This window comes from Oryx dammah, unplaced genomic scaffold (genome assembly GCF_014754425.2).
Source record: "Oryx dammah isolate SB20612 unplaced genomic scaffold, SCBI_Odam_1.1 HiC_scaffold_8, whole genome shotgun sequence".
In the NCBI taxonomy this organism is placed as follows: domain Eukaryota; kingdom Metazoa; phylum Chordata; class Mammalia; order Artiodactyla; family Bovidae; genus Oryx; species Oryx dammah.
In genome coordinates, this window is record NW_024070192.1 from 49589753 (window position 1) to 49733931 (window position 144179).

Genomic DNA, 144179 nt, shown 5'->3' on the forward strand with positions numbered 1-144179 from the left:
CTTTCCTTCTTCTAGCACCAAGATTTCAGTTTTTACACTTAAGTCTTTGGTCTATCTGGAATTTAAAGTTGTGTAATTGGATTCCAATATATGTTTTTTTCAGATAGCTAAATGCTTATCCTTGCACAAGTGGGAGTGTATTTATAGGATATAATATAGAGGGGGAAAATCCATTTTCTACATAGTTTTGAAATGTCATCCTTATTATATATTAAGTTCCTGATTTACTTGGGTCTACTTCTGAACTTTTTGTTTTGGGCTATTGATCTCCCTGCTCATGTAGAGTTGGGTTTTACTGAAAAAGGAGAAAAAGACACTACAATAACAAAACAGGGTATGATAGGGAAAGAGTATTCAGTTTCTAAAAAGAAGCAAATGAAATTTGAAAAATAAAAAATAATCATTGATATTGAAACCTTAATGGTCAAGTTAAACAGTAGACAACATCTGAATTCACAGATCAATCTTAATATCATAAAGCAAAATAGCCAGACATTTATGGGCCTCCAGCCTAAGTGGTATGTTTGCAAAAAATTCAAACCTGAATCTGATCAAATTTCTATATCTAATTACCAGCTCATAAGAAATACAAGGGACTGGGGAGCGTATTAAATGATACCATGGGGACAGAATCAGCAAACTTCGTTTAAAGATTTTTTGTTATTTATTTGTTTTTGCCTGCACTGGGTCTTCGTTTCTTTGCTCAGGTTTCCTCCGGTTGTGGGCTTCTCGCTGTGGTGGCTCCTCCTATTGTGGAATACAGGTTCTAGACACTTGGGCTCAGTGGTGTGGCCCTGGGCTTAGCTGCCCTGTGACATGTGGGATCTTCCTGGACCAGGGATCAAACCTGTATACCCTGCATTGGCCAGGGAATAAAAAATAAAATATTAGTCGCTCAGTCATGTCCAACTTTTTGCGACCCCATAGACTGTAGCCTGCCAGGCTCTTCTGTCCATGGAATTCTCTAGGCAAAAATACTGGAGTGGGTTGCCATTTCCTCCTCCAGGGGATCTTCCCAACTGCACATAAAGGAGACGTCATTAATGTGCATTAGAGGATACCCCAGGTTAACTGTCATAGAAAACTGTCTCTTGAGCCTTTAAATTCTATACCAATTCTACACCTCTGGTTGGCCAACTGTTTGTTTCTTTACTTAGGTTTTAAGGTGACTGACCTGGGGCTATTTGTTTCCATTAACCTGATTGCGAATCTAAAGGCACAGTGGGAAGCCCTCAGCAAACTCTTGACTATGTGAAGATCCACAGAGGAAACAAACCAGTTACTTTAATAAATAAACTTCAAAGGGGGAAAAAAGAGGGAGAAGAAATCTAAAAATTAAGAGATTGAAGAGATACCACCAAAGGACATAGGAGGACTCTGTCTGCATCCCAATTAGAACAAACCAGTTCTACAAAAACGTTCATGAAACATTCAGGGAAATTGAACATGGACTGATGATTTGATGATGTAAAGGAATGTTAGTAGTTCTTGAGTTTAGTATTTTGGATTTATATATATCTATGTGAGTGTCTTTATATTTTAGAGATAAACAGTAAAATATTTGTAGATAAAACTATGATTCTGGGATTTGATTTAAAATATCTAGTGGAGTGGTGATCATTTGGTAATGTATAGAAATACCAAATCACTGCGTTGTGTAACAGGAACTAACACAGTGTTGTAGGTCAACTATACTTCAAAACCCAAATAAACTTGTAGAAAAAGAGATCAGACTTGTGGTTATCAGAGGCAGGGCTAGGAGGAAAGAGGAACCAGAGAGAAGTGGTCAAAAGACACAAACTTCCAGTTACCAGATAAACTAAGTATTTGGACTATAACATTCAACATAATTAGTATAATTAACACTGCTGTATATTCTGTGTGAAAGTGAAGAGAGTAAATCCTAACTGTTCTCATTGTAAGGAAAAATTTCTCTTCTTTTATGAGATAATGGATGTTTACTCATTGTGGCAATCATTTCATGATGTATGTAGGTCAAATATGATTGCTGTTCATCTTAAACTTACACAGTGCTGTATTATTTTATCAGTTAATCTCAATAAAACTGAAATAAAATAATTGGGTCACAAGGGCAGGGTGCATGGTGGCTGAGAGAACAGTCATAATGAGACTGGCCATGTATTTATAAGCTGGATGAAAGTTGTAAGGGAGTTCCTTATACTAGTCTCTCTACTTTTGCATGCTTACAAGTTTCCAAAACAGAAAGTTTCAGAAGATTAGCCAAACCACTGCCTCTTTCCTAGTTCCAAAAGAGCCATAATTCTTAAAGAGAATGGTACCAGCCAAACAGGATACCTTGGTACTTTGGCTTAAAACAGGATATCTTGGGATTTCCCTGGTGGTCCCATGGCTAAGACTCCATGCTCTTAATGTAGGGGGCCTGGGTTCGATCGCTGATCAGGGAATTAGACCCTATATGCCATAACTTGAAAATCCTGCATGCTGTACCTAAGACCCAACAAAGACAAATAAATTTATTTTTTAAAAGATGTAGAATTAAAACAAGCAAGGTAGTCTTCAGCCTTGATATTTAGTCTAGAAGCTTATTCTACCTAGACCTCTTCCCCAGGATTCACTTTCTGCAAGGAGATGGAATGAAGGTCCAAACTGGAGTCCAAATCAAGTCTTGACTTCTGATAGCTGGTAAGTTTCCAGGGAAGAGGGACAGGAGGCTCAGAGCCTTAGGAGATGGTCTGTAATACAAAACATTCTTCATGCAGACAGAACTGAGTTAGGGACGCTCCTTACCAGCAGGAAGATCCTGACAGTTAAGACCCTGAAAAGTCAACCAATCACAGACCCCCAAACGCATAGCCTCATTACTAATCCAAGAAATGCAAATGAAAAGAATAATTCTGTCTTTGTATCATATTAGTAATAAAAAAAATCATAAAGGCCCCTGTGGATGTGAAGGTGGAAAAAGAAGCATTCTGATACATTACAACCTGAATGGAAACTGATACAACCCAACAGCACATGTCAAAATCTGACCCAGCAACTCCATGACTAGGCATTTATTTCTAAGACAGGAATCTAAGATGTGCACAAAGTTTCATTGTCAAGGATAATATCAGGGAGGAAGTTTACAATGGGGAGAAACTGGAAGCAATTTAAATATCCAGTGTGGAGGTTTGAAAATACATCCACAAATACTTGGACTTCCCTGGTGGCCCAGTGGTAAAGAATCTGCCTGGTAATTCAGGGGACACAGGTTTGATCCCTGGTCCGGGAAGATCCCACATGCCTCAGTGAGCCGCAGATACTGAGCTCGAGAGCCTATACTCTGCAACGAGAAGTCACTGCAATGAGTAGCTGCCGCTCACCACAAAAAGAGAAAGCCCCTATGCAGCAACAAAGACCCAAAGCAGCCATAAGTAAACAAACAAATTAAAAATACATATACTCACAAATTCTGATATTGCTTCTTTCAGGACAAGGGTTTTAATTCCCCTTCCCTTGTGAGCTGTTCTTGGGGAGGACCAACTTCTAATGAATAGAGTATGGTGAAAATGATGAGTTATGACTTCCTGGGGTAGGTCATAAAAGATACTGTGGCTTTTTCTGTTGGAATGATTTGTCCTGGGGGAAATCAGTGGCCGTGTCAAAAAGACTCACAGCCCCAACAAGTGGCCCACACAGGGAGGAACTGAGACCTCTTGCCAACAGCGTGTAAGTGAGCCAGCTTGGAAGCAGATTCTCCAGCAGCAGCCAAGTCTAAGGTTGCCATAATTATAATCTCATGAGGTCCACTGAGCTAGAACAACTCGGTGAAGCCACTCCTGAACTCCAGTTCCACAGGAGGTGTTAATTAATATTTTTGGTTTAAGCCAATTAAGTTTTGGTATAACATGGCACTGTTAACCAAACTTTTAGAAACAAGACAGGACTGAAATAAAAAGGTGTGTATTTGAGATTTGTTAGGACTGCAGCCTGGGAGATACGGATTGAAGAAGCACTTGAATTGTCTTCCATTGGCCTACAAAACGGAGGCGGCTTATAAAGGCAAAAACTGCAAGGTTAGTTACACGGGTTATCACGAATTTTTTATTATATGTATTAATTATATTGGAAAATACTATAGTTTTTTAATACTTGCAACTCTACCAATAAAGAGGTAACCACATTTAACATACTGGCATATTTGCTCTTTTTTCTGTTTCATTCATGTTTTGTATTGATTTATATTTTACCTCCAGCTTTATTTCTATCATGGCCTTTTCCCCATACTATTATATATGGTAAGTGTAATTTTTAATGACTATATATGCCACTGGGTGGACGGGCCATAATTTAATGCATCCTCTATTGCTGGAATTATTATCTATTGCTGTATAATGATGACAAACTGAAATTATCATGGAGCAATCACAGTTCATGTGTGTGTACTAAGTCAGCAGTCGTGTCTGACTCTTCGCGACCCTGTGGACTGTAGTCTACCGGGCTTTTCTGTCCTTGGGATTCTCCAAGCAAGAATACTGACGTGGGTTGCCACGCCCTCTTCCAGGGGATCTTCCTGACTCAGGGATTGAACCCCTGTCTGTTACACCTCCTCCATTGGTAGGCAAGTTCTTTGCCATTAGCGCCACCTGGGAAGCCCCACTCACAATTCATGTGTGAAAGTCACTCTGTTGTGTCCGACTCTTTGCAACCCCATGGACTATACATTCCATGGAATTCTCCAGGCCAGAATACTGGAGTGGGTGGCCTTTCCTTTCTCCAGGGGATCTTCGTAACTCAGGGATCAAACCCAGGCCTTCCACATTGCAAGCAGATTCTTTACCAGCTGAGCCACAAGGGAAGCCCAGGAATAACTGGAGTGGGTACCCACTCACACAGTTCAGTCACACAGAAACGGGGTGGGTGACCACTGAGGATTTGGTCTCAGACACATCCCTGCACCACTGAAAAACTTGAACTTTCTTTGAACTGTACCAGACCCAAGGACATTGCCAGCACCTGCTGCTATAACCTTATGATCTCACGGTCTCCCCTTGTAAATATGCAGCCATTTTGGATTCCAACCAGTTCTAAACAAGCACTCTTACTTCTATCCAGCTCCTTTTGTAATTCTTCATTTTTATCATAAGCACCTTGGCTCCCTGGAACTCTCACCTTCTGATAAGATTTATCTAAAGCGGCTTTTATTTCTACAAAGTTAAAGATTTGATTTGTCTGATCAAATACATTGTAGGTAAACTTCCTCCTGGTCAAACAGTGCCAAGGGTGGTTTTTTAAATAACTAGTCTTTTTTTTTTCCCCTTGTTCATCTTGTATAGAGACATGTGATGACTCTAATACCAACACAACAGTTGTAGAATGTGGACTGGCAACGGGTCACAGCCACTAACAGAACAGAAAAATACTCAAAACTGTTTAAGTAGCAGCATGAGTGAAAATAAAGCAGAAACAGATGTTTTTCTGGAACTCTTGCTTTTTCGATGATCCAGGATGTTGGCAATTTGATCTCTGGTTCCTCTGCCTTTTCTAAAACCAGATTAAACATCTGGAAGTTCACAGTTCACGTATTGCTGAAGCCTGGCTTGGAGAATTTTGAGCATTACTTTACTAGCATGTGAGATAAGTGCAATTGTGCGGTAGTTTGAGCATTCTTTGGCATTGCCTTTCTTTGGGATTGGAATGAAGACTGACCTTTTCCAGTCCTGTGGCCACTGCTGAGTTTTCCAAATGACTGTGTGGATCACAATAAACTATGGAAAATTCTGAAAGAGATGGGAATACCAGGCCACCTGACCTGCCTCTTGAGAAACCTATATGCAGGTCAGGAAGCAACAGTTAGAACTGGACATGGAACAACAGACTGGTTCCAAATAGGAAAAGGAGTACATCAAGGCTGTATATTGTCACCCTGCTTATTTAACTTCTATGCAGAGTACATCATGAGAAATGCTGGGCTGGAAGAAGCACAAGCTGGAATCAAGATTGCCAGAAGAAATCTCAATAACCTCAGATATGCAGAGGACACCACCCTTATGGCAGAAATGGAAGAGGAACTAAAAAGCCTCTTGATGAAAGTGAAAGAGGAAGAGTGAAAAAGTTGGCTTAAAGCTCAACATTCAGAAAACGAAGATCATGGCATCTGGTCCTATCACTTCATGGCAAATAGATGGGGAAACAGTGGAAACAGAATCAGACTTTATTTTGGGGGGCTCCAAAATCACTGCAGATGGTGACTGCAGCCATGAAATTAAAAGACACTTACTCCTTGGAAGAAAAGTTATGACCAACCTAGGGAGCATATTCAAAAGCAGAGACATTTACTTTGCCAACAAAGGTCCGTCTAGTCAAGTCTATGATTTTTCCAGTGGTCATGTATGAATGTGAGAGTTGGACTGTGAGGAAAGCTGAGTGCCAAAGAATTGATGCTTTTGAACTGTGGTGTTGAAGACTCTTGAGAGTCCCTTGGATTGCAAGGAGATCCAACCATTCCATTCTAAAGATCAGCCCTGGGTGTTCTTTGGAAGGACTGATGCTGAAGCTGAAACTTCAGTACTTTGGGCACCTCGTGTGACGAGTTGACTCATTGGAAAAGACTCTGATGCTGGGAGGGATTGGGGGGAGGAGGAGAAGGGGACAACAGAGGATGAGATGGCTGGATGGCATTGCTGACTCGATGGACATGAGTTTGAGTGAACTCCGGCAGTGGCATCACCAACTCGATGGATGCGAGTTCCAGTGAACTCCAGGAGTTGGTGATGGACAGGGAGGCCTGGTGGGCTGCGATTCATGGGGTCGCAAGGAATCAGACACGACTGAGCAACTGAACTGATGAGTGAAAAACCATCTGATTCTGTGCTGAGCAGGAAGTTAAATGCCAATCAATTTTGACATGTTACATCAATGTTCTAATTCACAAATGTATTTCACAAGGATTATCAATATACTGTCTGGAAACTGCACATTCACTTTTCAAACTTCATACATCATGCCTGATTTAACTGCTTTATGCAGTTATCCAGAAACTTTAAAAAATTATAGTAACTCATAAAACTTACCATTTTAACTATTTGTTAAGTGTGGTGTTAATTATGCAACTTATCTCCAGAACACTCTCGTCTTGCAAAACTGAAACTCTACACCCATGAAGCAGCCACTCCCCATTTTCCTCTTCCCCAGCCTGACAACTGTCATGTCACTTTCTGAGTGTGACTAGCCTAGATATCTCATGTGAATGGATTCATACACTATTTACTTGCTTTCCCCTGTCGTGACTGGCTTATACAAACATAACGCCCTCAAAGTTCATCCAAATTGTAGCACGAGTCAGACTTTCCTTCCTGTTTAAGGCTGGATAACATTATGCTGTGTGTATGGACTACCTTTTGTTGCTTTCACCTTTTGGTTATGGTGAGTAATGCTGCTGTGAACATGGGTGTACTTATGATCATACGACGATGGCTTTAACAAAACTTCAAATAAAATACTGCCTAAGCACCAAGTGGCAACTCAAGCTTCCCTTGTCCTTTCAGCCTGAGGAGAGAGTTTATGCATGAAATGGCATTTTAAACAACAGAAGAGGATGTTCAGAGTCATGGAGATGGAAGAAGAAATAAATTTAAATTCAGTAACACCAGGGAATTCCCTGGTGGTCCAGTTGTTAGGACTGCGCTTTCACTGCTGAAGATGCAGGTTCAGTCCTAGATCGGGGGACTAAGATCTTGCAAGCTACATGGCTCGGCCAAAAAAAAAAAAAAATTATATATAATTTTGACATGGCAGGTGATGAAGTCAATGCTGACTATTCCAAATGAAGGTGGGACTTTGCCTAACATTCATCAGTTTTCTTCATAACCTGGTTTCATTTCCTGTAATTGTTTTCAGTGCTTTAGATTCATGCTGTTTCATGGTGGATTTTTAAAAAGACTTAACCTGACCCCACCTCTCATACGAGGAAATGAAACACAAAGAGCCTTATAAAGACACATCTCAAATTCCTACCGTTAAGAGGCAGAGGTAGAAACATAACCCACACCCAGGGTTTTCGCCACTGACAGACACCCAGCAGAACTTATCTGTCTCATCACCCTTTCTCAGCCTTTGCGTGAGCCTAGGGAAAAGAAGGGTGTGATTATTTTTGTAAAGTCCCCAAAGCCCTCTGCATTCATGCAGTGCTTGTGTTGCATAAGCACTTTCATAAGCACCGTCTTCAGGTGCTGTTACCAAGTGTCTTCTCTGCCACACGTCTCACTAGAAGCAGCGCACCACTGTTTTAGTTCTGACAGTTTCTCTCGTGTTGTTCGCTAATAAAAAAGCCTGTGATGTTTACATAGTCCCAAGTCCCAACCAAAAGTAAGCACAACTAAACTGGAAACATACACTATGAATGCAGGAACACTATATTTATTAAGTCAATAATTCATTTTTAGCAATACAAGTACAGAATATATCACAATGCTGGTTACAAACATACTTAGTATGGATTAATGGTTACAAATAATGGTGGGCACTACAAGTTTGTGGTAAGGGTGATATGAAAGGTCATTCTGACACAATGAAGAACTGTCTTTAAAAAAATCCATCAATGACCTTAGATATTTCTATAGAAATTACTGTGGCACTATTAGTGGGGATTTTCATGTAAAGAATTGATAGTAATCTGCTTTTGTTTCAGTAAGAGCTTTTTGAGTCTATTAAACTAAAATCCCCAGTTGCTTAATAAAGTATAAAAATAGTACTGACCTGGTAATATTTAATAAAACATAGCATTCATTCACATCATAAAAGTAGAACTAAAAAGTTTTTAGTTACCATGGCAACAGAGCTTCCCATAAAAGGAATCTACAGAAATGAGTAATGTTACACAAATGGTACCTGCAAAGTTATTTAGTGATCCAACACTTGTGCACCACAAACCAAGTTTTCTAGATATCTATATATAGCATATATTTTTAATCTTAAATTTTACTTTTGAAAAAAAAATGTGCACTTCAACAAACTCACTAAGGCCACTCATGCTATAGATGCCTAGGATTGCAATTAAAGAACAGCATTATTTTAACAAATCCTCAAGCACACTCCTTCAGGTCACCAACAGGGTAAAACCAGTTTTCTGCCTAAAACATTCCTGAGATCTGTGGACAACTACTAATGTTCAAGCTGGAGATGAATTACAATGTCAGATTAAAAAAAAAAAAGAAAGGAATTTTCTAGCAAGAACTGAAGTCCTCCAAGAGGTGAAATATATATGCTAATTCTTAGAGCAAAAATAAAAGTCTTAGAGACGCTTTTACTTATAAATATTTTTCCAGTAGTAACTTTGCCATCCTGAAAAAGAACAGTTTGGAAGTAGCCAGGCTACAGATTCAGGGGGAAAAAAAGATAAGAGTGACAGTTTAATACAGGTATCATTCTCTTTCTGAGAGTTCACTTTATCCTACTTTGCTTTTATCAAAGACCTGCATTAGCACCTGTTTTTACTAACTGAAAAAAGATCCAAAAAGGAGCATCACTTTCACGAAAAAAGGTGAACAGCAAAAATGGCATTCCGCGTTTGTCTGCACACGGCTGTTGAGGCGGCAGCAGCAGCAAGCAGCAGGAGGGCACCGCCACGCTCCTCTCCGGGAACTACGTTCGGCACTCAGTTTCAAGCCGCCACAGCTTTACCTGTGTGAGCTTCTGTGCTTTATCGCAATTTATTTTGTACATCTATTAGCAAGGTGTGCCCTAAGCTAACTGCCACTTTGCTGTTCACCTGTTTTGGCTTAAAGAGGTTTCATGGGAACACTCTACTTTTGGATAGCGGGGAAAGCCTGCTGTCTCTCCTCCTACCTAGCAAACCATTCTTTCCATCTGTAAAGTATGGGCCAAAGTTTCAATCATGTTCTAGGCATGAGTTTACCGTTCAGGATTCTGTCTGCACTGTCAGGAGCAGCCAAATGGCACGCTATTTATAAGACTGCAGCTGCCTGATCTAGTTTTCTCAAAATTATGAACTCTTTTCTAACAGGCTAAGAGTGTTACGAAGGTCTTTGTCCAATCTTTCATTTTCACAAAACAAAGCACACCTGCATGGAGGCTATTCCAAAGCAACAGCCAGCTGCTTAAGCTTAACAGAGACAGAGCTTTGATAATGATAAGGGTCCTAATGCTTTGGACAAAGTCAGCTTTGGCGACCCATAAAAATTATGGTCTAAAAAACCCTCAACTGGCTCTCTGAAACTGAACAAAGGAGTGACTGGCCACCTGCGTGGCACAGGAGTGTTACTGATGCACCCAGCTGAGTAGCACCAAACTTTAGGGGAAAAAACCCGAGGACAAGAGAGAACAAAGTCAGGAAAGGGTGAGACCAAAGGCCTCTTAATATTACTTTGTTGAACTGCCAGAAAAATCTTTTAAGTTGGTCTATGCTTTCTTATATACAACCCCATCAGACACAAAAAATTTGTTCAAGCAATTGGTTATTGTGAAGTAAGTTTTACTCTGAGACTTTTTTCCCCTACCCCCATAAATCATGATGATATTCACCTCCCTAACTTATCCTAAACATTCCAACTAAAAGGATAAAACCCACACTTAAAATTATTAGGGTATTATTCTTCATTAGAACCAGAAATAACAGCATATTAAGTTATATCACTATCAGAAACTAGCAATCTCTTTTCTCAATCTAGAGTGTCTGCATTAAGTATATGGATTTACAGAAACTACATTAAAGCAGTGGCAATATGGCAAACTATCAACAATGTTGTTTTTTTTTTTTTTTTAAGAAAAACTGGCTGTCATTTAACATCACCCTGTGATCCTAGGCTTCTAAATATCATGTTGCTTTATCACTGAGTGTGATCTGAGTTCAAACTGAATTAGAGAAGATGAGGCCTTAAGTCATTTGCTGGATTTTATTCTAGGAAATGCTGTATATGCACAAAACCAAAAAATACAGATTAAAAAAAAAAAAAAAACTTCATATGAAAACTTAAGTTTCAAAATATTTATTGAAAAACAATTTACCATGACATTCCTATACCACAAACATACCACAGGACTCTAAATAACCAACAAAAGTATACAAAGCCTATCCTTAAAATCTTTGGAGGTATTAAATATATAGGCCCATGAGGATAGAGCTGAGTAACTTAAAAATGTTAGTCCTTGGTCACACAGACTATTTGGTAATTAATAAAGAGGTGCCTCTTGGCATTAGATTGCAATTAACTGGGAGGGGGAGGTGCAGGTGTGCCAATGTGCTCTTTTCAATTCAAAATAATTCAGTATGAGGATTAAATCCAGGGTTCAAAATCACACAGCTATCATCTTAAAGACTTCTGGGCTTGTTTCATTTCTTCTACCTCCCCTAGGAAATCCCCTCCTGGGGACTTAAGAACAGTGGGATCATAACCAACAAGATGGCAAATAACAGCTTTAAACAAGCTTATATTTGGGAAGGCCAAAAAAGTGTTTAAAATCGAACTGATCTGAAATTTCCAATTACTTTTTCTGCACCATGTGGTGGACAGTTTAGATTTTTCCCCCTCCCATCCTAACACGCCTGTTAAAAGAAAACCTAAATTCAGCACACATCCACTCACCCACAGACCACTCCAAGCATTAGCCAGGAGCAACAACTCTTAACAGCCAAGTCATGAACCCCTGAAAATAGGGGGGAAAACCCTGATTCTTAACTATAGAGGCACCAAACAGGCCACTATAATAAGAACTGAGGTAACGGCAACAGACCTTTTTTGTTTCTTGAATTGCTACATGTTACAACTTCTCAAATTTGAATATTACCTCAACATTAAATAACTTGACTGGCTTAAATGAAAAATCAAAACCCAATAAACAGAAAGACGAGTTAGTGAAACATATATCATTAGGGGTAATCTTTACATTTGACTCTTGAATTTCATATAAAATGATCTATTGCTTACAATATTTTTTTTATCATAAACATGAAGGATTTCTAAGAATTGCTTATTTGGCGGCATTTGTTTTACCATTAATCCCCATAAACCAAACATTAACCTAAAATTCCCATCTGGACATGAACTATTTCATGACTCAGCCAATATACTTGCAAACTGCGTTATTAGGGTAGCATTTAAAATGAGAAGGATGGCTGCAGCAGATATTTATAGACTTGCTTAGGGCATTGCCATCTGTGTGCCTTGACTAAAGATATGCCACTGAAATTGCCAAATTTTCCTAATTTGGTGTCTATTACATGAATACAATTTTTGTATTATCAGTTTTCATAACACATCTAAATGAAATCATTCTACAATAAAAGTAAAGGCAGGGGCTAAAATAATCATCTAAAACCTCTGGTCCAAATAACCCCTTTCTACATTAGGCTGGTCCTTTTCAGATCCTCCTGGTCCTGTTAGCAAAAGCTATCAGAGCATCTTGCCTTTTTGTAGCCCCCCAAAACACAACAAAACCAAAACAATCAAAGAGTTAAAACTGCTGGTTTATCAGCTTTTCTATTACTTACAGGTCAACACTGGTCCAGTTCAGATGAATCTGACAGTCCTTCCCCCTTGTCATACAGCCCTGGAGTGGCTGTATCCATTTCTCTAGGTAAGGTAAACAAACCTAAGTCAGGATGTCCCTCTGCTATTAGTACTTGTGTTAACTTTTCTATACTGTGTATAAAGATTTTCTCCATAAAATTTCTTTATAGTACAGTATTGAATACCTCCTCAAGGAAGAATTATATGTTAAAAAGTTGTTAAAATCATCCTTACATAATAAGAATGCAACTCTTTTAAACTCTTAAATAGTTTTATTTAGGGGTTCTTTTTTTCTTTCAGGCTTTCTGCAAAATGAATTACTTTTTTTTTAAAAAAGAAAACAAAAAAATTCCTCGTTTGTTCTACGAGGTTGAAAATATGGGCCAGACTACTTATACATGCGGTACATGCTGAATATAACTGAATATATGCTTATTCCTACGGACACTCTGCAAGAAAGGGATCACCCAAATAGGGTCAAAGGACTGGACCAGTGTTTCAATGCAAATTCCAGCCCCCCAAAAAACACGGTTTTGATTTCACAGTATGAATTCCCTGGAATCTGGGAAAAGGTAAGTTAGTGAACTGAGGTCTTCCCTCAGCAGCTCGGTCCCTCAACATTCTGCGCAATCAGGAAGGACTGCACCACTTCTTCAGTGGACTGGGGGCTGGTGTTGACGTCCTCAAGAGCATCGGTCACGGAATACTGCCGATCTCGTAACCGGTTCCAGTTAGACAGAACATTGTGATACTCAAACACTTTCTCATAATTTCCAATGGAGTTGTAAAGTTTAATGAGACCTCGGTAATCATATTCCAGTCCACTGTAGCCTTCACCAAAAAGTTTCTTCCCTGAAAATAAACAGAAAAAGAAAGGAAGCTCAAATAATGAAATAACAAATAATTTCTAGAACACAAGCTTAGTTCTTTAAAATAGGGTGTCTTTGTTTTATTCCTTTTAAAAGGAATAGATTCAATTAAAAAAAATTTTTAATTGGAATACAGTTGCTTTACAATATTGTGTTAGTTTCTTGCTATACAGCAAAGTGAATCAGTCATACATACATACATATATATGTGTGTGTGTGTATATATATCTCCACACTTTTTTAGATTTCCTTCCCATTTAGGTCACCACAGAACATCAAGTGGAGTTCCCTGTGGTATACAGTGGGTTCTCACTAGTTATCTGTTTTATACTCAGCAGTGTGTTTATGTCAGTCCCAAACTCCCAATCATTCCACCCTCCAGTTGAAACAGATTCAATTCTTTTATTGGGGCTTACTGACACAGTCTTACCCACAGCCTACTTCTAAGACTTAAAAAAAAAAAATTTCTCTTTTCTAAGGTCATTGGTCTCTCTAGAATTAAATTATAAAATTTCATAGTTTGAAGGGAGTTCATAAAGAGCTCATAGCTCATTTACAGGGCATACTCTTTTTAAAAAAGCAAAGCATCTGGAGTATGCCACCTTTTATGTAAAGTAAAATATTTATGTCTCTGAACACTTATGCCAAAAAACATACAGAAGAACGACACTGGTGGCCCAGTGGGTAAGAATCCACCTGCCAGTGCAGGGCAAACAGGTTTGCTCTCTGGTCTGGGAGGATCCCACATGCCTTGGGACAACTCAGCCAGTGAGCCACAACCACTCTAGAGTCCAAGCTCTAGAGCTGAGAGACACAACTACCAAAGCCTGCATGCCGAGAGCCCATGCTCAGCAACGAGAAGCCTGTGCACAGCAACAAGACCTAGCACAGTCAAAAATAAAAAGCAAAAACAAAAAACACAGAAAAAATAAATGAGAAACTAACAAGACCGGTTACTCATAGGAATGACTGGCGAGGAGAAATTAAGGGCAGTCACACATCTGTGAGAAGACCTTTCTATATAGTTGACTATTTTTTTTTTTTTGGTTATGCCATGTGGCTTGGGGATCTTAGTTCCCTGACTAGGGATCGAACCCAGGCCCTCAGCAGTGACAGTGAGGAGTTTTAACCACTGGACTGCCAGGGAACTCCACAGTTCTGACTTTTCAGAGTATTACTATTTCACAGTAAAATAATTTAGCAGACTAAATAAAAACAGGGGAACGTTATACAAACATAAGCAAACAAACCTAGTTCTCTCATAAATGAGTAACTCACTGACAGCAGGTGGCAGGGAGATAAGCAACCTAAGTAAATTTTGAACACAGTATCCTGATTATACACCTTCAGGTTAAGGACAAGGTAAAATGTAAATGAATATTAGGCTCTAAGCAGTAACTTTGGTTTTCATAGTACTATGGGCTCACAACTCTAAAACTACTTTATGTGTATTGTAGGGTTAAGCAAGATAATCTATTATGGATAACGAGGAATCTTCACATACACGGATATATGATTTGAGGCAAAGGTAGCACAGCAGAGGGGAAAGACAGTGTTTTGAAAAAATGGTCCTGGTCAACTGTATATCCGTGCAGAAGGGAAAAAGGAAGAGGGGAAGAAATGTGATCGCTATCTCACAAATTTCCAGAAGATAATCTTCCAAAAGAGTATCTTCTGACTTTGGGGTAGAAAAAGATTTCCAAGACACAATTTAAAAAGTGTCAACCATAAAATAAAAGAGCAATATTTGATTACATTAAACTTTAAGAACATTTGTTCTTTGAAAGGCACCATTAAGAAACAAGCAGTAGAGGGACAGTTATCTGCAACACATTTAACTAACAAAGGGCTTGTTACATCTAAAGTATATAAAGAACTTCCATAAACCAAGAAGAAAGTGAGGAGTTTTAATAATTTAATAAAAACATGGGAAGAGTTTTAACAGGCACAACATTAGATGATGACCACAGGACCTTATTTTGTGATAAGTCTGAACTGAAAACAATTCAAATGTTCTGAATATCAACTAACAGTAGAATGGATAAATAATGATATACTAATTCAATACAATATTACAAGGCACTGGAAATTAACAAGCAACAGGGATATGAACAACACTGATGTATTTCACAATTGATGTTCACCAAAAGAAACAAAGCATAGAAAAACATACATTGTATTTCATTTATATCAAGTTCTAAAACAGCTAAACTTGGTCTACTTTAAAACCAGGAGAAGGGTGAGGATGGGCTAGAGGTATTGTTTACACAAATTTTTAAAATAACTATTTCTGCCTTTATTTGACACACTACTGTCATATTTCTTATTACTGGCTTCAATTATCAATAAATAATCTTTAGCAAAATGTTTTAGGTGGCTCTTGGAGATCCTGAGCAGCTCTAAACTCATTTAAGTCTTAATAATAACACTTCCCTATACAACATATAAGATACGTTGATCTCTTATCAATTAAAACAATTTTAAACATACCAATTGCTATAGATCGCAAATAAAGTTTCTCAGCATTTTCATACTGATTCATGTCATAATTATATAAAGAAGCCAGATGTCCCACTGAAAGGGCTACTTCATAATCTTCTTGACCAAGAAGTTGTTCTTTAATCTTAATTGCTTTGATGTGCATTTCTTCAGCTTCCTGAAAAATAATCAAGCTGTATTAACCATTAGGTTATACTTTTTACTATGTCAACAACTCTTGTCCAATTAGTAACATTCTTCTAAATGCCAAAACAGCTTATGATGGCATAAGGTAATCTGATCAGAGAAGACACTACACTGTTCCAGAAGTTGCCTACAGGAAGCATCACTGGCTTGGGGAAGCTATGCACATAAGCTGACGAAACACTGAAATACACCAAAATGACAAGAGAAAACGTGTCCATGTAATAAAAAGCTGTTAGAAAAAATTAACATCAAAATATTCTAAAATGAAAACTTCTTTCAATTTAACACACCCCGAAATTTAACTGAACTGTTAAGAAACTCTATATTATTTTACATAGAAGTATACTTTATTATTTCATTTTTTTTAGTTTTGACAATTTTTATCTCAATAAACTAAACAGGTTAACTGAGGAATGTGTAAACTGATTTTCAGATAAAAATGAATGTCTTAGATAGCAACTCTCATTCCTTTCTTATTGTGACCCTATAAGAATTGATGCTTTTGAACTGTGGTGCTAGAGAAGACTCTTGAAGAGTCCCTTGGACTGCAAGGAGATCCAACCAGTCCATTCTGAAGGAAATCAGCCCTTGGATTTCTTTGGAAGGAACGATGCTAAAGCTGAAACTCCAGTACTTTGGCCACCTCATGCGAAGAGTTGACTCATTGGAAAAAGACTCTGATGCTGGGAGGGATTGGGGGCAGGAGAAGGGGACGACAGAGGATGAGGTGGCTGGATGGCATCACCGACTCGATGGACGTGAATCTGAGTGAACTCCGGGAGTTGGTGATGGACAAGGAGGCCTGGCGTGCTGCGATTCATGGGGTCGCAAAGAGTCGGACACGACTGAGTGACTGAACTGAACTGAATGAACAGTAATACGAATTTATAAGCCAAAATTCTAAAAGGAAACTAAATTCAGTATATTTTTACCACTACAATTATATAATACTTGCATATCTTACATTTCCTTGCACATATAACTATGTGCCAGGCATTCTGCTAAGTGTTCGATTTAAACTATTAGCTAAGAGCTATGTTTTAAGTCTGATATATATATTTTTCTATGGTTTGTATTTTTGAATTTTATTTATATTTTGACTGTTTTATACTAGCTATTTTCTCAATTCTTATGTGAAATAATGTGGAAGTATAATAAATGTATACTTTATAATTTAAGATTACTGAAGAAGCATTACTTAAGATGTTATTCACACTGTACTTTATTACCTAAGATTAGACAGAAAAATACAGTAAAATGTGCTACCTTAAATTTTCTCATTGACTGATAAAGTCTTCCAAGGTTTCCATAGTGTTTTGCAGTCTGTACATTAAATTCTCCAAAAGCCTTTTTAGCTAGTTGGAGTGAAGACAGGTGCAAATCATGAGCTTCTTGAAGCAGCCTCTGTTCAGTTTCTTTATTATGACAGTCAATAGCAATCTCCTCTAAAATAAGTGCTAAATAAGAAGGCAATAAAATCAGTGCACTTTCAAACCATGTATCAAAGCTCATCAGAACATAAACTTTAGAATTAAATTTTATAAATGTTATTTGTATATACTTATATATGTTTATGGTTTAGAACCATAAACCATATAACATACCAAAGAACTGGTAAAGATGAGCGTATTCCATTTTAATGAAAGGAAAAAAAAAAACACTTTTGGGGTCTTCTATTTTGCATAGTATAATGGATTTCAAATGTAAGAAAAACAACAGTATACAACAAATTATTTTGCAGAATTACCCTCTATTTTACCAGATCAGTTTGCTTTGCTGACGTGAAATTGTTTTTTAAACAAACAGAAGAAAGACAACAATGAAAAGGCAAATTTTTTAAAATTATGAAACTGTGTCAAGGACTACCTAACCACTCTTGAAAACTCTGAAACCACATCTGCAAACTATATAATCTTTAACCAAATAGAAGTAAAAGAACTGGTTTCCTCCTAACTCACTTGACCAGTCAAATCAGATAAGAAGATAATTTAACTTCAAAGTCCTATTTGAGACCCTCATACTCCATTTAAAGTCTTGCAAATACATATTCTTTAGCCAGGCAATTTTATTGCTAGGAAAACTGTTCACGTGCACAAAAAGTAAGAGATTTAGCTCACAGCCTGGTGAGCTGCCGTCTATGGGGTTGCACAGAGTTGGACATGACTGAAGCGACTTAGCAGCAGCAGCATTTTTAAAGAACAAAAGGTTAAAAAAAATTAGAGGTCCAATAAGACAGGTGCAATTAAAAACATTAGAATATTAGAAAAAACATCAGAAAAAAGATATACACCTACATGTATTGAAATGAGAAAATGTTTGTACTACATCGAGTGAACAAAGCAGATTACAGAACTAAAAAAAAAAAATTATTCACTCATTTCGGTCTTTGAAGAAATAAAAGTTTAAAAAAAATATTTGCCCACATGTTAATTCTGGATTGATGAGATTTCAAGTAACTTAATTTTTTCTCTTTTAATTCTTGACATTAATCATGTATTACTTGCATGACTTCAAAAATGCAAACTTAGAGCAGAGGTAAAGCCTAGTTCCAGAATTAAGGTAGAAGTTACTCATCATGCAAGGAATTACCACATAGGTAACCCAATCGTCAGCAAAATGAAAGGCCCGTGGTAGTGACTGCAGAAGAGTTAAAAAGTAAAGAAGAAAGTGGTATGTGGTAAGAGCCTTACAACACTAAAGGTAACCTGATATGAAACTGAGTTTCAGAATCTTGCACAATAAAGGTGAAGGTGTGTGAAGACACATCTGCAGTGTCACTGTGATTCTTCAATCCTCCCCTCAAAAGAAAGGAATGAACGAATGAAAGGAAAGAGAAAAGGGAAAGAAGGGGCAAGTGCAAGGAAGGAAGAAAGAAAGAAAGGTATTCTAGCCTATTAACAACGCTGTATGAGAGAAGCAAACAACTTTTCATTGTGAGCCACTGGAGATTCTTAAGAGATGTAGGCAAATATGTTAAATCAGTGATTGGCTGTTTTAGCAATATACAGTCTAATTCTGAGGAAATAAACAAATATTCCTATTTTATACCATATACCATCAGTTTTAAAATGTCAGAGAGTAGACATCTGTTATAATTGACAGCTAAAGAAATCTTAAAATACATCTATCTATCTACCTATCTATAGGAGACTAGATTACAAAGGGTACCTTTCACCCTCTTTGAAGAAGCCAAAAGAAGATGATCTTCAGGTAGGATATGGGTAATGATACCAATAGCTCTTTCTGCATGAAACCTGCAATACAGAAGATAAATTCTGGCATTTCTTTTATGTTACAAATAATTTAGGCATTAAAAAACCCCATAATTTATAACATAATACTGGTAGAATTTCTAAAACTAGCTGTGGTAAAGAACTAGATTTTTGCTTTAACGTTCCAATCTTTTGTATACTGAGTTCCCCCCACCCCTTAATTTATTTTTATTTGAAGGATAATTAAATGAACTTTTAAACATCCAGTGGATTCCCATCTATCTCCCTCATAACCAACTATCACAGCCTACAAGGCTTAATACAATATGATCTTTCACTGGGCTACCTCTCTGACCACATCTCCTACCAGTCTCAGAAATAATTCCCTCTTTCCCTTCTAGCCACACAGGAACTGCAGTTTTCTGAACATGTAAAGCAGTTCTAGCCCAGAATTCTTGCATTTGTTTTATTGTCTCTCTGGAATGGTTGTTCCCTGAATATCCATATGGTTTACCCTCACTGAAGTCTTTTCAGACCAGCCTATAGAGAAGACCCTAAAAAACATCTACCGTCACTCTCTAAACTCTTAGCTTATTTTATTCTTCTTCACAGCATGCATTCTCATCTGACATGTTTGATTACTGTTTCATGGCTCATCCTGTCAAACAGAAGGCAAGTTATTTGTTTATCTGCCAGTTCCTTTCAAACAACTCCACACCTATTCCCATCTTTCTTGGACTGCGAGGAGATCAAAACAATCAATCCTCAAGGACATCAGTCCTGAATATTCATTGGAAGGCTTGATGCTGAAGCTGAAACTCCAATACGTTGGCCACCTGATGTGGAGAACTGACTCATTGGAAAAGACCCTGATGCTGGGAAAGATTGAAGGCAGGAGGAGAAGGGGACAACAGAGGATGAGATGGTTGGATGACATCACCAACTCGATGGACAGGAGTTTGAGTAAACTCTAGGAGTTGGTGATGGACAGGGACACCTGGCGTGCTGCAGTCCATGGGGTCGCAAAGAGTCGGACACAACTGAGCTACTGAACTGAACTGAAGCGATCATCAATTTTCGCAGATCTATCTTCCAAACTGCTGTCTCTTTAGTTGTATCTGGTCTGCTATTTGTCTACTGAGTTTTAATGTCAATGACTATTTTCCAATTCTAGCTATTATAATTTATTTTCATAAGTGTTTATTAACATAATTCATACCACCATAATTTAAAGTGTACACTAGGAGGTTTGGGGTGTATTTCAGAGTTATGCTCCTATCACTATTAATTTCAGAATATTTTCATCCCCCCAAAAGAAACCTTGTGCCCATTAGCAGTCACTTCATTTTCCTCCAACTCCCCCAACTCTAGGCAACCACCAATTTACTTTCTGTTTCTACAGGTTTGCCTAGTCTAGACATTTCATACAAATGAAATTATATAAATGTTGTGCGGTCTTCTTTCACTTAGCACATTGTTTTAAAGATTCATTCAAGCTGCAGCATGTATCAGTCATTTTATGTTACTGTTTATTTTTGGCTGCTCCGTGTGGCATGTAGGATATTAGTTCCCCAACCAGAAATAACTTATGCTCCCTGTGGTGCAAGTGTAGAGTCTTAACCACTGAACCACCGGGAAGTCCCATTTATTTGTATTATTGAAGTATACTTGATTTACAGTGTTGTGTAAGCTTTAGGTATACTGCAAAGTGACTCAGATATACATACAGTTCCCTCAGTTTATTTTTATATCTGCCTTTTTTCCTTAAGTTTCCCTCTACAGGGCCATACAGTAAACATCTCAAGATTATGTGGTACACACTCTGTCCCAACTATTCAATTCTGCTGTTGTAGCATAAAAGCAACTACAGACAAAACATGAGTGCATGAGCACTGCCAGGCTCCAATAAACCTTTATTTTGCCCTCAGACCATAGTTTGCCAACCCACTTATACCCTCGGTCATCTAAGAATCCTTACTTCACAGCATCAACCAAAACATTCTGTTAACTGATATTTTTAGTGTTCTAATCTCGTTCATCATGTCTTCTGACTCTCTCACAGAGAAAACGTTCCCTTATTTAAAAACATTTTTTATGGTGAGTTCATCTTAGGTAGAGTTAGGTCTATGAGAAGTTTGTATGGCTTGGACTGAAGGTTAATTATTACCAAGAGCTTTGTATTTTCTCCTTAAAAGCATCCTAAAAGAAATCAGCAGTCTCAAAGTATTTCTTAATGTTTTCCTTGGTTTGGGGTTTCCTGTATGCATGATGCCCAAATACAAGGGAGAAGTCTATAGCCTATAAATTCCCCCATGAGGCTCGTTTTGTTCAACTGAGAGCCCAGCCTAAGATGGACAAACTTCCATGTCACCTCTCTTGCCAGTGAGCAGTTTCTCCCCTGGTCTACCGTTTCCCTGAGGGTGTAGCTTTGATCTTGGCTTCAGTTTTAAGTCACAGCGTCCTGTGGGCTAAGTGCCTTATCTCTTAAAACCAGGCCTGGTATTCAACCAAGGCTACAGAAACTTCTAAGGCCTTCTAAGCCTCCCCACCCCAGAGCAGTCACACCACAGTTCACGCCTACCCTTTCTGGGTTTTAGTGCATTACTGGCCCTTGGGGATTTCCTCTCTCTCCTACAAGCTCAGTAATGCATTAAAAAGATGACTGTCAATATTATTCAGTATTTCTGCATGTTACTATCAAGTTTGTACACTACTGTATTAGTCAAGGAAAAATTACTGAAGGAGATACTTAAAAAAAAGACATTTTATATGATGATATAAAAGTCTCAATGTTAAACCACATAAGATCTAAATGAATGGCTTATAAATTGGGATGATTTTAAATGACTTCAAGAACATTTTAGGGATCTTGTTAATGTTCCAGGAGGATGACCTTAATCCATTAATTTATACATTAAATAGTACTGTGTTAGGGAAAAAGCTAAACAAAACAAAATAGCAATAGCATTTAATTCCTCATGAAAAGGAAAGTACAACTTACAGTGCATTGTCAAATTTCCCAGAGCTATACTGATGAACATAAGAAGAATAAGCCAAGTCTTCATGAGCTGTTGCTACGTGAATATTTTTGCCACCAAACACTGACTGCCGAATGTCAAGGGCGGCCTGAAAGAGTCAAGAAAATAACTGATAATACTGTGAATCCTTAGAAAACACTACCTAGTTAAATTAACCAGTCTAGTGACTTAAATATATATTTTATATACTCAACCCCACCAGTTTTGGAAAAAAGCTCTGCTGTAGTTAGATCACGCGTATGCTTAGTGGCTTCAGTCGTGTCCGACTCTCTGCGACCCCATGGACCATGGCCTGCTAGGCTCCTCTGCCCATGGGATTCTCCAGGCAAGAATATTGGAGTGGGTTGCCATTTCCTTCTCCAAATTTAGATCACAACAGAACATAAAGGTCACTCACGGCTTGATTTTCTGAAGAGTAAGTCTGAATTAAAAGGCAATGGCTTACTAATAAAAGTCATTCACATGTCTAGGAATTAATTAGTGTTTTTTCTCTATATCCTCTTCAGAAATAAACTATAAAATTGGGGATACCTTGTCCAGAGTGATGGCGTAACAAATCATGTACCTAAGATTGACTAAGGCCTAAAATAACTGTTATCTACCCTTCTTGCTACTACAAAGGCAGCTATAATGATTTGTGCTAAAGTAACAACAAAGACATTCAAGAAAAAATTGACAACTACTCCTAAATACTGACCCACAACTCCAAACTTTTTCACTAGATGAGTTTCTTTAATTCCTAAAACAGTAAGTCTTAAGAAGTTTTACTTCTTTAATTCCTAAAGAAGTTAAGTTTTACTTCTGTTATTATTTAGTAAAATAATGGTGTGCCATATATGAGAAAGGGCTCCAAAAAAGTTATTTTTAGAGAGTAGTTTATACACCATAAACAAATTATAGGTTAGCAAGTCAATTTAGGTTGAAAGAAAAAGTGTAACTATTAACATACCTGATAAATTGCAACAGACTGACAGATATTATCTACATTGAGTAAGTAGAACCCATAATCTAGCAGTGTATCAGAATATTTTGGGTGTTTGGATCCAAAATGATCCCTATAAAAAGATACAAAACTATTAGGATATAAAGTAGAGAGAGACAATTTTAAATGGTATTTTTAATAACAACCACGTACCGTGCCAAATACACTGCATGTTTAATTAACTGCTCTGCTTTCTTAAATTCACGTTTTACAACACAAGCCTAAAGATGAAATGAAAAATTGTTAAATAACTCACAAACAGTTAATGAATGTGTTAAAATAAATACGATTTATATATTCAAACTACAATGGTTAAAAAGAAAAAAATCTTCAAACATAAATAGAATGGATCTATTTGTAATTTCTTTCCTTCCAAGTATTTGAAAATTCCATTATAAACAGATGTGTACATATCCTGGGTAATTATAAAACTTAAAATTTTCAGTCATGCCCAGAACTAAACAGTTTTAACAAAGTTATCTTAAAAAGCTCATATATTCCGTTCTTACAGGTTATTAAAATAGCGGGGGGGGGGGGGGTGCTTATATATTTTTGAGATTAATTCTTTGTCTGTTGCTTCATTTGCTATTATTTTCTCCCATTCTGAAGGCTGTCTTTTCACCTTGCTTATAGTTTCCTTTGTTGTGCAAAAGCTTAAGTTTAATTAGGTCCCATTTGTTTATTTTTGGTTTTATTTCCATTACTCTGGGAGGTGGGTCATAGAGGATCCCACTATGATTTACATCAGAGAGTGTTTTGCCTGTTTTCCTCTAGGAGCTCTATACTTAATGGTCTTACATTTAGATCTTTAATCCACTTTGAGTTTATTTTTGTGTATGGTATTAGAAAGTGTTCTAGTTTCATTCTTTTACAAGTGGTTAACCAGTTTTCCCAGCACCGCTTGTTAAAGAGATTGTCCTTTCTCCACTGCATATTCTTGCCTCCTTTGTCAAAGATAAGGTGTCCATAGGTGTGTGGATTTATCGCTGGGCTTTTTATTTTGTCCCACTGATCTATATTTCTGTCTTTGTGCCAGTACCATACTGTCTAGATGACTAGCTTTGTAGTATAGGGGAAAAAAAAAAAAACCTAAATGAAATATATTACTTAGCTCTACTAAGCAATATCCTGGGTGTTTTACATGCTCTGCTTCATTTAACTGAAAGGAAAAAATCAACAAGTAAGGTCTCGTCAAAATTCCCATTTTAAAGAGAATGAAACTGAGGCACAGAGACATTAATGAAGTTAGCAGTACTTCAAAGAGATGCTTTTTGGTTAGCGTATTTATCTATACTTAGAAAACGTCATGGGAAAGGGCATTTCCCATCTAGATTGTTGGGGGACAAACCCGCTTTCAATTCTATCTATTAAAAAAATTAAATATGTTATTTACATCTAAAAATAAATAAATAAAATAGTGGGAGGTGGGGTGGGGAGAGAGGGTTCACCATTATTTCCTAAAGTACTTATTTATATCCCACTGGCTTAAAACTATTTGGAAGTTTTCCATCTAATAATCTTTAAATGTACAGAATTCCAAGTATTCCTGTTACTTCTTAAAATGTTCTGATTCATGGGAAAGTCAGTAGACTTTAACTCTCTAAGTATCATTTAAATACAGAATTATAAATCTTGCACATAAATTAAGCTGTCTTTATACTAAATGTATATTCAATGTTTTTCTAGCTCTAATGATTACCTGAATATTTATGCTATTTACTTGCTCTAAAATGACTTACTTTACAGAAATCTTAGACTCTTCTGTCATTTTAGAAAAATTCTTCTAAAGGAAATTTCCATAAGTAAAACCAGCCAAAGTGGAATATTCAAAATCGAAAAGCTCTGGGAAATACTATATCTGAAAATTATATCAATGCTTTAAAGCTTCAGTTTACTAAAGCAGCAATTTAAAAATATTACTAAATGGTTTCAAAGACTTAATTCATTCTGCTTTTTTTACCCAGTAAGAAGAAACATCAAGTAAGTACTGCCCATCAGGTCAAGAACAGAAAGCTATCACACTGTGAGACCGCAATACTGTGACTGAAAGACTTAATACTAGGCTATCCTTTAGGAGAAAAGTGACCAAAGCCCATATATCATGGCATAAGGAATTCGGGTTGCTGTAAAGGTTAAAGCAGCAGCCAGATTCCTGAAATTGAGCGGAAAAAATTTAGAAAATAGACGTTGGTATCCATGAGTATGCAACACTTAATTTTTTTAATAGCAGGTGGTGGTTCTGCTGTTCAGTCACTCAGTTGTGTCTGATTCTTTGCGACCCCATGGACTACAGCCCACCAGGCTCCTCTGTCCCTGGGATTTTCCAGGCAAGAATACTGGAGTGAGCTGCCATTTCTTTCTTCAAAAGATCTTCCCAGATCAGGGACTGAATCTGTGTCTCCTGCATTGGCAGGCAGAGCCACCAGGAAAGCCCCCAAACAATATCATAATTAACACAAATTTGAAGCTTATTAAACTCTATAATCCATTTAATGATTTTAACATCATATTTACCTTGGAAGCTTGTCTTAAAACGTCCACCACGACTCTGACTGGCAAGCCTGCTGTGATCTCCTTCATTGCCTCAATGCACCATCTGTACGCCTGAAAAATTCACAGAAGAGCAAGCCCTGTGACAGAGTTCAGTGAGACGCTTACGACTCCCGCAAGCTCTCAGGTGCCTGAGTGAGAAGACACACACAATATGTACACTTAAATTCCTTTCAGAGGCTGAGTTTTCTTAGAAGTATGCTTGTTACGTTTTCCTTTGGGTATGTGACACATATTCAGGACATCAGAAGCATGTTCTCTCTGTCCCAGAGCCTCGGCACAGACCATTTCCTCTGCCTTACAATACATTCCCCTCCTTCCTGCAACCCCCTAAACCACCTAAGCTGTCCTTCAGGTTTCAGCCCTGGACAAGGTTCCCTGTACCTTCCTCCCCCACTGTTAACACTTCTTTGTTATATTGTTATACTATAATCGCGTGTATAGTTGAGTGCTCACTTTGTGCTAGCTATTTTCTAAGCATTTTATGTGCAGTAATACAGTTAACCAACACAACACCTCTTTGAGACAGTATCACACAATGTGCTAGGACCTAGGTATCTAGTAGGGAACAAAAATAAAATGTCCTTCATCTCCTAGTGCTTAGTAGGGTGGAGAGTGGGGAAGCAAAATTACTCTGGATAATAAGAACTGCTTCAAAGAAACAAAAAGTATTACAAAAGGATCATAAAAATGAGGGGAAAACCACCTGAAAATTAGAAAGTAAACATTTGTTTTCTTCTATAAGCTTCCACCTCTTTCATTCCACCTAAAAGATGTTAACTATTCAGAAGCAATTTTGATGCAAAAATGAAACAGGAAAAAATAAGCAAAAATGATTTGGGTTAAAAAAAACCTGGTTTGTAAGATACTAAGTAAGCTGATTTTGCCCCAGTAAGAGCGTAAAATCTGTGGTAAACTGTAATACTGCTTTTAAAACATTTACTGTCCCTCCTTGAGGAAAGATAAACTTCCCTTTCACATTAAAGATTTCCTTTAGCCAAAATATTAATTAAAATATAAGCAGAGTTCATGTGAAATGTGCCATTTCTAGGAGAAAGCTTCAAGAACCAGTAATTCCTTCCCCATACTGCTTTTGCCTTTGCTCCAATGCTGGTAATGTTCTAGATAGAGGCTGCCCCACAACATGCGGGCTTTGATCAACGTGTAGATATGATGTGAAGCAGAACCACAGAGAGACTAAGACAGGAAACAACATGAGCAAGAAATCAACTGGTGTTATTCCAAGTCAGTGCTGTCTGGAGGTTGATATTATCTTGGTATTTCCTAGACTATATGGACTAAGAGGAGAATATGGTGATAATTCATCAAACTATATCCTCAAGATTTGTGTACTTTTCTGTAGGTATCAATGACAAATTTATAAACTATCAAAATTACACAAGAAACATCTCTAGACTTAAATGTTCCTCATGAATGTGCAGTGAATTCCAAAGATCATGAATAAAATATAGTATGTTGCTGTTGGTTGCCATTTAGTAGCTAAGTCCTGTCTGATTCTTTTGAAAGCCCCATGGATTGTAGCCCATTAGGTTCCTCTGTTTATGGTATTTTCCAGACAAGAATACTGGGGTGGGTTGCCATTTCCTTCTCCAGTATAATACCCCCCAATTCAAATGTTCAGAAAGAAAATAACTATCACTTAAACAGTAACTGCTGGTAAATAAAGTGGAAACTGGTGAATAAAAGATATTTCTGTTCCACTGAATACACTGGTGAGTCTGGATAGAAGAAGATGGGCCTGGAGCTGAATACAGGAGTAAAAAATGGCAAGACATGATTCACTTTACCGAGCAGAAAGAAGGATGCAGGGGAGTATGAGAAACAGAGATGAAAAGAAACAATGAAAGAGCAGTCAGAGACAGCCAAGATGAGGAGGACATATGTGGAGAGATAAAAAGATGGTTGTGGTGGGGCACCTAAAGAACTTAGCCATGCCTTATGGCTTGCAGGATCTTAGTTCCCCCACCAGGGACTGAATTTGGGTCCTCTGCAGTGGAAATGCCAAAGTTCTAACCACCAGACCACCAGGGAACTCCCAAAAGAACTTTTAAGGCAGACAAATACCATTTCTGTATACTTCATTCTCATTTCCATAAAGGCTGTCCACACAAAGGCCTTTTGTGAATGGGGTTCTTTGTTTTTGGTGTGTAAAATAACAGAAAGGGGCCAAATTCTATATCTAGAATGATAAGCTTTGGAACAGTTACTGCATAAAAGGGGCAGCAAAACAATTCATCAACAGAACTAATTCAGCAGACACAAGAATTCAGCACCAAAAAGAATCAGAAAAAAATATATAAACCTCCTGAGAAAATGCAGGCACGCTGATTAGGATTTTATATTTTAACAAATAAGCTTGATGACTAAAAATAAAGTTTCCCCCCAACTTTACAGAAGTATAATTGACAAATAAAAATTGTATATATTTAAGGTGTGTACAAGATTTGATATACATATACACTGTGAAATGAATATCACAATCAATCTAATTAACACATGCATCACCTCAGTGTTCTCTCTGTGTGTGATGAACACATTTAAGAGCTACTCTTAGCAAACTTCAAATATACATATAGTATTAACTACAGTCAGCATGCTATAATTATATCCTCAGAACTTATTCATCTTAGAATGAAATATTAAGCTTTGAAAAATAGTTAATGTAAACAATGAGGCATGCCTCTTTGGAACAGCCAAAATCTACAACACTGACAACATCAAATGCTGGCAAGGGTATGGAATAACAGGAGCTCTCACTCCTTCCTGGTGGGAACGTATGCTGGTAGAGACAATCTGGCAGTTTCTTAAAAAAAAACTTACAAACTCTCACCATGCATTTCAACAAAAGCATTCTTTGATAATGCCTTCTTTGATAAATATTAAAAGCAGGATGATTCTAGCTTTGGGGTTATAAACATCACTTTACAATTATTCTCTAATTAGAATAAAAAAAATAGAATTCTCTAATTTTACTTCTAGTGGTAACTTTCCTTTAAATGTGGAATATATACATATATATTTACATTGAAGGGAAAAAATTGACATTAGGGCAATTTTAAAATATTAAAGCTAAATGACAGCTATCTGACAGTGCAAAATAATTATGATATTCTTTTATAAATAAAGTAACCCTGTAAAAGAGTTAAGCCCACACAGCTCACTTTTCAACTATGTATTCATTAGCACCAAAGCCTTAATTTAATATTATAAAGCCAAAATGGAGGCTACTACTTTCTGATAATCAGAGATAGAAGCAAAACAATGCAATTAAAGTATAAATAAAATCTAGGTTCCCAATGAAACGAATGCCTTCAAGTTATGAGAGTTCACCCAGAGCTCAGTTCAGTTCAGTCGCTCAGTCGTGTCCGACTCTTTGCGACTCCATGAATCACAGCACACCAGGCCTCCCTGTCCATCACCAGCTCCAGGAGTTCACTCAGACTCACGTCCATTGAGTTAGTGTTGCCATCCAGTCATCTCATCCTCTGTCGTCCCCTTCCCCTTCTGCCCCCAATCCCTCCCAGCATCAGAGTCTTTTCCATTAAGTCAACTCTTCGCATGAGGTGCTACGCAATCAATAATAAAGCACCCAATAAAGGTTCATTTAACAGAGCATGCTGTCAAAATAATTTAGGCAGAAGTACATTTAGTCAAATTAAAAACAAATGTAAAATTTTACACGTGTATGTTTAAAATCCATCTCACAGAATACTCCTTTTGCCTATTCAAAATATTCCATTACAAATGTATATTGCTTTACGTAAACCCAGTATGTGAAAATGAGATCTATTAAGACAAACATGAGATTATATGACTTATTTTCAGTTTAACAGTTACTTACTGGTTGTAATGAAATATACTTCAAAACACTCACCTCATCATAGTGGCTTTTTGCAAATAGGAGTGCACACAGTTCTCCATAGAGTGCAGCTTTGTTTGCTTGCTGGCCATGTTTTGAGAGTTTATTCATATATGTCTGAGCTAACTTAAACGTTTCTTCACCCAAATGGTATTTGCAGTTTCCATTTCGCACATGAAGCAATCTGCAATTGCACAAATAATATGAGCCTATTTCCGAGAGCTATTTTCTGTATGGTAGACTTGGTAATCTCTTATAGATGTCTATGTAGCACCCAAATGAGTTAAGGTCACCAGACAGAAGAAACGAGGCAGTACTGGAAAACAACTGTCCGGCTCAAGCTGGGACTGACTAATACACAGAAAGAAGCATATGTTCATCCCAGAAAGCTACTGACGATTAATCTGATCCAATGTTGATTCCTTATCCTCTCTAAATATTTTGTATACTTTGTGTACTCATCATGTACTACATGTATTACTTAACTCTCTTTGTTCCAAATCCCAAAGTAATACAGTTTTATTACAAGAGATTTGGAAAATAATGAAGACATAATACTTAATTCAATTATCTTTCTAGTAAGACAAGTTTACTGAAAAAGGTGGTACTGCCAGTTCTTTCTTTCATAACCTTTATCCTCTATGATGGAAAAATAGAGAATTTTTTACACACAAGTATCTGCAAAACCATGCTGATTATCTAGTGATATGTAAGAGTAGTAAAATGCTTTAGGTCAGACTGAGGTCAAGAAAGCAACAGGCTATATACCTGTACATATATGAGACAGAACACTGTGAGGACCTGACATATATTTAAGAATCTATTATGATGTTGGCTATTACGTCCATATATCATACCAATATAATTTTATGAAAATGCTCAGCTCTGAGAGGGAACAAGGTATAAACATCATTTAAAAGAAAACCAAGTGGAAAATAAATAAATGAATGAAAACCAAGTATTTAAAAAAAAGGAAAAGAAAACCAAGTATGGAGAGGTTAGGAAGCATTCTTCAGGAGTATTAAATGAAACCCAGATACTTCTAACTTTTATATCTATTCCAAAAATACTAAAAGGTCAATGACCCAAGATGAGAAAGATGGTAACAATCTTTTGATCTCTAGCTTTCTGTTGTATAGTCAGGAAAAAAGAGAATAATTTTATTATTTTTAAAAAGTGAAGTATAGTTGATTTACTATATTGTATTAACATAATTCCCTATGCCATACAGTAAGACATGTTGTTTATCCATTCTATATATACCAGTTTGCATCTGCCAATCCCAAACTCCCAATTCATCCCTCTCCCTCCCCCTAGGCAATCACCAATCTATTCTAAAAGAGAGTACTTTGGGGGACTTTCCTGGTAGTCCAGTGGTTAAGACTGTGTGGGCTCCCAATGCAGGGGGCCCAGGTCTGATGCCTGGTCAGGGAACTAGATCCTGTATGCTGCAAAGAAAGATCTGACACGCCACAAGTTAGACCCAGCACAGCCAAAAATAAAAAGAGTAATTCTAAATCATCAGGATTATTCAGTAAGGTGGAACATTACACAATGTGCATCCTTCCAACACTCACCATACAATTAACTGCTTTTAGAAAGACTAAAAGCCTTATATAAAACAACACAGTGTATCACTCTAATGGCAGAAAATAAAGAAGAACTAAACAGCCTCTTGATGAAGGTTAAAGCAGCTGGCTTTAAAACTCAACATTCAAAAAACTAAAATCATGGCATTCAGTCCCATCACTTCGTGGCAAATAGATGGGGACGAGTAGAAACAGCAACAGATTTTGTTTTCTTGTGCTTCAAAATCACTGTGACTATAGCCACAAGATTAAAAGATGCTTGCTCCTTGGAAGAAAAGCTATGGTAAACCTAGAGAGTGTATCAAAAAGCAGAGACATCACTTTGCTGACAAAGGTCTATATGTATAGTCAAAGCTACAGTTTTTCCAGTAGTCGTGTATGGATGTGGGACTTGGACCATAAAGAAAGTTGAGTGCCAAAGAACTGATGCTTTTGAACGGTGATGGTGGAGAAGACTCTTGAGAGTCCTTTAGACTGCAAGGAGATCAAACGAGTCAATCCTAAAGGAAATCAACCCTGAATACTCATTGTTAGGACTGATGCTAAAGCTGAAGCTCCATTACTTTGGCCACTTGATACTAAGAGTCAAATAAGACCCCGATATGGGGAAAGACTGAGAGCAAGAGGAGGAAGGGGTGGCAGAGGATGAGATGGTTAGAAAGCATCAATGACCCAATGGATATGAGTCTGAGCAAACTCTGGGAAATAGTGAAGGACAGGGAGGCCTGACCTGCTGCAGTTCATGGGGTCACAAAGAGACAGTGATGACTAAGCAACTGAACAACAGCAACAAGGTTAATCAAACATTCTGAATGAAGTATCTTTCATGATACCAAATTTCTTTTTTATCCCCCATTTATTTATCTTAGTATTTATTTGGCTGAACAGGTCTGAGTTGCAGTATGTGGGATGTTTACTTATGGTGTGCAGGATTTTTTTTTCTTAGCTGTGGTGTGCAGGATCCAGTACCCTGACCAGGGACCGAACCTGGGCCTCCTGCACTGGGAGCATGGAGTCTTAATGATCACCAGGGAAGCCCCCAAATTTCAACTTGAAGAAAAAATATATGTAATTATCAGGTGAGTGGATTAGATTTATACTTTAAACCAGAAATATAAAAGTAGGAAAAAATATATGTTTGGTATACAGACTTTTCATGCTAAAGTAATACAAAATAAAGAGACACTGTCATTTGACAAATTGCTGATTTAATAACCCAGAGTTTGCAATGATCCTTGCCACAATGAAAAAAAAGTGAAATCTAGTAAAGAGAGAAGAATCTATGACCATCAGGAGCTTCATTCTAACTCTGCAGGCACTATATAATGGGGAGGACAGCCTCTTCAATAAATGGTGTTGAGAAAATTGGGCAGCAACACACAAAAGAATCAAACTGGACTACCTGCTCACACTATGCACAAAACTAAATTCAAAACAGATGAAAGGCATGAGTGTAAGCCCTGAAACCATAAAACTTCTAGAAGAAAACATAGGCAGTAAGCTAACATCAATCTTACTAATTTTTTTTTGTTAATATGTCTCTTCAGGCAAGGGAAACAAGAACACAAGTAAATACATGGGAACACATCAAACTAAAAACCTTTTGCACAGCAAGTAAATCTATCAAAAAACCAATTCAGGTCACCTACTGAATTGGAGAAGATACTTGCAAACAATGTATCTGATAGGGGGTTAATATCCAAAATATACAAAGAATCCACACAACATCACCAAAACAAAGAACCTGATTAAAAAATGGACAGAAGTTCCTGGATATTTATCCAAACAAAAACATTAATTAGAAAAGAGGTATGCACCCCTATGCTCACTGCAGCATTATTTACAATAGCCAAAATATGGGCGCTACCTAAGTGTCCACCAATAGATGAATGGATAAAGAAGATGTGGAATATATACACAATAATAAAGGAAGGAAACCTTGGCATCTACAGTAACATGGACGGACCTAGAGGGTATTATGTTAAGTGAAATGAATCAGAGTGAAAGACAAATACTGAATGACTTCACTTACACTTGTAATCTAAAAAACAAATGAACATTACAAACAGAAACAGAGTTACAGACACAGAGAATGAACAGGTGGTTGCCAGAGGGGAATGGGGTACAGAAAGAAACACGTGAAGGAGGTTAAGAGGTACAAACTTCTCGCTGCAAAAGAGTCACAGGTATGTCATGTACAATATGGAGAATATTGTCAGTTAAGTTTGTAAAAATCTCTGTATGGTGACACATTATAACTGGACTTATCTGGTGATCATTTTGAGTTATACAGAAATATTGAATGACTATGTCGTGTAACAGGAACAAGAGTATTGTGGATCAATTATACGTTAAAAACAAACCCATGGAAAGAGAGATCAGATTTGCGATTAGCAAAGGTGGGAGGCAGGAGGAGAGGAAGTGGACAAAGGCAGACAAAAGTTACACATTTCCAGTCATAAGATAAGTATGAGGGCTGTTAATTTAATGATAAAAGAACATTACAGTATGTTAAACATATAAAAGTTAAGTGTCAATCCCAAGAATTTTCATCACAAGGAAAAATAATTTTGTATTTCTTTAGTATTGAAGCTACATGAGGTAACAGATGCGCCTTAAACCTGTGATAATCACGTCACAATGTATCTAAGTCAAACCACTGTGCTGCACACCATCTTGAATGTATACAGTACTGTATTATCAGTTACGTCTCAGGAAAACTGGAAGGGAAAGAACTTCATTCTATTGGGGAACGGTGTATTAAGGTAGGCAGACAGACATCAATAAGTAAGACATTTAAAGATAAATGCCATGAGGATGATAAAAAAAATAGGGTTATATGATCAAAACCTTCTTAAAGGAGGGGCTTAGAGCAGACAGAAGAATTCTGTCTGTAGAAATAACATCTGAGCTGACACTTAAATGTAAGAGTTAATCATGTGCAGATCTTGGGAAACATGTTCCGAACAAGTGCAAAGGCCCTGAGAAAGGGAAAATAATTCTGTCATAAACAAAGAATAGTAAGAAAGCCAACATGCCTGGAATATCATGAATAATGGATCATGTGAAGAGAGATAAAGTAGAGCAAAGTAAAAGTGAAAGTTGCTCAGTCCTGTCTGATTCTTTGCAACCCCACGGACTATATGGTCCATGGAATTCTCCAGGCCAGAATACTGGAGTGGGTAAGCCTTTCCCTTCTCCAGGGGATATTCCCAACCCAGGTCTCCCACATTGCAGGCAGATTCTTTACCAGCTGAGCCACAAGGGAAGCCGGAGAACACTGGAGTGGGTAGCCTATCCCATCTCCAGCAGATCTTCCTGATCCAGCAATCGAACCAGGGCTTCCTGCATCACAGGTGGATTCTTTGCCAACTGAGCTATCAGGGAAGTTAAAAGTAGAGAAAACAAAGATTTTTATAAGGTCTAATCTGACACAGTAAGGCATTCTGGCTGCAAAAGTGAGTGAGGTTATTTATGTTGTAGGACAACACAGTCTAATAAAACCAACTGAAATGTTCCGTATCTGCTCTACTCAATTTAGTAGCCACAAGTAGCTAATGAGTATCTGAAATATGCCCAGTGTAACTAAGGACTGACTTTTAATTCTTAATGTTAAATAGTCACATGTGGTTAATGGTTACCATATTAAACAGTGAAATTTTAGAAAGACAGCTATGGTTATAGTGGGCAGAATGGGTTACAGTAAGGCCAAGACTGGAGGTAAGGCAACCCAGACAGAAGAGATTACAACAGCCCGGTGGGGGAGAAATCCTTGAGAACAAAGGACTGGTATAAGAAAATACAGATTTGATAGTTATCCAAATGGCTGAATGAGAAAAAAAAATTAAATTTAGAGAATGAAACATGCTCACCAATCATTTCTACAATACTAGTAACTGCATTTCCAGCAAACTTCACTGTATTCTCCCTAAAAGTAAGTTTCTGAGAATTAGTAATTGGCATATGATGGGGGTAGCAAACTAAGTATTTCATGCTAAAAAAAGCACAGCTTGATATTTTCTCCAGTCTCTGCTGATTATCTATTGAAACAAAAGGGCAAATTCAACATATGTAGACTCTTCAGAGTCTGTGTGTTCATCTGGGCTTACAATGAGCAGGATGCAGGATCCAAGAAACTTCTGGTGCAACCAAGGATCAAATTCTATCTCAGTGTTCAGCCTAAGGAAAAGATACGCTCTCAAGGTTCTCCAAACGTGGCATAACCATTAAGCACAGTCTTTTATTTTAATAGTTTTTAAAGATAGATTTGATTTTTTAGAGCCATTTTAGGTTCACAGCAAAACTGAGAAGATAAACAGACTTTCTGTATACCCACAGTCCCATAGTATTTTATTTTTATGACAACATAAAATCATAGCTACTTGATCAACAGCTATTATCAAAAGCAACCATTTAATTAGTTAAGTTACTCATTGTTTGAAGTGGAAAATATACAAATCTAAAGGCCACACCACTTCCCTGATAGCTCAGTTGATAAAGAATCCACCTGCAGTGCAGAAGACCCTGGTTCGATCCCTGAGTCGGGAAGACCCCCTGGAGAAAGGAAAGGCTACCCACTCCAGTATTCTTGGGAGTTCCCTTGTGGCTCAGCTGGTGAAGAATCCGCCTGCAATGCCGGAGACCTGGATTCGATCCCTGAGCTGGGAAGATCCCTGGAGAAAGGAAAGGCTACCCACTCCAGTAGTCTAGCCTGGAGAATTCCATGGACAGTCCATAGGGTCGCAGAGTCAGACATGACTGAGCGACTTTCACTTCACAACCCCTGGTCAAGGGCCACTAGTTTATAAATATATTTACTGTAAGATTGAGCAAGATAACTAGTTTTAGACAGACATGACCAAAGTATGTTAAAAGTAAACCTGAAGGGAAAAAAAATTCTCTCCTGCTTATCCAAGTGTATTTTTTTATGAATCATCTTGCATTTCTGTAACATTTTCATCACCCCAGATGCTCTATAATATACAATAGCTTCCCATTCTCTCTGTACATCCCCCAGCTGCTGGTAACCTCAATCTACTTCTTGTTTCGATAAATTTATCTATTCTAGATACTTAAGTAAAATCATACAATATTTGTGTTTTTGTATCTGTCATATTTCACTTAGAATATTACTTTCAAAACACCTATATTGTAGCATATATCAAAACTGGTTGAATATTATTTTGCTGTATATCCACAACTGACTCTTGAACAATGTGGAGGTTGGGGGACTGACCCTTTAGGGCAGTAAAAAAAAAAATCCTCATATAAGTTTACAGTCAGGCCTTTGTATCCATGGATTCAACCAAGAGTAGACCATGTAGTACTGTATTATGTATGTACTGAAAAAAAATCTGTGTAATAAGTGGACACTCAACAGTTCAAACCCACGTTGCTCAAAGGTTCTTTTTGTCACAGATACTTGAGAGTCATTTCTACGTTTTGACCAGTGTGAAACATTCTGCAATGATCACTAGCATATAGGTATCTGTTTGCATCCCAGTTTTCAATTCTTTGGGATACATATACCTAGGGCTGAAACTGCTGGGTTATATGGTACTTTTTGTGCTCATCTTTTAAAGAAACCACCAAACTATTCCACAGCAGCTGCTCCATTTTACATTCTCATTAGCAATGCACGAGGATTCTAGTTTTGCCACATTTTTTTTTAAATTATTTTAAAAATTTTCCTTCTGGTCCTGGACTTTTCTGATTTCTGATTCAGTCAATTTGCTATAGATTTCATTAAGAATTTCTGTTTTTCTCTTGGGTCAGTTTAGGTTAACTGTATATTTCTAGGAAATACCTCTCTGGTGTGGTTTTAATTTTAAATGGGGGAGCAAAGCCCTGTGAGAGGAGGCAGATACTGCTGGCTCCCTAACCAAGGCATTTTCCTCATCTCATGCTTATTGGCAGAACCCTGATTTTGTGAGGCACTGACTCCTTTCTTGTAGGACTCATGAGTAAATCATTAGTTTAAGCCAATTCTAACATAGCAATCCTATTCAGATTGCCAGTGACTGATTCAGAGGTAAACAAATGATCTAGCTCTGCCTAATGAGACACAAGGGTAGGTCAGCTTGGTGGTTTCCAAGAAAGGCTCTTTTGTATCAGAGATAAAATACAGTCTTTCTTCTGCTGGACAATGTGGAATTTGCATGGGATACCTCAAACCACAGGAGCATTCTTACAACCACTGGAGATAGAGGAGTGAAAAGATGGGGAAAACCTAGTACCCTGATAACCTCTATGAATTCTGAATTAACCTACTTTGGAGATACTCGACTTTTACATATATTTTTAAAATCAAATTCTTTGTGTTTTTAGGGTTTACTGCTTACGCCTATGTGTGTGCATGCTCAGTCAGGTCTGACTGTGTCCCCGTAGACAGTAGCTCGCCAAGCTCCACTGTCCAAGCCATAGAGGGCTGCTATCTTAACTTGCTATACCTGGGTTTGTGACCTTTTTGTTTGTTTTATTATCAACATCCTTTTAAATCAACTAATGGGCTTTTTATACTGAATTCTGCTTTTATTGTTGATATTACTGTTTGAGGCTATTTTCTTTTAACAGTATATAGCCAGGTTTCATTTTTTCACCTTCTTGGCAGTCACCGTCTCTAGACAGAGGAATTGAGCCCATTTTTTCCCTGTGGTCATGTATGGATGTGAGAGTTGCACTGTGAAGAAGGCTGAGTGCCGAAGAATTGATGCTTTTGAACTGTGGTGTGGAGAAGACTCTTGAGAGTCCCTTGGACTGCAAGGAGATCCAACCAGTCCATTCTGAAGGAGATCAACCCTGGGATTTCTTTGGAAGGAACGATGCTAAAGCTGAAACTCCAGTACTTTGGCCGCCTCATGCGAAGAGTTGACTCATTGGAAAAGACTCTGATGCTGGGAGGGATTGGGGGCAGGAGGAGAAGGGGACGACAGAGGATGAGGTGGCTGGATGGCATCATCAACTCGATGGCATCATCAACTCGATGGACGTGAGTCTGAGTGAACCCCAGGAGTAGGTGATGGACAGGGAGGCCTGGCGTGCTGCGATTCATGGGGTCGCAAAGAGTCGGACACGACTGAGCAACTGGACTGAACATGTACTGTAGTGACACTTGTATTTGTTTTTCACATTTTTCATTTATCAATACTTAGCTATGTCCTCTGTTCTCTTTGCTTATATCTTGCCTGGACAAGTCTTCAATCATTCTTACCACTCCACTCTCAGTATTCTAATTTGGAATGTCTATCATGTTTTTCCATTAATCAATGTATTATATACCCTTCCCTAAGCAATGACAATGTTTGAACATTAAATAATGACAGCCATTCATATTCCCCTCACCAAGATAAGACTTTTATACTACTTCCTTATAGTACTACACTTTTTCCAAATACATACTTTTAAAATAGGCTATCGTATATGCCCAGTATAAAGCAACCTGAACATAATAACATCAGCCTCCACCTTCCATCCAAAAAGGGTTTCTGCCAACTTGAACATATTAAGTTTTAGGGATATATATGATAAAATTTTGAAATCTCTAATATTTAAATCATCTTTATGTTATAAATATTTTAAACCTAAATTAAATTTTTAAAACTTCTCTTCCTTGCAATTTATGAAATGTTACCAAACTATTCACATGCATCTTAAAAGATACATTTTCATCATCAAACTACTTTTTCAATCACCTAACAGTTTTTCAGAGTAAAACATTTTCACTTGTTTGAAAATTAGCACTTTTGAGCCTGGTATAATGTTACTAGAAATTTTATCCAAAGGTACCATCAACCATTTGCAAAGAATTAAGACCACTGGGCTTTCTCATTCTGCCTAAGACAAGTGGACATCCATAATTTCTACAACCAAACCACTTAATCCATTACATTTCAAAGAAATATATTCAAGAAGCCAGTTAATAAAGATATCTAACACAACTATAAGGCTATGACTTCCAGAGTAATTCTAAATGTATTAAATTCCAATACTGTCTTTCTTCCTGGCTGCATGGGGTCTTCCTTGTTGCTTGCAGGCTCTCTCTAGTTGCGGTGCGCAGGCGTCTCACTGCAGCGGCTTCTCTCACTGTGGAGCACGGGCTCTAGAGCACATGGGCTTCAGTAGCTGCCTCCTATGAACTATAGAGCACAGGCTCTGCAGTTGTGGAGCATGGGCTTGGCTGCCCCAGGGCATGTGGAATCTTCCCAGACCAGGGATTGAACCCATTTCCCCTGCATTGGCAGGCAGATTCTTAACCACCGGACCACCAGGGAAGTTCTTCATTACTTTCTTAAAAAGAAAATTCGGGCAGGTGACCTCTATGAGTTTCCCAATGCTGGCACAGGCTAAGTTTTTAGGTTAACATTTCTTTCCCAAATAGTATTTTGTTGTTCAAAACAAGAGATTTGAAAGAACATCACATAACATGAGGGGCTTCGTAAGGCAACTCTTTTCAGTTTTCAGGGGGAAAAAGAAAATCATCTTACATTTAATAGTAGGTGGTAACTGAGAGTTTATTTCCTTACTTTAAAAAATATTTATTTCTTTGGCTATACCAGGTCTTGGTTGAGGCACTCAGATCTTTGATCTTCCTTGTGGCACGCTGGATCTTTCAGTTGCAGGATGTGGGATCTATTTCCCAACCAGGGACTGAACCCACACCTCCTGCACTGAAGAAATCCTTATATAAGACATATTACAAATTCATAATTTGTTCTTCATGCTCTTTCTACTCCATTATGTCTAATATATATTACAATACTATTTATCACTGTTTCTACACTATCTTCCCCTACCTTGAGATTTGCTATTACTGAACTTTTATCTGGTTAAAGAAATTTCTTGACTATTTTCCTTAGGAAAAAACCATGGAGGTATACTTGGTCTCTATACACTTGAAAAATTTGAATTTTATCCTAAATGTTGTATAGTATTTTCAGAGTAATTGAGATACTGCTATTGTCTCCTAGCTTCTAATTTCTACTTATTCTTAGAGTTCAAGAAATTCATCTTCCTAGGGCTCAAGGTTCTTTCTTTAATCTAGATTCAAGTCTTTTCCTCTCGGTTTGGCAAGTTCAATTTTTCACTTAAAATCCCCAAAATACACCAAAATAATAACTGTGGTTATTTCTGGGCAGCAGAGTTACAGATCATATTTATTTTCTTCTTCATAGACTTTTGAATGTTTTCGATTTGTTTGGTAATTGACACATGCATACACAGAACAAAGATATTAAATAGAAAAAATTAAAGTAAAAGAAACTAAGTCGTGTCTTCAAGGAAAAAAACAAAGACTGAGAAATGGTACCAGGTTTAACAAGATGATTCTCCAACATCTGTTCTATACTGCTTCCATTCCATCCTGATTAGAAACTGATTTTGTGCTATTAAATTTAAAAACACACTCTTAGATTAGGCTCAAAACTCCTGGGGCTGGCTAAAGGATTTCATTAGCATCCATTCTCCAAAACAGAGTCTTCCCAACTCAAAAGCTAAGAATAATCTTTTTTTAAAAAACTAGTACTATAATACTAAAAATTTTATTTATGCCTATCATGACCAAGACTTTATCAAGTATAGCTGTGCAGAAGCCAATTTTATTCTGAAATTTCAAATTCTTAAGAACAAGATGTCTAGGTATACAGGCAGTAAGCTAGTATTATAAATAGTTGTTTCTTGGCACAGGTATTTTTCTATTCATATGTACTTGTTCTAAAGACAGCCAAAACAGTAACTGAATTGACAGTAACCTATCCAATATTTTCCCCTCTCCTCATCCCTTAATGTAGACCCATGAGTTCATCTGGAGCAGTGAAATGTACAATTAAAAACGTTCTGCTCCCCAGACCACGCTGTACTGGCTGGAAGATACGCAGTCTGTTCCAGCTTTCTAGTTTTGAAGAGAGGTAAGCAGAGAAGACAGGCCTAGGCTTCCGGGAAAACTATTTTTTCTGTCTGAAAAAAAGAACTCTGCCGGCATGAGCCTTTTGCCCTTCTCCTTGCCTGTAACATTTACAAACATAATGAGCTACATGCTAAAGTTGATAAAAACAGGAAAGAGAAGAGGAGCCCTAGTCCTGGGAGAAAACAAAATCTTTTGGTTATATTGATGTAAAATTTATATAAGAGCCTTAAAATCAGACAGACAAGAGAAACGTTAGATATCCAGAAGAAATAAATCTGACTTCATGAGTAAAAAGCAAGCATATATAAGAAGAAAATGTTATACCTGTCGGTCAAAAGACTGCCTGCTATGAAAGAGGAATCTACAATGACATCATACAAAATGGATTTTTTAAATTCTAAGTTGACTAGTTCATACACAAAGAAACATTTAGCTAGCCCCTAAAATCCCATGTGATATAGTCTAGTTTCCTATTCCTAGGACAGGCAGAAGCGGAGAGGAAAGATTACACAGATTATTTTTTATCAGTACTACAAAATATAGGCCCAGTAACCAATCCCTTTATAGCTTCTGCACACAACTATTATTATTATTATTGGGGTTCCCTGGTGGCTCAGGTGGTAAAGAATCCGCCTGCAATGCTGGAGACTAGAGTTCGATCCCTGGGTCAGGAAGATTCCTCTGAAGAAGGGAATGGCTACCCACTCCAGTATTCTTGCCTGGAGAACTCCATGGACAGAAGAACTTGGCGGGCTACAATTATTGGGATTGCAATTATTACTATAATTTATCATAAAATATCTCTGGGCAATTGTCCTAAGCTTCTAAAATATTATTTATAACTAAGTTTCCACATTATAAAATTAACTTCAGGATTTGAAGTTTTGTCTAACACAAGTGAGCCCTGTATAAAACAGTATAACAACCTCAAAAGACTGAGCAGAGAGCATTAGTAAATGTTAATATAAATCAACAATGGTTTTATGTGAAAGAACCTATATTCTAACTCTCAAGAGGTTCAGATTTAATTAACTCATTTCTAAGATACACAAGAAATATCATCACTTATTCAGTAAAAATATAATAGATTCAGTAAATTGACCAGACTCTGGTTAACTTATGACAAAGAATTTCTTCATTATTTTTTAAACTTTATTTCAACTTTCCAGTTTTATATATAAAAAAAATTATTTTAAAGAAATGTCAAATCAAATTGGGGGTGGGGGACACAGAGAAAACCTACATGAAAACAGCTAAAACTAAATGCTACATGTACAAAAAAAATAAAGATCATAAAAGCACAGAGTACATCTGAATTTGCTTGCCTTTAAGTATATCTGTTAAAAAATGAATTTTCAAGAAGTTATTTATAAGTAAAATATTAATCAGGTTATGTACGATTCCAGAAATGTAAACAAACATTTCTGTTTGTTACAAGCAAACAAAAAAAACCCAAGAAAAAAGTATATTTCTTCTCCAAGCATCTAGTGCCTAGTACAGCATTCTATAAATATTTATTGAAATGAATTAACAAACAAGATCTATGACAAAGAAAAAAGATATATATAAAACACAGTCTGGTTCATAATACTTCAATCTAAGCTGTCTGTAGCAAGATAACTCTGTTTTGGAGATGAGAGAGAGCAGGCCAGACTAGTGAAACTGACACACGAATGTCATCTCAGAAGGATAACCAAGTGTTGGAGTTCGTTAGATGAGCTGGAACTAGAAAAGCCACTAGCACCATGACAGCATGTAATACAGGACCGCTCCAACTTACCTCACACAACACTCGACTGCACGAAACCAATGAGGCATCTCATCATGTAGAGTACACAACTGAAGGCAAGACAGGAAAACCTTCTCGGCATCACTGTACCAGCCTGCATCTGAAAGAAAGCCACCTGAAGGACAAGAGAAACCAAAATCTTCAGATAATTTAACAATCACCTGAAAGCATTCTTACCACGAACATTATCTAAAATAGAAAAAACCTGTGTTTTCTAGTCCAAAACAAAGACACTGACTATGAAATTAAAAAAAAACTTTCAAACAAACTAGCGGCATTAGATCCAAGTTGACACCCTGATTAGGAATCAAGAGTTTTAACCCTCTAAAAATATTCCACTGAGAGCTGACATTTTCCAGTTAATTAGCCACTATATTTAGTGATTTTTCTAACATTTTCATCATGCGGGTTAACGGTAACTTTTCAATCAAATAAATTTCATCTTCTTACAATAAAGCACATTACAGAGGACACACAGATTAAAGGAAACAGTAGTGCTAGATCGTCTCAATTTTTTTTTAAACAAAAAATCAAACTGCTGTCCTTCAACAGCCCTAATGCACTGAGCATCTGGGCATCACTTTGTTAGAATACTGTCATTCTTTTTTGAGGCTCATGACCCCCTCCTAGTGGTTTAATACATTTTTTGACAGTGCCAACTAGTCTTAATAGTGTCAATAGGACCTGGGTTGAAGAAAAAATATTTTGCTCGGTCTGGTGTTTTATGGTTAATTGTGTGTAATGAAACAAATATTTTAAATGGAGAGAAGTGTGCTTTAGAATACTTCTTACCCTAAATATGAGTATTATTTTAGGGTGCTAAGTGACTGGATTAATGAAATTATAAATATTCCTATTAAGCAATCTCCTACTCATCCTGTCAACACGCTGGGCATTGTGCTGGTTAGGGGGCTATCATGTTTTTCAGCTTCTAGGCTGTCTGATGATGCAGGGCTAGGACTCTATCATCACATTTCTCCTTTGCCAGCTGGCTCCCTGGGAGTCTCTAAAAAGAAGGCCTTAGAGAGAAGGCTGTGAGGCTGCAGGAGTAAGAGACACCCCCAGTGCCTTCCAGTTTCTGTCAGGAAGGGCTCTGCTGACAGTGCCCGAAGGCAATGCTTCTTTACTCCGGCAGTGCAATTCACCTCTGTAAATCAATTCCAGTTGCAGCTTTCCAACACTTACAGACCTAGATTCACAGTATCCCATCAAAGAACTAGTCACTGAGATGCCCCTCCTAGAGGTCAAGATTCTAGACCCACGGGCCCTCCTCTCAGAACTCTGAGGCACCCGTACCAGTGAAGCAGGATCCCAGCTTTGTGATGACCATGCAGCTTGTGGGATCTTAAGTTTAAAAACCTTTGAACTGTATACTCTGACTGGGTAAACTGCATGGCCCGTGAAGTACATCTCAATAAAGCTGCAATTTTTTAAAAAGTATACATCACATAGACTTCTGGTATGAAGTTTTTTCACTGTTTCAGTAATTTTAGGATCAAGACTGATAATATAGTTGTTCAATCTGGCTCCTTACAGAGGGCAGATTGGTATGAGTGTAGAGACAACAGAAGAGCTCAGAGAATATTAGCCTTCCTGCCTTTCATCTTCCTTGATACTAAGTATCTCCCATACAGATTTTTACATGACCATCTATGACTAAATGTACATCAATATTAACATTCATCAAGATCACAAACACTCTACTGTTAATAGACATTCTTAAGTCATAATTCTGTGTTGCAATTTATAGTCCATGGGACTATCAAAGGATAAATGCTGAAAATTCTTTTCGGAAAAGAATGTTGAGTTCTTCCAGCTGTCTATGACCACTACAAAAAATTTTCTCTAATATTGAAGGAAATGATCATGAAAACTTGTTGGTGAAGAATATATGTGGACATGTGAGAGAGAGAAACATACATATTAATGTGATAATTTAAAATGATAGTTAACCATCACAATATTGTAAAGCAATTATCCTCCAATTAAAATAAATAAATAATTTATCTTAAAAAGAATGTGATCATGGGACAGTCCTGTACCCTGATGGTAATGGTGGTTATATGAATACTTACATGGAATCAACTGCGTAGAAAAACCATACACGACAACTCAAAATTCAAACACTCCAGTTAAAAATGGGCAGAGGACCTGAACAGACATTTCTCCAAAAAAGACTTACAGATGACCAACAAATACATGAAAAGATGCTTCTCATCACTAATTATCAGGGAAATGCATATCAAAACCACACTGAGATATCACCTCCTACCTGTCCCACAAAACAATTAACAAGTATTCATGAGAATGATCCTCCTGCACTGTTTGTAGGATGGTAAATTGGCACAGCAACTATGGAAAATAATATGGAGGTTGCTCAAAAAATAACAAATAGAACTGCTGTATGATCCAGCAGTCTCACTTCTTAGTATTTAGCCAAAAAAAGGCAAAAACACTAATTCAAAAAGATACATGCACCCCAATTTTCACTGCAGCATTATTTATAATAGCCAAGATATGGAAGCAACCTAAATATCCATTAATAGATGAATGGATAAAAAAAGTATGAGATACATTTATACACACACACAATAGAGTACTACCCAATCACAATTTTTTAAAAAAGGAGAAATCTTGCAACAACACAGATAAATCTAAAGGGTATCACGCTAAATGAATTAAGTCAGAGAAAGAAAAATATCATATTATCTCACTTATATGTAGAATCTAAAACCAAAACAAAATGAAAATAGAGTCATAAATACATCAACCAAACAGCTGGTTGCCAGAGAAAGGAGGTGGGGATGGGGTGAAATAGGTGAAGGGGATTAAGAGGTATGAATCTCCAGATAGAAAATAAATAAGCCATAGGAATGTAATATACAGCCTAAGAAACATGGTCAATATTATTGCAATAACTTTGTATGGGGACTATACTTGTCATGTAATCATTTCATAATGTATACAAATTCCAAATCATTGTGCAGTATGCCTGAAACCAACATAATATTGTAGGTCAACTACATTTAAATTAAACACACACACACAAATGAGTATATATAAAAACCAATGAATGTTAAATATTGGATTGGTCAGAAAGTTCCTTTGAGTATTTCTGTAAGATGTTACGGAAAAACTCGAACAAACTTTTGGTTGACCTAATAGGTTTGTAGTCTAGGTAAAACTATTAAACCCAGTATCAATTTCCTAGTTTTGATACTGTCAGTGAATCCACAATCATTTCAAAGTAAATATCTGACAAAAAAGGGTAGCAATAACTTCAATAATAAGTGCCTGAAACATATTTACCTATGTAAATAATTTATAAAAGTCATATTAAAATGTTATGCAAAAGTTAAACAATATTTTTCTGTACGTGTAGCATAAAAATCTTTTTAGAATCCTTTTCCATTTATGTTTTCAATATTTTTGAATATGCCCATGAGGAATGCAGATTTACCCTCATTTTAGAGATGGGAAAACTCAGGTCCCAAAAGAACTTTGTCCCATGTCACAGCTGTGAAAGAGGCTGGCAGCAGTTTGACACAGTAGGAAGGTACATGGTATGGAATCACAAACCCACAGGGTTCTAAACTTAGCTCCATTACTATGTGACTTGAGCAAATTACTCAACTTTTCTGAGTCTATTTCCTCATTTGTAAAATGCTATTAATACCATCACATCACTGGAATTTCATGAGGATTTTTTTTGAAAGATAGTATTTAAATGCATAGTATAATCCTTAGCAGAAAGCTAATGTTCAATGTAACACACCTAGTTCTTCTGATGTTTTTCTCATCACCTCCTTATGTTGACTTTGGGAATGTACTGGGAGCATCCTTTAATGTCAGCAGGTTTAATTCTGAGTCATGTCACGGGACAGAACACTCCTCTATTTTACCATTACCTACCTAAGACAAAGCCAACCTGAATGGCTTTCTCCTTTACTGCAGCATCTGATTCTGCTATGTAAGAGCACCGTCTACTGAATGAATAGGCCAAGACTGAAGCGACTTTCACACCATGATCCATCAAAGCCTGGAAACAATGATGAAGCAAATGTCTGAAAGAGAAGGAAAAGGTCATTATTGTTATTATAAAGGTAACATATTTTGTCCTTTTAGAAAACACTTACTTGCCTTTTTGAAGTAATAATACCATTATTTTCAAAGATGGGATAAGATAAAAAGCAGCTTTTTGCCTGTTATGATGCCATAATAATTCAGTTAGCCTAATATTTTTTACTCAGTGGATCCAGTGATTCTATATGTGTACACTGATGACTGTGAAGGATAAAATGAACTAACATAAATTAAAAAAAAAATTATCTTGTAGTTCACCAATGACCCAATTTAAAAATGGGCACTAGATTTTAATACATTTCCAATGGCCAATAACCACAAGAAAAGATGCTCAATATCATTAGTCATTAGGGAAATGCAAATCAACTCACAAATGAGATACCACTTCACACCATCTAATATGGCTATAATACTTAGAAAAAAAGTGATGGCAAGGATATGGAAAAATTTGAACCTTCATACATGGGTGCATGTATGTGTATTAAGTCATATCAGTTGTATCCAACTCTTGCGACCCTATGGACTGTAGCCCACCAGGCTCCTCTGTCCATGGGATTCTCCAGACAAGAATACTGGAGTGGGTTGCCATGCCCTCCTCCAGGGGATCTTCCCGACCCAGGGATCAAACTTGGTTCTCTTGCATTGGCAGGTGGGTTCTTAACCACTAGCACCACCTGGGAAGCCCTCATACATGGTAGCAGGGACATAAAATGGTGCAGCTGCCACAGAAAACAATTTAGGGGTTACTCAACCTAGTTACATATGCACACAAGAGAACGTTATGTCCACACAAAGTCTTGTCCATGAGCACTCACAGCAGCATTATTCGTAATAGCCAAAAAGTACAAACAACCCAAATGTTCATCAACAGATGACTAAATAACCAAAACACAGTATATCCATATGATGGAAAATTATTCATAAAAAGGAATGAAGTACTGAAACAACAATCACGAATGAATCTTGAAAACATTATAAGTAGAATTCAGTCACAAAAGAGCATATATTATATACTTCCATTTAAATGAAATGTCTGGAATACATACATCCAGAGACAGAAAGTAGATTATGGGTTGGCCAGGGACTAGGGGTAAGGGGAAACAGAGAGTGACTGTTAATGGGTACCAGGTTTCTTTTTGGGATGATGGAAATGTTCCAGAATTAGACACTGGTGATAGTTGCAAAAACTTGTGAAAATACTAAAAACCACTGAACTGTACAATTCAAAATGGTGAGTTTATGGTATGTGAATCATCTCAATAAAAAAACTGTTTTAAACAAAACTGTAAATAACCGAGTCACTGCTTTGGATAAAGGGGAGGAAAAGTCAAACTACATGCTTTTAGTTTCACAAATACATTAAACACTTACCAAGGGATTTGGACTTGGTGAAAGATAACCTGAGAGATGAAAGAGAGGTAGTCCACTAAATCTTTACAATGGCCATCTTTACAACTGCACAGAGAAATTCAAATCCCAGAAAACTAACCTCTTCTTAAAGAATTTTTTAGGAAAGTTTTCCTATAGCCTTCTTGTCCCAAAATGAAGTTCTCATCTGTTATTTTTCCTCAGATTAATTTTAATTAATCAACTAACCAAGAAATTTCTCTTAGGCTAAGTACACAGGCCTCATTCCCAAGGCATCCCTGAACAGTGAAATCATGTGATTTACTTGTTGATTACTGTATCATCCTTTTCTAAAATACAAACCCCATGAGGAAGAGACCTTGAGGAACTTACTCCCTGCTGTAACCCCAACATCTAAAACAGTATCTGACACATACAGGGATTCTAACCAGTATTTACTTAATTTTTTGAACAAATGAAACAACTTGCCAACGTTCATACTAGAGATTATTTTGTAAAACTATATTCTTATCTTCCTAGAAATGTAGGTTAGGAAGAAGAAATGGCACTTAAATTTAGGGAAGAGTAACAGCAAGAACAATCAAAGGCCATGTCACCTACACCTACATATAACTCCTACCACATTAATAGCCAGAACATGGAAGATGAATTCATTCTTTGTTTTTTGAACACAGAAAGCAAGGGTGGTATTGATGGTTTCAAAACAAAATGAATGCACTTGAAGCTACTGAATTGTAAACTTAAAAAATGATCACAATGGTAAAATTCAGAATATGTATAGTATAGTTTACCACAATTGTTACGAAATGAATTTACCTTTTATCCAAAGCTCTCAATACTTTACCAAAAACTTCCAATTCACAAAATTCACTGCCCAGTTGACACAAGCGTCCCTGTTGGTATAGCTGAAATTAAAAACAAACAAAAAATAGATCACTGAATAAAATTTAATGCCAGTTTCTGCTTTAATGATACTTATGAATGTAATTTCATGGACTTAATATTTCATGAATTATGAATACTGCTCAAAGTTACAATTACACAGTAATATCAGAAAAGATGCTTATGCTATGAGAAATGTAATGCCAAATTAACAAATCTCTGTAATTCACATAAAACATTTTAACACTTATATAAAATAGCTAGATATTAATATTTATAAAAGTATCTGGTAAATAATAGGTAACAATAAGTGCTACATATTGTAATTATCTATTAAACATTAAAACAGTTATAGTCAAGAAACTTAACTTTTTTCCTTAAAACTGGACAAAGTAAAATTATCAAAATAATAGCAAAGATAATGTTCCGAAGCCAGAACTAGGCACTATGCCCCTAAAGGCTCTTCAGAACACAAGAATCTCAGATCAGTACTGGGAAGGAAGCTTCACAAGCAGACTAACAGCACATCACGTCTAAACCAGTCTAGTAAGGCACAATCATGTCATTCGGTCATTCCTTTTGCCTGGCTTTCTAAACCTTCCATTTAAAACAGTGTTTAAATAAGTGTATTAAATGTTTATCTCAAATAATACATACACACAGTTAAAAAAATACTACTGCCCCTCTTTCCTGTGCCTCAACTTCACCATATGTTACTCAATTTATATTTGCTATACAGTGCCTTATGGAAGGCAGAGATTTTGCTCCATCAACTCACTTTTTACATTATAAGCACTTAACACTTAGCTCATTTGACAAAAACATGGGTTTCAGAAAGAGGACATACTCCTGAATTCATCTGCCAAATAGGCTAGTTAACTTTGCACAGGGAAAACATACTACAAACTCAGGGATAAATCACTAGTCATGATGGGGGTGGAGAGTGTGTGTGTTGGTGTGGGGATGTATGGGGTGTGTATGTGTTAGTTGCTCAGTCGTGTCTGACTCTTTGCAACTCCACAGACTGGGGCACACCAGGCTCCCCCATCCATGGGAATTTCCAGGCAAGAATACTGGAGTGGGTTGCCATTCCCTCTTCAGGGGATCTTTCCAACCCAGGGATCAAGGCCTGGTCTCCTGCCTTGCAGGCAGACTCTTTACTGTCTGAGCCACTAGGGAAGACTGCCAGGTCATATGAGGTAGATATAGACTACCATGCAACAATGACCATTTTGCAGGGACTTCCGTGGTGATCCAGTGGTTGGAATCCTCCTTCCAATGCTGGGGATGAGGTTCGAACCCTCGTCAGGGAACCAAGATCCCACATGCTGCAGGGCAACTAAGCCCACACCACTACTACTGAGCCTGCATGCTCCAGAGCCCATGTTTCCCAGGAGAAGGCCACGTAAAACAACCAAGACTCATCACAGCACACACGTCCCCTCCCCCCGCCCCAAAGACTTCTGTGAACCATCTGTGATGACTGCTGTGGGGGAGAGAGGGTTCAAGAACCACCTTCCACACGCTCAGGAAGGAGAGGCAGAAATGTTACCTTCACACAGTGGTTGGGTACTCATATTAAGCATAAACCTTCGTAAGGAAAGATTTGTTATTTTTGGAGATGATTACATTTTCTGTGGTAAAAATAAATAATAAAAGAGCTTCTGGGAATGCATATGATAAAATTCACTACCATCACATACACCTTCACTATTAACCTTGGTTAACAAAGGAAAAACTCAGGAAAAATAAAGCTGAGAATTTATAATCAAACCCCGATTTTGGGACTTACCAGTATGATAAATTTCTGATTTGGGACAGAAAAATAAATGCAGTTAACAAAATATATATATATACATACTTCAAAAAGAGTTTAGGAGCAAAAAAACCTTTTGTTTCTTATCAAAATAAGCCATTAGTAAACTTAATGCTTAGAATTTCTTTTGTAAAATGTAAGAAATGAAAGTTATACCACTTTTTTGCCTGTATTCACTAGTCAAATAAAACAATTAAAGTGTATCTATAACTCATACTATCCCTTTAATACTGAAAATTTCCTAACAAATGGGGTTTGAAGGAAAGCTGTAAGCTTAGTTACCATTTTAAATATATTAAAACTATGCCTATTAATAAACACAAACTTTTTTTTTAAAATCTCTCAGCAGTTCACTTTTTCTAGCTACAAATGGGTCCACATTTAAATTGGGTGTAAAGAATAGTGATTTAACTGTTTCAAATCATCCAATCATCTTTTCATGCACAGCAGCTATACTTCAGTTAAAAAAAAAAATACCTTATCAGGCTTCTCCCCCAAAATGCAAATTTATACATTACATGAACAGGACTTTTGAATACCAATCCAAAATAAACAGCATTTACTGTGCCAGGTACTGTTCTAAGCACTTTTCCTAAGCAACTCATTCTGTCCTTCCACAGATAAGGAAACTGAGGCATATATAGTTAAATAACTTGCTCAAAATCATACAATTAAGAAGAAGTAGGGTGACAATCTGGCTCCAGGCAGTCTGTCTTTACATCCATGTTCTTCATAACTTATTCTATAATACTTTTCAAAGGTATTATTATATCAGGAAATAAGAAAGAGTATAAAACAAGCAATTTAAAAAATTTTTAAAGAAATAATAGAAGATTAATCCCTTCATAGATTCATATATCTTATAGAGTAGTGCTAAGAAGAAACAAAACTGAGGCTCTAGGTTCTTTGATAATTATTCTTACATCAGATATTTTAAAATTTGACTTATTTTAGTTCATTATTACATAATGTGTTTTAATATTAAATTCTGCACCCACTGAGTAAGGAGGTTATTAAAGGCCTAGCAACTACTTTTAGCTACTGATACCTTACAGAAAATAAGAAAGAACAAGTTTATTTTTTAGAAGTATGTAAACTATCTCCCAACAGATACGAAAACCGACAATAAAAATACAACTAAAACAACACTGCACAAGTATGAAGATAGACTAGTCAATGGAACAAAATGCAGAGCTCAAAAGCAGATCTTAGTGTACATAAAAACTTAGCATTTGAGAAAGGGATCATTTTAAAATCATTAGAAGAAAAAACAGTTAATACAGAATGCATAAAAATGCAGAAACAAAGTAAGGTACCTCCTGATAGAACAAAAATAAATCCCAGTCTTATCAAAGTTCTAAATATTAATATTAAACAATTAGGTAACATCCATGTTAAAAACCTTACAATACTGCCCTTCTAAAAGCATTATATACTACAGGCAAAATCATAAAGGAAGAAGAGATATGTGATTTCATAAACACCGAAAATGTCCATGGATATAAAATACTGTAAACAAAAATTAAAAATATAACAAAAGTAAAATATTAGGAACACTTATATAGGATTTAATATCTTGAATACATAAAGAGGTGAAACTCCTGGTGATGTTTCAGAAGCAAGGGCTTTCAGACACTAAACATTTTTTCTATAAAGACTGAGGGCAGCTATTGCAAGGGTAATGCAAGACAGCCTCAAACCCAGAGAACTCTTTGAAAGATAAAGATGGAGATTTAAGCCTTCCTTAGCCCAAGACATTCTGAACTGACATATCTGCTTTCTCAGCCAATCCAAAATTACCAGGCTGAGTGAACAGTTTAGCGTTAATATCAAATTAGCAAACAAAATAGGCTAATTCCCAACAACAAAAGCTTCAGAAAAGTTTAGAAAAAGACATAAAAGAAACAGCCCAAAACTATGGTCTAATAATAACTATGAAGTCACAAACACACCCACCCACACATACTCTATGACACTCATGCATCTCACTCATGTTTGGAACAATTACCCCTCTCTTTCAGTCACTGAAGAACTGCTGATATTGCGCTTATGGTAGAAGCACCAAGCGGAAGGAAAATAAGAGAGAAGGCAGGGTGCAACAGTCCAATAAACCATAGGGATCTATGGTGCAGGATTTACATTTCACACATTTTACCAGATTACTGCAAATGTTTCATAAAACTAGGCTTTCCATCAAACTAGTCAACCCTAAAGGAAATCAGTCCTGAATATTCATCGGAAGGGCTGATGCTGAAGCTCCAATACTCTGGCCACCTGATGTGAAGACCTGACTCACTGGAAAAGACCCTGATGCTGGGAAAGACTGAAGGCAGGAGAAGGGGACGACAGAGGATGAGACAGTTGGATGGCATCACCAACTCAACGGACACGAGTTTGAGCAAGCTCCGGGATTGGTGGACTGGAAAGCCTGGCGTGCTGCAGTCCATGGGGTTACAAAGAGTCAAACATGACTGAGCGACTGAACTGGACTGTCTTTCCATTACCATTCTTGTTCTCCTCTAGTCAATGTCCACATAGCCAGCAGAATGAACTTTTGAAAAAGTGAATCATTTCATGCCATTACTGTTTAAAAGCATGCACCTTCAATGTGGTCTACGAGTCTCTATAAGTCATCTAACTCCTACTAGCTTTCAAACCCCATCTTTCACCATTCTTTCTCCCTGATCCCCTACACATTTCTGCCACACTAACTTTCTTTTAGTTCTATTCCACCTCCTGACTTTGTATACAAACCTGCTGCCTGCACATGAGACACTGATACCACGATTCCTCATTTGGTTCATTTGTAACCATCCTATTGGTCTCAGCTAACACCTCACTTTTTCAGAGACCTTCCCTTGACTCCCCAAACTAAGTTCTGTTCCCTGTTATACTTGCTCATAACATGTATTTTTCTTCTACAGGTGCACCAAGGCATGCATACACACATTCACTTAAGTGATAATTTGTAAAACATGTCATTCCATTACAGACTATACTGACCACTTTCACCACTATATTCTCAATGCCCAATACAATGCCTAGGAATAGACATATATTCAATATTATCTGAATGCAAAATCCAAACTGGTAGCAATCTGCTCTGGGTAGAACTCAGAACCTTAGAGGAAACAAACAAACAAAAAAATTAAAACATACCCTCTACCTCTGGAGCTTATCATTTAGAGAATAAAGTATTCAATACTGCTATTCTATAATTTTTTATTGAAATTGCCCAAATTCATCTGATGAATCTGACATTAAGGGAAAAACCCTGATTTGACACAGTTATTTACTGTCTCCTCAATCAGACTGTAAGCATCTTAAAGCGACATCTACTAGGTTCCCCTGTCCTGTCCTCTACTGTACTGACACACCATGCCCATACAATAAACTCTGAGAACAAATCTGAATGCAAACTTAATAAACTACAGTGAAGAACATAAGGTGCTAGTATCTGAATGTAAAAATCAAGAACAAATTGTAATAGCTGCTTAAATTTATAGACAAAAATAGGTGTTCCCTAATTTGACATCTGATCTTTTACCAAGTACCTGGTGTATTCATTGTATTAAACTCTCAGCTTACTGAACCTGTTTAACCTTTGTAATTTTCATATCAAAATCAAGATGATTATAGCTAGGAACATTCTACTTTTTAAAATTAACTTAATAAATATCACGAACATTTGTGTAAGGCAGATTGTCCTAGGTTTGGAGAATATAGTGTGACTATGATCACCAATGGAATACAAAGACAGTGAAAAATTATTTTGTGAGTTCAGGGACTTCCCTGGTGGTCCAGTGATTAAGACTCTGCACTTCCACGGAAGGAGGTGCGGGAAGTGTGGGCTCGATCCCTAGCTGGGGAACGAAGATCCCACGTCTTAGTTCCTACATCCCATGTGTCCCATGGCGTGGCCAAAAATTTTTAAATTAAAAAAAAAAAAAAAAGAACTGTGATTTAAAAAAATTCAGAGGCTGTCAAGGCAGGAAAATAAATGATGTTCAGATTATACAACCGAGACAGGCAGTGTTTTAGGAACACAAATAAAATACCCAGACCAATGAAGAAAGCACTTTGGGAGAGGTTTGAAAAAGAATAGGAGTCAAGCTTCTGGCAATATGGCAGACAGCACCAACAAACAGATAAAAACTTTGCAGCCTCTTTCCAAACAGAGTAATGCTGAATAAAATATCACAAAACAACTTGGGGATAAATAGCCGAGTTTGAAATTAAGAGCAGAAACTTCATAGCTCCCCCAAATTAAGGAGACATGAACTTACAGCTGAAAAGAAAAACAGAACAGTTTTATAGCTCCAAGTGGTTGTGGACCAGAGTGCAATGACCAAATAGATAGGAAGGATTAAAGGCAGCAGATCCTTTTAAGCAAAGGAATCTGGCACTGAACTGACTCACTAAATCCAGGAATAAAAGTATAGAACATCTCCCATAGCACTGGCAAAGTCTGCTGTAAAAAACTAAAACCTCCAGCCTAGGACATTTGTAAGTATGCAGTCCAAATTCATACTACCTAGATAATCTACAGGCCCCAAATCCTGAACTTGGCTTTAAAAACTGGTCTGAAACCAGTGAAACCTATGAAGTATTCACGAGCAAAAAGGCTGAAACACCTACAAGGGATGATGAAAATGTTTTAAAGGTCTATCACTGGAATCTCACAACCAAAATAAACTCTGTAGTCTATAGGAAAAGGGATCCTGTCTCTTCAACAAATAAGTTGCAAAGATAAGAAAACAGATGGATAGGGAATCTACAGACCAACAGAGCCTTAAGAAATATATCAGCCAACAGCCAAGGCACAGATCTTATCTGGATTCTGATCCAAACAAACTATAAAACTATACACATATTTGACATTTAAAAACTGAAAATTTGAATGACTGGCAATTTAATAAAGAATTATTACTAATTTTTCTTTGGTGTTATAATAGTATGATGACTACAAGATATTTACAGATGAAATTAAATGATGTGCTTCCAAATACTATATGAAAGGGGATTGTAGAAAATGGATTCAGCAGTTAAGACTAGCCAAGAATTGGTAACTGTTTGAAGCTCAGCGATGGACACATGGAGATCCATTATTCTATTCCATCTACTTTTGTGTTTAATTTTTCCATAATAAAACATTTTCTAAAAATAATGCATCCATTACTGCTAAACAAGTATATCCTTTACCTCTAAGATAAATAAAAGTAGCAATATTTTGTTTTGTTTAACACACGAAAAATACATTTATTCTTGTTCTCTAATCTAAAAGTTCATTTGAAATGTAGTTCTAAATAAATTCACTTTGGAATATAATTTAAATTTCTTTATTCTATTTTCATATTACACTGTATATTACATGTAATGTCCTTTACCTGTTGCTTTAGTGCACTGTGATCTCAGATTATACATTTACGGATTAAAGCAAGTACTAAAGAAGTATCTTAATATAATGCACATTTAATTAAAAAAGAAATGCTTTCTTCTGGAGGTAAACCAACATTTAAATTTCTTACTTCTTATGGGATTTCCCTGGTGATCCAGGGGTTAAGAATCCACCTTACAATACAGATGAGGTGGGTTCGATTCCCAGTCAGGGAACTAAGATCCAACATGCCTCAGAGCAACTAAGTCCATGAGCTACAGCGATTGAGTCCATGAAGCTCAGTGAAAGATTCCACAGGATGCAATGAAAATCCCACGTGCTGCAACTAAGACCTGATGCAGCCAAGTAAACAAATTCATTATTGCTTTTATAACATTTTAATTTCTCAGCTGCTCCACACTCATTGGTTCCATTATACTTCAAAAAAAAAAACAAACAAACAACTGACCAACATATGATTATTTGCATCTTGCAGGACAAAGTGCTTTGTCTACTGATAAGTAAGCTAAGTAGACATATTCACATTATTTAAAGTACAAGAAATAGTTAACTCTCAAATGGGAACGTAACCCTTTCCTAACTTTAAATACCCTGTCCACATATATGATACTAGATTCACCATCCATTAAAAGAGAAATTAAAGAGTTTTTTCCTCAATCATTATAAGAATGAACTTATGTCTAGAACCCAGATTCTAAAATTCTCTCATTTGGTGGGTCAATGGAACATTTTCAAGATAACATGGTTGTGTTAATGGTGGAAGATGCTATCATAATACAAATGGAAAGTCAAAACAAAAGTCTGAAAGTAAAAGTGAAGGTCGCTCTGCTGCTGCTAAGTCACTTCAGTCATGTCCGACTCTGTGCGACCCCACAGACGGCAGCCCACCAGGCTCCCCCGTCCCTGGGATTCTCCAGGCAAGAACACTGGAGTGGGTTGCCATTTCCTTCTCCAGTGCATGAAAGTGAAAAGTGAAAGAGAAGTCGCTCAGTTGTGTCCAACTCTTTGGGACCCCATGGAATATACAGACCATGGAATTCTCCAGGCCAGAATACTGGAGTGAGTAGCCTTTCCCTTCTCCAGGGTATCTTCCCAACCCACGGATTGAACCCAGGTCTCCCACATTGCAGGCGGATTCTTTACTAGTAAGCCACAAGGGAAGCCCAAGAATCCTGGGGTAGGTAGCCTATCCCTTCTCCAGAGGATTTTCCCAACCCAGGAATCGAACCAGGGTCTCCTGCATTGCAGGTAGATTCTTTACCACTGAGCTATGAGGGGAGCCCCAAAAGTCTATTTAGATGAAAAATGATAGCCAACAATGATAACCAGTCATATATAACCAAATAGGTATCAGTGATCTCTGTATGTAGGTAAGAAGTTTCTTGACGTCTCTTCTTAAAGCAGCACTACCAACCTTGGTGAAAATCAGGAGTGTATCCATGAGGCAGTAGAAAGAAGACAGTATGGTTTTAAGAGGGGCTTCCCTGGTGGTTCAGATGGTAAGGAATCTACCTGCAATGTGGGAGACCCAGGTTCGATCCCTGGTTCGGGAAATGGCAACCCACTTCAGTATCATTGCTTGGAGAATCCCACGGACAGAGCAGCCTGGCGGGCTACAGTCCATGGCTGTAAGAAAACATTCTGTCTCTATATGAGATGTCGTTCCCTGCACCTGAAACACTGTAAATTAACTACACTGTAATTTTTTTAAAATTAGGGGAAAAAACCCTAAAAACAAAAAACCGCATTCTGTATTCTAGATAGCCAACTTTAAAACATTTGTTTTGGGGATTTCTGTGGTGATTCAGTGGTTAAGACTCCTCCCTTTCACTGCAGGGCAAGGGTTTAATCCCTGATCAGGGAACTAAGGGAACTGAGATCCCATATACCATGTAGCCAAAAAATAGAAACAAATATTGTTTCCTTTGATTGCAGCAGAATTGCATAGATGCTTTTTTTTTTTTTAATTAGAAAACATAGAAAGGAACTTATAAAACAGAAAACCAGGGCCTCCCTGGTGGCTGGGTGGTGAAGAACCTGCATGCCAATACAGGTGGGGCAAGATACTCCGGTTTGATGCCTGGGTCAGAAAGATCCTCAGAGGAGGGCATGGCAACCCACTCCAGCATTCTTGCCCGGAGAGTTCCATGGACAGAGGAGCCTGACAGACTACAGTTCACAGGTTACATAGAGTGAGACACAACTGAAGCAACTCAGCTCACACGCATAAGCACCCTAGAGCCAGTGCTCTGCAACGAGAGAAGCCACCACAATAAGAAGCTCTTTGACTAAGGAGGAGCCCCTACTCCCTGCAACTAGAGAAGTCCTACAATCAGCAATGAAGACTCAGCACAGACAAAAATAAATCTTTAAAAAACTACCAAAAGTATCAACTATTCTTTGACTATACCCAAGACAGTTTAATAATGTGGGAGTTTTGTCTGCTGTGGGAAGAGGCATGTGGACAAGGGGGAAAATATAATTTAACTTCTTTTATGGTTTTAGTCTATCAACTTCTCTTTGGTTATTTCTACTTTCCTAGAAACACAAATTTCAGTCGGAAAGATCCTCTGTAAGAGGAAATGGCAACCCACTCCAGCATTCTTGCCTGGAAAATCCAATGGACAGAGGACCCTGGTGGGCTACAGTCTATCGGGTTGCACAGAATCAGATACAACTGAAGCAACTTAGCAGGCATGCATACAAGCTATGCTACATCTAAAGCAAATTATGCTACAACTTAAAAGACTATTTTCCCCCTTTCTATTGTATCCATGGTTATTTTTACTTTCTCATTCCTAGTTTTGAGAATGTGAGCTTTCTCTCACATTTCTTGATGTGGCTAACTAGTGAATTAATGTGGTCAATTAACTACTTAATTAGTTGACTTATTTTTCTTTTAAACCAATCACCTTGACCTACTTCTTATGTGAAAGTAAAAGTGTTTAGTCGCTCAGTCGTGTCCAACTCTTTGCGAACCCATGGACTGCAGCCCACCAGGCTTCTCTGTCCATGGAATTCTCAAGGCAAGAATAGTGGAGTGGGTTGCCATTCCCCTCTCCAGGGGATCGATCTTCCTGACCCAGGGCTTGAACCTGGGTCTCCCACATTGCAGGCAGATTCTTTACCACCTGAGCCATCAGGGAAGCCCCCGAAAACAGAAGACCCAAGAATCAAACTCAGGTCTCCTGCATAGCAGGCAGATTCTTTGCTGCGCCACCTGACTTCTTAGTCTCACTAATATTGATGCTTTTAGGCTATTCCCCTCTTAGTACAACTTCATGTGACAGATAGCTTATTCTTAAAAATTCAATTTTACTTCTTTTACACAGCAAAACAAATCATAAAAATTCTAGTATAAAAATATAGACAGAATGTATGTACAAAGTTAAAAACAACCACAATTCTTTGCCTTGAATAAATACTACTGAAATTTTGTGTTCCTCTAGGTTTTTTTTCAACCCGTACTCAAATGTACACATATATTCGCTCATTTAAAAACAACAAACATGATATATTCCATTCCTGACTGATGAGCAAACAGTTGTTTTCAATTTTTGCCACCATAAACAATACTGTACTTAACATTCCTGAATAGAACTTCCTGTATAGTCAACAAGCATTTCTATAGGAAAATTTCATGGTATTATAGATTAAAGGATAAGAGTTATTTGAATCATTAAACCATGATAATCTGGCAAGTGAAGAGGAATAGTAATTTTTAAACCTTTTTACTGAAATATGACATATACACAGATGAGTGCACAACTTTTATTTAAAATGTAAAGCTCTAAGAAGTACAAACTATTACGTATAAAATAAGCTGCAGGAGCATACTGTACAACACAGGGAACACAGCCAATATTTTACAGTAATATAAATGGAGTACAACCTTGGAAAATTGTGAATCAATATATTGTATATCTGTAACATATATAATATTGTACATCAACTATACCTCATTAAAAATACATAATTTTAAAAAGAAAAATAAAAGAATGCAAAGTTCAATAAATTTTCACAAAGTGAACATGCCCAGACACCAACATGCAGATGACATTAACGAAACCGAGCACTATCAGCATCCCAGACATCTCCCTTCATGCCCCTGCACTGTCACCATCTGCCAAGGGCAACCTCTCCAGACTTAAAACACTTTTAAATTTTTTAAGCCTGTTTTTGAATCTTATGTAAACGGAATCACACACTATATATCCACATTTTCCAAGCTGCACCAAAATGCCCTGGGGCACTGCAAGATATTTTAAATTTGAAAGGTACAATATTCAACATTTACATTAAACCATGCCAAATACTAGACTGCTATATTCCTTTCAATGACATCTTATCTTTGTGAAGCAGCATTTTCAGTGGTTGTTATGATAAAACGAACATGCAAAACTCATGTAACAGAAAATAAGAATGGTAGTTTCCAATTCAATTTCAAGATCTGAGCAGTTGTACTGTGTCTGACACATACACACATTTCAGTAGTGAGTAATCGTGCTTATGTATGAATGGAGTAAAATACTCTTTTCAATTTTTGTTTATTCATTTTTTTAATGGTTCTTGTGTTGTTAGGACATAAGTATTATTCAGTTTTTTATGTCTAACTATTTAATTAACAGAGCTGTCAGGTATCTCTTTTGACCTAAAGGTTCTGTGAAGGGAGAAAGTTTGGGAGCCTCTGGTATATACTCCTTTGCTGATTTCTTTCACTTAATGTCACCTGTGAGATATATCCATATGGTTTTCCAACAGCAATTCATTCATTTTACTGTAAAATATTCCTCTACATGACTATTTCACAATTTATAATTCTCCTATTGATGGCTATCGGGATAGTTTCCATTTTTTTGGTTATTATGAATAGTGTTGCTATGAACATTACTGTTATAATCGTGAGGAGGAATTACTGGGTTATACGGTGTATACACACACACACACACTTTACAGTAGATAATGTGAGTTTTCCAAAATGGTATATCAATTAACACTTCCATGGAGAAGGAAATGGCAACCCACTCCATTGTTCTTGCCTGGAGAATCCCAGGGACGGGGGAGCCTGGTGGGCTGCTGTCTCTGGGGTTGCACAGAGTAGGACACGACTGAAGCGACTTAGCAGCAGCAGAGGGGTCTTATGTGCTACAGTCCATGGGGTCACAAAGAGTTGGACACAACTTAGCAACTGAACAACAACAATAAACACGTCAACTCTTTTTAAATAAGAGTTTCTAATGAATATAAAATATAGTAAAAGGATAAACTGTTTACTATTGCCCACAATACCAAGAATTCTCATAGAATCTTAATCTGAGTGATTTTAATTTATTCATGAGCTGTATACTGAAGATTTGTATATTTTACTGTATGTACATTATGTCTTCAAAAAATAAATCTAAAAATGGAAAGTAAATTTTTATGAACTATAGGTCTGAAGACCAACTCAGTGCTAAAGGAACAAGAATTTCTAAGGACTTTCAAAATATTTCCTTAAGGATACAATTAGTGTATCAACAAAAGGCTTGTAGAAGCTTATTTTTCTTTAAAATGACAGAAAAATTTACTCAAATATGCACAGACTAAAAAAATATATATATGCAAATGATGTAGCAACTGAGGAAAAACCAACCTAGAATTTTAGCAGAGCAGTTTTGCTATTAAGGTTCAATGTCACCAAGGATATACTATATCCACTACTACCTAATATTCATGTCTCAGTTTCTCATGGGCAGAAATACCTGTTATAAAATAAAGTATTATGTCTTTGATTGCAAAAAAAAAAAACAAAACACTTCCACTAACAGTTTATGAGAGTTCTGATTGCTCCACATCCTTACCAACACTTTTTTCATTTAGTCATTCTGAAGAGAGTATAGTAGAACAGCAATTTCCCTGAAGACAAAATGAGGTTGAGCATCTTTCCAAAATGTTTCACTGGACCTTTGAATGTCTTTTTGGAGGTCTATTGAAATTGTTTTCTCATTTAAAAAATATTAGCTATTTCTTATTTTATTTCTAGTTTTTTAGATGCAGGATGAATGTTTTATGAGATAATATGTGCTGCAAATATTTTCTCCCACTCTGTGGCTTCACTTTTTACTCTTTTAATGGTATCTTTAATAAACAGATGTTCTTAATCTTAAAATAGGGCAATATACCAAATTACCTTTACATTTAGCTCATTTTTTGTATCCTATTTAATATATTTTTGCTGACACAGTGAAAACTTTTTCCTAAAAAACTGTTTTCTACATTTAGATCAGCAATCCGCCGAAAATGGTAATTGTGTATGATATAAGGTAAGATCGTGATCTTTCTCCCTCTACATGGATATCCAACTAACCAACACTACTTGTTTGATCTTCCTTTCCCCACTGTACCACTGTGTCACCTTTACCAAAGACCGGTGACAGTACACGTGTCAGTCTGTTAATGGACTGAACTCCTCCACGGGCTTTCTGTCTCTTAATATGGCATTCCCATACTACCCTATCTCTTACAGCTCCATATTTGATGGTGTAAGTTCTCCAGATTTCTTCTTCATGACTGACTTAGCTTGACACTGCACTTTAATTTGCATTTCATTTGATGTTTATTAGCCCTTCATATTTTCATGTTCTGTGAGCTAGCTCTTCAGGTCTTCTGGAAATCAGTTGGTTGTATTTTATATACTGATGAACATTAGATCTTTCTGTATTAGGAAAGTCATCTCTTACCTGACAAACGTCATTTGCATCAATTCAGTTCAGTTGCTCAATGTCTGACTCTTTGCGACCCCATGGACTGCAGCACCCCAGGGCTCCCTGTCCATTACCAACTCCTGGAGCTTGCTCAAACCCATGTCCATTGAGTCGGTGATACCATCCAACCATCTCATCCTCTGTCATCCCCTTCTCCTCCCACCTTCAATCTTTCCCAACATCAGGGTCTTTTCAAATGAGTCAACTCTTCGCATCAGGTGGCCAAAGTATTGGAGTTTCAGCTTTAGCATCAGTTCTTCCAATGAATATTCAGGACTGATCTCCTTTAGGATGGACTGGTTGGATCTCCTTGCAGTCCAAGGGACTCTCAAGAGTCTTCTCCAACATCACAGTTCAAAAGCATCAATTCTTCTGCGCTCAGCTTTCTTTACAGTCCAACTCTCATATCCAAACATGACTACTCGAAAAACCATAGCTTTCACTAGATGGACCTTTGTTGGCAAAGTAATGACTCTGCTTTTTAATATGCTATCTAGGTATGGTCATTTGCATAGTCTTTTTAAAAAAATGTGCTTTCAATTTCTCCCCCTCCCCCATCAACAGAATCCATTTCTTTTTTTCATCCTGGATTTTGGTTTCATGCTTAGAGAAGCCTTCACTAAACCAGGACAGTATTACAGCATTGGCATGATGAATAACAGAGGACTTCACATTTTACATTACTCATTTTTGTAACATTCGACACTTTTAAAATTTGTAAATTACTTTAAAAATAATTTCTTTAAAGAAGAATTTCAGTCATTCCCCACTGTAAGATACTGACCCAGTAATTTATTTTGGTGCTTTTAAGATATCATTTGCCATATTTAAATCTTTAATTTGCTTGGAATTCATTTTGGTGTAAAGTGTTAAGTAGAGGTCCAACATTCCCCCCAGATAACCAACTTCCTCCCAACTGTTTAAATACAGCCTTGCCCTATAATTTTAGTATATAAACAAATTCTTAAATATGCTTTAGCTTCCACGTAGACTGTCTACTATGTCCTAGAAATCAATTTCCTTCTTTGCTCTTCTTTTGCCAATACTATATTGTTTTAAAATATATATGGTCTTCTAATATACTTGACTATCCTGAATGTTGTACATTTAAAATTTTCCTTGGCTCATTTATTCTCAGGTAATTAATTCCTCCATGTAAGCATCATATTTAGTAAGTTTTCTATACCTAGTAAAATCCTGAGATTCTGATTCAACTTGCAATAAGTTCAAACCTTAAAATGACATGAGCTGACAAATTTATAACATATTACCTTTCCATCCATATACAGGGTATGGCTGCCTATTTATGTTCTTTTATGCCCCACTCCCACTAAAGTTTTTGCTATTTATTTATTTATTTATTTATTTATGGCCACACCATAGGGCTTGGAGATTTCCCAACCAGGGATCAAACCTGGGTTCTTGACTGTGAAAGTGCAGAATCCCAACCAATGGATCACCAGAGAATTTCCTGTTCTCGATTTATTAATCCGAAGAGCTTTCTAATGTGGAAAAACATTAACTCTTTGGTTGTCAAATATGTTGCAAGAAACTTTTTTTCAATTTGTTACCAGCCAATTTAAAAAGATTATGAGAATATTAGTGGAGAGTGAACATAACTAAGAATAGAAATAAACACAAAAAAAGAAGAAAAAATACAATTCTAACACTAAATCAGGAATTCATTCATATGGTTTTTAGCAGGAGACTTACAATAATAATTTTTAAAACCCCCAAATTACTAAGTTAAAGACTGAAAACAAAAAATAAAACACATTACTGAGATACTTCACCTGGTCAAAATTTAACTCTATGGCAAATTCTGTCACTGGAATAGGACACAAAACAGACCATTTAGCAGTTACAATAAAAAGATCACAAACTTCACTCTGAGGAACCCAGCCCTTCACCCTACTTGCTTTCACTTGGTATATAATTTCACAATTCTATTCACTTTATCTACTTCTGTTCCCAAATCGTTGAGTACCCTTAGTGAAACATCATTCTGAGTCAGAGACGTTATTCTGTACTATTTTACTGAACCATCTATATCTTCTGTCAGTTTTTTAAAAAACATATTTTTAGTGAGCATCCCTTTCTATACACCTTCGCAGCCATTCCAACTTCTGTTTAGCCTTTCTACATAAAAGCCGCCACTCCTGTCCCTAAAAGCCGCCACTCCTGTCCCTTACTGCCAGCAAGCGATCTTATCCTAATTCCTTACAACCATTCTTCGCAAACTTACTTATGTTTATACTTTATGTCTTTACATCTCTCCATCTGATCTTAGAGGAAGAAGTAGTCTTTTCCCCAACTCCAATGTAAGACTGGTACCTTAATTTATGGATGGTGAAAGAAGGGGCAAAGTTCATTCAATTAATGTCTCAATTCAGGGTCTCTGCTCCATAATTTATTTCCTGCCTCACTTGTACATTCAACCTCTCATTCTGTTTTGGTGTCTGTCACTCAGACAAGAAGTACATTTTAACATCTTCCATCCTTAAACTTTAACAACAACTTTCACATTGTACCCTTCTCTCTCTCTTCCCTCCTTAGGAACAGTCAGCACACCTGCTTCTTCATCTCCTATTTATTCCATAACCCCATTTTCTAAAGCTGCACCTGAAGCCACTGATAAAAATTAACTGACTGACAGTGAACTACGGTGAATCAGGAATTTTTGATGCACAAACACTATAATCTTGTCTGTGACTATGCCTATTGATGGAAGTTGGGGCAACTGGAGGGATCTGATTATGGGTTCTCCTTGGAAACTATAAATTGGAGAAAACTGGAAACAGTCAACAGTAAGCAAGAAAGCAAGGTAAACAGAATACTGGGTATGCTGCTGCTAAGTCACTTCAGTCGTGTCCGACTCTGTGCGACCCTACAGACGGCAGCCCACCAGGCTTCCCCATCCCTGGGATACTCCAGACAAGAACACTGAAGTGGGTTGCCATTTCCTCCTCCAATGCATGAAAGTGAAAAGTGAAAGTGAAGTTGCTCAGTTGTGTCCGACCTGTAGCGACCCCATGGACTGCAGCCTACCAGGTTCCTCCATCCATGGGATTTTCCAGGCAAGAGTACTGGAGTGGGGTGCCACTGCCTTCTCCATACTGGGTATGAGGCCTTGACTAAATTATTTCACTTTCTCACCTATAAAACAGGTTAATACCCTAATTTAGTTTAATTGGGAGGCTTAAAATAACTGTGTAAGAGCACTTACACTTTCAGGCATATGTTAAATACCTTCCTTTCCACATTTCCAACAGGCAGACAACTATTAAAGAATAAAAAGTGTACCCAAAAGACGCCATGTTAAAACTCTGTGGACTATGTGAAACACAAAATGTGAAAAAAGCACCATCTGTTCATTCACTATTAATAATGCTCAAATGAAAAGCTTGAATTAGAAATCAAAGTTACTAGAAAGATATCCAAGTACTTTGAAGAAATTCAACCACTGAATGTACTCTGATTAAATTTCCAATGATTTGCTCTAAAAAGTGTAAAAGGTTACAACATAGGATTTAATAAAATGGATATAGTTAGCATACACACAAAGTTGCAGTTTCCCAGGCTGAGAAAGAACTCTTAACTCATCCTTCCTGCGAGGAATACATTTTAAATACACAAAACTTCCTTAGACACACACAAAAGTAAATCAATGTATCAAAGGGATCTGGAATAAAGGCAGATTTTTCCTTAACCACTCCCCCCAAATAATAATATAAATGACCAAAATGAACATTCTCCAAATATCTAGGGGGTAAAAATTATTAAACTGGTGGAAAGCAGCTGGATTTAGTAGATAGAATGTAGCAAGTCAGCAGCTTTCTGAAAAAATATTCTGGGGTGGAGAAAGCGGGCAATCTTCCCAGTGAAACAACTGCCGTAAAACACCATATATATGTAAGAACATACACATCTGTTAAATCTTAGTTTACAATGTTCCAGCCAACTTACAAATCAAGAGGAAGTGTTTAGATCTAAAATATAAATCATACTTTTACTTCTGGTCAAATTCTGCATGGGTGGCTACTGGAGACGAGGAGATATCCACGTCGATTCAAGGCAAAGAGGACTGAATAATAAGGCCACTGTTCACATTCAAATGTGGGGGGGGAGGAAAAGGGAGGCTCCGAGTCCATAAAGTTCTCCTCCCTCTCTAAACACTGCAAGACTGTCCACGTCTAAAGACACTTACCCTTGAACCTCCTTGGAGACCGAACTTGGAGACTTTTTGTTCAGATTGTTGAGGGGGAGCGATTTAGGAATGTTGCAAGATTACAACTTTCAACTACATGAACACGATTTAAATTCTAAAGTGTTTTTTGTTTTTTTTAAAAGAAAGACGTTCTTCCTTTCAGGTAGTTTATCACCATTCCCGTATTGATAAAACCGCCTATTCAACCGCAAGGATCAATATAAACAAAAACCACAGCTTCAAAGGATACGCAAATAAGGCACATCATTACTTCCAATAATTCCCCAACTTCCTCCCAATGACCGACGAGAAAGGTGACACGAAGCAAGAAAAGAAAAATACTTGCAAAGGAGGGAGGCGAGAGGAGAAGGCAGCAAGGAGGGGGAAAGAGCAAAAAAAGAAGAAGAAAAAAAAAAAAGTGCAGCTGATGCTGACACTTAATTGGGGAAGAGAGGGCAGAAAATATTCCCGAAGTTACAAGCTGGAAGGCAAGGGCTGAGTGGGACAAAGGCGCAATAGAGGAAGTCCACGCAAAAGAGGCCTACCCCAAAGGGGCCCCGAGGTACGAGGGCCCCCCCCCCCCGGGCCGGCCGCGGGGGGGGGGAGGCTCACTGCGAAGAGGTACCCCATCCATCAAGGCCCGAGAGCTTGAGACAAGGAAGATAGCAGATGGAGCGTTTCTACACCGGACAGCCCGGCACCGCCCGAGGTCTCGGGGCGCCGATCCCACTACGAGGGATGAGGGGTTAAACGCGGGGGTTCGCGGACGTGGAAGGGGGTGCGGCCCCAGGGGCTGCGGCGGGAAGAGCGGGCCCACGGCCCGTACCTTGTAGTACACGTCGAACTGGATGTTCTCCGGCAAGGAGCGGATGTCGCGGCGAGAGCGGATGTAGTTATCCACCACAGCGGAGATGGCGGTGTTATAGAGAGTCTCTGGGATCCACTCGAGCTCCACGGCCGCCATCTTCCTTCCCTCCGCCTCCTCCGCCTCCTCCTCCTCCCAAAGGCCCCCGCCTCCCTCCGTAGCGAACTCCTCAGCGGCCCCGGAGGATTCCGAGGGGCGGCGGCGGCGGCGGCGGCCACTCGGGCACACGGCAGAAGGGCGCGGCCGCCCTGACTCCTCCCGGCTGAGCTGCGGGCGGCGGGCGCAGGCCCGCGAGGGAGAGCTCGCCAGAGAAACGGGACCAGCAGCGCCGAGGCCTCACATTCCGGGTCTGCGAGCACCCCGGGCTCCGTCCCAGCGCTGAGCTCTGCAGGGGCGGGACTACGCGCGCGCGGCGTCATGACGTCAGCGCACGCCGACGCGCCGGAGGGCAGGAATGCGGCAGGCCAGAGACTCGGGAAGGAAAGAGCGGTGATCCCGCCCACGGGGAACAGAGTTTTTCCATGGGGGCCGGGGCTGGGTGGTTGAGGGGGAACTTTTTTTCGCTGGGACGAGTTATGACAGGTTTTTACCAGCTGCTGCCGAGTCTCCAGCTTCATCTCTCCTTTCAGCCAGTCCTTCGGGAGTTCTCAGGACCCTTTCGAGGTGCAGGCAAAAGTTGGGATGCACAATTGTCAGTCCACTGAAGATCGCGCGTTCGGAGAATTCACATAGCTCTGGACACAATCCCTTCGGCTCCGGTTCCTAAATCGAGTTAGGAACCTTCGGCCTAGAACTAGGGATCAGGATGAAAGGGAGACTTGCGTTGTGTAACCATTCGCACTGTTTGAACTTTACTGTTTCTTTTTCCTGATGAAATTTACCGGAAAACACACACACACACAAAACAAAAAGAACCACTTTAGAAAAATCTGGTGAGGTGGTTAGCCTGATTATGGAATTACAAATTGTGGTGAGAGAAAAAGGGCTAAGTGGTGGCTGTGATATGACTTACTGGTAAAACAGAAAGGAAGATTTCAACTTTCTCCCCTAGTTCTAGTCGCAGCCTCCGGGGAGAAATAATTGAGAGTTCTTGTTACAGCTCTCTTCCATCCTCAGCCTGAACATCTGCTACTTATGTAACTTAATTTCCCGTGTCTTAGATTTCAAGAACTTCTTGCAACATCTTTCTGCTCTAGTTTAAGGAAATTGTAATTAGTGACACTATCGGTCTCATAGTCATGCTATAGCAATGTAAAACCTGAAAACAACGATGATAATAATGTGCTGAAATTTAGAGCTAAAAGAATTGGAAGTGGCTCTTCCAGTTCACCCGGGTATGTCAATGTTGAAAGGTGAAATAGTTTGGTAAGAAAGAAGGAAACAAACACACTCAGTCCTCTTCTCAGTCTATACCAGTATTTACTCGATAATCAATAAACCAGGGAAAGCTGTGGTTGGCCTTAACATAGGGTTACCAGAATTGGCAAGTAAAAGAATGCAAATACTCAGTTATTTTAATTTCATATAAACAACCAATCCTTACCTTAAGGTGCTAATTCCAGAATTGGAATCCATTTGCAGGCTCTTGTGAACTGGCTGAACAGAGGAGAAAGTGGAAAACTAGGCCATTTTTGTTGCAGTCTGCCCTCAATTGAAGGAAGAAAGCCTTTCAGTTGTACTCTAGAAAATTAATGAGTCCCAGCAGAGCTGGTATTTGAACTCAATAATTAAATAAATGCTGCCTTTCATATTTTGGATAACAGCATAGCGTCTGAGTTTTCAGTGGTCAAGGTCAGATCACGAAGGTGCTAATGTGATGCTGATGAGCTTGGACTTTATCTTAGAGATGATAGGGAATCCTTAAAAGAGTGTAAGGTAGTCAAAGAATCAGATTTGTGTGTCAGCAAGAAGACAGTAATCATCTATGACCAGCAGAGCCAGAAGAAGATCTTGAGTCATGCACTCCTGGCTGCAGAAGGATGGAAGACAGAGGAGGCCTGCTAACCTGTCGTGGCCACCTATGCATTTGGGCGGATGAGGGCCTTTTATCACAAGGTTATCCCCACAGTCCACCAAATCTCCTTTTAGCCTTGACTACTGGTAGCCTCAAATTTGGCAGAAAGCCTTCCACTGGACAGAGCTATATGAAACATGAACTTGATCCAAAAATCCTGAGAATTCTAAGAGGAAATACACATTGTAACTTTTTTTTTTCTTCTTTGGCTGAGCCCTGCAGAATGTGGACTCTTAGTTCCCCAACCAGGGGTTGAACCCACGCCCTCTGTGTTGGAATCCCAAAATCTTAACTACTGGACCGCTAGAGAAGACTCTTATAACCTCTTTTAACTTGCAATGTCTCCCTTCATTGAGATGTTGGAGGGGGCATCTAAGTACCTTGCTCTTGAATCTGATTGACTTATGTCTGCTTCAACAAATGGAGTACAGCAGAAATGATGCTAAGCCAGAAAAAGCCACACAGAGTCTACCTTCTTCTCTGGAATACTCCTGGATTCCTGAGCCAGCTTGTAAAAAGATGAACTACTCTGAGGCCACTGTGCTCTGAGTAAGCCCAAGCCACATGGAGAGGCGACATGTAAGCATTCCGGGTCAACAATCCCAGCTGAATGCAGCCTTTGAGTCATCCCTGCTCAGGTATCAGGTGTTTCCGTGAAGAAACCTCCACATGATTTCTCAGTCCTAAGACATGAGTTAGGCTTCCCTCATAGCTCAGCTAGTAAAGAATCTGCCTGCAGTGGAGGAGACCTGCACTTGATTCCTGGGTCAGGAAGATCCCCTGGAGATGGAAATGGCAACCCACTCCAGTATTCTTGATTGGAGATTCCCATGGACAAAAAAAAAAAAAAAAAAAAAAAAAGAGATTCCCATGGACAGAAGAGCCTGGTCGGCTACAGTCCACGGGGTTGCAAAAGTCCGACACAGCTGAGCAACTAAACCACCACCACCAAGACATTTGAGTTGCCCTCAGCCTTTCCTGTGGAAAATTCTGAAAGAGGTGGGAATACCAGACCACCTGACCTGCCTCTTGAGAAACCTGTATGCAGGTCAGGAAGCAATAGTTAAAACTGGACATGGAACAACAGACTGGTTCCAAATAGGAAAAGGAGTATGTCAAGGCTGTATATTGTCACCCTGCTTATTTAACTTCTATGCAGAGTACATCATGAGAAACGCTGGGCTGGAAGAAGCACAAGCTGGAATCAAGATTGCTGGGAGAAATAAAAGTAACCTCAGATATGCAGATGACACCACCCTTATGGCAGAAAGTGAAGAAGAACTAAAGAGCCTCTTGATGAAAGTGAGAGAAGAGGGTGAAAAACTTGGCTTAAAGCTCAACATTCAGAAAACAAAGATCATGGCATCTGGTCCCATTACTTCATGGGAAATAGATGGGGAAACAGTAGAAATAGTGTCAGACTTTATTTTTGGGGGCTCCAAAATCACTGCAGATGGTGACTGCAGCCATGAAATTAAAAGATGCTTGCTCCTTGGAAGGAAAGTTATGACCAACCTAGACAGCATGTTAAAAAGCAGAGACATTACTTTGCCAACAAAGGTCCGTCAGGTCAAGGCTATGGTTTTCCTGTAGTCATATATGGATGTGAGAGTTGGACTATAAAGAAAGCTGAGTGCCAAAGAATTGATGCTTTTGAATTGTGGTGTTGGAGAAGACTTGAGAGTCCCTTGAACTGCAAGGAGATCCAACCAGTGCATCCTAAAGGAGATCAGTCCTGAATGTTTATTGGAAGGACTGATGTTGAAGCTGAAACTGCAATACTTTGGCCACCTGATGTGGAGAGCTGACTCATTTGAAAAGACCCTGATGCTGGGAAAGATTGAGGGCAGGAGGAGAAGGGGACGACAGAGGATAAGATGGTTGGATGGCATCACCGACAAAATGGACATGAGTTTGGATGGACTCCGGCAGTTGGTGATGGACAGGGAGGCCTGGCGTGCTGCGGTTCATGGTGTCGCAAAGAGTCAGACATGTCTTAGCAACTGAACTGAACAGCCTTTCCAGTCTTTCCAGATGAGGGTCCAAGCATCAGTAAGCTAAGTGAGACAAGTATCCTTGCTCTGCTCTGAAATCCTGACCCACAGAAACATAATAAGATGGTTCTTCATTTATATCACTAAGGTTGTAGTGATTGCCACAGCAGGTTACTGGAACAGCCCATTCCAATCCCCTACAGTTCCCAGAAACCCATCACTTAATAGACTCCATAATCAACCTATTCCTTCTCAGGACTACTAAACATATTAATTCATTCAGGAGAATGAGACAATTCATATCCTGTGTTGGACATTTTTCTTTATTTTCTGACAATGGCTATGCTATACTACCTATAAGAGTGAACCGCCTAACCGTAGGTATCAGAATGGAGAGAAGGATTTTTGCCTTTTTTTTTTTTAAAGATTATTTTGTTTTTGGCTGTGCTGGATCTTCGTTGTGGCATGCAGGCTTTTTCTGGTTGCGGCGAGCAGGGGCAGTCTCCAGTTGCAGAGTGCGGGCTCCTTGTTGCCTCGGCTTCTCATTGCGGAGCACTGCTCTAGGTTCGCACATCCAGTATTTGTGGCTCGTGGGCTCTAGAGCATTGGCTACGCAGTTGTGGCACATGGGCTTAGCTGCTCCACGGCGTGTGGTATTTCCCGGACCAGGGATTGCACCTGTGTCCTCTGCAGTGGCAGGTGAATTCTTAATCACTCGACCACCAGGGAAGCCTGAAATAATGACTCTTGTGCTAAATTTGTAGAGGCTTTTTCAGAGACCTTCAAGTCTAAATCCACATAGTCAACACCTATCAACCACAGGCCAACAATCACATGGTCCTCATAAGTAGTCATCAAGACACACCTATGGCACCACACATCACAGAGGCAAAATGACTGGATCCTATAACTTGCAACCACCAAAGAACAGAGCAAGGCTTTCCAACAAGTTCTATCACTTGGGGACACAATGCAGGTAGGAAATTGTGCCCCGTTCTCATCTTTTAGTACCATTACCATATCTGCAGAAAACTCAAAAGCTTTTTTCTGTACATGTTCATGGTTACAATCCATCTTGCCTGGACCTCTTTAAATTCATCCTGCTTGCTACATGTGGCTTCTTGTCTCCAAAATTAATCCAAACTGCTACTTGCTAGGATGCTCCCCCAATCTTTTTTTTTTTTCCCAATCTTGTTCTCTACTGTCTTCATTAATATTGACCCTAGAGCAATAGCAAATATAACCTATCATTTTCCAGTCCTTATTTTGAGGAAGCCCCCTTAAAACCTACCCTGCACGAAGTCTACCTACTTACCCTGACAATCAGAAGTAGAGAATCACATGTTGATGTTTGGCAGAAACCTACCCAATATTGTAAAGGAATTATTCCTCAATTAAAAATGATTCAATTTAATTATTTTTTAAAAAATTAAATGTAAAAAGAAAGGAAGTAGAGAATCAGCATAGAAGGTCTGAGTGGTTTTGTATTTTGCTGCTAATGCTGGTACAATACAGAATAAATGTTTAAGGGCCATTCTTGAAAAGATAGACATATAATCCATAATCACAATACAATGTGAGAAACACTGTGATAGAGTTTCCTTGGGATGTTATGAGAGTAGTAAGGAGAAAATGAGTTGGTTTTGGATGTAATAGTTACATAAAAGTTCTAAAACAGGTCAGTTAAAGCATTTTCAGTTGCAGTGAAGTTCATAGGATAATAACAAACAGATTTACTTGAGCAATCATAAGCGAGTTCATTTCACCTTGACACTATACCTCCAATTTCTAGGAAGTTTTCTAATTATCAGAATGCTTAAAATACATGCAGAATTTTGAAACAGTTATGGTTCTTTATCTGGAACAGTAAAAAGGTTTAACTTTTTCAATGAGATAGAAAATAGGAACAAAGTAAACTATGTGCAAAGTGATATAGTCATGTAACCACCTCATGTAGCCATCTGATACAGGTATTAGCCTACCTAAGTGCATTCCAACCACATCCAACTCCACACCAAACTGTTTAGTCCAAATATACAGATGATACAGATTTTTAACTCAGAAGACAAAATATGTGGTGAGATAATCTACTGAGCTTAACAACATACTGAAAGTTTGGGTCCAGTTTTGAATTTTTTAAGGATGAGGTTTCTATAATATACACAGGCAGACTGGGATAGGTTTCAAGACTGGGGGAAAAACCTGATAATTTTTGGAGATAGTTAAGTATGAGAGAGCAAAAAGAGTATATCAAAAGAGAAGAAGAATGTATAATTCAAGAGAAAAGGAAAATTGAAAGATCAGAATTATAAACTGCCATGTAACATCCCTTATAATGATATGTTACAATTTAATTATATCATGTGTGGATGCCATCTCCCCAGAAGGCCTGTAAGCTTCTTGAGGACTAGACAAAATTGTGTGTTTCAGATACCAAGTCTACTGCAGACAGAGGATGAGCATTCAGTAATTGTATTAATAAATGAATAGGTCTTCCTACTTCTCTTTTGGAGGGGAAACACACAGAGTTCACTGCTTCCAAAAATTTACTTCCTTTAAACTCATACTGTGAAAAGCACAACTTTAAAATAGTTAATTTTTCCTTTTAAAAAAATGTTGTGAAATATACAAAACATTAAACTTACTATTTTAACCATTTTTAATGTACAATGTGTTGGCAAGAAGTACACTAAGATTATTTTGCAACCATCAACAATATCCATCCAGAACTTTTTCATCCTCTCAAAAACTCTGTACCAATTAAACAATAATCCCCCAATTTCCTGCTCTTCTCATCCCCTGGTAACTTCTAATCTGCTCTCTGTCTCTATGAGTTCACATATTGTAGGTCCCTCATATAGGTAGAATCATACAATTTTTGCCCTTTTGTGTTTGGCTTATTTCATTTACATTGTTTTCAAGGTTCATCCATGTTGTAGCTTGTATCAGAATTCAGTTCCTTTTTAAGGTTAAATAACAATCGTATGTATATACCACATTTGTTTATCCATTCATTAGTTCATAGACATCTGCGTTGTTTTCACATTTTTCAACTGTGAATAATGCTATGAACAGAGTATACAAACATCTGTTTGAGTCATTGTTTTCAATTCTTTTGGGTGTATACCTAGAAGAAGAATTGCTGGATCATATGGTAATTCTCCCCTTCATGGATCACTGCCTTGTCGTGGCCCTTGCATAACTCGGTGAAGCTATGAGCCATGCTGTGCAGAGCCATCCAAAATGGATGGGTCATAGTGGAGAGTTCTGACCAAATGTGGTCCACTGGAGGAGGGAATGGCATACCACTCCAGTATTCTTGCCGCCAGAACCCCATGAACAGTATAAAAAGGCAAAAAGATATGACACCAAAAGATGAGCCCCCCCCAGGATGGAAGGTGCCCAATATGCTACTGGGGAAGAGCAGAGGGCGATTGTTAATAGCTCCAGAATAATGAAGCAGCTGGGCCAAAGCGGAAACGACACTCAGTTGTGGATGTGTCTGGTGGTAAAAATAAAATCCCATGCTCTAAAGAGCAATATTTCATAGGAACCTGGAATGTTAGGTCCATGAATCAAGGTAAATTGGTCATGGTCAAGCAGGAGATGCCAAGTGTAAACATCGACATTTTAGGAATCAGTGAACTAAAATGGACGAGAATGGGTGAATTTAATTCAGATGACCATTATATCTACTACTGTGGTCAAGAATCCCTTAGAAGAAATGAGTAGCCCTCATAATCAAGTCCAAAATGCAGTACTTGGGTGCAACCTCAAAAATGACACAATGATCTCAGTAATATCAAAGGTACATTTCAGCAAGGAGGGGAAGGTTAAAGGAGGGAAACAGCAAGGACCTAACAGAAGCAGAAGAGTAAGACATGGTAAGAAAACACAGAAGAACTCTGCAAAAAAGATCCTGATGACCTGAAAACCATGAAGGTGTGATCACTCACCTCGAGCCAGACATCCTGAAATGTGAAGTCAAATGAGCCTTAGGAAGCATTACTACCAACAAAACTAGTGGAAGTGATGGAATTCCAGCTGAACCATTTAAATCCTAAAAGATGATGCTGTTAAATGTGTCAGCAAATTTGGGAAACCCAGCAGTGGCCATAGGACTGGAAAACACCAGTTTTCATCCCAATTCCAAAGAGGAGCAGTACAAAAGAATGTTCAAACTACCGGGCACTTGTGCTCGCTTCCCACGCTAGTAAGGTTATGCTCAAAATCCTTCAAGCTAGGCTTCAGCAGTGCTTGAATTGAGAACTTGCAGATGTACAAGCTGGGTTTAGAAAAGGCAGAGGAATCAGAGATCAAATTGCCAATATTTGTTAAATCATAGAGAAAGCAAAGGAATTCCAGGAAAACATCTACTTCTGTTTCATTGACTACACAAAACCCTTTGACTGTGTGGTTCACAACAAACTGTGGAAAATTTTTAGAGATGGGAATACCAGACCATCTTACCTGTCTTCTGAGAAACCTATATGCTGGTCAAGAAGCAACAGTTATAACCTTACATGGAACTACTGACTGGTTCCAAATTGGGAAAGGAGTACAACAAGGCGGTATATTGCCACCCTGCTTATTTAGTTTATAAACTAAATGCCAGGCTGGATGAGTTACAAGCTGAAATCAAGATTGATGGGAGAATGTCAACAACCTCAGCTATCCAGATAAAACCACTCTACTGGCAGCAAGCAAAGAACTAAAGAGCCTCTCGATGAGGGTAAAAGAGGAGAGTGAAAAAGCTGGCTTAAGACTCAACGTTCAAAAAACTAAGATCCTACATCCAGTCCCATCACTTTATGGCAAATATGAGGGGGAAAAGTGGAAGCAGTGACAGATTTTCTCTTCCTGGAGAGATCTCAGAATCATTGCAGCCATAAAATTAGAAGTTGCTTGCTTCTTGAAAGGAAAGCGATGACAAACCTAGACAGTGTATTAAAAAGCAGAGGCATTACGTTGCCAGCAAAGGTCCGTCTAGTCAAAGCTGTGGTTTTTCCAGTAGTCATGTATGGATGTGAGAGTTGGACCATAAAGAAAGCTGAGTGCTGAAGAACTGATGCTTTTGAATTGTGATGCTGGAGAAGACTCTTGAGAGTCCCTTGGACAGCAAAGAGATCAAACCAGTCAATTCTAGAGGAAATCAATTCTGAATATTCATTGGAAGGATTGATGCTGAAGCTGAAGCTCCAATATTTTGGCCACCTAATGTGAACAGCCCACTCTTTGATAAAGACACTCATCCTGGGAAAGATTGAAGGCAAATGGAGAGGTTGAGATGGTTGGATAGCATCACAGACTCAATAGACATGAACTTGGGCAAACTCCAGGAGACAGGAAGTGGGAGGCCTGGCATGCTGCAGTCCAAGGGGTTGCAAAGAGTCGAACATGACTTAGCGACTAAACAACAACAACAACATGGTAATTCTATTTTAAACAAATAATTATTTATTTATTTGGCTGCTTTTAAGTCTTATTAATAGTGTGTCATGCGTGATCCTTCATTGCAGTACACAGACTCTCTAGTTGCAGTGCTTGAACTTAGTTGCTCTGCAGCTTGTAGGAGCTTAGTTCCCTGATCAGGGATCAAACCTGGATCCCCTGCATTGCTAGGTGAATTCCTAACCCTGGACCTGCACAAGGGTTCCAATTTTTCCACATCTTCACTCTTGTCATTTTCCACTTTTGATAGTCATCCTAATGAGTGTGAATTTGTAGGAACATCTTTATACATATATCTAGTTAAATAGGTGAGGAAACATCTATAAATTAAGGTGCAATTTGTACTTTTTTAAGGCTCTAGATATGTATTGCCTAAACATTTTTTCCAACATAACTTTATTGTCTTCAGCTGTATATTTCATACACTGTCTTCTTATTTGGCTAGCTGATCACTGTGTTGTGAATTTTTGTGAAATACAAAAATGTTTTAATACCAGTTCACACTCATTGAATATTAAATAGGTAGCTGAAGACCTTCACCTCCAAACCCCTGCATGGATCCCAGAATAAAAATGAAAAAAAAAATATTTGAGGGGGCTTGAATACAGAGGGTCTACTTTCCTTTTTATTTATTCTTTATTTTGGGCCATGCTGCTTGGCTTGTGGACTCTTCCCTATCAGGGGTCGAACCCAGGCCCTTGGCAGTGAGAGCACAGAACCCTAACCACTGGGTGAGTGCGTGCTCAGTCGCCTCAGTCGTGTCTGACTCTGCGACCCCATGGAGTGTAGCCCGCCAGGCTCCTCTGTCCGTGGGATTCTCCAGGCAAGAATACTGGAGTGGGTTGCCATGCCCTCCTTCAGGGGATCTTCCCAACCCAGGGACTGAACCCGTGTCTCCTGTGTCTCTTGTACTTCAGGCAAATTCTTTACTGTTGAGGCAAACCAGGGAAGGCCCCCTAGCCACTGGACCACCAGGGAATTTCCCAGAGGGTCTACGTTCACAAGTCGCATCCAGAAAGGAAGTAAGAACACACAGTAGGAACTGCGGTTTGATAGACCCGGGGAGATGGGTCTCAGAAAACATCACAGGGCACCCCAGCTCGACCCAGGAGTGGCATGGTGTTCAGTCCCTCAGTCGTGTCCGACTCTTTGTGACCCCTGGGCAACCCAAGAGTTGCTCAGAACAACAGAATGATTCTATGTACCCAAGAGCCTGGGACAGCCTCCCAGAACTGGCCACTGGCAGCCTGTTACACAAAGGGGTAGACAATTCCAATGTGGCAGAGAGGGCCCATGAAGGAAGAGAGAGAGAAATCTGAGATCCAAAAGCTCTGAGATCCAAAAGCAGTGATGGGCATGGACCATCTCGCAGAGGCTGATCACTAGCAGGATAAAACAGCTCCAACTGTTTTTTGGTCCTTGGATCACATGACTCAAGATTAAAATTCCAAGGGCAGAAAGTCATACTGGCTAACTTGGGTCACGTGTCCATCTTTGGTCAGAGGCGGACAAGGCAATACATATGACTATTCATCAAGATTACATCAAGTAGGAAACCAGTAATTATGTAAGAAAATAATATCAGATGATAATACCAAAAGATGAGGTCAGAGATATCTGGCAAGCGAAAACTACAGATGTCTAAGTAAAGTCACCATGTGGATTTACCCTTCAAAGATATAATAAGCTTTGGAAAATGGCAACTTTATTAAGGCATAATTTGTATACAATAGAAGTGAAATATCTTAAGTTGATGACTTTTGACAAATGTACACATATATGAAACCACCACTCCCCAAAAGTGTACATTTTCATCTCCCCAGAAGTTCCTTAATGCCCCATTTGCAGTCAATCTCTCCAACTGCTCCACTCCTGGAACCCATTGATATGATCTTCTCATACTATTGATTAGTTCTGTTTTAGAATTTCTTATAAATGAAATAATAATCTAATACTTAAAAAATTTTTATTTTATTTCCTACTAGCTTAACTATAAGCTTTTTTAAAATTACTTTTTTAGTGTTTCCTCTAAGGCTAATAATATATATATTTTTAAGATTGATTGATTTATTTGGTGGTGCCAGGTCTTAGTTGTAGCACGCAAGATCTTTTAGCTGTGGCATGTGGGATCTAGTTCCTTGACCAGGGATTGAACCTGGGCCCTCTGCACTGGGAGTGCAGAGTCTTAGGCCCTGGACCACCAAGGAAGTGCCCAATAATATATATTCTTAACTTATCAATCTAGAGTCAATACTATGGTTCTCCACACTTCCCACTCTGAACTTTCTATTCAGTTCTTATCTCCACTTATCTGACACTTCCTACTTCACAATGAAGCAACTTTACAATAAAAATTTACCAATATATTCACCTGCTCTTTTATTCTGAATCTGATGTCATATCCTTCCCTGGGACACTTATTATAGGCCCATCCTTACATTTATTTTGTTCTGTTTGTAACAGTTATTATCTTTTAAGCAAATCAAAAAAAAGAAAACAGTCTTTTATATTTTCCTGCTTACTTACAACTCCTGACGCTCTTATCTTCCTTCCTGTAGATTTGACTATCTAGAAAGTATTTAATACACTATTAATTTACATTCCTGCCAGTAGTAACAGTGACTTTCCTGTATACAAACTATAGCAAGTTAGGAAATAAATGGAAAGAAAGATTATAAAAGCACGGAAAACATAAACTACTGAATAAAGATTAAGAATAAAGAATAAGAACAGGACTTCCCTGGTGGTACAGTGGTTAAGAATCCATCTGCCAATGCAGGGGACGTGGGTTCCACCCCTGGTCTGGGAGGATTCCCTGTGCCTCGGAGCAACGAAGTCCATGTGCCACAACTACTAAGCCTATGCTCTTGAGCCTAGGAGCCACAGCTACTGAAGCCTGCAAGCCTGGGCCTGTGCTCCGCAACCAAAGCCACCGCAATTGAGAAACCTGTGCACAGCAGCCAGAGTGTAATACTCCACTCGCCGCAACGGGAGAAACCCAAGCAAAGCAACGCAGACCCAGCGTAACCAAAGAGTCAATTAATACATTGATTACTTAGTTTTAAAAAATATATTCTTTATTCGTTAAAATGTATAACCCTCATAACTATAAAGTTAATAAGAAATATGAATGGCCTATGTCAGAAAAGCCACAAAACAATAAAGATGCAAAAGAGGCTTTTACTGAAAGAAGGGACATGTTTATTCCCAGAGAGAAAGATGGTTATGTACAGATGTGATTTCTACTTTGTTCTCAACAATTCTATGTCATTTTTGTGGTCAATATAACATATATACTGGAATTTACCTTCAAAAAGAATTCATGTATTAATTACTGGTATATCTGATTTTGCTCCAGCAATCAAGTTTTACATTTTCCTTTGTATATTCTTATTTTCTTTCTTTTCTCTGTGACTTTGGCTATATAGTTTTTTTTTTTTAATGTACTGTTATTTTTGCAGCACTGCATTCTATTTCCATTCTTCCAATGGCAAATTTTGTCTTTTATAAAATAATAGTTTTTATTTTCTGATTATAAAAGTAAGACATACCCATGAAAGAAAACTTGGAATAAATAGAAAACTAGGAAAAATTTTACTGTAATTCTACCATGCAGCGATAACCACTGTTAATATCTTTAAACTTGTTTTGTCTTGAAATTGCTTTTTTCCCTAAAAGCAAACCACACTTTCTGCAACAACTTCAAGTGACACAGAAGCACTATAGTTGACATCTTTTATTTTGTCTTGTCCAGTTCCTTCTTCTGATAACAATACCCTGATCTGGGGGAGGGGACCTGTATCTCCCCCACTTTCAGTTCATATGTTTCAGATGGTACTGACCCAGCCCCTCAGCTCTAAGGGCTGGTACAAGACCCAGGTTTGATCAGAGTGATAATGACCCAGGCAAGCTGACATGAAATAATCCTCAGCTTTGGTTGAAATTACGTACTGGGGAAAAGAGTTTCTTTTCTACTGTGCCTCACATCAAACAAGTAGAATATGATGACAGATGCTATGTGACTTCAAGGGACACAGTTTCTACTCTGCACTCTCCTTCTTGAGTCAGCCACTCAGGGGGAAGCCAGTCACCGTGTTGTGTGGGTACTCAAGCCCCCTTGTGGAAAGGACCCTGCAGAAAGGAACTGAGGCATCAGCCATGTGAGTGAGTCACCTTGGGAAGGAATGCTCCCACCTCAGTTGAGCTTTCAGAGGACTGCAGCTGCACCCCACCGCTTGGCTGAATCTTCATGTCAGATCCTGAGCTCCCAGCACAGCTCAGCTAAGCTGCTCCTGATCCACAGAAACCTTGAGAGATGATAAATATTTATTGTTCTTTTAAGCCATGAAGCTTAAGGGTAATATGTTATGTGGCAATAGATAACTAATACAAGATTGGTTTAGGAATATAGAGCTAAGCCAATCAGAATGTGGCATTCCCAGTAAGCTTTATTGATTTAGGAATAGGCAATTTACTAAACTGTCCGAATTAGACCAAAGTGTTGGGCTTCCTTTTTTAAAAAAACAAAGAAAGAAAGACAGAAAAAACACTTGGGTAAGCCACTCTCTTCCATTGCCCATAGACAGGAAAATCCATCTTAAGATTGTAGTTGGCAGCCATCTTGTCATAAAAGCCAACTTTAGGATAAATACAATATTGTGGATGGCAAATCAGATAGACCAAATAATTTGGGTCTTTGATAAAATTATTGAGCTACATAAACAAATAACCATAAACTCCACCTTAACTTTATTTTTAAATTATTTATTTATTTATTTGGCTGCGCCGCGTCTTGGCCTCGGCAGGCAGGATCTTTGAGCTTCAGCTGCATCGTGTGGGCTCTTAGCTGCCACATGTTAGGATCTAGTTCACTGACCAGGGATCACACCTGGACTCCCTGCATTGGGAGTTCACAGTCTTAGACACTGGGCTATCAAGGAAGTCCCCCACCTTAAATTTAGTCTTCCAGTTATATGAACCCATGCATTTCCTTATCATTTTAGTCACTAAAGCCTTCCTTTGGTTTGCACATGCTTTGAAATGAACATCTCCCTTTACTTTCAAGGTTTCTTAGTCATGTTGTTTGAGGTGCCTCCTTAGGTGGTGTTTTTTCTTTTCTCAACCTGTCTTTGCCTTTGGAAGAATTTATTATGTTTATTTTTATAGTGATTAGTTACATATTTGTTTCTTATTCTATTTTGACTCACGCATTCTATGTATTTTGTTTTATTCTTTAGTAATTTTGAAGTCCTATATCAGAGGTTGCAAATGATATAGCATCGTAAAACAATCGTACTGCATTCACTCAAAGTAAAAACAAAATTCCTCACACTGGCCACCGTGACTCTGTATGATCGGAAGCTCCCTCCACCCTGTCTCACCTCCATGACCTGATCTCCTACTGTTCTCTTCCTCATTCTATTCCAGCCGCAGTGGTCATCTTGCTCTACTGTTCTCTCTTCCTGGAACACTCTTCTCACAAATAATTTCACTATTAACTCTCTCACCTTCTTTAAGTCTTCACTCAAATGATGCCTTTCAAATGAGACTTTCCCTAATCACCCTAAATAATGTTGTAAGTAGCCCTCCAACCCATTTGCTTCTGATCCTCTCCATTATCTGCTTAGCACTTCCCATCTTCCAACGTACTAGTAATTATTATGTTGATTACCTCTCCTCCTGCTGAAATGTAAGTTCTACAAGTATAGAGATTTTGCCCGTTTTGTTCACAGTTTTATCTCCAATGTCTAGAAGAGTACTCAACACAGACAATTAGGTGCTCAGTGAATATTTTTGAATATAATGAGTCAGATACATTTTTTTAAAATTTATTATCTGTTTTAATCTTTGGCGTACAGAGTGGCATGTGGATCTTATTTCCCAGACCAGGGATCAAACCCAGGCCTTCTGCGTTGGAAGTGTGGAGTGTTAACCACTGGACCACCAGGGAAGTCCCTATACTTTTTTAGATTAAAAATTTTTTCATGGAACTCTGCTCAATGTTATGTGGCTGCCTGGAGGGGAGGGCAGTTTGGGGGAGAACCGATACATGTATATGTATGGCTGAGTCCCTTTGCTGTTTACCTGAAACTATCACAACATTGTTAATCAGCTATCCCCCAGTGCAAAATAAGAAGTTTTAAAAATAAATAAAATAAGAATTTTATCATGTGATTAAAAAAAAAACAGAAAACAAAAACATAATAAATTTCCACTTATACATTATCCAGCTACAATTATTATTGACATTTTGCAATATTGTTGAGTACACTATATTTAGATGTGGCTTAACAATGGCACCCCACTCCAGTACTCTTGCCTGGAAAATCCCATGGACGGAGGAGCCTGGAAGGCTGCGGTCCATGGGGTCGCTGAGGGTCGGACACGACTTCACTTTCACTTTCACTTTTCACTTTCATGCATTGGAGAAGGAAATGGCAACCCACTCCAGTGTTCTTGCCTGGAGAATCCCAGGGACGGGGGAGCATGGTGGGCTGCCATCTATGGGGTCGCACAGAGTCAGACATGACTGAAGCGACTTAGCAGCAGTAGCAGCAGTATCTTTCAGTAACCTAAAATAAAAATGATATCAGCTAACATTTTTCCCCAAAGTAATCTGTGGGAAAGCCTTCCTTTTCATTCTAAAATGAGATAATCCTAAACTTTAAAAAATTGTTTATATAAGAAATTGCCTTTTCTAATTCATGTTGATGTTTGGCAGAAACCAACACAATACTGAAAGCAATTATCCTTCAATTAAAAATAAATGCATTTATTTTTAAAAAAGTTGCCTCTTTCCAAACCTGTCATGTAACTCAGCTCCAGTGGGAATTATTTGAAGAAAAAGGTATAAAAGGAGCTCCACTTTAGTTTTTGGACACAAGCTAAAATTTTTCCTCTTTACAACTCTTGAATAATTTTATCAAGAAGTTGGAGAGATAGGAAGTAGAATATGTGTGATTTGTTGACTATTTTAGCCAATTCAATAACTGCTTTATGTTAATTTTTTTCTTAACAGTATTTAAAATATTCCTGACTTCTAGTTTAAACGGTAGCTTGAAGAACTGTTGTTTTTTTTTTTTTTTGGTCAAAATGTTCCCTCTTGCCAACACTCCATTACAGCAACAGTAAACTTTTAAAAATATATATATTTATTTGGTTGCCTTGGGTCTTAGTTGCAACATGTGGGATCTAGTTCCCTGACCAGGGATTGAACCCATATCCCCTGCATTGCAAGGTGCATTTTCAACCACTGGACCACCAGGAAAGTCCCTAAACTTTTTGTTTTTTTAAGAAGCATAGACTAATAAGAATAAAGAAAACAAGAATGGAGACAATAGCAACAATGTTTTGGCAACTGGAATGTAGATGAGATGGATGGGTATTATCTGACTTAGTTGGTCTAAGAAAGCACAGTCTTCAACCAGCAATGGAGAAGATAGAGAATTAATCTGATTTGTGTCAGAGAACTCACAAAAGACTCAGGAATTGTTGGCACCAGGTACCTCTGGAATTGCGGGAAAAGGAGTGGCTAAAAACAGGAAGATTGACTGAAAATCTGACTAGGAAATGTTAGGCCCCTATGTGCTCACTTCCACACATGCTGACAAACAGCTCTGCTTCTTTTTAGAAGCAGAGAATGGAATCTTATTCTTTCCAGAGGGTAAAACACAGGGTGTCTGGTCTAGGGGATACCAGGTTCAGCTGAAGGTAGGAGTTTCATGCTAAAAACAGGTTCGATGAGTGAAAAACATTTTATTATAAATGTTCAGATGCTTCTACTATCCACTAGCCTTCCTCTGGTTTCCCAGAATGCTGACAGCCAGGTCTGTACCCTTCATGCAGGAGAAGGGGCTTCTCTAGGGAGTCTGATTAGCCCAAAAGAACTATGGAGAGTAACATCAAAGGAGTTCCCTGGTGGTCCAGTGTCTAAGACTCCACATTTTCAATGCAGGGGACCTGGGTTCAATCCCTGATCAGGGAACCAGATCCCACATGCTGCCCAAATTACGAGTTTGCATGCTGCCACTAAAGAACCTGTGTGCTGCAACTAAGACTTGGTGAAGCCAAATAAATACATATTTTTTTAAAAAGAAAATGACATCAGGGTTCCTCAGCAAAGGTCAGTAAAGGCCCACAGTGAACAAGTCCCACCTGCAGACAGAGCCTGGTGGCATCTCAATTAAATATGAGCATGCAGCCATGCATCTAATATAAAACACAGTAACCAGAGCAAACAGAAAAAGCAACTTGGAGGAAACTTATATATTGAGGGAGGAGAAAACATGCAAAAACTATGTCTCATATCTTCAGATATACTTTATCTGAAAAACAAGAAGAAAGATGCAATTTTTTGTTTGTTTGTTTTTGTTTTTACTTTATTTTACTTTCCAATACTGTTATTGGTTTTGCCATACATCAACATGAATCCGCCACGGGTGTACACATGTTCCCAATCCTGAACCCACTTCCCACCTCCCTCCCCAGAAGATGCAATTTTAAAAGGGACTTTAAATTCTAAACTTTAGGGAGCAATAAGCATAGACAGCATATTAAAAAGCAGAGACATCACTTTGTTGAAAAAGGCCTGTGTAGTCAAAGCTACGGCTTTTCTAGTAGTCGTGTATGGATGTGAAAGTTGGACCATAAAGCAGACTGAATGCCAAAGAATTAATGCTTTTGAAAAATGTGGTGTTGGAGAAAACTCTTGAGAGTCCCTTGGACTGCAAGGAGATCAAACCAGTTAATCCCAAAGGAAATCGACACTGACTATTCATTAGAAGGACTGATGCTGATGCTGAAGCTCCAATACTCTGGCCATCTAGTAAAGCTGACTCACTGGAAAAGTCCCTGATACTGGGAGAGATTGAAGGCAAAAGGGGAAGGGGGTAGCAGAGATGAGATGGTCAGATAACATCACTGACTCAATAAACATGAATTTGATCAAACTCTGGGAGATAATGAGGGACAAGGAAGCCTGCTGTGTTGCAATCCATGGGTCACAAAGAGTTGAATACGACTTGGTGACAGAACAACAACAAGCATCTTGGAAATTAAACAGATGATCCCAGAAGTTAAAATCGCAATAGTAGTTTTGGAAATGAAAACTGAGGAAATCTCCCAGGAAGCTGAAAAAAACTGATTGGAAATAGAAAAGAAAAAAATAGGGAATCAGGCTGAGAGGAATGACATTTTCAAATATTAGGAAGTAGAAAAAAGAGAGGAAAATAGAGAGAAAAATAGAGGGGAGAAAATAATCCAGATATAATTTAGGATTATTTTTCCAAACTATAGGACATGAGTTTCTAGACAAATAGGGCCTACCAACTGCCTAGAAAAAATGAATGACAGTGAACATCCACCAAGGCTCATCACCATGATATTTTAGAACATCAAGGACAAAGAATAAATCTTTCCAGGAAGATTTTGAAAAATGATCAAAGTGACATCAAACTTATCAACAGCAAAACCATTGTGAATATTTTCCTTAGTGTATGGTGTCAGAAAATTCCTTTGAGGGAAAATTATTTCCTACATAGAATCCCCTGCTCAGCCAAATTATCAACTAAGTGTAAAAGTAAAGCAAAAATATTTTCAGACATAGAACATCTAAAAAAAAATTGCTCCTCACGTACCTGTCCTCATAAAACAGCTAAAGAATGGACTCCACCAAAATGAAGGAATAAACCAAGAAAGAGAAAATAATAGGAAACAGAATTGAACAATTGAGGGGCCAACCAAAACAGAGCTAAACTAAAGCATTAGAATGATAGTAATAGCAAAGGCAGAAACCAACGGGACAGTAGCACAGCCCTAGAGAGTAACCGGTATAGACTAGAGCCCATCAGAAGACTCTGGAAAAGGGACTTTGCTGTGGTTCAGTGGCTGAGACTGAGCTCCCAACGCAGGGGGTCTGGGTTCGATCTTCTCAGTCAGGAAACTAGATCCTGCATACCACTAGATTCCACACACTGCAACTAAAACAATCCTGCATGCAGCAACTAAGAACCAATGCAGTCAAATAAATAAATATTAAAAAAAACTTTCCCTCTAGAAAAGATGTCTAAAATAAGGTTAAATTGAACATTATTGCTAGAATAGAGAATATTATTAGAACATAAAAGAACATTATTGCTAGAATACTACTATTTTTAAATGTTTCAAGAGCAGATTTACATAACCAGAGGAAGTTTGGGATTTAATTAATAAATAAGTAGAAAGTTAAACAAACTAAAACCAACAGTATAACCCCACAAAAGGCAAAACAGTAAGAAAAAAGAGAAATCAGTGTTAATACTAAACTTGAAAATAATAGCATTTACATGTTGATCTATAAATTATAAACCAACTATATGGGAAGGATAAGGAAATGGGAAGGGTACATATGTGACATGGTAGAGATGGTAGAAGAGTTAAATCCTGGGACTTATCTGGTGGTCCAGAGGCTAAGACACTCACTCCCAGTGCTGGAGAGCTGGGTTTGATCCCTGGTCAGGGAATTAGATCCCACATGCTGCAACTAAAGATCCTGTGTGCCACAAATGAGACCTGGTGCAGCCAAATATATAATTTTTAAAAAATATTTGCTAATTTAAAAAAAGAGTCAAATCCTCATCTTCCATGAAAGGAAGACTATAGATAATGTCTGAATTTGAAAAATAAGAAGCACCAGTGCAGGTTATTTTAGAGATAAGGAGGTGAATTCCAAAAAGAAAATCACTTGAGAAGGTGAAAATTGGTGGCCAATGGGGAAAATATTTCATAAAAGAGTAGACGGATAACAAGGGCATCAAATTTCCCAATAGGAACACTGTTGTTGGCAAAGTCTTAATTAGTGTATAGACTCGGTACATGACCTTGAGGGAAAAAATAATTTCCAATCTTAAACAATCTGAGAACAGAAAACTAAAAGGAGGATTGCTGTTTTACGTAATAAAACTATAATAGAACTATTTGACTCTTAAGTGAATGTATAACTTAAAAAAAAACTAATTATAAAATACACAATTCTATTAGGGGTACTAAGTTAAAAATTAAGTAACTCATATGGCTTAATTAGTTGGTGTATCATTATTCTTATATGGAAATTAAAAGCCAATCTTTCTCCTTGATAAAGTAACTAACAAATTATTAAGTTAAAAGATGAAAATGTTGGCCTTCCCTGGTGGTCCAGTGGTGAAGAGTCTGCCTGCCAATGCAGGGAACAGGGGTTTGATCCCTGCTCAGGGAAGATCCCATATGCCGGGCGGCAGTTAAACCTGTGAACCACAACGATTGAGCCCACGCGTCGCCGCTACTGAGCCTGCGTGCCTAGAGCCTGGCTTTGTGACAAGGGAAGCCCAAGTGCCACAAGGAAAAGACGTTCCTGCTCACTGCAACTGGAGAAAGCACGCATGCAGCAACAAATAACCGGCACAATCAAAAATAAAGAGAGTAATCTAAAAAATAAAATGTTTACTGCTGAATGTATTCAGTGAACTTCTTTGACCCAGTTAAAGAAAAGAACATAACGTTCATGAAGTAATAACTGAAAAACCTTCAAAAGAGCTGTTGTGTAGTTCCACATTAATTTAGCTTTTCTTCTTTAATATGCCTTCATTACAAGAAAAAACACCTGTGAAGCCTGAGAAAAAGGAATGAACTCTTTGGTCTTCAGGCAATCTCTGCCCCCCTCCTCCTGCCCACCATGTGCTGAGGGCATATAAGTGGTTGGAGTGTAGTGGAAGCTGGGAAGGGTTGATAATGTCTGCCTAACCAAAGGTATCTTTTCTACCTGGCTGTCAAGATGTCAGAAAAAATCCTCATGCTTATTACTCTTTTATATGTGGACATGTGGGCCTCCTGTTAAAATGAAAATAGTTTAACTGGGAGTGAATCTACTAAGTCATCATCACCTATTAACAATTTAGTTTATCCCTTAGCATATTCCTGGCGTTAAAGAACACAGAAATAGGGACTTCCCCGGTGGTCCAGTGGTTAAGACTCCACACTTCTAATGCAGGAGGTTAGAAGTGTGGAGTCTTAAGATCCCATATGCCTGCCACACAATGAGGTACCCAAAAAAGGATGTAGAAATAGTAAGCACTGAATAGGAGAGAAGAATGATCTGAATCAGCACTATCCGATAGAAACATAATACCATCCACATATGTTCTTATGAAAATTTCCAGTAACAAGTAAAAAGAAACAAACCAACAAGGACTTACAGTATAACCCAGGGAACTACACTCAGTATCTTATAATTATCTATAATGGAAAAAAAAATCTAAAAAAGATTTTATATTTTAGTATTTTGCTGTACACCTGGAACTAACACATTATAAAGCAAATGTATTTCAAGAAAAAAAATTTTTAAGTAAAAAGAAATTAGTGAAATTATTTTTACTATATTTTCTGTAACCTAATACATATATAAATGTTATCATTTCAACATAGAATCAATTAAAAATTACTAAGGAGATATTTTACATTCTTTATTTTTCTACATCTTTTAAATCCAGTGTGTATTTCACACTTACAGCACATCTCAGTTTGTACTAGACACATCTGAAGGGCTTAATAGTCACCTGTTAAGTTTTACATCAGTGGTTTTCAAAGTGTGGTCCCTGGAACAGCATTATTACCATCACCCTAAAACTTGTTAGAAATAAAAATGCTCAGTCCTTGCCCCAGATCTACTGAATGGGGGCTTCCCTTGTAGCTCAGTGGTAGAGAATCTGCCTGCCAATGCAGAGACACAGTTTCTATCCCTGGCTCTGGAGGATCCCATATGCCCTGGAGCAACTAAGCCCCTGCACCATAACTACTGAGCCTCTGCTCTGGGAGCTGCAACTACTGAACCCCACACACCCTAGAGGCTGTGCACGTAAGAAGAGGAGCCACTGCAATGAAAAACCTTGCACCTCACACAACTAGAGAGTAGCCCCCCGCTCACCACAACTAGAGAAAAGCCTGAGCAGCAATGAAGACCCAGCACAGCCAAAAATAAAAGTAAATAAATAAAAGAAATGTATAGTAGGCTTCAGTTTCATCTACCTCATTAGAACTGATTCAAATGCATTGTTTTTAATAGCTGAGTAATACTCCATTGTGTATATGTACCACAGCTTTCTTATCCATTCGTCTACAATGGACATCTAGGTTGCTTCCATGTCCTGGCTATTGTAAACAGTGCTGTGATGAACACTGGGGTACACGAGTCTCTTTCAATTCTGGTTTCCTCAGTGTGTATGCCCAGCAGGGGGATTGCTGGGTTGTATGGCAGTTCTAATTCCAGTTTTTTGAGGAATCTCCACACTGTTCTCCATAGAGGCTGTACTGTTTGCATTCCCACCAACAGTGTAAGAGGGTTCCCTTTTCTCCGCACCCTCTCCAGCATTTATTGCTTGTAGACTTTTTGATAGCAGCCATTCTGACCGGCATGAGATGGTACCTCATTGTGGTTTTGATTTGCATTTCTCTGATAATGAGTGATGTCGAACATCTTTTCATGTGTTTGTTAGCCATCTGGATGTCTTCTTTGGAGAAATGTCTGTTTAGTGCTTTGGCCCATTTTTTGATTGGGTCATTTATTTTTCTGGTACTGAGGTGCATGAGCTGCTTGTATATTTTTGAGATTAATTCTTTGTCAGTTACTTTGTTTGCTATTATTTCTCTCACTCTGAAGGCTGTCTTTTCACCTTGCTTATAGTTTCCTTCATTGCGCCAAAGATTTTAAGTTTAATTAGGTCCCATTTGTTTATTTTTGCTTTTTTTTCCATTACTGTGGGAGGTGGGGATCATAGAGGATCTTGCTGTGATTTATGTCAGACAGTGTTTTGCCTATGTTTTCCTCTAGGAGTTTTATAGTTACTGGTTTTACATTTAGATCTTTAATCTATTTTGAGTTTATTTTTGTGTATGGTGTTAGAAAGTGTTCTAGTTTCATTCTTTTACCAGAGGATGAAACTGGAGCCTATTACACAGAGTGAAGTAAGTCAGAAAGAAAAACACCAATACAGTATATTAACACACATATATGGGATTTAGAAAGATGGTAATGACAACCCTATATGCGAGACAGCAAAAGAGACACAGAGATAAAGAACAGACTTTTGGACTCTGTGGGAAGGCGAGGGTGGGATAATTTGAAAGAATAGCACTAAAACATGTATATTACCACATGTGAAATAGATCACCAGTCCAAGTTTGATGCATGAAACAGGGCACTCAAAGCCGGTGCACTGGGACAACCCAGAGGGATGGGATGGGGAGGGAGGTGAGGGGGGCGGTTCAGGATGGGGGACATGTGTATACCTGTGGCTGATTCATGTCAATGTATGGCAGAAACCACCACAATATTGTAAAGCAATTAGCCTCCAATTAAAATAAATTAATTTTTAAAAAAATAACAAGATTTAGCAACAAATGTATAATTTTTCTAAAATAGTCATCACAGTTGATAAACTCTGGGTACGTTTAGTTTATTGACATATTTTGCATTCATTGTATATTCATTTTGGTTTTAAATATACTCAATGAAGTTCTTGAGAAGTGAATAATTAAGTCAATAAACAGATATACTCCTATTTATAGAACTAAATAATAAGTGAAACTGTTTTAAATGCGTTCCCTTATTTTCACAAACCAGGTTCTTATTGAAATGCTTAATCAATGATTTATGTACTGAGTTAAATACCACACTTGTCTATTTCATTTTGTAATTAGTTCTTTCAAAATATAGCCTAACCAGAGAGTCATGGATATTTGTTCATTTACCAAAAATCTTATCCTATAATAAATACTACTTATTTTGGCCAAAAAAAAAAAAAAATACTGATGGTGTGGGCCCACAATCTTTTTTTTTTTTTTTTCCACAATCTTTTTTAACAAGCCTTTCAGATGATTCTGAAACATGCTAAATTTGAGAGCTAGCAGTCTAAATCATGGGGAGCTGATAGGAGAATTTTTTTTTCCTTAACTCTGTTAAATACATAATATGTTCAATATGAGTCAAAATTTTTAAAGTACAAAAGCATATACAGGGAGAAACCTCCTTTGCTGCTCCAGCCCAAAACAGCCCTAGAAGCAATCAAGATGGTCTGTTTGTAAATAGCCTCCAAAATGACCTTCAGGGATCCCTGCCTCCTAGTAGTTAGTCCTCTGACATTGTGATATAAGTCTATATTTTGGTTTTCATCCCTAGCCCTTCGGTCAGAGCAATTTTTTTTTTGGAAGTTGCTTTACACTGCCACGTCACTTTCTGCTGTACAGCAAAGTGAATCAACTATACATATACATATATCCCCCTTTTTTAGGATTTCCTTCCCAGTTATGTCGCCAGAGAAGACCAAGCAGAGTTCCCCGTGCTATACTGTGGGTTCTCACTATTTTATACATCAGTTCAGCTCAGTCGCTCAGTCGTGTCCAACTGTTTGTGACCCCATGGGTTGCAGCACGCCAGGCCTCCCTGTCCATCACCATATCCCGGAGTTCACTCAAACTCACATCCATCGAGTTGGTGATGCCATCCAGCCATCTCATCCTCTGTCATCCCCTTGTCCTCCTGCCCCCAATCCCTCCCAGCATCAGAGTCTTTTTCAATGAGTCAACTCTTCTCATGAGGTGGCCAAAGTACCGGAGTTTCAGCTTTAGCATCATTCCTTCCAAAGAACACCCAGGGCTGATCTCCTTTAGAATGGACTGGTTGGATCTCCTTGCAGTCCAAGGGACTCTCAAGAGTTTTCTCCAACACCACAGGTCAAAAGCATCAATTCTTCGGTGCTCAGCTTTCTTCACAGTCCAACTCTCGCATCCATACATGATCACTGGAAAAACCATAGCCTTGACTAGATGGACCTTTGTTGACAAAGTAATATCTCTGCTTTTAATATGCCATCTAGGTTGGTCATAACTTTCCTTCCAAGGAGTAAGCGTCTTTTGATTTCATGACTGCAGTCACCATCTGCAGTGATTTTGGAGCCCGAAAAGATAAAGTCTGACATTGTTTCCCCATCTATTTCCCAAGAAGTGATGGGACCAGATGCCATGATCTTTGTTTTCTGAATGTTGAGCTTTAAGCCAACGTTTTCACTCTCCTCTTTCACTTTCTTCAAGAGGCTTTTTAGCTCCTCTTCACTTTCTGCCATAAGGGTGGTGTCATCTGCATATCTGAGGTTATTGAGATTTCTCCAGACAATCTTGATTCCAGCTTGTGATTCTTCTAGCCTAGCGTTTCTCATGATGTACTCTGCACAGAAGTTAAATAAGCAGGGTGACAATATACAGCCTTGACATACTCCTTTTCCTTTTTGGAACCAGTCTGTTGTTCCATGTCCAGTTCTAACTGTTGCTTCCTGACCTGCATATAGGTTTCTCAAGAGGCAGGTCAGGTGGTCTGGTATGCCCATCTCTTTCAGAATTTTCCACAGTTTATTGTGATCCACACAGTAAAAGGGTTTGGCATAGTCAATAAAGCAGAAATAGATGTTTTTCTGGAACTCTCTTGCTTTTTCCATGATCCAGCGGATGTTGGCAATTTGACCTCTGGTTCCTCTGCCTTTTCTAAAACCAGCTTGAACATCTGGAAGTTCGTGGTTCATGTATTGCTGAAGCCTGGCTTGGAGAATTCTGAGCATTACTTTACTAGCGTGTGAGGTGAGTGCAATTGTGCGGTAGTTTGAGCATTCTTTGGCACTGCCTTTCTTTGGGATTGGAATGAAAACTGACCTTTTCCAGTCCTGCTGAGTTTTCCAAATTTGCTGGCATATTGAGTGCAGCACTTTCGAGTGTATATAACATCAATCCCAATCTCCCAGTCCATCCCACCTACCCCACTTCCCCTTTGGTATCCATATGTTTGTTCTCTATGTCTGTGTCTTTATTTCCACTTTGCAAATAAGATCATCTTTATCATTTTTCTAGATTCCACATATACGCATTAATATACAATATTTGTTTTTCTCTTTCTGATTTACTTCACTCTGTGTGACAGTCTCTATGTCCGTTCATGTTTCTGCAAATGACACAACTCTGTTCCTTTTTATGGTTGAGTAATATTCCATGTATAAATGTACCACATCTTCTTTATCCATTACTCTGTTGGTGGACATTTAGGTTGTTTCCATGTCTTGGGTATTGTAAATAGTATTGCAATAAACATTGGGGTGTCTGTATCTTTTTGAATTTTCTCAGAGTATATGCTCAGTAGTGGGATTGCTGGGTCATGTGGTGAAAGTGAAAAGTGAAAGTGAAGTTGCTCAGTCGTGTCCGACTCTTTACGACCCCGTGGGCTGTAGCCCACCAGGCTCCTCCGTCCATGGGATTCTCCAGGCAAGAATACTGGAGTGGGCTGCCATTTCCTTCTCCAGGGGATCTTCCCAACCCAGGGATCGAACCTGGGTCTCCCACATTGCATTAAGATGCTTTAACCTCTGAGCTACCAGGGAAGCCCATGGGTCACGTGTAGTTCTATTTTTAGTTTTTAAGGAACCTCCTTACTCTTCTTCGTACTGGATGTACCAATATATATTCCCACCAACAGTGTAAGAGGGTTCCTGGACATAGCTATTAAAACCTTCGTAATTTTCTAAGTGATAAAGGTGCTAGGAATATCTTTTCTTTTAAAATTTGGTCTTTGACCCTGATTCTTGACACAGAGCTCCTCAATCCCTGGAGGTTGGATGGCAGGAGCATCTTTTGCTCTAATGAGGTGACTCTTGGTCGGATTCAGATGGGAGCTGGTCACCTTACAGGCTAAGCCATCATTAGGAGCTTGGAACTTCCAGCCTTACCTCCTACCTGAGGAGGGGAGATGGATTGGAGATCAAGTTACTAATCAATCATGCCTGTGTGATGAAGCCTCTATGAAAATCCCACTACAGGGTTCAAGGAGCTTCTGGGGTGGTGAACACATACACGTGCTGAGAAGGAGGCACATCCCAACTCCACAGGAGAGAAACTCCTGCACTCCAGGACCCTTCCAGACCTTCACCTATGCACCCCTTCCTCTAGCTGTTCATCTGAGTCCTTTATCATATTCTTTGCGCCTATGCGTGCGCTCAGTCATGTCCGATTCTTTGAGACCCCAGGGACGGTAGCCCACCAGGCTCCTCTGTCAATGGAATTTTCCAGGCAAGAATACTGGAGCACGTTGCCACTTCCTATTCTAGGGGATCTTCCCAACTTAGGGATCGAAGCTGCATCTCCTGAATTGGTAGGTAGATTCTTTACCATTTAGCCTCCAGGGAAGCCCCTCATATCCTTTATTATGTAATAGCTGGTAAACATAAATAAGTGTTTCCTGAGTTCTGTGAGTTATTCTAGCACACTGTTAACCTTGAGTAGAGGGAGATGGGAACCCCAATTTATAACTCGTCAGTCACAAGAAGCACAGGTGGTAACCTGGGACGTGAGATTGGGATGTGAAGTGAGGGCAGGCTTGTGGGACCAAGCCTAACTTATGGTATCTGATATCAGCTCTAGGTAGTGTCAGAGCTGAACTGAATTATCAGACACCCAGCTGGTGTTGGAATATTGGTCAATGGGGGAAAACCCCACATACTTGGTGACCAGTTAGAGCGTGAGAGTAAGGGAAAACAGTACATTTTCCTAAACAACTCCCTTGTATAATCCTCTCACACTGGCTCAGGGTTGGTCACACAGACCGTAGACTACTGTAGTTAGTGGTGGTGTGTCCATTCTGAGGCTAGGGTATAATATGACATGGCAATTGCCTGCTGTCTCTTGTATCAGTCACTAGAAAGGGAGGTGGGAGGGCAGCTACCATGCTGAGAAGACACTCAAGTGTTATAGAGAGGTCCACGTTGTCGGGGTGAGGCCCTCAGCCAAGAGCCTGTAAGAAACTGAGGGCTCCGCTAAGAGCTGTGTGTGTGAACCACCTTGGCAGTGGACTCTCCAACCCCAAAAAGTCTTAAAATGACTGCAGCCCCAACTGACATCTGAATTTCAATATCATGACAGATCCTAAGTCAGAACCACCTAGCAAAGCAGCTTCTGAATTCTGAACTAACACACACTGTGAAATTACAAATATTTGCTATTTTAAACTATCAAATTTTGGTATATCTTGCGCCACAGTAATAAATAACTAATCTACCATGTTGTTTAGAAGAATTTTGAAAGAGTTACTTGAGGTCAGTCCAAACAGTAAAACTGGGCCTAATGAGTCTAAACTGCTGCCTTAAGAATATATTATTTACGTTGGCTTTTGTATAAACAAAACCAAAAAACCCACAATTATTTCTTAAAGATTTTAAGATTATAAACATAAGGAGCCTTTCTTATTACACACACACACACACACAGAATACAGAATTATGTAAAGTAAATAGGACAACTCCCTCACTTTTATTTCGTTCTTTTTCATGAAATACAGTTTATTTTGAGTATATTCTCATTTCCCCTCCAAGCCACCCAAAATCTGATTCTTTTGCTTGCAATCAGAAGAATTGTAATAGAGTATAAAATATATATACCACATTTAAGCTGTCTTGTCCTTGGACATTGAAATTACTTCCAGTTTTTATTATTAATAATATTGCAATCAAACATTCCTTACATATCTTTGCCTACCTCTGTATTATCTTTAAAATAAATTCTTAGGGACTTTCCTGGCCATCCAGTGGTTAAGACTCTGTGCTTCTAATGCAGGGGGAGTGGGTTCCATACCTGGCTGGGGAACTCAGATCTCATTTGCTTTGCGTGTGGCCAAAAAAAAAAAAAAAAAGATAAGTTCTTAGAGATGAAATTGCTGAGTGAAAAAGGTTTGTTCATATAAAGACTTGATGTGCTGTGTGCTCAGACTGTCAGTTGTGTCCGACTCTTTGCGACCCCATGGACTGTAGCCTGCCAGGCTCCTCTGTCCATGGAATTTTCCAAGCAAGAGTACTGGAGTGGATTGCCATTTCCTACTGAAGGGGATCTTCCCAACCCAGGGATCAAAGCAGTGTTTCTTTTGTCTCCTGCATTGGCAAGCGGAAAAACTTGATAAATACTGCCAAATTTCCTTCAACAAACATCATACCAAAGTACACCATCATGAATAGTGTTGCTGGGGACTTTGGATGCTCCTTTCCCACCTCCAGCTACAATTCTGATTAATGAAGAACATACACACACCAAAAAAAAGGTCAAAAAGGAATAGAAGTACAATTGCATAAATATGGATAAGATCCCAGTGCTCCAATGCTAAGCTGTAATTTTGCTGAGGTCTGAGGCCAAAGTAAAGACTTTTATTGCCAGCCTGGATCCAGCCCTTCTGACCCACACACTCTGGCTTTCTTGCAGAGAAAGCAGTCAAAAAGTGAAATTCCCTTCCTCTTATAAATTAAAGTTCCAAAAATCTATCCTTCCCAATTTTCACTGGTCCTGATGAATCTGATTTCCAATAGGAGGACCCCTATCCCACCCAAAAAAGTGAAGCCCCTTTGAAATATCTTCAAAGTGGGAATTATTCCGCCCAGTAATAGTTGAAAGAGATATCCTGTTTGATTCATTATAAGGAAACACTTACTGAGAGTGGTCCTGAAGGATTTTTTGTTGTTGAGGAAGAGGACGGAGGTCTTTCTCTCAGAGTTGGTCTGTAAAATAATTGACTGAGGATTGGAAGGGCTCATCTCTGCTTTACTGTTGGTCTGTTAGTTCATTGGATAGATGGGGAAGTAGACACCTGATTCCTGTGCCAGTGGTTATATTAAGCTGTATTTCTTCAGGGAAATAACTAGCAAGATAGGGTGTTAACTGTTAACATGGTTACTGATTATATTTCTAAAGTACAAATCTATGGTTTTCAGTTCAGTTCAGTTGGTCAGTGGTGTCCAACTCTTTGCAACCCCATGGACTGCAGCATGCCAGGGCTCCCTGTCCATCACCAACTCCTGGAGCTCACTCAAACTCATGTCCATCGCTCAGGTGATGCCATCCAACCATCTCATCCTCTGTCGTCCCCTTCTCCTCCTGCCTTCAATCTTTCCCTGATTAAAAACTTCTGATGATTCATCATTGCCCAAATCATAATAAAGTCTATGCTTCCTAATTTGGCTTTTAAAGCCCTTCACAGTCCAATCCAGGGCTTTCCCTGTTGGCTCAGTCGGTAAAGAATCTGCCTGCAATGCAGGAGCCCCGGGTCCGATGGTTGAGTCGGAAAGATCCCCAGGAGAGGGAAATAGCACCCTACTCTGGCATTCTTTCTAGGGAAATCCCGTGGACAGAGGAGCCTGGTGGACTACAGTCCCTGGGGTTGCAGGAGACACACAGAACTTAGGGACTAAACCACCACACCCATGATCCAGTCCAAACCTCCATTTCCATCTCTTTCACTATTCTTACCTGCTCTCCTACCCTGCTCCCCTATTTCTTGAAATCTGGTCTTCAACCATGCCAAAAAATCAGCCACTGTCTAATCAGTCAATGCACAATGAGTCATGCTCCCCATGATTTTTAAAAAATAATTTTCTTTATTCATTAATTATTTTTGGCTGTGCTGGGTCTTTGTTGCTGCGCGGGCTCTTCTCTAGTTGCAGTGCTCGGGCTTCTCACTGTGATCACTTCTCTTGTCGCCTAGCAGAGGTTCTAGGTGAGCAAGTGGGCTTAGTTGTTGTACAGGGTTAGCTGCCTCGAGTGCGGGATCTTCCTGGATTAGGGATCGAACTCGTATCTTCTGCATTGACAGGTGGATTCTTTACCACCTAGCCACCAAGGAAGTCCCTCCTCATGTTCTTCACACGACTTATTGAGACCACCTATTTACCCTGAATTAGAATATATCCTGCCTAGACTATCAGACAGCTCCAAGTTAAATTTGATGCCAACTCACTGAACTCTCATTAGCCTAATTGTCTTTTCCAATTCTTTGGACCAGATCTCTGTCCTTATATTTAAGGCTTTACTTTATAATTTTCATTTATGTATTTACTTATTATTTTTGGCAACACCATGCAGCATTTGAGATTTTAATTCTCTGAGTAGGGATCAAACCCATGTCTCCTTCCAAAGGAAGTGTGGAGTGTTAACCACTGGACTACCAGGGAAGGCCCAAGATGTTACTTTTTAAATTACAAACTCAATGGAATATAGAGAAGAAAAACAGTATTAGTTTATTAAAAAGAAATAATGCTGTTATTAAAAAAACAAGTACTTAAACGTATAAACTATATAACTCTCCAGTCTTCCCTAATCCCACTCCCTTGATATGGCTGTTGTTAAGCATAATAAATATAACTTTGATTTTTAAAATATTTTATTTGGCTGTCCTGGATCTTAGCTGTGGCATGGGGGATCTAGTTCCCTGACTAGGGATTGAACCTAGGCCCCCTGCATAGGGAGCATAGAATCTTAGCCACTGGACCACCAGGGATTTTTTAATATAAGCAACTGATACTCTCATACATTGCTGGTGGGAATATAAATTGGCACAACCATTTTGGAAAACTGTTTGGCAGCATCTACTAAAACAATGTACACATAGAAACACAAGAGTTTACTCCTAGGTGTATAACCAGCAAAAATGTAGACTTATGTGAAAATATATAAAAGGAACTTTCATAGAACATTATTCATAATAACTCAAAACTAGAGATAGCCAAGTTGTAGAACAGATAAATAAATTTTGGTATATCTAGTAAAAATATCATGTAGCAACAGAAATTAACCAGCTATAGCCACATTCAATATGAATCTATCTCATAACAATGGACAAAGAACCCGGACACAAAAGAAAACATGCTATGGTTACACTTACATGAAGTTCAAAACAGGCGAAAGTAATGTATAGTGATGGAAACCAGGATGAAGTTACCTCTAGAGAAGATGCTCGTGACTGCACGGGTAAGTGAATGGGCATCTGGGCTGTTAACAGCTGTAACTGCTTTGTAATAATTTATTGAGCCAAACATTGATGCAGTTAAATGGCTCCAGAGTCTTTCCCTGAGTGGATGTTTACTAATTCACTCATTTTCTCTATTAATTGGACATTTATGTTGAACTTTAGGCTTTTATTCCTATTATAATGTGGCAATGAACAATCTTGTGCATGTACCTTTTTCCATTTGTTTAAGTATGTCTGTAAGATACATTTCTAGTAGAACAAATGATGCTTTAAAAGGAATACGTTAGGAATTCCCTGATGGTCCAGTGGTTAGGATTCATCTCTTTCCTTGGTCCAGGAGCCCCAAGACGCAGCCAAAAAAATAAAAGGAATACACATTGTGAAGGTTGATGGGCATTGTTTTATAACTCTGCAATAAAGCTCTACCAGTTTGCATTTGTATCAACAGGACGTAATGTCTTAATTTTCATAACCTGGAAATTCACCGGGTAGTATTGGACTTTTAGTTGCTGCTTCTCTAGCATGTGAAAACATTTCTTTCTTTCATAGAATTTTATTTTTATTCATTTTTTTTACTTTGGCTGCACTGGGTCTTCCTTGAGGTGTTCGGGCTCAGTAGTTGCAGAGTTGCCCCGAGGCATGTGGGATCACCATTCCCTGACCAGGAATTGAACCTGCATCTCCTGCATTGGAAGCCGGGTTCTTAACCATCTTAACCATTTGGACCATCAGGGAAGTCCCAAAGCATTTCTTAATTGTTGTGTTCATTTGTACTTTTATTTTATTTAACTTTCTGGGGGAGATCAAGCGATTTTATTGAGGGGCTTCCGGGGGAATTGAAGAGAGGGGAGGACCGTGAGCTCTGATTTCCTTCTCCCGGCCAGGATTCCCCAGGTTCATAGTGGCTGAAAAGCCATTTTCAGTTCTTTTAAATTATTGGTGAAATTGAAAACTTTTCACGTTAACCATTTGTTTGTTTGTTTGTTTTTTCAGCCATACGGTGAGGAATATGGGGTCTTAGTTCCCCGACCTGGGATGGGATCCATGCCCCCTCAAGTGGAAGGGAGGAGTCTTAACCACTGGACTGACTGCCAGAGAAGTCCCTGTTTATTATTTTTTATGAGCAGCTTATTTACGTTTTTCTCCTTCTTTTTCCCTTAGGGAGTACTTTACTTCTAATATATGTGTTCAGAATACTAACCCTTTATCAAGTGGTGGAAATTATTTCTCCTGGTTTGTCATTTGGAGTTTGTTTTCATTTATGGAGATTTTGGGCCTTAGGTAAAGTAGTTTAAATTTTCGTGTGTCCTGTTTTATGTTTTTAATGTTTTCTAGTATCTTGTCAGAGTTGAAGTCTAGCAGGCGAGTTTTTCAGAATATGTCTTGTGTTGACTATTGTATATCAGTTTTTCCTGGAACACAGTGTACTCTTGGATGTTCTAGGGAAGGAGATCAAGGTAATAGACAAATGCTGCCCACACATTCTGGGCCAGCCTCCCAGACACTGGTCTGGAGTAAACAAGACAGGCAGTCTAGCTCCTCAAGGCCTTCGTGAATGGCTCTTTGATCCTGGCCTCTGAAGCCTTTGAAATGGATCAAGGCACGACATTCACTTTTTAATACAACAGCCACATTATATACTGCATGAGATGTCACACCTTATTTTCTGCTCAGTCATATTTTCAAATTTAGTTTATTGACTGACATCACCCAAATAGCACCACAAATCATCTATTTTTAAAAACCGCCACATTTGGAATTGAACATAGTGATCCTTCTCTCTTACATTTTAAGAGAAATTGATGTACCCAAAGAAGCACTAAAATCCCCAAATTTCCCCTTTCCCAGTTCTCCTTATTCAAGGCTTTAGCAGGAGAGGTCTCATTCTCAGTCAAGCACCAGCTTATTGTCAGAATTCTTTCTTGGACAACTGCAGCTCTATCCATCTCTCACTGGACTGCAGTGGGTCAACCCAACTCTATACTATTCCTGAGTTCTAGAACACATAAAAATATTTCAGCATAATCTCCTTGTCCACAAAACTTCACCTCCTTATGCAATACTGATTTTCCATAATCTAATAGCAATCTAAATCTATAGGCTGGGAGACAGCCATTGGCTGTAGCAGATTTTCTTTTGTTGGGATAAGAGAGTGGAGGCAGTAAGAAAGGGCTTCCCTGTTTCAGATTTGTCATGAATCTTATCAGTCCATTCCAGATGTTCAGAGCACACCATCTGTGAAAATAAAACTCAACTGGGAGAAGATCCACAATAAGGAGTCATGACCCCGGGACTTCCCCGGTGGTCCAATGGTTGAGACCGTGCTTCACTGCAGGAGCAGAGGTTCGTTCCCTGGTTGCGGAAACTAAGATCCCGCGTGCCCTGGGGTGCAGCAAAAAAAAAAAAAAAAGTCAAGACACTAATATTCCGATAGCCTGAAAAGAAAAATTTACCTCGCATGTAAACTTCCAATTCCCAAACAGCAGCATTTGAATTACTTTTGTCTCCTTGCAAAAGGAAAAAAAAAAAAGGAAGGAAGCTTGTCATGGTTATTCCAAAGACTCACACTAGTGGACTAACCTCTTCCATAGTGAGAGAAACTAGTTCACCTCCCACTACAGAAACCAAAGAGGCCAATTCTCCCTGCCATCTTCCCTTGGCCAGCGCCCAGACAAATGCTCCTGCCCTGGAATTCGAGTCTTGTGTATAGTTATGAAAAAATGACGGTCAGAATTCACTCACAAGAGGGGCTGCTCTGGCAAAGCCTTGCCATGGCAGGGTCAGTAAACACTTCTTGATAAAAGACAGCTGTGGTGACTCCTGCTTCTTAGGCCAGAGTCACCACAGGCAACTCAGTTGTCTTGGCCTCTGCTGGTTTTCTCAGCCTGATTCTCCAGAATTGCATTGATTCTGGGAGCCAATTACAAGACTATCTGAAGTGAGGAAGCCAAGAATTGAGGGACTTTGTTGGGGATCCACTGGCTAAGACTCTGACTCTGCCCAGGTCAGGGAAATAAATCCCGCATGCCGCAATCAAGACTTGGCACAGCCAAATAAGAAAAAAAATTTTAAAAGAAGGAGGATGATGTTGAACTGTTAAAAATAGTGACAGAAGGTTTACTACATGTTCTTTTTGGTTCTTTTGTGTTTATCTCATGCATAAAACCTATGAAGTTCCATTTCATCTGTGGGTCCTATATTCCTGGCACAATGCGAAAGAGAGTCTTACGATAAGTCCTCCACTCTCCTTTAAGGACATGAGTCCATGTTTTAATAAAAGGCATATCTCTGGGACTTCCCTGGTGGTCTAGTGGTTAAGAATCCACCTGCCAATGCAGGGAACATGGGTTCGATCCCTGTACCGGGAAGATTTCCCCTGCCACGGAACAACTAAGCCCAAGCAACACAACTCCTGAGCCCGTGCTATAGAGCCCAGGAGCCACAACTACTGAGACCTGAGAGCCTAGAGCCTGTGCTCCACAACAAGAGAAGCCACCGCAGTGAGAAGCCCTCAGTTCAGGTCAGTTGCTCAGTCATGTCTGACTCTGGGACCCCACGGACTACAGTGTGCCAGGCCTCCCTGTCCAACACCAACTCCCGGAGTTTACTCAAACTCATGTCCATCGAGTCGGTGATGCCATCCAGCCATCTCATCCTCTGTCATCCCCTTTTCCTCCTGCCCCCAATCCCTCCCAGCATCAGAGTCTTTTCCAATGAGTCAACTCTTCGTATGAGGTGGCCAAAGTACTGGAGTTTCAGCTTCAGCATCAGTCCTTCCAATGAATATTCAGGACTGATTTCCTTTAGGATAGACTGGTTAGATCTCCTTGCAGTCCAAGGGACTCTCAAGAGTCTTCTCCAACACCACAGTTCAAAAGCATCAATTCTTTGGTGCTCAGCTTTCTTTATAGTCCAACTCTCACATCTATACATGACTCTTGGAAAAACCATAGCTTTGACTAGACGGACCTTTGTCAGCAAAGTAATATTTCTGCTTTTTAAAATGCCATCTAGTTTGGTCATAGCTTTTCTTCCAAGAAGCAAGCGTCTTTTAATTTGGTGACTGCAACCATGAAATTAAAAGACGCTTGCTCCTTGGAAGAACAGTGGTTAGCATTTAATAATTGTTCAATTACAAGCCAGACACCAAAAGCTACATACTGCATGCTTGCATTTATATATAACTATAGGAAAGTCTTCCCTGGCAGCTCAGCTGGTAAAGAGTCTACCTGCAATGCTGGAGACCTGGAGTCAATGCCTGGGGTGGGAAGATCCCCTAGAGAAGGGAATGGCAGCCCACTCCAGTATTCTTGCTGGAGAATCCCATGGTCAGAGGAGCCTGGCAGGCTACAGTCAATGGGGTCACAAACAGTTGGATTCGACTGAGAGCTTACACTTTTATGTGAGTGAGTGAGTGAAGTTGCTCAGTTGTGTCCGACTCTTTGTGACCCCATGAACTGTAGCCTACCAGGCTCCTCCATCCATGGGATTTTCCAGGCAAGAATACTGGCGTGGGTTGCCATTTAAGGCAAATGTTAAGATATAGTAACAGAAAACAGATCAGTGGGTTTCTGGAACTGCAGATAGGGGGATTTGCTACACAGGAAGATAAGGGAACTATTTTGGAGTAGTTATGGTAATGGTTCCATGGGTATGTGCACGTGTGCCTACTTAATCAGTCAGCTCTTCCGTGACCCCATAGACTATAGCCCCCAGTCTCCTCTGTCCATGGAATCCCCCAGGCAAGTAGATTTGGAGTGGGTAGCCATTCTCTTCTCTAGGGGACCTTCCCAACCCAGGGATTGAACCCAGGTTCTCCTGCATTGCAGGCAGAGTCTTTACTGTCTGAGCCACCAGGGAAACCCTCCATGGGTGTATGCATTTGTCTAAAAGCACAGAACTGTGTAGTTAAAATGGGTGTATTTTGGGACTCCTCCGGCAGTCCAGTGTTTTAAGACTCCATGCCTCCAGTGCAAACTCAAAGGCATGAGTTTGATCCCTGGTCGGAAAACTAAGATCCACATGCTGTGTGGCTAAAAAATAAAAATAAAATAAAATAGGTGCATTTTATAGTATATAAATTATACCTTAATAAAGCTGATTTTTTTAAACATAGTAACACTGAACCACCTATACTTTTTTCTCTACTTTCAGGCATCGATAAGGTTGAATTGTGCCCTCCTCCCCCCAAAAAAATTTGTTGAAGTTCTCTTCAGGATGTGATCTTACTTGGAAACAAGGTCTTTGTGATTATACTCAAATCAAGATAAGGTCATACTGGATTAGAGGGGCTCTAATCCATGGCTTTGCCAACAAAGGTCCATCTAGTCAAGGCTATGGTTTTTCCAGTAGTCATGTATGGATGTGAGAGTTGGACTGTGAAGAAAGCTGAGCACCGAAGAACTGATGCTTTTGAACTGTGGTGTTGGAGAAGACTCTTGAGAGTCTCTTGAACTGCAAAGAGATCCAAGCAGTCCATTCTAAAGGAGATCAGTCCTGGGTGTTCATTGGAAGGAATGATGCTAAAGCCGAAACTCCAGTACTTTGGTCACCTCATGCAAAGAGTTGATTCAATGAAAAAGACTCTGATGCTGGGGGGGATTGGGGGCAGGAGGAGAAGGGGACGACAGAGGATGAGATGGCTGGATGGCATCACCAACTCGATGGATGTGAGTTTGAGCGAACTCTGGGAGTTGGTGATGGACAGGGAGGCCTGGCGTGCTGCGATTCATGGGGTTGCAAAGAGTCGGACACGACTGAGCAACTGAACTGAACTGAACTGAATCCGTGGCTGTTATCATAGTAACAAGAAAAGGAAATTTGAACAGAGACATAGACAGGGAGAACATATGCAATAATGGAGGCCAAGATTGAGGTTATGTATCAAAAAACCCAGAAATGTCAAGGACTGCCAGCAACCACCTGCTAGGATAAGGCAGGGAAGAAGCCTCCTAGAGCCTTCAGGGAGATGATGGCCCTGTTGATGCCTTGACTTTGGACTTCTTGCCTCCAGAACTTCGAGAGAACAAATTTCTCTTGTTTAAAGATATCCAGTTTGGGCTTCCCTGGTGGTTCAGTGGTTAAGAATCAGCCTACCAGTGCAAGGGATGCAGGGTTGATCCCTGGTCCTGGAAGCTCTCACATGTGACGGAACAACTAAGCCCACGCACCACAACTTCTGAGCTCCACGAGCCTAGAGCCTGTTCTTCTCAACAAGAGAAGCCACTGCATTGAGAAGCCCGAGCTCCGCAAGGGAAAGTAGCCCCCGGTGGCCACAACTAGAGAAAACCCTTGCACAGCAGCGAAGACCCAGCACAGCCAAAAAGAAATATGTAATATAAATAATATATAAATAACTTTCAAAAAATAAAGATGTCCAGTTTGTGGTAATTTGCTACCGTATCCCTAGGAAACTATTACAGGAACATAGAGTTATTTTCATAATTCTATCTCCTGCCTTGGAGGGCTCTTCTAAGAGGAAGCTGTGAGTCAATGAGCTTGAGGTCTGAAAACTTCCCCTCAACCTCGCACAGACTCGGGCAGCCCGCTGTCAGCCCAGCACCCCTCCCAGTCTCACACGCGACCTTCTGTGGTGCCGTCTGGCTCCTATCTCATGGGTCTCAACACTTGTGGTTTCCCTCCGCTTCGTATCCTAAGCCCAGCTTCATAGACAGCCCAAGCACGCTACTTGTAACACACGCCATCGTATGTGTGATGGGCTATAACACTCCAAACGTTAATGTGTATTTTCTTACCCTCCAGATCATCTTTCTTTTCTTCTTCTTCCAGAAGAGACTTTTCACAACCTACAATTAGCTCTAAATTTCCCCCGGCTTTCGGGAAATGGGGGTGGAGGGTGAGGATATCAAGGTCAGGAACAAAAATCAATACATTTTTGGTTTTGTTTATTTGTTTTTGTTTTTGACTGTGTGGCATGCAGGATCTTAGTTCCCTGACCAAGGATTGAACCTGTGCCCACTGCAGTGGAGGCAGACGTGGAGCCCTAACCAGTGGACCACCAGGAAGTGCCAATACAGGTTTATTGATAAGCTCAAAAGCTATTTCTGTATTGTAAAGCAAAAAAATATTGAGAAAGGTGATGCAAAGTAGAGGACCAGACGGGTGTGAGTCCTAAGTTGCTTCAGCTGTGTCCGACTCTTTGCAAGCAGACAGGTGGAGACTGAGAATCTGACATTCTCTCCTCACTCCCACCCCCACACACAAGACTCTAAACTCCAAAGGGGAGACGGACCAAGTAGCAACAAATCTAAACACACTGTATTTTAAATAGGCATTGAGATCTAATGGAATTTGACTGGAGATCAGAAATTGCGATTGAATAGTACCTCTATTTTATACACACCATATGCTTGTAGGAGGCTTCCCAGGGGGCACTAGTGGTAAAGAATCCACCTGCCAGTGCAGGAGATCTCTGGGTTGGGAAGATCGCCTGGAGGAGAAAATTGCAACGCACTTCAATATTTTTGCTGGGAGAATCCCATGGACCGAGGAGCTTGGCAGGCTACAGTCCACGGGGCCGAAAAGAGTTGAACACGACTGAGCGTCTGAGCATGACATCCGTAGGTCCCTAGGACTGAGCACCTTTTTTTATCTAATTAAATTATTTCCCATGGGCTCACAGTTTCCTGACTAGGGGTGGAAACCACACCCCCTGCATTGGGAGCGCAGGGTCTTAACCACTGGACGACCAGGGAAGTACCCAATGAGCGTGCATTAACTGCTCACTGTCTCACTTACCTAACCACATACCAGGCCTGTTCTTTGTTGCTTTTATTGATACCTTTCAATAATTTCCTGAACTTTGGGTTTTTTCCTGGGGGAGGATTCAGCTACTTGTGGAATTACTACTTGACCACTCCTCTGCTAAATCTTCTGAGGTCGCAAACATCTCTGGGGTCCCTGAGATAGTAACAGTTGATAGACCACCTGTTTTCCGAACTATTGTATCTGAGTAAGAGGTTCTTCATACTTCCCTTTCACTGTAAGAGCACAGCCTTTCTTTCTGATAAGGGCCTCTCCTCCCTCTCCTGCTGATGACCTATAGTCTACACTCTGCGGATTCTGTACAAAAACCACTGCTTGTTTCTTTGTTTCAAGTTTCCTGTAAGTGACTCTGCCCTCTGCCAGAGGTCCTTCTTCCACCTCTCTCAACCGAATTCATAAAGCTGAGGATTTCAAATGCAGATTTGCTTCCTCTTTTTAAAAATTGTATTTACTTATTTTTGGCTATGCTGGGTCTTGGTTGCTGCGGGGGCTACTCTCTAGCTGCGGCCCGCGGGCTTCCCATTGCGGTGGCTTCCCTTGCTATGGAGCACGGGCTCTAGCGTGCTTGGACTGCAGTAGTTGCGGCACGTGGGCTCAGTAGTTGCAGCTTCCAGGCTCTAGGGCACAGGCTCAGTAGTTGTGGCACACGGGCTTAGTTGCTCCTTGACAGGTGGGATCTTCCTGGACCAGGGATTGAACCCTTGTCTCCTGCACTGACACGTGGATTTTTCACCACAGAGCCACCAGGGAAGCCCTTCTCCCACCTTTTTTCAAGAAGCTAAACACACAGTTCCCATGGATTCTTCCTATCCGTTGTGGTTGAACCAACACTGTAGACTTTTAAAATCCACAAATTCAAGGGCTTTTCTAATGACCACTCAGGATTCCTAATCAGCAAAGAATGGGAGGTTGATACTGGTGTATCAGTCAAATTCCTTTGAATTTATAAACAGAAAAAGGAAAAAGAAAAAGGACTGCTATGTGCTCAGGGGAGGAAAGAAAAAAGGAAAGGAATTTGATGAAGTAGCTTAGAAATCATGGAAATAATAGTAGTCTTTTTTTGTTATTGCCATTTTGACCATTTTTAAGTGTACCACTCAGTGGCACTTAATTAGTGCCAAATCACAGTATTGCCCAATTGTTACCACTATTTCCAAAACTTTTTCATCATCCCAGATAGAAACTGTACTCATTGAGCAATTGTTCCCCATTCTCCCAGCCCCTGGTAAACTGTACTCTACTTCCTGTTTTCTACAAATTTGATTAGTCTAGGTACCTCACATAGGTGGAATCATACAATATGTTTTCTTTTGTGGCTGGCTTATTTCACATAGCTTTCAACGTTCATCTGTGTTGTAGTATATATCAGAACTTCATTTTTTTAGCTGAATAATATCCCACAGTTTACAGATGCCACATTTGTTTATCCTTTCATCTTTGGATGCACAATTGGGCTGCTAGATTTCTGACATTGTGAGTAATGCTGGGATGAACATGAATGTACAAATATCTAAGTCCCTGTTTTCAGTTCTTGTGGTATATACCCAGGACTTGATCATATGCCAATTCTGTGTTTAATTTTTTTGAGAAATCACCATACTGTTCTCCATAAATTCATTTTTAAGTAAGATTTCTTTCTTTCTTTCTTTTTTTAATACTGATTCTTTATGTGATTTAGAAAGTATTTCTCAAATGTAAGCATATCAGAACACTTAGAATGGATAAAATAATCTTGCCCTTGTCCATTTCTGCAAAAAAATTGGGATTTTGCTAGAGATTGCATTGAATCTGTAGCTCCCTTTGAGTAGTACCAACATCTTAAACAATATTAAGTCTTCCAATCCATTACACAGGATATCTTTCCTCTGAGTTAGGTCTTTAATTTCATCCAGCTTTGTATATAGTTCTCAGTTTACCAAGTTTTGTACCTCTTTGGTTAAATCTATCCTGAAGTATTTTATTCTTGTTGAGGAGCTATTGTTCTGTGGACTTTTAAGGCTTATTTTCTTAGCAACTTTCAAATATGCAATACAGATTTGATAGGGACAAAATAGGTGATTAAATGGTTAATCCCAGGACCTGTCTGGTGGTCCAGTGGTTAAGAACCCATCTGCCAATGCAGAGGACATGGGTTCCATCCCTGGTCTGAGAAGATATCACATGCTTCAGGGCAACTAAGCCCATGCACCACAACTCTGCAACAAGAGAAGCCACCGCAATGAAAAGCACATCACAACTAGAGAGAGTCATCCTGCTTGCTGCAACTAGAGACAGCCCATGCACAGCAATGAAGACCCAGTGCAGCCAAAAACAAGTAAGTAAAAAAAAAATTTAAAGGTGAGAAAGTGTTTGAAAAAATAGTTAATAGAAAAAAAAGTAGAAAAAAAATATGGGAGACCCCCGTGAAGTAATGATTACTCAAGAGAGCAGGTTTGCTTAACCACAAAACCAAGCAGGATTGCTTAGCAACAAAACCATGCAACCGAAGCATGAGATATGCCCCCAAACAATAAAACAATGGTGGCATGAGACACATATCCTGCCCAGTGAGCTCAGGAAGTTAATAATCCCTAGGACATGCTCTCTGCACACATAGAAAAAAAAAAGGATAATTTATGGACTTAGTTTGACCACACAGGGACAAGAAAACTCCCCTGCCTAACCTGGAGAAGGAGCTGATGATGGAAGCATGGCATCTACTCAAGAAAGACAAAGAAGTTCTTCTCTCCCACCCCACTTTTCCTTTGATTATAAAACTGTAGTCCAGTAAGTTCTTGGAGCATGGCAGCCCCTCACCCACCTGCTTATAAACCTCACAAGTGTCCTATTCTAATAAGTGACTTTTATAGTCATCATTTTGCCTCTTGCTGAATTCTTTCTGCACTGAGACATAAAGGACTATGGTACCAGAGCTCTCTGGGGCCCCCAAAATAACACCAAATGGTTTCACAAATTCTTAACTATAGTCACTGTGCTGTGCATCACATCCCCATGCCTTCTTTGGAATTGTTTTCTTAATTTTCTTTTCATATTTTTTATAATTGGTATACAGAAATACAACTGATTTTTGTGTGTTTATTTTGTATCTTGCAATTTTACTCAAATCAGTTATTAGCTTTAACAGTTTTTTAATGTATTTTTTAGCATGTTCTACATATAAGATCATATCATCTGCAAATAGAGGTCATTTTATTTCTTCTTTTCCAATTTGGATACCTTTTATTTCTTCTTCTTGCCTACTTGCTCTCCCTATATTGGAAAGAATTGACATTAGAACAGTCCAGTCACCTCACAGAACTTCTCTTTAGGATACTGCCATAAGGCATCTCTATCCTAAACTATTTTTATGCATCTGCATCTAAGGTTGCAAATCCTGGCAGACAGAATTGGCACATGCCCATAACTTCTGGGCCAATGGCCTCATCCTTGCAGGTGAGGTGTTGTAAGATTAGCCTTGCTTGGGCCATAGACATACTCTCTGCCTAGAGAGTAAGTCTGACACCAGAAGAAAGCAATCGAAGAGATGCCCAGAGGATAAAACCGATAAGTACTTCCATACTTGAGAGTCCCACAAACAAACCACCAATCTGATCTGCAAAGGTTAATCTCTAGGTGTCTGCTTTCTTATCAGTTTGCTAGAGATAAGTAAAAAGTCTGATGTTGGTACTTTCCTGTCCATTCAAAGTGGAAGATGATTTCTGTGAGGCAATAAGCAAATTGTCTGTTTTGGATCAAAGCATTATATGAAATGTCCAAGAGAGAAGGGGGAGCTCTGGTGCCCCGAACCATACAGAACCTGTCTATGATCCTAAGAAAAATCAGGGTCAGCAAATACTTCCTATACTGAGACCTGGAACCCAGATGACACTTGAGCTTCTGTAGCTCACCATGGACTGGCAACAGAAATCTCTCTTACATCCTGACCTTAAGTAACATCTTTCTTGTATACTTAAAGTATCCTCAAAGGACCAGGTTTCTTAGAAGTGGCACACCCTCTTTGAACCTAGATGCCTTCTTTGTAACTTTGGATCATTCCCCATTTAGGAAAGAGTGAATCTTGCAACATAATTTTATACATAGATATGCTATTTTGCAAATGCCCCCTGGTGGACAGAACTAGTATAACAGTTCAGTTCAGTCGCTCACTCGTGTCCAACTTTTTTGCGACCCCATGGACTGCAGCACTCCAGGCCTCCCTGTCCATCACCAACTCCTGGAGTTAACGCAAACTCATGTCCATTGAGTCGGTGATGCCATCCAGCCATCTCATCCTCTGTTGTCCCCTTCTCCTCCCGCCTTCAATCTTTCCCAACATCAGGGTCTTTTCCAATGAGTCAGTTCTTCGCATCAGGTGGCCAAAGTATTGGAGCTTCAGTTTCAGCATCAGTCCTTCCAATGAATGTTCAGGACTGACTTCCTTTAGGAAATTAGGATTGATTGGTTAAATCTCCTTGCAGTCCAAGGGACTCCCAAGAGTCTTCTCCAACACCACAGTTCAAAAGCATCAATTCTTTGGCACTCAGCTTTCTTTCTAGTCCAACTCTCACATCCATACAAGACTACTGGAAAATCCATAGCCTTGACTAGAAGGACCTTTGTTGGCAAAGTAATGTCTCTGACCGAAATGTCACTTGAGGATAATAGAAAGGACCTGGGAATGAACAAACTCTCCACTTGGGTCTACTCGCAACACAAATCAGCCCTAGAGAGCTTCAGATGACTCTACCATCTTTTCTGTTTGTCTCTTCTGCTCCCCTCCACGTTAATCACAATACAATCATTAAAAGGAAAGTGTTTGCTTTTGCAGTTCATCTTGTCCAAGTTCTTGCTTATTGTGACAATCAAGATATTTGGGGAAAATATATGGAGTAAAGGTTCAGGTGCTGAGCAATGTTGCTGTTGTTTAGTCACTAAGTTGTATCTGACTCTTTCGAGACCCCATGGACTGTAGATCACCAGGCTCCTCTGTCCCTGGGATTTTCCAAGCATGAATACTGGAGTGAATTGCCATTTCCAGAGGGTCTTCCTGACCCTGGGATGGAACCCGCATCTCCCGCATTACAGGCAGATTGTTTTACCACTGAGCCAACTGAGAAGCCCCAGGCAACGATGGGAAGTTAGTAGTGGATAAGTTCATGCTCCAACAGCATAGAACACTCATACCCAACAGGAAAATCAGTAAACCAAAAATCCCATGTATCATGTGAGAATTCAATAGGTGCCTTATTATTTACAAAATAATGTAAGTCATGACTTTTTCTCCCCATCCATAACAGTAGTAACTAAAACCTCTGAAAACTTTGTAAACAATGGTAAGAAGCATTCCATGACCTCTGACATAGAACACTTCTAGACAAGATCCTTCAAATCTTCTCTTGAGAAATATCACAGTAACACTGAAATCCAATTTCTGGACTTAGGCGGAAAAATTATCTGAAACTTACGCAAGTACTTGAAACTCCAAATTATATATGATTTGACCTTTACTGAGCCATGGCAGGACTTTTCCAGTGGCTCAACCATAAAGCACCACCCGCAATGCAGGAGACGTAGGACACACGGGTTCAGTCCCTGGGTCGGGAAGATCCCCTGGAAAAGGGCATGGCAACCCACTCCAGTATTCTTGCCTGGAGAATCCCATGGACAGAGGAGCCTGGCGGGCTACAGTCCACAGGGCCACAAAGAGTCGGACGCGACTAACAGGGCTGAGCATGCACGCACAAGCCATTACAGCCCTTTTCTGTTTCTTTCCCCTGTTGCTCTAGCCTAGATTTAGGGAAATTGTACATTTTCTCCCTCTCTGCCACCCAGAAATTTCACATTTGAATTTCAGCTAGAGGACGTGACACAAATAAACACCCATCTCAAGTTGTGTCATCTATAATGGTTTCTTAATTTTTAAGAAATTTTTTAAAAATTTATTCTTTTTGGCCACACCACATGGCATGCAGGATCTTAAGTTTCCTGACCGGGGATCAAACCCACACTCCTGCAGTGGAAGCACAAGTCTTAACCACTGGACTGCTGGGAAAGTCCCAACAATGGTTTCTGATGAAAATTTTTAAAGAATTAGAGGAGGGGACTGTATTTATGCATACATGCACATATTATTGTACATAATTCTCAAATTTCTAACTACAACATTAAACTTAAAACTATAACCAAAAAAAAAAAAAAAAAAAAACAGAGAGAGAGAGAGAGAGAGGAGACTTGCCTCGTGGTCCGGTGGTTAAGAATCCGGCTGCCAATGTAGGGGACGTGGGTTCGATCCCTGAACTAGAAGATCTCACATGCCAGAGGCAACCGAATCCATGCAGTACCGCTGCTGAAGCCCAAGAGCGCTAGGGCCCTTGTTCCACAAGAGAAGCCCCGCAAGGAGAAGCCAGAGCGCCGCAGCTAGAGAGGAGCCCCCACCAGCCACAGCTGGAGAAAACGAAGTAGCAGCAAAGACCCAGCTCAGCCAAAAATCAAGACGAAATCAGAGGAGGGGACCTGGCAGACCCTCTGGGTTGTTACAGTGAGTCGCGTGGACCCGTCTCTGCTTTCAGAAGCAGCTGTAGTGGTTAGTTCCGTGTGAGCTCGGGTGTGCCTAGCACTAACTGACGGGATAGCCCATGACTGTCTACATATTCTGCCCCAGGACATTTCCCAGTGCCACAGGCACCTGCTAGACCCACGGTATAGTCCGGAGCAAAGTCATCCAAAGGGGAATGGGGCTGGATGCTGATCCAGTCTTCCATCCTTCAGATGCACCATTCTGGGAGGCATTCTGCAGTTTCTCGGGAGTAGTTTCTCTGGCTAACTGGAGCCCCTGATGCCCACAGCAACCATCTAGATAATAACCCTTACATGGCCTCTTCCTTCTCTGGTTCATCCTCCTCAGGCCCTCCTGGGATCATCTTCCAAATAAACTACCTTCACTCAATTCTTTATCTCAGACTCTGCTTTCAGGTGAACTCAGGAGTCATTATTGGTATTCTCGGTACAGGGACTTAGATATCTTGGCACCTGGTCCTTCTAAGGAACTATGGCTGGGGATGGTTGTGAGAAGGAGAGAAGACCGCAGAGAACAGAGACAGATAAAGCAGAGGACTTCCCTGGTCGTCCCCTGGCTGAGACTCCCTGTTCCCAATGCAGGGGTCTCCGGGTTGATACCTGGTCAGAGAACTAGATCCCATATGCTGCAACTAAGAATTCGCAAGCCACAGTGAAGACTCAGCCACAGGGAGAGAAACTAATCCAGAACTGGACAAGGCAGAAGAGGAAAGGCTTTGGTGGAATGGGGAAGAGGGTGAATGAAGATCCTGGACCATCCAAAAGGGAGCACCGACCTTCACTCCAAGGAGGAGCCCAGGACTGAGGCTATGGTGACATATGGTCTGCCTCCCTGCTGTCCTCCTAATTCTTATTCTGATAGCTCTAATGATTCTGTGAATCCCCAACAGAGGCAAGAGGAAGCAGTCATGGCTATTGCTTCCACTCTAGAGATGATACATGACAAACACCAAAATTCTAAGGACAGAAGGGAGAGCATGGTTCAGGCCCTATGCCCAAGGATCCCTAGTTCATTCCTACTCTTCCTTAGCCCCTTGTTTCCCTGCTTTTCTTGATACTCCCAGCTGCCCATGTGGCTTGCCCAGTAGCTCAGCGGTAAAGAAGCCACCTGCAATGCAGGAGACGGAGGAGACATGGGTTCAATCCCTGGGTCGGGAAGATCCCCTGGAGGAGGGCATGGAAATCCACGTCAGTATTCTTGCCTGGAGAATCCCACAGACAGAGGAGCCTGGGGGGCTATAGTAAATGGGGTCGCAAAGAGTCAGACATAATGGAAGGGACTGAGCACCAGCTGGCCATAGGGTAGATTTTCATGGAAAATTAGAGGAAGGCAGCGGCCACTGTGGCTCTGCACCTTTCCCCTGTGGATTTGAGTCTCAGGCTTGGGAGTGGGGGCCCAGTCTCAATGCCAGGGCCACTTTTGAATCTTCACAGGATCACACTATTGTACCACTTTCCCTTTTCACCCTCTGGACTTCCCTGGTGACTCAGACGGTAAAGAATCCACCTGCAATGCAGGAGACCTGGGTTCAGACGATCCTCTGGAGAAGGGAATGGCTACCCACTCCAGTATTCTTACCAGGAAAATCCCACGGACAGAGGAGCCTGAAGGGCTACTGTCCATGGGATTGCAGAGTTAGACAGGACTGAGCCTCATTTTCATCCTCTAATTTCTCCAGAGGAATAATTTCCCTCTTCTCACACTCCTTGAGAATGAGGTTCTACATCTTGTTATTCATTCCCTAACCTTATGAAGAAAAATTAAAGTTCATTAGGTGAACTTTCCTTGCAGTCCAGGGATTAAGCCTCCAAGCTCCCAATGCAGGGGCCAGGTTCGATCACTGGTCAGGGAACTAGATCCCGCTTGCTGCAACTAAGAGTGTGCACGCTGCAAAAAAAAAAAAAAAAAAAAAAAGATCCTGTTTGCCACAACTAAGACCTGGTGCAGTCCAATAAAAATATTTTTAAGTTACTTAGGAACAGGAGGTAGCCTTTACCATGGATATCCATATGGCTTTCACCCTTTACCACGGGACTCTTGTGAGAACGCATGCCTTCAAACTATAGGCTGCTGCTGCTGAGTCGCTTCAGTCGTGTCCGACTGTGCGAGAAGCGACTCAGCGCGACCCCACAGACGGCAGCCCACCAGGCTCCCCCGTCCCTGGGATTCTCCAGGCAAGAACACTGGAGTGGGGTGCCATTGCCTTCTCCCAAACTATAGGCAGTTTACCGGATATCCTTAGCTTTCACTTTTGTTTTGCAAAGAGCCTGAAAGTCAGAAATCAGTGAATAACACCTTCTCCATTTCCACGTCTCTCCTGTGCAAACCTTGTGCATTCATACAGCCTTTCAGAATCCCTGGAATATGTTAGAGATTTCCCGAGTGCCCCATGATTATCCAGTTCTCCAAGATATACTCAGATTCCCAGCCTGCCTCTTGCTAACTCCACTGAAAGCAAAGCCTCAGGGAGCTGCTACGTTGCCAGTGGATGGTTATTGTTTTGATAATGCCCTGGGAGCAGGGTTATTTTTTTCTGTTGCGCTGAACTCTGAGTCAAATCAAACAGCCACAGTTACCTAAGAATAGAGATTTTCCAAGGAGCTTCAGGTTCAGACAAAATATTGACTGTGCTCTGGGGGTGTTGCTTTTCAATGAGCTCCACAAGAGGTCAGTCCTCTCCATTGGCTGTGAGACTGCTGGCTTTCTGTGGCTACCACCCACCTGAGCTGGGGAGGGAGGGGATGGAAAGAGTTTCCCATTCACAAAATACGGCTGATCCCGTTCTCTAAGCACAGTCCCTGTCGTTTCTCTTGGATAAATGATTTTCGGTTTGCTCTATGGCTTCGGTTAGTTTCCCAGGTTCTAAAAAGGTTGATGTTCGTTGTTTTGCTGGTATTTTCACTGTTTTTTTGTGGGAGAGTTTGTTCACTGAGGTCCTCACTCTGTCATTCTGGAAACTGATCTCCAGGCAAGCTCATTCCTAAACATGGTTCGTTCTCACATATCTCCCACCTCTCAGCAGAGTCTTTACTTAGAGTTTGTCCTGCTTCCATCAAACTCAGAGTCAGTTGTGATTTAAACTTATTCTGGTGTGGACTATTTCAGTTATCCTTAAGGTGTATAGTTCTCTTAAATGGAACTTCCAGAAGTCATTGTGTTAGTGGAAGCATACTGATTGAAACCGCCCTCCTTGGCCAGGCACCAACTATTTGCATGAGTTGTTTTACTATAGGAAATCCTGGTAAGGAACACGGAACTAATAAGCCACCACCAACCAGAAGAGTTCAGGAAAGGTCAAAAGGAGACACCACATGTCTGACCACCTCCTGGAATCCTCTCTGGCATCCATCTTGGCTGAAGAAGGACTCTGAGTCAGAATGATTGGCTAAAGACAACTAATCCCATCACCATAAAACCCGAGACTGCAAGCTATGTAGCAGAGCTGTTCTCTTGAGTTCCCTTACCCTGCTGCTCTCCACCTGGGTGCTCTTTCCCAGTAAAATCTCTTGCTTTGTCAGCACATGTGTCTCCTCAGACAGTTCATTTCTGAGTGTTAGAGAAGAGCCCGGTTTCGGGCCCTGGAAGGGGTCCTGCTTCCCGCAACAATTGGAACATATTCATCAGATCATCCCACTTCCCTGGCAATCCAGTGGTTAAGAATCTACCCGCCCAAAAAGAAAAAAAGAATCTGCCTGCCAGTGCAGGAGACACGAGTTTGATGCCTGGTCTGGGAAGATCCCACATGCGAGAAGCAATGAGGCCGGTGCACTGCAAATACTGCAGCCCAAGTGCCCCAGAGCCTGCACCCCACAGCAAGAGAGAAGCCACCAGAATGAGAAGCCTGTGCGCCTCAACAAAGAGTCGCTCCTGCCACTAGAGAAAGCCCTTGTGCAGCCACAGAGAGGCAGGGAAGCACCAGCACCCCCGCAAGAAATAAAATATCCCACTAGCCTGCTGCACAGCAGAAGACTGCTTACTGAAACAGCACCCTGGGCAGAAGGTGATAACTTGAGAACTGTTAAGTTCCCTGCACAAGTGCCCTGGCTGGAACAAATCCCAGTAGCTTCTTCCTGTCTCGTTTTTATCTGGCTTTTCATCCAGGGTGTGTTCTTGATCCACCATTGCTAACTATGGGGAAGGAAATGCATGGTGGGCTATTTGGGAGGAGGCGTTAATCTCTCCTACTTAGTGCTGGACCTTTTGCTTGGCATTAGTGGAGCCAATCAATAATATCTTATCTCCAGACGTCTCAGTCCTTCCCCTAAGAATCAGTTCAGATTGTTTCCATGCCATTCGTGACTTTACTACTGGGACATGAACCGTGCCTTTTGGGGATCCCAGTTGATAATCTGACAAAAGTTTTCTGTCATTAGTGAGTTTCTGTTAACCTCCAATGATTGAGTGTGAGTGAAAGAAATATACACCGACTCCTCTATCTCCATGTAGTTGATTTAAATAAAGGAATATTAACATCAATGATGAAAACACACGTCATTGAAGAAACAAGGGAAGGGCGACATGGATATATACCACAATCATTTCTGCTGGATGATTGTCACCTGGGACTCAATTTAAGACTAAAACCTACACCTTTCATTTCTGAGAGATCAGTGTAGAGTCATGAGAACGGAATAGAGGAAATCCATCAGATCTTCACTAATACCCACTAAACAGAGAAATACAGTCTCCTAGAAAAAGCACTTTGTGTGTGTGTGTGTGTTTTTTTTTTTTTTAAGAGATGGGGCCATTTCTACTTGGAATTTCTTTTAATGCTATAGATTAATAGCACCTGCACATGGTTGAGGAACGAAAAGGAGGCCATGAAAACAGAAAAACCTGTGGAGAGGTCTTTCCGTGACTGCACATCGCATTAAAGCAAGAAGCTCATCTCAGGGCTGAGAGAAGTTCCCTTATATTTAGGGGCAACTGACCCCATGAGGAAATTCAACTTACAAAACAACCAGGAAGGAAGCCATACACAAGAACCTGAAGCAGAAGCCGAGCGAAACAAGAGAATAGATCCCCAAAACTGTTACCTGGAACAGAAATTTGAACAAACAATAGATAAAAGTCTACCCAGAGGAACTTCTAGATGAGAACCTATGACTCTAACTTCCTCTCAATTCTGTGCAGGAAACTGACATTCTGAACTTATTATTGAAACCCACATAATGAAGGACTCCAAGAGCAGCCAGGTAAATAGTGAGAGACCCAAAGAAAATAAACCAGAATATTTATAGTCAATTATCAAATCTTTCTAAATCAGAGGTTGGCAAAGCTTTTCTTATAGAGCCAGATGCATAAACGTTTTAAGCTTTGTGGGCCAAGAGACACAGTGAAAGCTCTTATTATTTAAAAATGTAATCATTAAAATGTAAAAACTATTTTTAATCTGTGGGCTGTTAAAAACAAAATTAGCCCCTGGCCAGATATGGCCCATGGGCTGTAGTTTGCTGGTCTAGATTTGTTGATATTGTTTAGTCGCTAAGTTGCGTCCGATTCTTTTGTGATCCTATGGACCGCCGCCCGCCAGGCTCCTTCGTCCATGGGATTTCCCAGGCAAGAATACTGGAGTGGGGGCCCTGCCAAAAGGAGTCAGCCCATCTCAGAGTCCATGCACCCACCCTTGCCCACGCAGCTTTAGTCATGGCATCCGGCAACGCGCATATCGGAAAACCCGCCCTGGAATTCCAGGCTCCCCCAGTGGTGGTGCCTTCAAGAAGGTGAAGCTTTCTGAGTACAAAGGAAAATACAGGGCCTGCTTTTTCTCCCATCTGCAATTTTCCTTTGTGGGCCCCACGGAGATCATCGCTTTCAGCAACATGCTACGGAGTTGCAGAAGCTGAACTGCAAAGTGCCGAGCATCTCCGTGGACTCTTAGTTCACTCACCTGGCTTGGATCAACACCCCCCAGAAGGAGGGAGGCTTGGGCCCCCGAACATCCCCCTGCTGGCCCACGTAACCAGAAACTTGTCCCATGATTATGGTCCCAAGGAAGACGAAGGCATTGCCTACAGGGGCCTCTTTATCATCGATGGCAAGGGTGATCCCCAGATCACCCGCAGTAATTTGCCTGTGGGGTACTCAGTGAATGAAGCTCTGCGGCTGGTCCAGGCCTTACAGTTCACAGAGGAACACGAGGAAGTCTGTCCCGCTGGCTGGGTGCCAGGCAGTCACACAGTCAAGCCCAGTGTGAACCACAACAACGGAATCTTTCTCTAAACACAACCAGGCTGGCAGATGGGTGGCAAGCTTGGGCTCTTGGCCACCATCTGTGCCCCTACCTGTGTGTGCCCCTTACTGACCCAGGAAAGGCCAGACCTGCCTCTTTAGACTCGACGGTCCAAGATGGAAGAGGGGCTAAGCCAAGGCCTTCTTAACCTCCTAGCTGAGAGCTGGGTGAATGGTGACCCCTTCTTTGGAGCCCGCATAACTCAGAACAGGCCTAGAGGTGATTAATAAAGTATTAGTGCGTGCGTGTGGGCTAAGTTGCTTCAGTTGTGTCTGACCCTTTGCAATGCTATGGACTGTAGCCCACCAGGCTCCTCTGTCCACGGGATTCTCCAGGCAAGAGTACTAGTCTGGGCCATTTCCTATTCCAGGGGATTTTCTAACCCATGTCTCCTGCACTGGAAGGCGAATTCTTTACCACTGAACCACTAGGGAAGCCCGATCTAGACTTATCCTCACTCAAATACGAATAATAAGGAAAATCACTGGATCTGTGACTTATGAAACACAGCAGAAAAAGATAGACACAGCATACAGAGAGAGAGATATTAGCAAAGATAGTTTAGGTCATGTCAGAAATCCAATTTAAACTATCTTCAGGGAAAAAGGATCAGTGGCTCAAATAACTGAGCAGCGCTGGTGGGTCAAAAGGGGGAGCAGAGTGATCTTTGCCTTCCGTCTCTCTCGTCAGCTCTTCTCTGTGATTCAGTTGCTTTCAATCTGCAGATGTAAAAGAAAGATGTTGGAAATCTGGATTAAGCAAAAGATTTGGGAAAAATAAAAATAAGTAAAACTGACCAATAAATATCTGTATAGATGCATAACATGATCCGAGCTTCCACAGCAGGGGGCTTAGTTCCTGGTGGGAGAACTAAGATCCTGCATGCCCTGTGGCACCTCTAAATAAAAGCAAAGAAAAAATAAGTGCCAACATTGAATAGTTAAGGTTGGGGCTGGAATGTTCTGGACTTGTCAGCCAGGCCGCGCCAGCTGCCTTTGTCAAAAAAGCAAAAAAGAAGTTTAAAAACTAGTTAAAAAAAAAAACTAATGGGTAAGCTCTGGGTTTGAGAGGGCTTAAGGTGCATGGGGGAAGCTTGGAAAGGGAGAGAGAATGGAAGAGGAGGAGAATCAACTAAGGACAAGGAAGGGGGTTCTTGAGTATTATTCTGGGTGTACAGCTCCAGAAATTTGAGGCAGTACTTATCCCTGTAGCATGCCTCACCATTCTTGGTATAGGGGCAGAGAAGACAGCACCGGATTTGTTCTCAAGATGGTGTTGGATGTCAGTTCATAGCTCAGTTGGTAAAGAGTGCTCCTGCAATGCAGGAGACCCCGGTTCGATTCCTGGGTCGGGAAGATCCCCTGGCGAAGGGATAGGCTACCCACTCCAGTATTCTTGGGCTTCTCTTGTGGCTCAGCTGGTAAAGAATCCACCTGCAATTTGGGAGACCTGGGTTCAATCCCTGGGTTGGGAAGATTCTCCTGGAGAAGGGAAAGGCTACCCACCCCAATATTCTGGCCTAGAGGATTCCATGGGCTACAGTCCATGGGGTCTCAAAGAGTCGGACTCAACTGAGCAACTTTCACTTTCACTTTCTGATAGTAAAACAGAGCAGGACCATATGGTCCTTGCCCACCCGATCCTCCCACTGCCACCCACAATATCTTCTGCAGTTATAAAAAAATAAGTTTAATCAGAGAAGTGAGAAATGCCAAAACAAAGGAAAACAGTCCAAGGAGACTAGATAATAATATTGCAGTCATTAAGCAGAGTCAAGGACCTTTAATATTTTCTCAAGGGCTATAGATAATACTCTGAGCCATACCCTGTGACTTGTCTCATAGCTGTCTTATAGATACCAAAACACCAGGTGGAGAAGTTAACTGCATGGCAACCAGACAGTGCCCAGGACTTAAGCTGCCACAGTTCTGAGAACTGACCGCAAAGAAATGGGAACAAGTGCACCCTGGAACTGAAGATTCACAATACCTACATCAACCAAGATGACGTTGGTCAGACCACTGATGACCAATTTGAAGATGTAGAGATGACTGTATTCTTTCTGCCTGTAATCCTCCCACTCTGTCTATAAAAATCAGTTCACCCCCTGATTGTAGGGCCGGGGGGGCAGTGTTGGCCTTTGGACAGGGTGGGTCACTCTCCCTCCCAGTTGCCGGCATCTGAAATAAAGCAAACTTTCCTTTCCAGCGACCAGGCCTGTTTACTGGCTTTTGAGTGACAAGCAGGCCTGTATACCACCCCACACACACACACCTTTCAGTGACAACAGAAGGAAGGGATGCGGGAAGTGAGAGTGCTCCTGAAGGGCTAGTTGAGGTGATAAACCAGGGAGGTCAGACTACAGAGCAAGGGAAGTTTGGCAGTAAGGGAGCTGATGTGTTGAGAAAAGAAAGATCAAGAACCTACATGTCTTCAGAAATTTACACAACATTGTAAATCAACTATACTTCAACAAAATAAAAGAATCCTTATGCCTTTTTTGGGTCAGTCAAACCTCAAAGCTGGCAAAAAAAAAAAGAACCTACAGGACTCTGTACGATCTCAAAACAGTAATAAAAGCTAGGGTTTGGAAGAGGTAGAAATAGAGAATGGTGGGTACATTGAAGTCAAAGATCTCCATTTCATTTTTCATTTTATTATTATTTTTACTTACCATTTGGCCACACCTCACAGCTTGCAGGATCTTAGTTCCCCGACCACAGGATTGAACCTGGGCCCCTGGAAGTGCAGACTCCTAACCACTGGACTGCCAGGGGATCCCCTAAAGATTTCTAACAGGGAGCAGTTTCTCGCATGGTCATGGGTGAGTCCGCTTGACCTGGAGTGAAACTATATATCACTTGAGTTGCATAAGTCACTGAAGTGTGGCTCATAACCATGAGGTTTCATGTCTCTTTCAAGGGAAGATGAAGTTATCAGGGTGCTGGCAAGGACGGGGGTTAGCAGTAGACAGGAGCCAGGGGCTACAAGCTCTTATAAATGTAGGCTAGAACCGTAAACCGGTGGATAAGAAAGAAAAGTGGTGGAGACATTTTTACCCATCTGAGAGGAGTATTGGTTTGGTAATAACGGAAATTAAAAAAAAAAAAAAGGAGAACTCCCTCCAGCCCCTACAATGTATGGATTGTGGGAGGTTATGAGCCACCTAACTTCAGAAGAGTAGTCCCAGAAGTAGGATTTTCAAGAGAAAATGAGAAGGGAGGGAGGGAAGATTATAGAGGAGAAAAGAATGTGGAGGAGTTTGTTTATAATGGGAGTAAATATCCAGAAGGCACAGCAGAAAAATATTTTGGGGAAGGGAGCGTGGGAGGGTGAGTCAGGAGAGAGTACACTGGCATTGGCCTGAAAGTACAGGAGAGGAAAAGAAAAGTATGGGGACTTCTCTGGCAGTCCAGTGGTTAAGACTTCATCTTCCAGTACAAGTGGTGTGAGTTCCACCCCTGGTCAGGGAGCTAACATCCCACATGTCTTGGGGCCAAAAAAACCTCCAAACATATTATAAAACAGAAGCAACATTGTAATAAATTCAATAAAGATAATTTTTAAGTGGTCCACATTAAAAAAAAAGTCTAAAAAGGAAAGAGAGGGAGATACAGAAGTTAAAAGATGACCTGCCCATATTTGGGGTAAAACCCAAGAAAGATAAGTGAGTTCAGTTGGCTTCTACATGAAACTCTAGTGTCCTGTTCAGGTACCTCTGATATTCTGAGTATAGCTAGTTTCAGATAAGGTCTCAGTGGATTCTGTATCATGACACGCAGGCTGGGGAGCTGGGTGATCTTGTTGGAGCAGGTCTAGTTTGGCTCTATCGCTCAGTAACTTCCAAGCCATTGTTGACAGTATGTGTTCAATGTGTATTCATTTCTTGTCCAATGAAAGAGGGACTGGGTGTGACCAAAGAAAGTAGATGAAGTCGCCAAAGGACTGAAAAGCCTAGAAGATCTCAGCTATTCTTCCTTCCCTTCCCATTTCAAGAGTCAGAACACTGGGGGATGGGGTGGGGCTGAGATTCACCTGGCTCAGAGAACAGGAGGGGCTGAGTGACTCTCCTTTCATCTTGAATTGGATAGGAAGGTATGTCTGTTGAAAGGGAGGTGGGGAAGGAACTTCCCTGGTGGTCCAGTGGCTAGGACCCCATCCTCCCAATGCAGGGAGCCCAGGTTCGATCCCTGGTCAGGCAACTAGATCCCCACATGCTCCAGCAAAGATCCTGCATACTGCAACTAAAGATCCTTCATGCCTCATCTAAGACCTGGCACTGCCAAATAAATAAGCAAGTGTTTAAAAAAAGAAAAGGAGGTGGGGAAGAGAGGAAGAATTCTTCACACTCCATGCCATGGAACATGTCCCCAAAAAGTCAGTCACTGAAATGTCCGTATGAGATTCAAGCTTCTGAAATAAAGATGGGGAAATCAATCCACTGACAGATGAGGTGGAGGAAAATGTCTTTCTTTTAAACAGAGACTCTCCCTGGTCCCCCTCACTCCCTACCCTCGTCTTCATCAAATTACCCAACAGTTCTGACATAGTCTCATTTCACTCCATCTTCTGAATATTTTCTCAGATCTAATCTCCATGACACTGTCACTTGTCTTTGGAGATTTTACGTTTTTGTACTATATTTGTTAACTAATTTGTTCCTTCCTCTCTCTTTACTGTTCTTCCCTACTATGACTTTCCTTGTGGCTCAGCTGGTAAAGAATCCGTCTGCAATACAGGGGGCCTGGGTTCGATCCCTGGGTTGGGAAAGATCCCCTGGAGGAGGGAAAGGATACCCACTCCAGTATTCTGGCCTGGAGAATTCCATGGATTGTACAGATCATGGGATCCTAAAGAGTCAGACAGGACTGAGCAACTTTCACTTTCTCTTTACTATGCTGCAGTAGAAGAAGTGGTGAATAGGATTACCCTTAACTACTCAGAACTGGATGTTAAATAACACCTCAAAAACTGAAGGTAAAGCCCTGTTAGGGAGATTGATAGATCCCAAAGTTGGGAAGTGTGTGTGTCTGTTAGTCGCTCAGTCAAGGTTCAGTGTATAATACTTGTTTAGAAATAATCTTTTTCCATCTAAAATTTGGGAAATAGGGAAACTGATGACCTCAAGCAAAAAAAAAAAAAATTTTTTTTTTCTTTTTTTTTGGCTGTGCCTAGAGAAGGCAATGGCAACGCACTCCAGTACTCTTGCCTGGAAAACCCCATGGGCAGAGGAGCCTGGTAGGCTGCAGTCCATGGGGTCGCTACCAGTCGGACACGACTGAGCGACTTCACTTTCACTTTTACTTTCACGCATTGGAGAAGGAAATGGCAACCCACTCCAGTGTTCTTGCCTGGAGAATCCCAGGGACGGAGGAGCCTGGTGGGCTGCCGTCTATGGGGTCGCACAGAGTCAGACACGACTGAAGCGACTTAGCAGCAGCAGCAGCAGGGGCTTGTGGTGGCTCAGATGGTAAAGCGTCTGCCTGTAACTCGGGAGACCCGGATTCGATCCCTGGGTTGGGAAGATCTCCTGGAGAAGGAAACGGCAACCCACTCCAGTCCTCTTGCCTGGAGAATCCCACTGACGGAGGAGCCTGGTAGGCTACAGTCCATGGGGTCGCAATGAGTCAGACAGGACTGAGCGACTTCACTTTCACTTTCAGTGGCCTGTAGGATCTTAGTTCTCTGCCAGGGATGGAACCCAGGCCCTGGCAGTGAAAGCGCCAAGTCCTAAGCACTGATTTGCTAGGGAATTCCTCACTTCAAACAAAATTTTAACTTCAGATTTTTGTCTGTTAAAGGATGTATTACTATTCACCTTTGCAGAGCTATTATATTAACCCTATGGTATATTAGGGATCTGGCATGAAATAGGCCTTCAACAAATAGTAACCATTATTATGGGCTTACCAGGTGGCTCAGTGGTTAAGAATCTGCCTGCAGGCTTGGCCCTTTCCAAAGCAGATGCTTCTAGTTACCAGCCACAGGAAAATCTTAATAAAATCTTAATCTTTCTTCCACTGCACCACATAACTTTCTGGTCAGCTTGTCTGGATGAAGTAATTGAAAAATGTTCCTTTAATCAGTAACAAAATAAATTGACTTTTTGGGTTATGAGAAGGGCTAATTAGAAAGTCATAAGCCTGCACCTAATATTTACGGCTCCTTATCCCATCAATCTCTCCCTTGCTCTCAGCTGATTTCACTTCTATTTCACTGAGAAGGTATAGGCCAATGGTCAGTAAATTCCTCAGCCTCCTGTGCTGTGCTGTGCTGTGCTTAGTTCCTCAGGTCATGTCCAACTTTTTACGATCCCATGGACTGTAGCCCACCAGGCTCCTCTGTCCATGGGGATTCTCCAGGCAAGAATACTGGAGTGGGTTGTCATGCCCTCCTCCAGAGGATCTGCCCAACCCAAGGATTGAACCCATGTCTCCCTCATGGCAGGCAAATTCTTTACCAGCTGAGCCACCAGGGAATCCCAAGAGCACTTGAGAGGGTGGCCTATCCCTTCTCCAGTAGATCTTTCCAACCCAGGAATTGAACCAGGGTCTCCAGCATTGCCGGCAGATTCTTTACCAGCTGAGCCACCAGGGAAGCCCCCCTCAGCCTCCCACCGCCCTCCAAACCTACACATTTGTCTGCCTTTTCCTTATGTCCTCAGTGATGAAGCTGTTTTGCTTCTAAGGTGATTCTCTTCACTTCCATGCTGAATCGATGGCTCTCAGATATGATCCCCGGACAGGGAGCATCAGCAGCACCTTGGAGCTTATTAGAAATGCAAATTCTTGTGCCCCATTCCAGAAGTACCGAAGCAGAAACTCTGGGAATGGGCCCCAGAAACCTGTTTTAGCAAGCCCACAAGGTGTTTCTGACGCACCCTTCAGTTTGAGAACCACTGCTCTAAATTCTTACTGTTCAAAGTGGAGCCCATGACGCATCATTGGCACCAGCTGGGAGCTTGTTAGACCTGTTGGCTCAATCCCACCGTTGAGTCCAAGATCCCCAGGTGAATAATAAAGTTTGAGAAACATGCCGTAGATAGCATTCTCTTCTCAGGGACCACCCACACTCCCCCTCTCTCTATCACTTATTACCCTCTTTTGGGTATCTCCTGTCAGCATTAAAAAAAAATTATTTATGTTTATTTATTTATTTTTGGCTGTGCTAGGTTTTCATTGCTGCATGAAGAGTTCCTCTAGTTGTGGTGAGTGGGGGATCCTCTCTAGTTTCGGTGCACGTGCTTTTTTTTAAAAAAAAAAAAACCACTTTATTTTGTATTGTGGGTAGAGCTGATTAACAATGTTGGAATAGTTTCAGGTGAACAGTGAAGGAACTCAGCCATACATATACCTGTGTCCATTCTCCCCCAGCAACTACCGTCACCACAAACTGTGGAAAATTCTGAAAGAGATGGGAATACCAGACCCCTGACCTGCCTCTTGAGAAATCTGTATGCAGGTCAGGAAGCAACAGTTAAAACTGGACATGGAATAACAGAGTGATTCCAAATAGGAAAAGGAGTACGTCAAGGCTGTATATTGTCACCCTGCTTATTTAACTTCTGTGCAGAGTACATCATGTGAAACGCTGGGCTGGATGAAGCACAAACTGGAGTCAAGATTGCCAGGAGAAATATCAATAACCTCAAATATGAAGATGACACCACCCTTATGGCAGAAAGTGAAGAAGAACTATAGAGCCTCCTGATGAAAGTGAAAGAGGAGAGTGAAAAAGTTGGCTGAAAGCTCAACATTCAGAAAACTAAGATCATGGCAACCGGTCCCATCACTTCATGGCAAATAGATGGGGAAACAGTGGCAGACTTTATTTTGGGGGGCTCCAAAATAACTGCAGATGGTGACTGTAGCCATGAAATTAAAAGACACTTACTCCTTGGAAGAGAAGCTCTGACCAACCTAGACAGTATATTAAAAAGCAGGGACGTTACTTTGCCAACAAAGGTCGTATAGTCAAAGCTATGGTTTTTCCAGTAGTCACGTATGGATGTGAGAGTTGGACTATAAAGAAAGCTGAGTGCCAAAGAATTGATGCTTTTGAACTGTGGTGTTGGAGAAGACTCTTGAGAGTCCGTTGGACTTCAAGGAGATCCAACCAGTCCATCCTAAAGGAGATCAGTCCTGAATATTCATTGGAAGGACTGATGTTGAAGCTGAAACTGCAATCCTTTGGCCACCTCATGCAAAGAACTGACTCATTGGAAAAGACCCTGATGCTGGGAAAGATTGAAGGTGGGAGGAGAAGGGGATGACAGAGGATGAGCTGGTTGGATGGCATCACCGGCTCGACGGACATGAGTTTGAGTAAACTCCGGGAGTTGGTGATGGACGGGGAGGGCTGGTGATCTGCAGTTCGTGGAGTCGCAAAGAGCTGGACACGACTGAGCGACTGAAATGAACTGATTCTTCCCCAAACTGCCTCTCACTGTGGTGGCTTCTCCTGCTGTGGAGCGTGGGCTGTAGGTGCTCGGGCTTCCATCACTGCAGCACTCAGGCTCAGTAGTTGTGGCTCTTGGGCTTACTTGCCCCGAGGCATGTGGGATCTTCCTGGACCAGGGATCGAACCCTCAACCCCTGCACTGGCAGGTGGATTCTTATCCACTGTACCATCAGGGAAGTCCCATGTTTGTCTTAACATCCTCCTCCTTTGGCAGTGGTAAGGAATCTGCCCATCAGTGCAAGAGATGCCAGAGACTTGGTTCCCATCCCTGGGTGGGGAAGATCCCCTGGGAAAGGAAATGGCAACCCACTCCAGTATTCTTGCCTGGACAACCCCATGGACAGAGGAGCCTGACGGGCTACAGTCCATGGGGTCACGAAGAGTTGGACATGACTGAGCATAAGAGCATATGGAACACCTGTTTCTCTGAACACTCATTACCAGCCCTCCCATATCCCGGCTGGGTGCTTCAGAGAAGTGAGTCTACTTGGTCTAAAGCAGGGTTCCCAGTCTCAACACTCTTGACATTTTGTTTTTATATTTTTGGCTGTGCCTTGAGGCTTGCGGGATCTCAGTTCCCTGATCAGGGATTGAATCCATGTCACTTGCAGTCGAAATGCAGAGTCCTAACCACTGGGCCACCATGGAATTTCCCAACACTCTTGACATTTTGGACAGGATAATTCTTTGTTCTGGAGCTTTGGTGGGGAGAGGGAGGTCCTGTGCATTGTAAGATGTTTAGTAGTATCCCTGATCTCTACCCAACTAGCATTAGATGCCAGTAGCACCCCTTTATTCCAGCTGTGACAACCAGAAATGTCTCGAGATATTGCCCAAAGTCTCCTCAGAGAAAACTGCCTTGTGGTTAAGAGCCACTAATCTAAAAGTAATCTCAGACTTCCTCGGTGTTCTAGAGGTTAAGAATCCACCTGCCAATGCAGAGGACACGGGTTCAGTCCCTGGTGCAGAATGATCCCACATACCCGACGACAACAAAGATGACAAGCCACGATTACTGAAACCCGTATGACCTAGAACTCTGCAACAGTAGAGGCAACCACAGTGAGAAGCTGAGCCCTGCAGCTAGAGAGTAGCCCTGGCTCACTGACACTAGAGAAAGCCCTTGCTCAGCAACAAAGACCTAGTGCAGCCAGAAATAAATTTTTAAAAAAATTTAGTATTTATTTATTTTTTAGGCTACATCAGGTCTTCTGCGGCATGCGAACTCTTGGTTGCGGCATGTGGTAATCTAGTTCCCTGACCAGGGATCAAATCCGAGCCTCCTGCGTTGGGAACACAGAGTCTTATCCACTGGACCACCAGGAAGTCCCCAGATATTTTTTAAATGAAACATTTCTAAAAATAAAAGTTAATCTCACGTAAGCTACTTCAAATGAGCACCAAGAGAGGTTTACTGAAGATTTCTGGGAAATCTTCACTTGAGAAAGAGTTGTGGAAAGTCATTCTTCTCTCACCACACTGGGGAAGCGTGCAATGTGGACTTCCTTTTGACTCGGAATGAAGAAAGCGAAGGGTCTCATCACATCACTGAATCACCGGATCAACCAGGCCTAATGTCTGTCCTTCCTCTGGATTTAATTTTGAATAATAAACCTTCTAAATGCACTTACTCATCTTGTTGACTCCTGTCTGTCTCCTTCCTTTGTATCTGGTTTTTGTGTGTGTGTGTCTCAGTCTGTTCCCCTTAGTGTGACATTCTGTTTGCACTGCTGGTTTGGTTTTCTACTTCAGTTTCCCAGCAGATACTAACTTTAACTCTTTCTCCACTTAAAAAAAAAAAAAGTGTTTATTTCTTTATTTGGCTGTGCTGGATCTTAGTTGCTAAACTCAGGATCTTTGATTTTCACTGTGGCTTGCAGGACCATTCACTGGGGCATGTGAGATCTAGCTCCCCTGGCCAGGGATCAAACCCAGGCCCGCTGCTTTGGGAGCATGGAGTCTTAGCCACTGGACCACAGGGAAGTCCCTCTCCATGTTTTGCAGGAAGGCTAGTTATCTCATCAGGGTCATGGTGACTCCCAACTCTAGGCCTTAACCTGAAACCTCAGAGACGACTCTGCACAGCTGAGGGGCACCTGGAACACAGAGGTCAGAACAGAGGTCTGACTGGGCTCCAGAACGCGCTTTCACGGCTCCTCAGGCTCATTGGTGCCCTCTGCTGATACTAGGTCAGGAGGCTGCACCGCTCCAACCTAAAACTGATTTTCTCTGGAGTTACAAGACCCTCATTCGAACCTGTAGAAGAAGTGGAATTGAGAAGTAGAAACAGGAAGTCCAAAAATTTGGGGCTCTTAGAATCAAAAGAACGTGTCAGTTCGAAAGGCTTAGACGAACATTTTGGGGATATGTGTTCTAGTCTATCTGATTCTCTTCTCTAGCCACAGTTTCTTGAACAGCCTTAGTCCAAGGTAAGAATGTAAAACATTTGCTGAGTGACTGTGTGCTGATGAGCAAACAAAGGGCTGGTTTGGGGAGAAAGGCATAGTTGACACCCTTTATGCTCCTAGATAGATAAAAAGAACAATTGTCTTGGTTCCTGTAAGACCCTATTCAAGGTCCTGCCTTCAGGTTCCATGAGACACTCCTGTATTTGTATAACAGATTTGTAACTGAGCAAGACCCTAGGGGGTCTTCCCAGGACAGATCCCTCACATACCCTCTGCCTGCCTCTTGTCTGTAGGAAACTTCAGCCTTCTAGGTCTTCTCTGAGTTTCAAAGCTTAAATTTAATCAGACAAGTGAGGACTTCCCTGGTGGTTCAGTGGTTAAGAATCTGCCAGCCAACGCAGGGGACATCGGTTTGATCCCTGGTCCGGGATGATTCCACATGCTGCGGAGCAAATAAGCCTGTGCACCACATTTATTGAAGTCCACCCACCTAGAGCCTGTGCTCAGTGACAAGAGAAACAACCGAAATGAGAAGCCCAGACACTGAAGCTAGGCAGCAGCCCCAACTCAACGAAACTAGAGAAAGCCCACGCACCGCACCAAAGACCCTGCGCAGCCAGAAACAAATAAATAAAAATAATTTCAAAAAATCAGGGAAGTGAGAAAATGCAGAAAGGAAGGAAAACAAGTGAGGCAAAATAATAGTACTTTAGCCATTAAATGAGTCAAGAACTTTTAGTTCCTCCTCAAGGACTATGGATAATATTCTGAGTCATGTGCTTTGAACTGTTTTGCAGAGACTAGAACCCCACCCGGTGCAAAAAGTTAACTGTATGCTGCCTACAGGGCTTCCCTGGTAGCTCAGCTGGGAAAGAATCTGCCTCAATTCAGGAGACCCCAGTTCGATTCTTGGCGGGGGATGATCCCCTGGAGAAGGGATAGGTTACCTGCTCCAGTATTCATGGGCTTCCCTCCTGGCTCAGACAGTAAAGAATCCCCCTGCAATGCAGAAGACCTGAGTTCAATGCCTGGGTTGGGAAGATCCTCTGGAGGAGTGCATGGTAGCTCACTCCAGTATTCTTGCCTGGAGAATCTCCATGGACAGAGCAGTCTGACGGGCTGCAGCCCATGGGATCCCAAAGAGCTAGACTTGCCTAAGTGACCAAACACAAGCACATGCTGTCCACAAACATGTAGACCCAAGACAGGTTAGAATCAAGTTGCTTTTTAATATGCTGTCTAGATTTGTCATAGCTTTTCTTCTAAGCAACAGGCGTCTTTTAATTTCCTGGCTGCAGCCACTGTGTGAAGTGATTTTGGAGCCTAAGAAAATCTGTCACTGTTTCCACTTTTTCCCCACCTGTTTGCCATGATGTGATGGGACTCAATGCCATGATCTTCGTATTTTGAATGTTGAGTTTTAAGACAGCTTAGAGGGTAAGGTTTAGAGGCTGGTGATTACCTTCCCAAGGAAATGAGGCACATCCTCTACTGCATCTGATCCTCAAACAATCTGGAGGAATTCAATTGACTTTCCGCAGGCTTAGCTTTGCAAAGAGGTGAGACAAAATGAAAGTGTCTTTCGGACACACCCAGTATCTAAGCTCTGAAGTTTCTCCATTAGTTGTTCTCCTCATACAGCCTGTAGAATCATTCACTTTGTCTTTTTGAGAAATGTTTTTAAATACAGAAAAATATAGAGAGTAATAAAATGAACACCTTGTCCATACTACCAAGGATTGGAGATTGTTACCATTTTTGTTATACTTTTTTGTTCTGTTTTAAAGAAGAAAAATATCACAGATGAATTTGACGTCCCTTTACCTCTCATTAGGCATTCCAGAGTGTTATGACCTATCTCCTCGCCTCCAAAAATATCACTGCCTTGATGTGTTTGTACTTTTTCAGTGCACTTTTTTTAGATTTTAGACTTTAAATTACCTTATATTTTCTATATATTACCCAAATTATATTACTTTAGCAGTATAAAGTATTGCCTTACATGTGTTCAAATTTGTATAACAATGTGCTATGACTGTATCAATTTGTTTTCATTTAACATTATTCATTTTATATCTTGTAACATTCTTTTTGGTCTTCCCAGGTGATGTAATGGTAAAATCTGCCTGCCAGTGCAGGAGACACAGAAGACTCCTGGGTTGGGATGATCTCCTGGCATGTGTGTGTGTGTGTGTGTGTGTGTGTGTATGTGATCACTTGTGTCCAGCTCTTTGTGATCCCATGGACTGTAGCCTGCTAGGCTTCTAGGGTAGGAAATGGCAACCCATTCCAATATGGTTGCCTGGAAAATTCCATGGACAGAAGAGCCCCTTGGCAGGCTGTAGTCCGGGGGTTGCAAAGAGTCAGACATGACAGAGTGACTGATACTTTTGAGATATATCCATATTGTTACAACATACTAGTTAGTGATGCTTTTAGCTGAGAATAAAATCCAATCAAGAGTTATTTCCTTGAAGTAACTAGCTCAGTTGGTAAAGAATACGCCTGTAATGCAGGAGACCCCAGTTCGATTCCTGGGTCAGGAAGATCCCTTGGCAAAGGGATAGGCTATCCACTCCAATATTCTTGGGCTTCCCTTGTGGCTCAGCTGGTAAAGAATTCACCTGCAATGCGAGAGACCTGGGTTTGATCCCTGGGTTGGGAAGATCCCTTGGAGAAGGGAAAGGCTTACCCACTCCAGTATTCTGGCCTGGAGAATTCCACGGACTTTATAGTCCATGGGGTTGCAAAGAGTCGGACACAACTGAGCGACTTTCACTTTAAAAAAAGAGTTACTTAAACAAGGATTTTTTCCCCACATAGCAAATACTCTAGATGTTGGCATTTTTTCCATGGCTTAGTAATGTCAGGACCAGAATCTCTGTATTTCTCTTGGCATTTCGTTTCCTTTCTGATTGTATGCTAGGGGGAAAGGGAGTGCCAACTACATTTGTCTTCAAACTCCCCCAACAAATTTCCATTTATGTTTCATTGATCTCTTAAAAAAATATTTATTTATTCATCTGACTGTGCCAGGTCTTAGTTGGGGCACATGGAATCTAGTTCCCTGGCCAGGGGTTGAACCTAGGCCCCCTGCATTGGGAACATAGAGCCTTAGCTACTGGATCACCAGGGAAGTCCCTGTATTTTCTTAATCTTTATTATCCAAAGATCCAGGTACAATGGAGTTTGGGAAGGGAGTGTTGAGCTTTTATATCTTCTACAGAGGAGATGGCAAATGGAGACAGGAGTTAGGAATATTGATAAGTCAGTCAAATAATGTCTGACATACTATTCCTGAAAGACCATTCCTTCCAACAGCTATCACAGTCATATGAGTACACCACATACTCTTATCTATTCCATTTTTGATGGATGTTTTTTCATTTTTGCTATTGCAAACAATGGTGCAATGAATATTTTTGCATTTGTCTTCTAATTTTGTAAAATCTTTATCACCTTCGTCAAACACAAAAATTGTTGTTTTAATTGCTAAATCATGTCCAACTCTCTGTGAGCACGTGGACTGTCACCCTCCAGGCTCCCCTGTCCATAGGATTTCCTAGGCAAGAATACTGGAGGGGGTTGCCATTTCTTTCTCCAGGGGATCTTCCTGACCCACGGATCGAACCCATACCTCTTGCACTGGCAAGAGGATTCTTTACTACACAGCTACCAGGGAAGCCCCTCCCCTCCACAAAAACTGGCTCTAATGGATAATATATTTTTGCTTAGCAAGGATTTTGAAACAAAAAGTTCAATATTTACCTCTAGCATCACTTTCCTAAGGTATAAACTTGAAGTGAATTTATGAGTTTCTCCTTGGGGTAATAGGAGTTTCTGGGAGTGGAAAGCCAGTAAACATATGAACAATTTCCTGCTACACATAAATCAATAAAGTCTAAGTGTATAAAGACCATAATTTGAATGAGTTCATAAGCAAAAACTAGGATATATCAAAAGGAAACAAAACGAATCAGAAATCTCAGAACAGAACACAGGGGATGAAAGCAACACTGGGAAAAAAAAAAAAAAGTGACACTGCAACACAGAAGAGTACAGGCTGGTTCAGAGCCCAGACAAACAAGACCAGCCACACTGGTTACAGTCCATCCCCAGTTCCTTTTAGAAGAGGAACAGGAGGTTTCTATTTTTGTCAGTGGAGATTCTTCACATTGCAAGTGAAGAAAAATTCAAGGGAAACTGATTTCATTAAAAAGGGAAACTGAAAAGACCATTGGTGGGTCCAGGGATAATCATAACATTATTCAAAGCTTGATGCAACAACTAATACTCAACACAGCCAAAAATAAATAAATGTTTTTTTAAAAAACCCACAAAGCTCAAATACTGTCACCAGACCTAGCTCTCAGATCTTCCTCTTACTGTTAAGCTTCATTTTCAGATTGGTTCCCATTCAATCCCTGGTCGGGAAACTAAGATCCCACTTGTCAAGAAGCAATGAAGCCTGGGTGCTGCAACTAGAGAGTCTGTGTGCCACAACAAAAGATCTTGCAAAGACGGAATAAAGATTCCGAGTTCCGCAACTAAGGCCTGACACAGCCAAATAAATAAATATTTCAAAAAGAGTATTGGAAGATATTTCATTGTTATTGTTTACAATAGTTTATTGCAGTAAGTAAGCAGAGTAAGTTATGTTATTCTCATTACAAAGCCAGTCTCAGTCATTTTTTATGAATTCTTTGACTTTGCCACCTCATTTTTCATGAAAGTTCTTTCAAGAATAATTACACAATAGAAGTTCTTCCCACCACTTGGCACCACTTACCTGCTTAATCAGTGCTCTGCTCTGCCTCCAGAGAGGACACTGATGTCCAGATGCCCACTGCACACGAATCTTTGGATTAGACTTTCATTCTGCTAGACATTTCTGCTCCCAGGTGTTGAGTCAATGCTAGTTCACAAACCTGTTTGTTCCAGTTGTTCTAGTTTAATTACATATTGCATAACATGATGAAATATGAGTGGAAGAAAAATAAAGTTCTCTCTATTAAAAATTAAATGGAAAGCTTTATTAATAACAAAGGCAAATCAGTTTTTAAAAACTGTTGTGAATTAGGTGTGGGTGAGAGAGACAACTGGAAAAGGTGGATGGCGAGTTGTTTAAGTTATAAAACCCAGCAGAATTCTTCATCAAGAACACTCTGTACCAGTTTTGAAAGTCTTGTTCCACTTTAAGGAAGTAAAAACTGAAAGTCATGGGTGATACACTACTGATGTGGCTTATGGCAGAAGGAGTGGGGCTGAACCCCAAACAGTAGACTCATATTCAAAGTAAAGGTCTTGGCCCTACATCAAAAGACTGGCAAATGAATATATGGGAGTGTAAGTTAAAATGTTTAAAGTACATATGTATGTGTGTGGCGAAAGCTACAAATCAAGCAAAGGGGTCGATGAGCAAGAGAAATGGAATTGAATTAGTAACTAGCAGGTAAGAAGTAGATGGTTCAGGAAAGTAAACAGGATGGAGCTCAGATTATAGGAAAGTAAGGTGAAAAAATAAAACCACTGAGAAAATTTAATCAAGAAGTTTGATAGAAATAAATCACTACTAACAATGATAAGAACTAACATTTATTGAGTGCTTATTGTATGCAGGTACTATCCTAGCATTTTCTATGCACTATTTTTTTTTTTTACAACAATTTAGGAGATAGTACTAAGTAACTTGTGCCAGATTAAACCACAAGAAAGTGAAACTGATTTTTCTGGTAAAGCACATGCTGGAGGGGAAAAGTTCAGGATTTTTCTGAGGAGAGGATATTCCAGAAATAAAAATAAAAGGATTAAATCAAAAGCAAATTATAAGTATTAAGTGTTCTTGTTAGTTGACCAATATTCATTAAAAAAATACAAGCTTCCTGGACTTGCCTGGTGGCACTGTGGATAGGAATCCACCTGCCAACACAGGGCACGTGGCTGCTGGGAAGATTCCACATGCTGTGCAGCAGCTGAGACCGTGCACCACAACTGCTGAGCCCAAGCTCTAGAGGTCGAGAGCCGCAACTACTGAGCCCACACACCGCAACTACTGAGCCCGTGTGTCTAGAGCCTGTGCTCCACAACAAGGCGAAGCCACCAAACGAGCAGCCCGTGCACTGCAATCAAGAGCAGGCCCTGCTCATGCAACTAGAGAAAGCCTGTGTGCAGCCACAAAGACCCAGTGCAACCAGAAATAAAAAAATGAATAAAATAAAAAAAGGGTAGACAAGAAGGTCCTGCTGTATAGCATGGGGAACTATATTCAATATCCTATGATAAACCATAATGGAAAAGAATATGTGAAGAATATATATATGTATATGTATTATTGAATCACTTTCCTATAGAGTAGAAATTAACACAACACGGCAAACTAACCATACTTCAGTGAAATAAATTGTTAAAAATAGCTTACCTTTAAAAATCAACTCTGGGGTTCATGTTTGGGAACGCATGTACACCTGTGGTGGATTCATGTCAATGTATGGCAAAACCAATACAGAATTGTAAAGTAAAATAAAAAATAAATAAATTAAAAAAAAAAAATCAACTCTGAACTCCTTTCTAAGTTCACTCAATTCCCACAGGCTGGACAGAAAAAGAAAATCTGGGGGAAAAAATTTATGATATACCTTACAAGTTCTGCTCAACACAGAGGAGGCAGTGAGTATTCTAAAATGCTCTGTTCCTGCCATAGCTCAGAAACCAAAATTATGATATTAGCACCTCTAAATAAATCAGTTGCTTAATCTTTACTAGTTTCTATCTTAAAGTGGTCTTCTCTGATTTTGTCTCTATGAAGGGCACACTATTTGGAGGTTGGAACTTCCAACAGAAGCATAGTAAGCAGTTGTTCAGTCTCTCAGTCATGTCTGACTCTTTTCAACACCGTGGACTGCAGCACGCCTAGCTTCCCTGTCCTTCACCATCTCGCGAAGCTTGCTCAAACTCACGTCCAATGAGTTGGTGATGCTATCCAACCATCTCATCCTCTGTCGCCCCCTTCTCCTCTTGCCTTCAATCTTTCTCAGCATCAGGGTCTTTTCCAATGAGTCAGTTCTTCGCATCAGGTGGCCAAAGTATTGGACTTTCAGCTTCAGCATCAGTCCTTCCAGTGAATATTCAAGGTTGATTTCTTTTAGGATTGACTGTTAACTAAAACTAATAGCACACAGTACTTCAAGGGTAAAATAAAATGCATTCCTCAAAGTATTAAAACAAACGACTTTTGTTTAACTTTTCAGAAACTGATAAAATGGAAATTTTCTTCAAGGAAAAGCAATAATCAATCCAAGAGTAGGCTATATCTCTTTAGAAGAAAAGCCTAACTGTGTAAGTAGAGCTACCTAAAGTGAAAAGGTATGAATATTCTTTCCACACTAATGACAGCAAAACCAGTTAGCTGCAGAGAACGTGATAGATTGAATTTCCATGGCTAGTTAAGAACACATACAAAGTTTGACACCTTTGGGACCCTGGCAGCCGTGATTCTAATTTTGTGTCTCCTACCAATTTACATTTGCACATGATGAATGAAACAGTGGTAGCCAGATTAGACTGCTTATTTTGTTAAATGCTGCGTTGCAAAAACAACAGGGTCAGAGTAAAAGCAAGTTTAAGAATTTTACCTCTTGAGACACAGTATTTCGTAACTCTAATTACGAAGGGTGACTCTAATAGCTGAGCAATGGACTATTACTTAGCCACAGGAAGAAACAACAGCAAATTAATTAGTGTCTTATTTTTCTTCTAAGATTAATTCTTACAGTATACATTTGAAGATTTTGAATTCAGTCATTAAAAGCAAGATATGACTCCCAGGTCAACAAATTAGTAAGAGTAGTGAACACTGAAATAGATCCACGTATATGAAAAACTTTGTTTTAATAATGGGAATATCACTAACGATATATCAAAAAATAAGGTCATTGCACAAAAGACATTGGAAAACACACCTATTTGAAAGAAATTCAAATCTAATTCATGCCAAAATAATTTCAAATAAATGTGAATGTAAAAACACATTTTAAAACATAAAAATACTAGAAGAAAGCATGAAATTTTAACCCCATTTAACTGATCTCAGAAGTGAAAAGGCTATTTTAAGCACAAACCCACTGGAAATATAAAAAAGAAAAGCTCAAGGTGTTTTAGTATTTTCTATCCCATCTTTTATTCTAGCATTTAAAAAACATTTATTCCTTTACTGTTATGAGCAATGCTTCTGCGGAAATCTTTATATGTGTACCTCTTGCAAAGATACTCTATGATGAATTACTAGCAGTGGAACTTCTAGGTCAAAGCATAGATGTACTTTAAATTTCATTTGATATGGACTGAAGCTAGAAATAAACTAAAGGTTTATGAGAGTCTCCACATGTTTCCCACCTCTGCTTATTATCAATCTTAAAAGGATTTTGCCTCTCTGATAGGTAAAAATTTCATTGTTTCTTCTTGTACTTTTACATTTTTTCCCCTTAATTTAGCTCTTTAATCCACCTGCCATTTAATTTTAGAGTTGGCCTCAGTTAAGGGCTTCACCTTTTCTCCTCTTGAGAGATGGTGAGTTGTCCCAACAAATGGATAGCCAGGTGTCCTAATATCAGTTCATGAATCATCAGGCCTTTATTCAACTGTGTGAAACGCCACAACCATCATATATTCTCTTCACATATATATATATTGATCCTTTTCTGGACTCTCTCTGTGCTATTGTCTCTTGGTCCATTTGCCCTTTCTCTGCCACTCCCAACTTTATAGAATATTCAGGTACCTTCAGGACAACTAATCATCTTGATATTCTTCCATTTTCGATAACATGTTGGCTATTCTTATCCATTTTCTCTTCTTGACACACTTTATGTTTATTTTTTAAAACATATTTATTTATTTATTTATGGATGCCCTGGGTCTTTGTGGCTGTACTCAGGCTTTCTCCAGTTGCAGTGAGCGAGGGCTGTTCTCTAGTTGCAATGCTTGGGCGTCTCATTGTGGTGGCTTCTCTTGTTGCAGAGCAAGGACTCTAGAGAGCTTCAGTAGTTGTGGCACATGGGCCTAGTTGCCCTGAGGCATGTAGAATCTTCCCACACCAGGGACTGAATCCACGTGCCCTGCATTGGCAGGGGGTTCTCAATCACTGGACCACAAGGAAGTCGCTGGATAAATTTTAGAATCAACTTGTCAAGTGAAAAAAATCCAGTTAGAATTTTGATTAAAATTTATAACAAATGTGTAGAATGAATTATAACAAATTAAGTGTCTCATCTAGGAATGTGACATGTTTTTCCACTTATTCAGGGAATTATTTTTTCCTTTGGTAAAGTTTCATTGTTTTCCTCACATAAATTTTACACATTTCCAGCTGAAAGGATGAATTAACCAACTTATATAATGACTTAGCACGCATACATAGGGAGTCTATTTTAGATAGGATTAGTAAACTGAGACCTGAATAGCAAAAAGAAGCCATTCTTTTGAAGATGGTAGAGGTGGGAGTAGCATTCCAAGGAGATGGAATGCTGCTGCTGCTGCTAAGTCACTTCAGTCGTGTCCGACTCTGTGCGACCCCATAGATGGCAGCCCACCAGGCTCCGCTGTCCCTGGGATTCTCCAAGCAAGAACACTGGAGTGGGTTGCCATTTCCTTCTCCAATGCATGAAAGTGAAAAGTGAAAGTGAAGCGCTCAGTCGTGTCCAACTCTCCATGACCTCATGGACTGCAGCCTACCAGGCTCCTCTGTCCATGGGATTTTCCAGGCAAGAGTACTGGAGTGGGCTGCCATTGCCTAAGGAGATGGAATAGCTAATGCAAAAAGTCTTAAGGCCCTTAAAAACTTGGCTGTTTCAAGGAACAGAAAGGTCACTGAGGCTGTGAGGGTAGTGGGGAAGGGGGAATTAAATGTCATTAAATGCTCCAAACATTTAGGGACAAAGATCATGTAGACCTTCATAAGGAGTTTGTGTTTTATTTTAAATGTGATGGAAAGTCACCGAGTGCAGTGAGTAGGGGAATGACTTGATCTGATTTACGGTTTTGAAAGATCATGATAGTAGCTAGTGGAAAAGGGATTGCAGAGGTGGTTGTGGTTTAGTTGCTAAGTCGTATCTGACTCTTGAGACTCATGGAGTGTGGCCTGCCAGAGTCCTCTGTCCATGAGATTTCTCGGGCAAGAATACTGGAGTGGATTGCCATTTCTTTCTCCAGGGGAACGTTCTCGGCCCAGGGATCAAACCCACGTCTCCTGTGTTGCAGGCGGAGTCTTTGTAGCTGAGCCACCTGGGAGGCACTTACAGAGGTCCAAGAGTGAAAGAAATAAGACTTGGTGAAAAGACTGATACAGTGGCATAAGTGAGAGGTAATAGTGACTTAGAATGGAAAGGTAGTGGTAGACGAAGTGAAAAGTGGTGGGTTTGGTATTGATTTTGAAGATTTAGTCAAATGGATTTGCTGATAAATTAGAAAGATCGGAAAGAAGGCTGAATGCTGAAGAATAGATGGTTTTGAATTGTGGTGCTGGAGAAGACTCTTGAGAGTCCCTTGGACTTCAAGGAGATCAAACCAGGCAACCCTAAAGGAAATCAACCCTAAATAGTCATTGGAAGGACTGATGCTGAAGCTGAAGCTTCAATACTTTGGCCACCTGATGCAAAAGGTCGACTCATAGGTGAAGACGCTGATGCTGGGGAAGATTGAGGGCAAGAGGAGAAGGGGGTGACAGAGGATGAGATGGTTAGACAGTATCACTGACTCAGCGGACACGAATTCGAGCAAACTCCGGGAGATACTGATGGACAAGGGAGCCTGGTGTGCTGCAGTCCATGGGGTTTCAAAGAGTCAAACACAACTTAGCAACTGACCAACAACGAAAAGGACAGAAAATGGAGGAAAGAGAAGAATAAAAATCTCCAATGTTTGTTGACTTGAACAGCCTGGTGGATGATGACGCTTTTTGATATTGGCAAGACATGGAGGAGGAGATATGGAGAAGAAATCAAGAGTTTGTTATTGCCATGTTGAAATGAAGTGCCCGTTAGACACTCTTGTGAAACTGTCAAGTGTACAGATGTATTCAGAATCTAGGGTTCAGGGGAAAGTTCAGACTGGAGATCCACATTTGGGAGTCATCAGTGAATAGTTTTTAGAACATTGGTCCTGAATTCTGTTGCCTGCGCAGAGTGTACAGGAAAAGAAAAGAGCCCTATGACAAAGCCCTGAGTGCTCCCAACAACCTGAAGACTAGCTGGTGTTAAATAAGCAAAAGAAAATGAAAAGGGGGTCCCTTAATGAGGAAGGAAGAAACCTAGTGTGGTCTCTCACAAGCTAAGAGAACCGAGTTTCCAGAAGGAAGCATATTAAGCTTCAAGAAGGAAATAGTGGCTGTGCTTGCTGCTTCAGTTAGAACAGAAGTCAGTAAGTTCAGAACAGTCATCATAAGCTTTGGAAACAGGTCTGGTTATGACATAAAAACAGTCTTAGCATTAGGGGGATGGTTGCTTAACTGGATTGGGTTAAGGAGGAATTATGAGGTAGGAATCAGAAGTAGACTCTAGAAAGAGACAAATCTTTAAAACTTTTTTCAAGAGAGGGAGCAGAAAAATTGGGTAGAATGAGTCAAGGTAGCTTTTGTCATTGTATTTTTGTTAAAATACAAGCCAGAACATATTTGTACAAAGATGGAAATAATCCGGTAGAAAAAGAGAAACTGATGAGGTAGTAATCTTGGAGAGACAGCAGTGACCGGTCCTGAAGAGTGATCTTAGCTCCTTGTCCAGGGATTGAACTTGGGTAGCCTGTATAAAGGAGAAGGCACTGGCAACCCACTCCAGTACTCTTGCCTGGAGAGTCCCATGGACGGAGGAGCCTGGTAGGCTGCAGTCCATGGGGTCGCTAAGAGTCGGACACGACTGAGCGACTTCACTTTCACTTTTCACTTTCATGCATTAGAGAAGGAAATGGCAACCCACTCCAGTGTTCTCGCTTGGAGAATCCCAGGGAGGGGGGGAGCCTGGTGGGCTGCCGTCTATGGGGTCGCACAGAGTCGGACGCAACTGAAGTGACTTAGCAGCAGCAGCAGCCTGTATAAAAATCAGGAATCCTAGCCATCATT

General features: G+C 40.0%; 1 protein-coding gene and 1 pseudogene across 1 annotated transcript; one reads left to right on the plus strand and one right to left on the minus strand.

The window, feature by feature from the left end:
• Positions 1–8361: 8361 nt before the first annotated feature.
• APPBP2 (amyloid beta precursor protein binding protein 2) lies at positions 8362–68744 on the minus strand. Its single transcript, XM_040244154.1, has 13 exons — positions 68307–68744; positions 49251–49339; positions 46896–47047; positions 42975–43098; positions 29720–29888; positions 25789–25878; positions 23428–23495; positions 23242–23347; positions 22256–22380; positions 19211–19296; positions 17309–17499; positions 15848–16013; positions 8362–13340 (listed from the first exon to the last, which is right to left on the minus strand). Exons 1-13 carry the CDS (start codon positions 68442–68444, stop codon positions 13087–13089), a joined length of 1758 nt encoding a protein of 585 aa, XP_040100088.1. The 5' UTR covers positions 68445–68744; the 3' UTR covers positions 8362–13086.
• A 51872-nt stretch (positions 68745–120616) lies between these two features.
• Positions 120617–121274, plus strand: LOC120866676 (annotated as a pseudogene).
• The last annotated feature ends 22905 nt before the right edge of the window (positions 121275–144179 follow it).

Bases quoted from the DNA above. Each gene is read 5' to 3' on its own strand.
- APPBP2 (XM_040244154.1), bottom strand. From the start codon at position 68,444: ATGGCGGCCGTGGAGCTCGAGTGGATCCCAGAGACTCTCTATAACACC. The intron at 17,500-19,210 runs GTACCCTTTGTA...CTTCTTATTTAG, and splicing joins TTCTTCAAAGAGGGTGAAAG to CACTTATTTTAGAGGAGATT. The intron at 16,014-17,308 runs GTAGCACATTTT...ATTATTTTTCAG, and splicing joins AGTCAATGAGAAAATTTAAG to GAAGCTGAAGAAATGCACAT.